The 137,721-nt window shown below is 45.2% G+C and overlaps 22 protein-coding genes across 33 annotated transcripts; 9 read left to right on the top strand and 13 right to left on the bottom strand.

Annotated features, from left to right (window-relative positions):
* Positions 1 to 307: 307 nt before the first annotated feature.
* Positions 308 to 10,852, bottom strand: LOC1269490 (protein sex-lethal). 9 transcript variants are annotated; one of them, XM_061649809.1, is made up of 6 exons: positions 10,715 to 10,852; positions 9,549 to 9,594; positions 8,346 to 8,672; positions 7,058 to 7,347; positions 6,793 to 6,956; positions 308 to 2,475 (listed from the first exon to the last, which is right to left on the bottom strand). In XM_061649809.1, exons 1-6 carry the CDS (start codon positions 10,759 to 10,761, stop codon positions 2,390 to 2,392), a joined length of 960 nt encoding a protein of 319 aa, XP_061505793.1. In that variant the 5' UTR covers positions 10,762 to 10,852; the 3' UTR covers positions 308 to 2,389. The 9 variants fall into 9 exon arrangements, with proteins under 9 accessions (XP_061505793.1, XP_061505792.1, XP_061505791.1 ...); XM_061649808.1 differs by having other exon boundaries at positions 7,058 to 7,350; XM_061649807.1 differs by having other exon boundaries at positions 8,346 to 8,687.
* Positions 10,853 to 12,745: 1,893 nt separating this feature from the next.
* On the top strand, positions 12,746 to 13,530 carry LOC1268745 (NADH dehydrogenase [ubiquinone] 1 alpha subcomplex subunit 7). Its single transcript, XM_307312.5, has 4 exons — positions 12,746 to 12,911; positions 13,016 to 13,104; positions 13,184 to 13,276; positions 13,361 to 13,530. Exons 1-4 carry the CDS (start codon positions 12,846 to 12,848, stop codon positions 13,413 to 13,415), a joined length of 303 nt encoding a protein of 100 aa, XP_307312.2. The 5' UTR covers positions 12,746 to 12,845; the 3' UTR covers positions 13,416 to 13,530.
* Positions 13,531 to 14,288: 758 nt separating this feature from the next.
* LOC1269492 (GAS2-like protein pickled eggs) lies at positions 14,289 to 50,077 on the bottom strand. Of its 2 annotated transcripts, none has more exons than XM_308133.6 (11): positions 49,918 to 50,077; positions 46,976 to 47,603; positions 35,487 to 35,880; positions 25,286 to 25,482; positions 24,831 to 24,949; positions 24,237 to 24,505; positions 20,271 to 20,378; positions 18,177 to 18,361; positions 17,917 to 18,076; positions 17,466 to 17,853; positions 14,289 to 17,388 (listed from the first exon to the last, which is right to left on the bottom strand). In XM_308133.6, the coding sequence occupies exons 3-11, from the start codon at positions 35,658 to 35,660 to the stop codon at positions 16,217 to 16,219; spliced, it is 2,772 nt and encodes a 923-aa protein (XP_308133.6). In that variant the 5' UTR covers positions 35,661 to 35,880; positions 46,976 to 47,603; positions 49,918 to 50,077; the 3' UTR covers positions 14,289 to 16,216. The 2 variants fall into 2 exon arrangements, with proteins under 2 accessions (XP_308133.6, XP_061505784.1); XM_061649800.1 differs by having other exon boundaries at positions 46,976 to 47,649; positions 49,918 to 50,046.
* Positions 50,078 to 62,766: 12,689 nt separating this feature from the next.
* On the bottom strand, positions 62,767 to 65,083 carry LOC1269494 (anaphase-promoting complex subunit 7). The gene is made up of 4 exons (XM_308135.5): positions 64,813 to 65,083; positions 63,573 to 64,739; positions 63,211 to 63,485; positions 62,767 to 63,136 (listed from the first exon to the last, which is right to left on the bottom strand). The coding sequence occupies exons 1-4, from the start codon at positions 64,879 to 64,881 to the stop codon at positions 62,890 to 62,892; spliced, it is 1,758 nt and encodes a 585-aa protein (XP_308135.5). The 5' UTR covers positions 64,882 to 65,083; the 3' UTR covers positions 62,767 to 62,889.
* Positions 65,084 to 65,183: 100 nt separating this feature from the next.
* LOC133392009 (large ribosomal subunit protein mL63) lies at positions 65,184 to 71,343 on the bottom strand. The gene is made up of 2 exons (XM_061649815.1): positions 71,111 to 71,343; positions 65,184 to 71,043 (listed from the first exon to the last, which is right to left on the bottom strand). The coding sequence occupies exons 1-2, from the start codon at positions 71,279 to 71,281 to the stop codon at positions 70,900 to 70,902; spliced, it is 315 nt and encodes a 104-aa protein (XP_061505799.1). The 5' UTR covers positions 71,282 to 71,343; the 3' UTR covers positions 65,184 to 70,899.
* Positions 65,325 to 70,862, top strand: LOC1269496 (apoptosis-inducing factor 3). Of its 3 annotated transcripts, none has more exons than XM_061649814.1 (2): positions 65,325 to 65,544; positions 69,032 to 70,862. In XM_061649814.1, the coding sequence occupies exons 1-2, from the start codon at positions 65,325 to 65,327 to the stop codon at positions 70,675 to 70,677; spliced, it is 1,866 nt and encodes a 621-aa protein (XP_061505798.1). In that variant the 3' UTR covers positions 70,678 to 70,862. The 3 variants fall into 3 exon arrangements, with proteins under 3 accessions (XP_061505798.1, XP_003436656.2, XP_308137.5); XM_003436608.2 differs by lacking the exon at positions 65,325 to 65,544 and adding an exon at positions 67,668 to 67,799; XM_308137.5 differs by lacking the exon at positions 65,325 to 65,544 and adding an exon at positions 68,701 to 68,836.
* Positions 71,344 to 71,404: 61 nt separating the features above from the next.
* Positions 71,405 to 73,048, bottom strand: LOC4577068 (ADP-ribosylation factor-like protein 13B). Its single transcript, XM_001230618.4, has 5 exons — positions 72,790 to 73,048; positions 72,600 to 72,730; positions 72,448 to 72,524; positions 71,705 to 72,383; positions 71,405 to 71,644 (listed from the first exon to the last, which is right to left on the bottom strand). The coding sequence occupies exons 1-5, from the start codon at positions 72,837 to 72,839 to the stop codon at positions 71,538 to 71,540; spliced, it is 1,044 nt and encodes a 347-aa protein (XP_001230619.4). The 5' UTR covers positions 72,840 to 73,048; the 3' UTR covers positions 71,405 to 71,537.
* A 168-nt stretch (positions 73,049 to 73,216) lies between these two features.
* On the top strand, positions 73,217 to 77,698 carry LOC1269498 (WASH complex subunit 4). The gene is made up of 8 exons (XM_308140.5): positions 73,217 to 73,369; positions 73,432 to 73,991; positions 74,061 to 74,549; positions 74,612 to 75,169; positions 75,248 to 76,192; positions 76,267 to 76,540; positions 76,614 to 77,072; positions 77,148 to 77,698. Exons 1-8 carry the CDS (start codon positions 73,348 to 73,350, stop codon positions 77,426 to 77,428), a joined length of 3,588 nt encoding a protein of 1,195 aa, XP_308140.5. The 5' UTR covers positions 73,217 to 73,347; the 3' UTR covers positions 77,429 to 77,698.
* On the bottom strand, positions 77,571 to 78,715 carry LOC1269499 (protein SREK1IP1). The gene is made up of 2 exons (XM_308141.3): positions 78,460 to 78,715; positions 77,571 to 78,394 (listed from the first exon to the last, which is right to left on the bottom strand). Exons 1-2 carry the CDS (start codon positions 78,562 to 78,564, stop codon positions 77,966 to 77,968), a joined length of 534 nt encoding a protein of 177 aa, XP_308141.3. The 5' UTR covers positions 78,565 to 78,715; the 3' UTR covers positions 77,571 to 77,965.
* A 17,199-nt stretch (positions 78,716 to 95,914) lies between these two features.
* Positions 95,915 to 96,564, bottom strand: LOC133392033 (histone H2A). Its single transcript, XM_061649858.1, has one exon. It carries the CDS (start codon positions 96,490 to 96,492, stop codon positions 96,118 to 96,120), a length of 375 nt encoding a protein of 124 aa, XP_061505842.1. The 5' UTR covers positions 96,493 to 96,564; the 3' UTR covers positions 95,915 to 96,117.
* Positions 96,564 to 97,912, top strand: LOC133392019 (histone H2B). Its single transcript, XM_061649842.1, has one exon. It carries the CDS (start codon positions 96,775 to 96,777, stop codon positions 97,147 to 97,149), a length of 375 nt encoding a protein of 124 aa, XP_061505826.1. The 5' UTR covers positions 96,564 to 96,774; the 3' UTR covers positions 97,150 to 97,912.
* A 205-nt stretch (positions 97,913 to 98,117) lies between these two features.
* Positions 98,118 to 98,683, bottom strand: LOC133392013 (histone H3). Its single transcript, XM_061649837.1, has one exon. The coding sequence runs from the start codon at positions 98,598 to 98,600 to the stop codon at positions 98,190 to 98,192; it is 411 nt and encodes a 136-aa protein (XP_061505821.1). The 5' UTR covers positions 98,601 to 98,683; the 3' UTR covers positions 98,118 to 98,189.
* Positions 98,684 to 98,767: 84 nt separating this feature from the next.
* LOC133392051 (histone H4) lies at positions 98,768 to 99,904 on the top strand. Its single transcript, XM_061649878.1, has one exon. The coding sequence runs from the start codon at positions 98,856 to 98,858 to the stop codon at positions 99,165 to 99,167; it is 312 nt and encodes a 103-aa protein (XP_061505862.1). The 5' UTR covers positions 98,768 to 98,855; the 3' UTR covers positions 99,168 to 99,904.
* Positions 99,905 to 109,269: 9,365 nt separating this feature from the next.
* On the bottom strand, positions 109,270 to 109,908 carry LOC133392041 (histone H2A). Its single transcript, XM_061649868.1, has one exon. It carries the CDS (start codon positions 109,844 to 109,846, stop codon positions 109,472 to 109,474), a length of 375 nt encoding a protein of 124 aa, XP_061505852.1. The 5' UTR covers positions 109,847 to 109,908; the 3' UTR covers positions 109,270 to 109,471.
* A 5,620-nt stretch (positions 109,909 to 115,528) lies between these two features.
* Positions 115,529 to 116,515, top strand: LOC133392045 (histone H2A-like). Its single transcript, XM_061649872.1, has one exon. The coding sequence runs from the start codon at positions 115,941 to 115,943 to the stop codon at positions 116,310 to 116,312; it is 372 nt and encodes a 123-aa protein (XP_061505856.1). The 5' UTR covers positions 115,529 to 115,940; the 3' UTR covers positions 116,313 to 116,515.
* A 5,911-nt stretch (positions 116,516 to 122,426) lies between these two features.
* LOC133392050 (histone H4) lies at positions 122,427 to 122,875 on the bottom strand. The gene has a single exon (XM_061649877.1). It carries the CDS (start codon positions 122,805 to 122,807, stop codon positions 122,496 to 122,498), a length of 312 nt encoding a protein of 103 aa, XP_061505861.1. The 5' UTR covers positions 122,808 to 122,875; the 3' UTR covers positions 122,427 to 122,495.
* A 158-nt stretch (positions 122,876 to 123,033) lies between these two features.
* Positions 123,034 to 132,960, top strand: LOC1278746 (uncharacterized). Its single transcript, XM_061650121.1, has 6 exons — positions 123,034 to 123,470; positions 125,279 to 125,467; positions 131,218 to 131,289; positions 131,335 to 131,416; positions 131,505 to 131,523; positions 131,724 to 132,960. The coding sequence occupies exons 1-6, from the start codon at positions 123,063 to 123,065 to the stop codon at positions 132,172 to 132,174; spliced, it is 1,221 nt and encodes a 406-aa protein (XP_061506105.1). The 5' UTR covers positions 123,034 to 123,062; the 3' UTR covers positions 132,175 to 132,960.
* On the bottom strand, positions 124,456 to 125,028 carry LOC133392021 (histone H2B). The gene has a single exon (XM_061649844.1). The coding sequence runs from the start codon at positions 124,886 to 124,888 to the stop codon at positions 124,514 to 124,516; it is 375 nt and encodes a 124-aa protein (XP_061505828.1). The 5' UTR covers positions 124,889 to 125,028; the 3' UTR covers positions 124,456 to 124,513.
* On the top strand, positions 125,099 to 125,748 carry LOC133392032 (histone H2A). The gene has a single exon (XM_061649857.1). It carries the CDS (start codon positions 125,171 to 125,173, stop codon positions 125,543 to 125,545), a length of 375 nt encoding a protein of 124 aa, XP_061505841.1. The 5' UTR covers positions 125,099 to 125,170; the 3' UTR covers positions 125,546 to 125,748.
* LOC1267440 (histone H4) lies at positions 131,128 to 131,575 on the bottom strand. The gene has a single exon (XM_305995.4). The coding sequence runs from the start codon at positions 131,506 to 131,508 to the stop codon at positions 131,197 to 131,199; it is 312 nt and encodes a 103-aa protein (XP_305995.3). The 5' UTR covers positions 131,509 to 131,575; the 3' UTR covers positions 131,128 to 131,196.
* A 198-nt stretch (positions 132,961 to 133,158) lies between the features above and the next one.
* On the bottom strand, positions 133,159 to 133,731 carry LOC133392020 (histone H2B). The gene has a single exon (XM_061649843.1). The coding sequence runs from the start codon at positions 133,589 to 133,591 to the stop codon at positions 133,217 to 133,219; it is 375 nt and encodes a 124-aa protein (XP_061505827.1). The 5' UTR covers positions 133,592 to 133,731; the 3' UTR covers positions 133,159 to 133,216.
* Positions 133,732 to 133,801: 70 nt separating this feature from the next.
* On the top strand, positions 133,802 to 134,451 carry LOC133392029 (histone H2A). The gene has a single exon (XM_061649854.1). The coding sequence runs from the start codon at positions 133,874 to 133,876 to the stop codon at positions 134,246 to 134,248; it is 375 nt and encodes a 124-aa protein (XP_061505838.1). The 5' UTR covers positions 133,802 to 133,873; the 3' UTR covers positions 134,249 to 134,451.
* Positions 134,452 to 137,721: the final 3,270 nt, after the last annotated feature.

Consider the following 137,721-nt stretch of genomic DNA (forward strand, 5'->3'; position numbering starts at 1 on the left):
CCTGACAGCTGACTCGCCCGGTACACGCTAATGGTTTCGAAACTTAACGCGACGAAAAGCGCAATAATTAATCACTATGGAAGATCAAATTGCTAATCTTTCTAAGCCGTAAAATCCGGATGTGTCTGTACTACTATATCAATGTATATAATCGTATGGCGTTGGATTTGAAATCTGATTCTATCTGGTTTTGTGTAATTGAGGAAGAGTTTGATTTATATTAAATTTAGCGTAAGTATCGGAACTGGCGTAAAAACTGGCGAGTTTGGATTTACTACGCTGAATTTGTCGTAGCGAGTTTGTCTCGTTTCTTTCTTTTTTTTTTGTTCTTTTGTTCTTGTTTAACTTCTTAATGAGGTATGGATAGAGAAGGATTATCAACTGGAGTGCAACTGGCACCAGGAGCGCAAGGGTTTTGCTTGGAGAAAATACAAAGGACGAATGTCGCCGAATATAGATCTACTTACTGACTCTTCCTCTGGTAGAGCTACACCACTTTCACTGTACACCCATTGTGTGCGTAAACGCCGCAAACACTCTGTTGTTCTAATAATTCTTCCGTTTTTTTGTTTAATGATCATTGTATCACTTTTTAACTTTTATCTCTATAATAATTCGATCGCTTCTTTTTTTGGTATTATGATTTTCTTATTCTTTTTTCATTTGCAGGGGAAATTGAACAAACATAATTGCATAGCAAAGAGTTACTCTGTGAAGGAAGATGATAAGACTCAATGAAAATTGAAAAGCATCGATTTACTGCTATCGACTTTTACGTGAAATCTTTCTTCTGTTTCGTACTCTCTACCCTTCTTTTACGCGAGCATGGGGATGCTTCCTTTACATGGGTACATAATGTATGTAAATGCAAGTTGTTGCTTTTTTTTTGCTTTCATGCGCCATAACGATTCAATTCCCGGAGCATGTATTCCTTTATGATCTACTCTCATTGCTTCGTTTGTTTTATTGTTGTGTAGCTTCAGGAAATAGTTTGCTCTATAAGTCTAATGCAAATTTACTTTTTTAAAGTTTTCTCGTGTTTCCGGTTTTTTATATATAGTTAGACTCTCAACCCTTTACACTTTTATATGCAGCAGGTGTGTTCACTCTTTTTTTTTTTACAGATCATCTACTAGTATAGTTTGATTTGGTTTTGTAACTATATAGCTTAGAAATGGCAGATTATGCTCCAACGCTGTACAGCATCATTGTTGCGGGAGAATTGCATTTAATGCCAAAGTAAAGCAGCAGTACTTAACATTGATACTGTTGATAGCTAAAAGCTACTATCACCAACCTAAAACGCACACACACACCGAGGAATGCATTCAACTAAATATGGCGAAGGGTTTCAGTCCAGTTATACAACCACGGAAACTTAATATGTACAATTGCAGTTTGTTACTAAAAAGCGAAATTGATAATGATCTTTAATAATGGAGCTTTTGTACGTTTATGCACAAAAAATGTATGTTAAACAAATTTCCAATGATTGATGACACTAACACGCACTCCTAGTTCATTGCAATCATCACATGTGTTTAAAGAGAAATAGTAAGAACCCTGTTTTGTTTGTTAGTATGTCTAGTAATAGTGTGTTTTGAATTACATTGAGATATTCCTCTATGAGAAAGTCTTTCCAACCGCTTTTTTTTGCTTGTGCTAGCTTGTAATTGGCATGGATTGTTCTTCTCAAATGGCCGCCAAGTACAAGAACCTGCAGTAATACTTTGTGTGATCGCATTTCCAAAAAGATTGTTGGTTCAAGATATTCGATAACATAATCATCGCAAGCACATGGTCACCCAAACAGGCAGAACATAATCTAACAATTTTGGTTTTGTATTGGTAGAAGCCAAAAAGAAAATCACCTATCTGGATCGACCATCGATCGCAGCCGATTGAACACTGGATTGTTTATAAAATCTGTTTGGCTCGATTTGTCTCGATCAGGTGTCGCCCTCTTTATAACAACCTTTCTTTCGTCTTCATTTTTGTGTTCGCCACAATCACAACACGATCATTTCCAGCCACTCCTTGGCACCTCTCGCGACCGTATACCTGATCATCGGCAAAAACCGTCCATCCGTTTATGTTGCCATAGGTTTTGCACTTTTCATTTTAATTAAATGTACGTTTTACAACCATTTCTATCGCAATTGCGCTCCGATAGGGAGCTAAATGTTTGCAACGCTCCCGACCGACGCTCCTAAAATTACACTTAAAGGAAGTATGAAATTGTTCCCACGCCTCCGATCGGTATTCTATCGACGTTGAAAGAAGCGTAGAGCAACGAAGCACAGCACTACCGCACCATTCGAGCAACAATTCCTTGCGCTTAGCTGTGCCCGAACTAAATCGTACGTGCCGTTCCGACGAGAATGGACAGTTAGTAAAATATTAACGAATGATGCGATCGTAACAGCCCACTCGAACGATCGTTATATTTCATTGTGTTCTGACGAGGGAGTAGCGCTGGAATGTGATAGAAAAGTTTGGACAAGGAGCACGAATTGGCGGTGCCAATTCGAGCAGGTGATTGCAGGGAGCAAGTAAAAGAGAGATAATGATGCTGATTAGTAAGTGAAAGACAGTTACAGGATGCATGTTGAGTGAATGATGTTTGAAAAAGAGAGTGAGTAAAGATTTTTCTCATAAAAAGATTGGATTTCCACATATAGAAACGTTGTTAAAAGGACGTAAAGTGTTAAAGTAAGCTTTAAAGCATAATGGATGAAATTAACTTATCATTAAATTAAACAACATTTTTGAAAACAAAACCTTTCCAGTTCGTACACTAACTGATTAAATTGAAGAAAGTAAGTATTCTCTTTGTTGTGGCAGTCTAAAATACTAATAATCTAATTGAATTACAAATACAAAGACTTTGAACATGAACTAAAATGCTACGAAGTACTCGCTACTCGCTAACTAAGTACAAAACAAGACATCTGAAGGTGATCTCAAGATGATGTTTAGAATAGTCTATCCGTAGTCTATCAGTAGGTTTTACACCGACCAACACAATTGTTTCTACCACAGTAGCTTAGTAGATGATCGAAACCTTGGAAAGTTTTATAAGCCACAATATGTGTAATTCCTTGCAATGTAACCGTTTCGAGTTTGTGATCGGCCTGTTTTCTTCTAATGAATTTAACCTTTGCAAGCCTATCAGGGCTATGATTGTGTTTCGGAATGTATTACTATCTTTGGAAAATAATATTCTTAAAACATTTTGTTCTTTCAGGTTGATCATTGCTAGCTTAGAGGTGCTTCAATTACAATTTCCTCAGCTTTCATCCTATCCATCAGACCATTCCGTGAGGTTGCAACTAGTACGTAATTAGAGAAGAACAAACCCTACGGGTTGCTCTTGCACATCTCGTCTATGGGAGAGGAATGATATTTGTAAACTACCTTTGATATAAATGCTTCTTCTATGTTATAGTCCACGTTGCAGAATATAGCTTAGTGTACACAATCGCTTTGTATTTTGGCAAAGTCTACGTTTTTCATACTCTCGTTTTCCTATGTACAACGCACAGTCTATGTATTTTTGTTCAGTTTTTGACTAATGGTTTACTTTTGGTTGAAGTTGTATAAAAAGTCTTACATCTAAATCTCACATTGTTTGCACCCGCACAAGCTCTACAGCGCGCTCAGCTTTATGCTAATGCAATCGTTTCGATTGGCAAAACCGTTCAATCTGCAATTGTAGAACACAAATCCGTGCCTCGTGCTCGATTATGTGGTCTTCATAATCGTATGATCGCAGTCTCTCGTTGCCGTTGCCGTTGCTGCTGCCGGTGCAGGACTTTCGCTAACTATCACCCACCAAACGCTACCCCATACAGTAGGAGCGGCTAAATCGGAACTACGCAAATTACTATCTAGTAGTACCTTAAATATCAGTAAGGATACGACTCAATGTTGTTCCTGTTGCTAAAGTCCAATCCATCGGCTGGTTGGGGCATCAGGCCGAAGCACACAAAAACACATCAGAGGTTTGATTTTCCCACGCAAGATCGGTAGATTGCGTCCGTTGGAAATGCATGTCAAAGCCACGGAGATAAATAACCGGAAAACCGGAACCAGCCACGAGAGCGATAACGCAGAAGTACACGAACCCGAACCCGTTTTGAGAGAAAGAAAAATGCAATAAAACGTTATCGAATCTCTTTGAGGTATGGGGCAACAGTTTCGCCGCAGAAGGGTAATGGTGACATGACTCCATATGATCAGTGTATTATGGGAAGCGGTCTAACCGGTGGAAACACTCTACCGACATCAAATGGAATAATTGCAGTGCAATGCTAGAAAAAACAAGTCACATCAATTACGTCTACTTGTGAGCATTTCAAATAAGCATATCGTTTTGCCTACGGAAAGGGAATGGATGCGGTGCCTAACGTACACACATCCCATCACAGATTGTACATAAACGAATGTGTCTGTATAGCATGTCGAAACATTATACGATAGTGACAGAAAAGGATAATGAATGGGCGCTCTTTGATATTCTCTACATTTCACTTTATGATTAGAAATGACAGTTTTGAGGGTAGTACGAGACTACTACAAATTATAACGCAAAGCCAAGAGAGATAGAGTGAGAGATAGACAGAAAGAGAGGGAGTGAGAGAGAGCGGCGAAGGTAAGTCTAAGAATTGTTCACAGGGAAGACTATTAGTCTATTGCACTATTACCACGAAGCACGATGAAGGGATTTGCCGGAATTCTACATGACAAACTATAAATTCCGATGATTAGAGCGTCGTATGAATAATGATTCGATTCGATACACAGTAAGATTACATATGATAACACACAACAAGCCTGTAGCACTGTGGTTGTGGCACAATACTAAACAAAAAAAAAACATACATATACTGTTCATAAACTCTATTCATTTATCGCCAATGTTTGCGCATGGCGGCATTGGAAGCATTAAAAAAATAAAAACAAAACAAACGAATAAACACACCGTCATCTTGAAAATTCAACTTACGTTAGGCATCTCTTCATATATTTCACCTATAAAAAAAAACTCTGGTGTCTGAATGAATAAGGCTATTTTTTTATTATTTTGCAATGTAATTGATTCCCCGTTTGCTTTCTTTAATGATATGTTAGGAGCATTCTTACGACTAAGAATTAATCTTTCTGGCAAACTATTTTTCAATCGCTTTGGTCTCTTAACATTTTCCATTTGCTCAAAGCTTGAACCGAAATAAGAGGATTAGAACAGTTGCTAGCGAGATTCGCTAAGATCCAGCCTTTCTTGCTTTTTGTGTGGCCCTAATAACCTGTTAGTAAAATCTTCTTGCTTCAAGGTTTTGCTTTATAAAATTGTTCCCATCAGATGTTAAAAGAATCACTATCTTTGCAGCTTTCAAAATATTACATGATACGGTATGGAAAAGTACGCATTCTATCTAACAAGCAGAACAATTCATTTATATAATACCTAATTCGCACAAAAATTGAAAACTCGAACAAATATAAACGAAACTAACCTTCTAACCTTATTATGCTGGGCATAGGGACAATTACAAAGGCGAAACATTGTGTAACGTGTTTTTTCATATGAAATGGGTAAAAAAACTACATGCTTGAACAAAGGATTTTAACATAAATCCATTTTTATCGTACAGAATAGATATTCAACCAATATGAATGCTGGATAATGACTGGACTAACATAAAAAATATATACTACGTTGGTTGCAATTTACAACTATTTGTTTTTCTTTTATCAATTAAAATTACTTGCGTAGTAATGTTTTTTTGAATTTACTAACCGGCTTTACTTGACCTGCAGTGGCCATATATAACCGATAGTTTAACGCATTATTTTACGTTCATGATACACAAAATAGAAACAAAACCCTGTCCGCTTTGCATCGCGTTAGTACGCAGGTACAGGTATTTAGATTACGGCAACAAAAACTATATTCCTTAAGTATCTAAAACTGGACTGAACATATGTTATTAAGCTCTGTGCTAAGGCTCCTTCATATATGTTATGCTATTTTTTCGCTTAACGTATGCACAAAGATGCTTTTTCCGAGAACCATCAATTGTAAGCAGATGTTTTTTACGACGCGAACGAGAGGCTCGTCATGCACCTTTCACTACAAAGTAAAATCTAGTCCTAATGGAAATCAAATATCAGTTGAAACAAAGCAAAGTTTCGGCCTTGTTTAGCATAGGTAAACCAGGCAACAATTAAAACGACAACAAAAAGAAAATCGCACTTCTAACACAACACAGAGAATCGCGCTAAATGGCCGAATAAACGCAATCATACTATAATCGTAATAAGGGTAACCACTAATCAAAGGGAAGACATGAATAAATTATTAAAAACTGCATAAGCAACGAATCGGGAAAAGGACTGCCGAATGAAAAAAAAAAAACTGATCGGCAGCCTAAAGCTTCCTTACATGCCATAACAAACTTAATCAATTGTTTTGCTTTGTTTTATTTAGTTACGAGCAATGACAACGGAAACCCAGGATAAAGATGAACAGAACATATTTAAAATGATCAATTAGACTTATCGGTACGTCTAATTACCATCATTTTCTCCTGCATAAACCGTTGCCAATGCTTCGTTAAAAAATAGCTCATCTAGGTAAATGAGTATAAGAATCGGGGAAAGAAATCCTCCAAGAGGATGTACACTAGGATATTATTAGGATGAAGATGTTGGTGTAGCTGTGTAAGTGTGCATGTAAGTAAATATGTCGGGTGATTATTCAGTACGGGGTATTGCGCATTCGTACTCTACCTCTGTTATTGTGCACTATAGAGTTGTACGAGGGTACGTAGAGTGCCGCCTTAGCTCTGCCATGGTCTTCTGCAACACGCACTATCAGTGGTTGATTGCCACCCTGCGGGATCACATTATTGAGGGCCGATATTGCTTCCTGCGCTTCCTCGCGCTTGTTGAACCTAAAATAACAGCATAGTTCATGTAACAAACCGTTAAAAGTTAAGACATCATTTGCCTGCAGCGCTAGGCAAACGTTGGAGATAGTCGTTTTGATTCTTACCGTACGAAGGCTACTCCACGCGGCTGACCCGTTAGCTTATCTCGAAGGATATTCTTTTGCACGATGGTACCGTACTTGCCGAATATGATATCCAGCTGCTCCTCGGTGATCGTGCGGGGCAAATTCGTGATGTACAGATTCGTTTCCTTGATATCGTCGCTCTGTGGCCGTGCGTACGAAACCTTTAGACGCTTGTTACGCAGCGGATAGCCATTCAGACATTTGATCGCTCGTTGTGCCGCTTCCTCGTTCAGGTAGTTTACGAAACCAAAGCCGTAGCTGTACCCAGTCTGCTTTGGTCCCAAGCACGATTAAGAATTGTTGTATGGAGAATGTGTCGAAAAAGAGAGAGAGAGACGAAAACGAAAACAATAAACTAGCAAAATCACGGCACGTTCCTCATTCCGTGAAACAGTTCCAGCATTTTTCAAAACCATACTGTAACCGGTTGATGAAAGCGGCAAACAACAAAACATAAAGATTAAATGTACTATTATAATGTGGTCTCTACGGCTGACATCTGATTCCTAACAGCAAGCACCTAACTATTATAGTAAGCTCATGCGAGCACAGTACCATGAAGACGAAATGGAAACAGCAAAAGATATGTGCTGTATTATGCAAAAGGAAGACAGTATTATGCACTACAACTATCTAAAAAGCATCACTTGAAGCTAAAGATAGAAAACAAAATTAAACATTGAAACTGATATCGCTTTGTAAAAATGAAAATCGCAACGTACATTGAAGTGTCCTTTTTCATTCGAGCAACACACAAAAGAAAGAACATCATTTGCACGAAACCCGAAAACTAAAGCCTTCCCGAGGACGCTTACATGTGTCCCAAGGCCAAACCATCCATATTCCCAACACCCTGGGTGCCCTCCACATTGCATGTAAGCCCCAATTATGTTATTTCTAATTCTAAATTACTGCAGTCACTGTCAGTGAGAAGAATCTGTTAACGATACCGCCTTTAGCGATTGGCAAGCATGACAATGATGATGATGGCAATGGTGATGATAATACTTGGTGCGAAATGTAGCTTAATGTGTGCAGCGGGCTTCACAGCCCAGCAACTTATTTCCGCTCGGCCTCATTCAAAATGCGGTATATGGCGATGTGGAGAGCTTAGCGCTGTGTTTTCATTTAATATTGCTTCGCTTGCTTTGCCTAACGCCGAACGCACTAAAGCTAATGATGCCAAGAAGGTTCTACCAGTCAGACTGAAAGATGGGCAATAAGCGTCTACAAACTACCCGGCTAAGCGTCATTCCGTTGAGCATACCTTTAGATCTCTCATCAGTCGGCAACTCTCGATGGGTCCCATCGCGGAGAACATCGAGTACATTTCGCGCTCCGTCATATCCTGCGGTAGATAGTTGACGATCAGGTTCGTACCGGCGGTGCCGGACGACCCCGGACCAAAGTTCATGCCGGTCAGCGAGCTGGTGCTGGACGAGGACGTGTGATGATGGGACGCTGGCTGGCTGAGGTGATTGTGATGGTGGTGGTGGTGATGGTGCGGTGTCGACGGATTGCCACCACCGAACGTGCTGCTCGACGGCATATCGCCGTACAGTCGGGGCCGCGAATAGGATGAAAAGTCAGTATCCTGCAGGTAGTTTGACTGGAACATTGCAGAACAATTTGAACTTTTTTATGCGCGCCATACGCGCCAAACACGCGCACACGGCAGCTCGGTTGGTAGTGGTACAGACTGGTCGATGCTGGCTAAAACGAGACAGGATCGGTCACCAGCAAACCGAACGGGACCACCTCGTCGTCGTTTGCGTCCCTTCTTGCAGGACGTTAGAAAGCGTTGAAATAGAAAGGCAGAAGAATCGCTTCCGCCATTTACCAACGCTTTCGGCTGTGATTTATCAGTGTGATCAGCAATTTTAAACTAATCTTTTATCGAAATATTTCTCCATAAGCGATACTCATTGACCAGAAGGGAATGGGTATGACAAAATATACATACCGCACGATTATCGGTACCAACACACAAACGTAAACAAACGCAAAGGAAGGACAACACGATGTAGTGGTGGTCGGTTGCCAAAAAGTGAAAAAGAACGTTCTACAGCCATGGCTTTACTTTAGCCTGAAGCCGTCTAGAACACCCAACCACGAGAACAATCCGACGTCACCGTCGTAATGCAGCAATCCTCGTGGACAGGTTGTCGCCAGCTGACGTGAACTTGAACGTTCGTTGTCGTGGGAACTTTTTTTTACTGCCCCTCTCTGTCATTGGATTCTAAACGACCAGGCACATTCGAAAAGATTTCGTCCGAACGTCCTATTGGGACGCGCCGGAGTGCACCTTAGCTTTCTTTTTCTTTTGCCAAGGACCGGAAACGACCGCCATGAGGTGGGGTAATCGGGAACAGAGTCGTTTTAGCATCAGTATCCCCAGTGCACTCCAACCGGGCACACCGTAGGCGCAAATTGCGCGAGCTGAGATTGAAATTATACAGGCAAAACGTACCATTCCGGAGGGTAACGAGTGGGACATTCCCCACAGTCGGCCGCTACTACATTTTCCGAGCACATTTCGTATCACAAGCGGTAGTTTTACGTGGCCGTATGATGTGCACGTTGTGGGAGCGTGTTCGAAAGCGATGAGATGCAACCGAAAAGGAGAACCGAAAATGAAAACAGGAAAAAGAAACGATATAAGAACATATTGTCAGAATTAGAGGATCAAAATTCATGTAAATACAGTCGAATAAAATTACACAAAATGCAAATGTAGCCCCCCCCCCCCCCCCCCCCCTTTCGCTCCGTGTCAGGCCTAACCTAATCGATGGGTTTGCAGCCGTAAATACTTCTCCCTAACAAGCCTTTTGGTTTAGCTTTAGTGTTTAGGAAAGTTAACTGAGAGAAAATAAGTTCATAAAGCGAATTGATATGTCTCGCATGTTGCAAGAACGATTGATATTCTTGCCGCCGGCCCGCCCGGGGATGATGTTAGGATGACAAGGCACACGCATGGGGCGCGATAAACGACGCACAGCAGTATAAACCACCCCTCTCGTGCTGCTCTTCCCTCTCCCCACCATGATGCACGGACGATCCCCAGGAGACGATGGCGAAAGGATTCACCGAGAGTCGGCTGACCGAGAGTGTGTGTGTGTGTGTTTTCAGTGAGCCCTGCACTATCACTGTGGCCGACTTGATTATTATTTCAAAGTGGATCATTTTTATCGATTTCCTCGCGCTCCCTTCGGACGTTTCCCCATCTCCCCGCACATTCTTTGTTTTCGCCTCAATTCGCAAATATACAACCCATTCGTGCGCTCTTCATTGTATGCACATTTTAGTGATGTGTTTTTTTTGTTTTCTATCTGCTTCCCTTTGAATCATCATAATGATTTCGCTTCTTTTCACTCACACACTCTCAATCATTGGCCTTCGGACTGGGTCATCCTGATTGCTCTCGTACATTGGAGTGTAAGGGGGTAGTAGACTTCATTCCCCATTCAGAACCGCATGGTGCCTCGCCTTCTCCCGCCAGTGGACCATTAAATGATAGGCACCGATTTGAATTCCGCCCCTCTTTCCCCTCTTCGAACCCTTCTCGCTCTCTTTTATGATATTGTTATGCTGAGACATGATTGGTTCGGATTCGCTCAGCGACCCCCAAAACCGTACCTTGATCGAAAGGATGACGAAGGATATCCATTCATTTTACTGTACATTTTCCTCGCTGTAGCCGCAGCTGCCACACGTCGTCCTCGTTCCGTCTCGCTCGAAGTGATTCCTTTTTTATGTATTCTTTGTACAGATGTTTTTTTTTCTTTTTACTTCTTTTCGTTTCACTTCACAGATTCCACGCTATTCCACGCACCACGTTTGCGTTCGCTTTCTCGACAAAAACTCGCCAACTTTCGCGGGGAATGACCAGGGCACAGGACGAACACGAGAGATGACGATGTTGCTGCTGATTGCTGCCGAATTGCTACTGCCTGCTGGTGCTCCTGCCACAACACACAACCAGGACGAGGGCAAATCGCTCTCACAAATTAAATAGGCCTGCTAGGACGTGCTGCTGCCACTGCTTGTGTATGTTTTCAAACTACCACTGATAACAAACGGGACACAGAGCGCACTAGCATCAATGATGGGGCACGACGGAGCAAAGGGAGCCACAGCGCAAGAGTAAAGTAAAAAAAGAGCACATACACACACACACACACACACTCTGAGAAAATCGAAACACGAGGAGCACTATCGCGTACGAGAAGATGCTTTTCACGTTCTTTCAACACACTCTATGCTATGTGCACTAATCGTCAACGTTTGAGCAGAGCTTTTTTGCCTGCTTTTACACCATGGCCTGCTACGTTGATGTGCCCCTGGCGTTGGTATCCAGCGAGCCACAGGGGTTTCCTTCCGCGCCTGCTAAGGAACGATGCACACACTCGCTCACACTATCGACGTATATCCACAGCACCGCGCGCGTTTGTACGACAAAGCGAACTTTTCCGAGGCCTGCTAATGATGCTTCTGCTGCCGCTGCTGGTACCTTCCTCAGTGGGTTTTGAGTTTTCTTTCTAGCAAATTGTTTTCGATTGCTAGTTAGACCAGCCGATGGTACGATGACGATAGAAGGATGTGGGACGGGCTCTGAAGATGAAGAAAAATTTAATCTCTCCACATAATAGATTCCCCACCCACTGATGTGACTGCCGTAGGACAGCAAGCAAGTGCCCAAGAGAGTGTACAGGGCAACGGGCAATCCGCGGCTGGGATAAAATCAATGCAGCTCCCGTGTGTCACTTGCAAGAGATGCACATTAGAGTGTCGAAAATGATGTATTCCCCCTCCTGGATGCTCTTCAGCTGTCACCTGTGCGTGTGGGGCCAACCCCTCCTTTGCTATTCTCCCGTAAAACGATCCGGAGGGTGATTTCACAGTAGGGAGTAGAGCTTACGCTTCACTGAATGCGAGTTTTACGTTTGGCAGGCTTTCCAGTTGGTTCTTCCTTGTCCGCGATGCAGAGCAGCAATGTTACAATACTTTTGCACAAATTAACCTCATTGTGGCATCCAGAACGCTTCTTCCTGCCTTCTTCCACCACCGAACACACAAATCCACCTTTTTTTTTCTTCTCCTAAATTGTGTTCGTAACACGCTGCACAAACACACTCCAATTTTCGCTGCCGTCCACACGGTTCGCACCACAAATCAATCCCACCAGATGAGGCTACTGCAAACGTGCACGCTATCGCAACGCAACGAAAGAAAATGCACCGCTGGGAGGAGAATTGTCGATGTTCTGAAAATTCCTTCGCTTTTGCTGCTTCTTTTCACCCGACCTTCCGACTCTTTGCTGCTGCTGCTGCCTCGTTCGCCTGCACGACTACCATCGCCCGAAAACGCACACTAAACAACACCGTGGGTCTCACTTGACAGCAGCCGTGTACATACACAGCGACCAACTGATGGCTGTTCGGTAAAACTAATCCAAATTAGCTCAATTTTATCGATCTTTCACTTAGAAAAGAGCAGCAATGCATTGGTTTTAAATAATAGGATTATTAATTATGTGAGATATTCTGCACCACATAAAAACAGACCCAAAAACTATAGACAAAATCTCAAGCGTTCGACTAGATGACTTCAACGGCTGGAACCCGGATAATCGAGCGCCCGCAGCTTCTGTCATCCGGTGGAGCGGAATCAAAACATTGCCTTTCCATTGCACAGAAATCAAACAGCTGGGGACGTACCAGGGAAACTCTATCCGCTCGAAATCAAGCGCGTTTTCACGGCAGGAAACATGTCCGGAGTAGTGCGTCGTGATATTTCGCCGATGCTGCAGAAGCTGCGCAACTTTCTGCTCGGTGTAAGTACCCTGTCGAGCGCCTATCGTTCGAGCAAAATTGCAATGTCCCAGAAGATTTACCATTATGTAATCTAATCTGTTTTCCCGGACGGACGGTTTTCCAGCGTCAACATACGAACGCTCTTCGCTTTGAGGATGGAATTGCAGCCAGAACTCAACCGCCACCGAATCTACCCGATGGACCAGCACACAAGTATGTAGATGCCAGCCGGCACCATCGCGCATCGCGTATCAGTAGTCAGTGTTTCTCAAACATACGAACCCCGTTTCAGACTGTCTGCCAACCACTACGTGATCCGTGATGCTCGTCGCGAAGTTGCTCCCCCGATTGATTTGACCACGCAGAAGCTACTGGCGGAAAAGGGGTAACTAGTGTATTTTTTTTAGCAATCCTTCCTAGGTGGGGGGATGTGACATGTCTTACTAACTTTTCACTTTTATTCACACAGATCAGCTGCGAAACTTCCGACACCCGGCAAGTCGTTTGGCTGGGATAAGCATTAAATCTTTCGGACTCGTTATAGGTGAACTATGAAGTGAAAAACAACAAGTGCTGTATCCTGTGTTTATCTAGTGAACGTGCGGTCCCGAATAAAGAAGCGAGGACGTGTACCAACAATTGCCGTCTACTTCATTAGTCCGCTCCCGGTTGATCAACCGTCGCGCCGACATGATCGATTACGAATAGGTCTTCAGGTAGCTCAGTCCATAATCGAACAACTACAGCCTGGTGTCTCCAGTCTCCGTTAGACTCTGTTCCACCAAAACCCCTAGTCGCTCGCGAACATACCTTTCATCCCAGCAGAGTTCAGCATTCTCATGTCATGCATTCACCATTGTCGAGATATCAATTGTTGTCGAAAAGTACGACCTTTGCAAGATAGCATACACTCATCCATCCCCTCGAGGACGCACCGTATTACTCTGCTTTAGAAGTGAAATTTTTAACGACCAGCAGGCACTTCGTCTCCATCCTGTCGATTGTGAAGGCTGTAATACCGTATAAGTGTGGTATACAGGGTTTTACAGGAGTTCTCACAGCTGTGGGACTTTATCGGCTCCTTCTTGCGTGAATTGAACTTAATGTAATGAGAATTTGACTCTCACCTTGTTGGACAAATCCAATAGGAATTTTCAAGGAGCCTTTCCAAAAAGAGTGCCATATAGTCCAATTTCCAACAAATGAAGTTCACTTCCCTTAAGAAAGAGTCAAGGAAGTGTCCCACAACTATGAGAACCCCTGGAAAACCCTATACTTTTCACGGTTGACTGATGCTAGATATACTGTTGATCAGTTACCCAAAATGTAACAGAGCTCGATCGACTAATTTCGGATTCATTTCTATGCATACTATTGTTACTCTACTCACAGGCCAATCACTGCAATGATGTAGGTTTCACGTTTATTTACGTTTATTATTGCCACAAATAAGATAGTGGAGTTTATTACATATGCTGTCCTACCTTTTTTTTTTAATTCTTGATACACTGTTAAAAGCAAACAGCAAAAAGAAAACTTTAAACAATGTGTACGTAACTAGGTTTTATAGTGTGATTTTTTAAACGTGATTTTTGATTTTCTTGCAAGAACTGCGCGTTTTGTTAGTAACTTTTTTTTTCTTTATGTTTCATCAATTGTAAATTGTCATCCTGACTGCGCTCTACGCCAAGTTTAGCAAACTTAACACTATTGCGCACTCATATTGCACAGCACTCTTTGATTATGCCTAATGCTTCTCAATCCCACTTTTCTTGCTTTTCCTCGCCTTCGTCACATTCCTTATCACCAGGTGATAAAGGTGTGTGTAGAATTGCTTTTCCGTTTTTTTCGAATCCAACATGCAAACCGTCCTTTCTAGCCACTATTCTATTGACCGCGTGTTTCATAGTCTATGCTACATTTTACTCAATTTTTGCCTGTTTGCCTGTAAATGTCAATCAATTTTAATATGAATTGTTATCATCTTGCTCAATACGGCTATAGCAGTACTTCAACCGGCTCGCTACTCACGCTGGACGCTACGAATTTCGTACTTTTTGTTTCCTAATTTGTAGTTTGGTGGCGATCATGGAAATTGCACTGCTTTACACGCACAGCGCTTCTCATTTTGCTCCCATAAAGGCAGAAAGGGCATAAAGATGGGAAATGTGCAATGTTTAAAAAATGCGGCATTTGTTACGCTACATAAAAATGGGAAAGACTTGACGCATCGTATCAGGGCGGTTCGTATTAAAACATGCCTTTTCCTGCAAGCACTTTGTCTAATTCGGTTAATTTTCACCGATATCAAATACGGTCTAGTAAAAAAACTCCTTCCACTAAGCAGTCCATACATTCTAGTGTGAAAAAGGGTTTCTACATTTCGTATCTTATTTTCTTCCTTTCCTAAACTATCTCGGTAAAAAGCAAACAGTCAGTCATTCGTCAGCACTCTCAGGGATCAAAAGCATCTTTAGTTAGTGTTTTTTCCTACCCCCTCAACGTGTGTCTAGTTTTAGTTTTATTCCAGATAAACGATAGTGAATGCACCTAGCAGTTCGGATGGGTAGCGCCTAACGTGGCTTTTTTTTTTTAATTTCCATTCGCCATCTATCGGGTAAACACGTGCTAGGAACGTAAAACACCAGTAATTATTATTGAGAAAAAGAGCTTGTTCGCGCAAGGCTGCGATATGGAAGCGCATAATGATAGGGTACGGCATTACAAGTTGTATGTATAGCACGGCTTTTTTTTTCTTTAAATCATCTTTTAACTACAAAACAATCCTAAGCACAATAACAACGGGAAGCAAAACATGGACCGCAAAAAATGGCAAACATGAGGATGTTGCGTGTCATACTCTGGGAATGATAACGCCAACTTTTAACCATGTCAATTGTACTCCCTCTCAAGGAGTAACTCTCTCTCTCTCTCTCTCTCTCTCTCTCTCTCTCTCTCTCTGTTCAGTCATCAAAAACGACATCCATCCCTCTAGTTTAAATCTGATATGGTATCAAACAAAGAATAAGCCAGATACAATGTGGGAAACCCTCGGAAGGTTTGTCGGTTAGTTATGAAACGGTCGAGCCGTTTTGAGTAAATCAAAATCCAAATAATCGTTTCAGCTACAAAAAGGGCCTGGCTGGCAAATTCATTCTTCTCTCGTCGTTCATAACAATGCGATAGCAAACTTAATCGGAAGTGCAGCAGCGCTGCTGGTATGGAAATATACCGTATTTAGCTTGAACGTCCGCTCACATGCTGGTTCTGGATATGGTTAGGGTAGCACGCCGTTCGGACGTACAGGGTGGTACGCCACACATCGTCAATACAGGCCCGTGTTGGAGCGAACGGGAGCCGGTATCTTCGACAGGCCCTTGTCGAGACGCCTAGGCGAAACGACGGACGCTAAATCGCGACAGTTGGACTGCGTACTGTCCGAAGCGTTCGAGAGCGTGCTTGCCCGCTTGGACAGTGTGGAGTGTGGCTTGGACGGGGACGCGCCTGTGCCGACGCCTGCCACCATCACCTTCGACCGATCGAGATTGCCATTGGAGTGTACCCAGGCGGTGGTGAAATCGTCCACCAGCTCGTCCGGTACGCTCGTTTGCGATACCAGCCGCCTTACGCGCTCGACGATCTGCGTATCGTTCGTACCCGAGTCCAGCGTGTCTTTGATTTGCTGCAGCAGCAACGCCACCGCGTCCGTTGAGCTCTTGCTCGGGGACGTGTTGGTGGAGGTGCAGGCCGATCCGGTCGCTTTCGGCGTCCTGTTTCTGCCGGTCATTGTGCGTTCCGCTGCCAGCGAGGCACGGACGGGTGAATTGCGCGTGAACGGTCCGGGTGCTGGCGGGCCGCCAGCAGCCTTGCCCGCCGCACTGAACGTCTGGGACGTGAGCGATGGTCGCTTTTTGTTCGATCGTCCGCTCCAGGTGTTGGTTTCCTTCGCCGACGATTCGCCCGTCGCAGCGGTGGAACCGGCGAGTGCGGTCGGTTTGCGCGTGACCGATTTGGCGATGGATGGCTTGCGGAGCCCGGGTGCCACCGTCAACTCGTCGGTAACCGTGCCGCTGGCGGTGCTTTCGGCACTTTCCTTGCGTCGTGGCCCGACCGGGGAACGCGGAATGCGTGAACCGACACCGCCAGCACCACCAGTAGTGGCAGCAGAGGCAGCCACGCTGGTACGGTCCAGGATACGGTCGGAAAAGCCCGTCTTGCGCAAACCGGTCGCATTCGCAATGTCCACCGTGATCTCGTCATCGTTCACGTACACGCCGTAGCTTTCGAACGAGCCGGATGCAGGACCGGTCGAGATCACGCCGTCCGGGCAATCGATGAGCGAATCGTGCTCGGTGACGAAGTGGGGCACGACCGGCGATCCGTTCGCCACTGCCAGCTCGTCCGAGATCGGCGTCAGATCTTCGTCGTTCGTTTTCGTAGAGCTTTCATCCTCGGTTGGGCTTGCCTGCGAGTCCGAAGTGGTCGTCTCGAGATGCGCTGGGATCAAACGCGGAAAGTAAGTAAACATGAATTGTTAAACGGTTCTATTCATCTATGTGCGATTCCATCCATACCATTGGTATCTGCATCTTCGCTCGACTGTTGACTGTTTCCGAACCCTTTACGCAGCCCGCCAGCACCGTTCACTGTTTGGCCTGCAGTTTGGCCTCCCTGCACCAATCCCAGACTGCGGTAGCCCTCATCACTAATCTCGCTACCGTTATCGCTGACGCTCTCGTAACGATTCTTGTCATCTTCCGACGGTAAGACCGTCGTCGCTCCGACTACCGGTGCTACCAGCTCCTTATCACATTCAAAGTGCACTACACCGCCGGCAGCACTGCTCTGTATTCCGCTCGGTTTGCGTTTGTTGGCCACACTGTTCTCCTGCATACGGCGAGGACTCGGTGAAACCGAGCGTCGGGACGTTTTCAACGGTGATCCAGGTGGTTGGAGTTTATCCTGTGAACAAGAAGATAGTGTATTAGTTTAACTTATCATAGTTCATTGTATTTTACCACTTACCCCATTTTCAGTCGGTAAGCGCCGTTGCGCACTGGGGCTGCGGCTGCGACTTCGCGCACGTGCTGGAGGTGACAAAGTATTGCTGTTGTTGCTGGTACCGCTATTGATTGGCGATCCGTTCTGGCTGGGAGTAGCATTGGCTTTCCACGGCGAACCAGAACTAAAGAAAGAGTAAGTTCAAGAAAATCGTTAGAATAGATGCTAACGCACAAGAATAGGTACAACTACAGGTTGGCATGTGATGACCTCCGGGTACCTACCGATCATAATGAACCTGAGCTTTGTGCAGCTCGATTCCATTGGCGTTGGTAGTTTTGGTGATCAGACGGGCAGAGGCGGACGACCGATGCTGCGATCGACAGCGGCACGGATCGTGTTTGTCCAGGTAGTGTGCAAGCGTGTCCCAGCCGCCACCGACACGTACCATCACGTGTGAACGAAGAATCTACACAACCGGCACAGGATACCGAGGTCGCGCAAGGGAAAACGCAAACACAGTTTCATTAATGATTAATGTTTCGATGCTGCGGTGAGTTTGGGTGTCCACGATTTCGTTAAAAAAAAAGTTACATTGTCAAACGGTGGATGGTTTGGGCCCTATATCAGCCCATGGGGTTTTGATTTATGTAATCTATAGGGTTCATTGCAGCGGAACCAAAACTCTTTGGTCCACACACAGCGATTCCTTTCCGGCAGTGTGATGCGCAGTCACGTTCACGCAATATTGACCCACATTCCATGCGTCTTCAACTCTTGCGCTTTGTTTGATGAAGAAATAAAACCACTGTGATGTGCCCTCAAATTCATTTGTACCTTTGAGCGACGACCTTTGGTTTAGTCGCATCACATTTACACCGTTCCGGTAGCCTGAATCAACCATTTCCATCGGTCCAGTAATTTTTTTATTTTATAAGTAAACAATGAGCTGATAACTCAAGATAATATAATGTGGTAAATCTAATACCTTTGCAATGATCAACTTTTTTATCACATTCAGCGGTTTAGAAGATAACTGTGATAAGATAGGTTGGTAATTTGGAGCAATATTACGCTATATTGCCCTTTTGGTCCGATAATTCCATTAGCCGATTTAATCTTTAGAATCTTTTAATAAATAGGTAAATGTTTTCAATTTTTCTTTGATTTTTTAGCATAAATTCATAGTTACATCGTTCCATTGAATCGATCGATCGTAACGTACATCAAAACAACCAACGAGGGACGGCAAACATATCTAAGGGAAAACTAATAAGTTAGCAATGAACCAACCCTTATCTGGCAAAGATAACAAAGGCGACCAACTCTACACAACAAAATCGATGACGGCACACGAAGAAACCGTCATCAAGTTGTGTCGCAAAAGCGGAAGCGACTTGATAATGACATAGGAAGAAATGGCTACATGAATGCTAAGGCAGCACACCAAAAGGTGTCAAGGATAATTGAAATGGGTTGAGATTCTTCAGTCTGCACGTCTCACGAGTTGAGAGTTTAAAAGATTCATGATCGACGCCGCCTGCATATTGGATTTTGTTCAGGTTAATTTACATTGTTTGAAGCCGGTCTCGTAGTACAGTCGTCAACTCGTACGACTTAACAACATGCCCGTCATGGGTTCAATCCCCAAATAGACCGCGCCGCCATACGTAGGACTGACTATCCTGCTATGGGGGGGGGGGGGGGGGAATCAATTAGTCACTGAAAGCCAAAGCCCACAAGTGGGTACAGGCAGGCCTTGACCGACATCGGTTGTTGAGCCAAAGAAGAAGAAGACTACTTTGGTGTCTTCTTAATGGAAGTGCAGTAGAAAGAAACAGACGCCGAATGTTCTCACGGGTTCCTCCACAAATTCTCGGAAGTCAAAATATGTATGCAGTTAAGCTTTAGAATACCGTACACATATTATCTACTGCTTTGACCTTTTCTACAGAAAGATAGTAGAAAAGCCGAAGCAAATTGGTTACAAAATGATAATCTCAGCTGACCCACACGCTGAAGACATCACTGCTCCGGAATGCCGAAAAAGAGCAAACATGGTTTTAAAAACAAAACGCGTCCTAATACTGCCCCAGGAAAGCATAAGAGTTCCCAGCTTGCAGCAACACGTTTCAAGATTACAGAATGTCTTTCCTTCGGTCACTCTGTCCCACCGCTCAGCTTGGGCAACATACCACCTTCTGCCCACTGGTGTGTGCTGTGTGAATGCCTGCCGCTTTGGCTGAAACCGCTCAACATTCAACCCACGGAGGGCAAACCCTGAATCATTATTCCCTCTTCCGGAGTGTACTGGATGCAGTTGTGGTGCGCTCGCCGGGGACGTGTTTAAGGGAAGGCGGTATGCAGCGTTTACTTACCCGCACGAAAATGAGCACTTTGGTATCGCCGATTCTGTACTTGCCCTCCGAGACGCGCACCATCGGGAACTGTGACGGGCAGGTGCACTTTTCCACCAGATCACGAACCTGTGGGAAGAGAGATAGATGGGGTGGAGAGAGAAAGAGAGAATAGAAAAGCACAGTGTACACACCATGCATAAATTAATGAGCATTTGTTTGGGCGTCAATTGATTACGCGTGCCGTGGGCGGGTGTGGTAGCATAATGGTGAAGGTGAACACAAGCGATACTGTCATGGTACATGATAAAAGAGAATCCGAGGATTTAAGCCTGCCAATCGTCTCGGCGATGTCTACAGCATGATCTATAACATCTATAACTAAAGTGTACGGATTATTGAGGAGGCTCGTTGGTTAGGACCTTATTATGACACAAGAGGCATGGCCAACTCGAGGGGAATTGTTTTTGCTCAACTTGGTCGTCAAAACTAGCCGCTGCGCAGCAATTGTGCAAACTTCCAACCACATTGAAGTCCACGTCGTTCTTAACCATCATCCCTCGTCAAGCTGTACCGATCGCTCTGGTACGGCTAGGCTAGGTGGCAACCGGACCATAGGACCAGTTCAAATAATAGCCATACAGTAACCAAAGATCACTGGTCCAAGTTCGCCCACACGATCGAACCCGGGTTTGGTATCGGTCCCCGCCGCCGGACACTAGTCCGTTGCGCCATTCTGCCCTCTCTCTTGCTCTGTTGCGATCGATCGATGCCGCGCGCTGTCTAAAACACCGCCCCGAGAAGTACGCCAAAGATCACAGTTTACGATCGCGGTATAGTGTGTGTGTGCACAGCACACGGTGGCGTGTGTGGTGGGTACCGCTTTCCGCTCCGGCTGGACATCAGAACAAGATTGTCGTCAAGGCGCGGGAGGACGAAGAAAGTGGCTTGGATGTGGGTCGGCTGTGTGTCCACGTTTGTACGTGATCGAGGCGGCCGCGGACGAAAGGTTTGTAATAATAATAATAATAATAGTAATAATAATAATGCTAATGCCAATAATAATGGTCATCATCATCATCATAAGGGCAGTAGAGCCGCCGTACTGCGTGGCCTAAGCCGTAAAGCTGTTTGAAGAGAGTGTGGACAGACAACATATACACACACATACGCACACACAGAACCCTCGCAACAAGAATGTCGTAAGCGCGTGTGGCTCTTACGGCAAATCCTCCGCGCTCGCCAAACCGTACGAACCTGTTCCGATAGAGAAATATGACCTAACCCCACATCCAACTACGCTCCTTGCGGCCCATTCCGCACGAAACTTGGCGAAGAAGTAGCCACCGTCCTCTGCCACTGTCTTGCTGTCTTGCTAGGTTGTCACACACACACACACACACCCCATGCCCTATCTCCCGGACGAGGGGGGCTCGCGCATGTTCTGTTGTTCTGGCTCCAGCCTATAAAGAACCCATTTGCATACTCATACGCAATGGACCGACTGCTAGGGGGGAACCAGAAGGGAGGGACGAGTAGCCAGGATAATGGTGGCGGTGGTGGTGGTAGTGGTGGCGATGGTGGTGCTGGTGGTGGTTGGCGGGTGGATTATTAGCGAAAAACTATCTAGCGAACCACTTCCTACTCGTTTGCGGGTTTCACGCGTTTGCTTTTACCGTTTGGCACGAGCGACGGCGAGCCTTCCGAGCCGGCCGGACCGATGGGCCGGATGATGTTGGGCGTCGGTGGTGCTGGGTGGAATGCCGCGGCCCGGTGACAATTTGCTGAACCCCGGGAGGGGCGACGCGTTAGTGGTTGGCGGTAGCAGAGTAAATGGGACGTATAAAAAGGGCGGCATATAAGACTTGGTTTTTTGTTGTTGTTGTTGCTGTTGTTGGTGTTAAACAACAATCCGATCCGAAACTCTTAGCATAGGAATGTGTGTGCGTGTGTGTGTATGTAAGTGAGCTAGATGAGATAAATGAGCGCGCCTGCCAAAAGCAGCAAACCGGATGGTCTCGGCTGCCGGACGTCATTGGCATAAGCATAAAAATGATAAATCGAACCATATTTTGGCAGACAGTTTAGGACAACGACCGGCAGTTCTCACAGCGTCGCCAAATTATTTATTATCTTCCCCATCGAGAGTTGGAGTAAGGCTAGTGAGATAATTTGTAGGTAAAGATTATATGTTTAAAAAAACGCACGTTTGTAGTGTGTAGTAAACAAACGCTAAACAAACCAGGTCCACAATCTTCATGCACGAGTGAGCCGTGCTGTTTGTTTCACTGGAAGTGAAGATGTTGCGTGATATTTCGTAGTGTTTATTTTGACATGCGCTCGAAAATTTAAAAAGTACTCAGCGAGAAAACATAAATATTGCTGCTTGCCGAGCCCGGATCACACGAAACATTAAATTTCAACAACAACAAAAAATCCGTTTTGTTTGGCGGCAAAACATTACACCTCGATCGTGCCTCGAGAGTGAGGGATCGATACGGGTGGCCTCCCCACACGGTTAAAGCAAGATTTGCTCAAACTGATTCAAACGTCTTAGTACACCTTTTGCTTGTCTGCGAGTGGTCGTGCGCGCTAAAACTCTCAGCTTCAGGTACCTCGAAGGTACTCCAAAGCAGGAAGACACAACGCACCTTTCCTGGGTGAGTAGGGGGCAGAAGAGGACCACCACAAGTAGCCCGGACACACTTTTCGGCTGTTGCTGTCAATTGTCAAGCAGCGTGTCAAATAACAAAAAAAAAAAAACCGGGCATCGTCATCTACGCGTTGTTGTTTCTTTACTTTGTGCTTAAGGGGAGTGATTTCACCACCCAGCTCACGCCAGCTACACACCACCAATCGGCAAGGTCGCTGCAAACGGCGGGACCCAACGAACGATGCGCGTTGCATCATCGGTTTGATGGAGCCGAACAAACCAGTCCTGCGGCCGAATCGGTCCCTATCCCTTACCGGTGGCACTGCCGATCGGCGAAACATAATGGTGGATCGGTGTTTGTCAACAATCAGTGACCTCCTGGCCGCCCCCTGCGGGTGAATGCTAATTGTCGAATTAATTGTGTCCACAGCACGGTGGCATTTTGCAGACAGTTTGTCACCCGGCACCTGCATTGTTGCGCAGGAAGGTTACTAAACAACAGCCCATAGGTCTTTTACGGCAGGTCGATGGTAGTGATGTCACTTGCTACATCTCACCATTGCCTAAAAGTGATCCTTACAAACGAGTGAAGCGTCGAGGACTTGCGCGTGTTTGCTTATTACACTTATTGATCTCATCGTAAATACGTCCCTGTGATGTCATCGTAAACATCTTGGCCGCGTTCAAGATGCCTCTCCTTTGATAGGAGAAAGGCCACGCAAGCCAAAAGAGCGGCCCATTCATAATCCACACCGAAAGTCACACGCGTGCATCGAGGGCAGGTTGGATACGGTTGCAGTTAAGGGTGCGTAACGTCGTGCCTTCTGTCAACCGTAACCGACCCGAACTGCTCCCCCGGAATGTCGAAGGACAATGTGACACACACACGTTTTTCTTCGCCTTCGGCCGAAAGGTGAGATAAATTGGATTGACCCTGGGGCAGGGTTTGGTGGCCGCTAGGGTTTGGAGCTAAATGCCTGGCAAAGCGGATAAAGACGTTTCACTTCTTTAAGCTCCCCCCCCAACACGGTCGCACGACGTAGCCCTAATCTGGTGGACGTGGCAGCGGTACTAGCTCCCCCGGAGCCGGGTGTAGGGCAGCTTATCCTCATTAACAACGATGTCGGTCACTTGCTTCAATTTGTTTACCTCACAAAAAGGCAGTTCGGGAGTTCTTTTGCGCTTACGTTTCGCTTCTAACTTACATTGCCGATCTAGATATGGCTAGGAATAGGGGGGGGAGGGTGGAAAAATTTACAACCTTTTCATTTGCCACAGATGCACGCCAACCCCGATTCCCATGGTCTTACTTGCTGCTGCTTTGCCTTACTTACCATTTCGTCCAGGCTCTTCAGATCGTTCGTGACGATCTGGGGCTGTGGGCCGTACATCAGCATCGGCGACTCCGACTCGTGGTCCTCCTCCTCGCTGTCACTGTCGTACAGCTCCGTTTCCGTCCCGGTAGAGACGCCATTACCGGTACCATCGCCGTCGCCGCCCTCGGTCTGCGTGCCGCAACCGACGCCCGCGTTGGCCCGATTGTCGGCCGCTATTTCCCGATCGATCTGCCGTTCCATCTGAACCAGCATGGGCGCAAGCATACCTGATAAACAAAGGGGGGAGGGAAAACCCGTTTTTCATTTCAGTCCAACCATTTCATTTGCCTAGAACATATGATTTTCCACACCCTGACCTACGGTAATACCGATGACATCATCGGGCATTATTAGACAGAGCTTTCTTTTTCTAATGTCCAAAATATTGATTTTAAACGTCCTCGGTGGCGGTTTGCCAGACTGTGCGGGGCAAGTCTGAGTCATCGCTGCGGCCGGCATTATTGACCCAGACGATGTGGCGCATACCGAGCCACAGCATACCAAGGAATGATGGAAAACCGCACAATGAAGCAGTCGGGAAAAAGCACTTACCGAACTTGGCACCGCGACGCGCAACTTCCAGCAGGCACAGGATGACGTGTTTTTCGTTCTTGCGCATTATCAAATCGTCCGTTTCGAACAGCAGACACTCGAGAATCTGGAGGCTTTTTCTGTGTGGGTTGGAGTGGGGTGAAAAAAAAAATGGAAATAGAAAATCGAAATATACATGCACTCTCTGGTGCGGTGGAAAACAAAACACAAAAAAACGCCCAACTGCCGCAATGCTTTTCGCACGCAATAGACTCCACACTGCAGACAGGAAGGCAACGTAGGAAGCAATACACTCCGCACACACATCAAACGCGTCCGTTTGCTATTTTTAGAGCCTGCAGTGCCGCCGGGTTTTCTGGGTCAGCGACAGGATAGTGTCCGCAGAGTTGCATACTCTGTACCCTCGTCCTGCTGTTTGGCGCCCTGGTTCCCCAGGGACACCCCGAAGAGCTTACCTGCACCAGGTGATGAAGTTGGAGACGTTGTCCCGGGCGAAAAAGGTGCCACTCTTGGCCGCGGCCAGAAAGTGCACGTTGCCCATGCTCAGGATTGGTCCGGCCAGCCCGGATGTGATCGATTTCGTCATGGATTTGTTCCGTGCCATGCGCCGGGCGACGTACTGTTCGGCGGCCACTCGCACGTTGTTGGCATGCTGTTGTGCGGGAGGATTGCGAGAGAAGAATGGGAAAGAATATTAATCACCTGCGGGCACATTGGGGTGCTTTGGGATGGGGGTTGATCACGGCTGAGCTGGTCAGTGAGTTGGGTACCGGGCATGGTATCTGGACATCTTTTTTTTTTATTTCTACAGATCAATTAAAACCCACAGCCACACTCGCAACCGGGACCGGGTTGAATTCCGTGCTGGCTGCTTTTATTTGGCAAATCACAGCCAACAAAGAAGCTATGGGTGTAAAGGGGGAGAAGGGTTGCTGGTGGGAGTTTGTAATCGGTTCGATCGACAAACTCGAACTCGCATGGAATTCTTAACGACCTCGTGGAGAAATGTGACGTCCGTTGACGCAACGTGCTTTTTCGATTACGTTCCCCTCTCCCTTTCGACTGTGCGCGCTGGTAGGCAACGTGGTGAGTAATGGATGTTGTAAAATTTGAGGATGGGTGGTTTTGCAAAATTTAAAAACCATCCCCGCAGCACATTGTGCATAAGTGTACGCGACAGTTTTAGACGCTACACCATCCGCGAGCATCACCAGCCAAGATATCGTGTTTTTAAAACCAAACGTAAAAGTAAATATTTGCATACTTTTTCGCACAAACTTTCCGATGAGTAATCTGGGCTTAACGTTTTGCCATACTGCTTATGCGCTATGAGCAAGATAAAAATAAGCATCGCCACTCATCGAACAACCGACATGAGCATGGTGATGATCAACTGGGATTTTTTTTTTCGTTTCAAATTCCATGAAATGCGTGAAAATCTCTCACACACGAGAGTAGAACCTTCCCATAGTGGCGACGCCACTAATAAAGCAATCACATCGAAGCCACCCCTCCCCCCCCCTGCTCCGAAGGAGCGAAGGAGGTGACAAACTTCATAAATATGGACACGAGAACAAACCCTTGGTTGCGGATCGATCGAAAAAGGACCGATCTGCGATCGACACTCGAACGCTTTTGACATGGCGTGCCCAAAGTGTCCGCCATCGTCGCGGAGAACCCATTAAAGGCGGTCGCGTTCCACGTGTGATCCGTTCCAAAAACAAGCGCCCGCTGCTCGATTCGTTCGATTTCTCACACGGTGGCGGAAAGTAGATCAATATATTTTCGGTTTAATTTATGCGGATCGCTTATATTTAGGAACCTGTTCTCTCTCTTTCTCTAATCGGATCGGAAAGCAAACGCCATCCATATTTGAGTCGTTCTAAGGGGGACACATTAGTAAACTGCAACCAAGGGCTGCACTATACGGCAAGTATGTGTGTGTGTGCCGATAAGATATCACCCAGACCCTTTTTTTACGCCCACCACAAAAAGTGGTCGAGTGCACAGTGTGTTTGTGAATGCGAATTTTCCATTTTCGTCTACGCTTACCACGACCCACCGTGCACTAGAAGGAGGAGTGGGGCGAGGTGGATGTGCCCTTTATGGCGATGGGCAAACCCTGTCCCCACAGGGAGGCCGCGACAGGCGGGAAACAACAGAAATTAGATGTGCGACGGGTGGCTTAGGTTTTGGGGTTTATTACAGCTGCATTTTTCAACGCCCCGTGCGGTGTGAGGCGAAAAAGCAGCCAGGCTACAATGGTGTGGCGGATGCAGTTGCCAGAAAAGGTGAAACGGTGTTGGCGTTGGAAAAGAGGGAAAGATGGAACCGGAATGGTTGCCGCATTTTCTGTAACTACCTTACCCCCCGCGGGGCTGTAGTTGCTAGAGCGGTTCTTAGCCACTAAAAGCGTACGCGAAAGGCGACTTCATTATCGCAATTATATGCTCGCTGCAACCCGACGACACTAAGCAGGCCCCTGGTACTGCCACGGTTCACGACAGCGGATGGATGGATGGATGGATGGATGGTTGGTTGGTTTGTGCCTTCCCAAACAAGGAAGCGAACGAGTGTGTTCCACCACGTACTCCGCCGCACGGCGCATAGGATTGCGCTGTACCATCAGAATTACGACCATGGTGACCTTGGCTTCGTTGCCTCCCGCACCGTGTGTGCACCATGTGGCGCCTGCACTCTCAGCCAGGCATGTCAAACAATCGATGAGTGCATCGTAGCATCGGGAACACGCTGCAGCAAGCTGTACCAGGGATGGTAATGCCAAACATCCTCTCTTGGGTTGCATTTAATTAGACATTAAATAATTAATGTTGATAGTTGTAACAAAACGCTTCTCCTTGAAAATAAACGTTTTTACAGTCTATGTCCCAATTATTAAACATACAGTGGAGCGCCGTTCATCCGGTACCTTTTATCCGGCTGTCCGTTTATCCGTACAGTTGATAAATGACAGTTTAATAAAAATTATACATGGCGTCCTAAGGAGAATATTTAAAAAACAAACGGTTATCAGAGCACATTGTCACAACAAAAAACACTACAGACGGTCCCCGAGATGCACAGTTACTGGGGACCGCATATTTCGAATTTCCGCGTGATTTCTCTCGAATCTTCGTCGAATCTCATGATTTCTAGCCAAAATATCACTAATTTTCATACAATTTAACATTTAATTCGTATATAATAACAGTTTTTAATCTTTTGAAATGTTTTTCAACATTCGATCAAAACGGAAATTATTTGGCATTTGATAATTGATGTGTCAAATCAGTACAATTTGCTCAAAGAACTGTCAAATTTAGAAAACCGTGTATCTCCGAATCCGCGTATAAGAGGTACGTACCGTGTATCTTCCTGTATAATTCATGCAAATTTCAAATATTTCTATTGAAAAAACATTAATCTAATAAAAAATGGGTAATTTTTATCAAAACATAAGAAAAAATAAGAAAAACAGGAATTTGTGATTAAATATATCCTTTAACTCATTATCTCCCGAGTCCCGATGAGTCCGGATAAACGACGCTAAACTGTATTAAACTAAAGGTTATTTATTTATACAACATTATTCTAAGAGTCTGTCCAATTCGCAACACAAAATATTCGATCCACTCTTTGCTTCCATCGCTTTGACACCCCTTGCGCTGTGGTCAGAATCGCGCATCAGAATCGTGACGCATCATGACAACCCCATCAGCCGCGCGCAACCCTAGCAAACCCACCCCGCAAACCCCCCCCCCCCCCCCTTAAAAACTGGTGAGGAAATTGATTTTTTGCTTTCTATTTCACGTGAAGCGTGCAGCGGCAGCGGGCCGACCTGCCACCACTTAGAGGCTTCATTTGCGAACCAAATTGATAGGAAACTAACAAGCGAAGGCGCATAAAAATAGCCAACGCAAATGGCCGCAAAAAAACGCGGGCACTAGAAAAGAACGAGCTTAAACCAACCTATTACGCCATCACGACGACGACGACGATGGGGTAGTACGTGAGCTTTTCGATCGTGTGGCGATCATTGCGTCTTCAACCAGTGGGGACAAGGGGGGGGGGGGGGTTTAGAATCCACTAAGTACAGCGACACGTTTGTCCACCGGTTTGTATGGCTACGTATGTTTGTCTGTGTGTGTGTGTGCTTCACCTCATATAACGAAGAACAAAACGTCAATTGTCGTTCCAGCGCTTGGACACCTACGCGTGTGCGCCCAACAGACTCGGCCGGCACCTCATTCCCGGCCGCACAGTTCCCACGCTTCCACTGAAACCTGTCAAAGAGCTCGCGATGCTCGTGTGACGCTGTGGCGGCGGGCAGGTCCATCGACATGGATTGGACTTTTGACAATGGTTGGACACGCGGCACACGGAGAGACAAACCGTTGCGGTTGCACCATTGCGCGTGTCGCTGGACCAGAGCCGGCACTCGGTGGAAGGGGAGTAAAACGAGAGGTCAAACACTAGCGTCGCGTCCAACCCGCTCCTAACGCCTACTTTGCCGCTCCGGCGACCCGGTTTATGGAGATGAGATGAGATGAGACACAAAGGCGGCCATAATCATACGGTGCCGGTGCCGATGTCAAGATCACTGGCGACCTCCTCTGTGCGGTCGCTATTAGCACAGCTAGCGAAGTGAGCTTGGTCAAAGGTTTGGCCATTTCGGGCGGTCTCTGATCGTAGTACGGCGTTGTTTAGATGCGCGATGGGTGTGGAGTTTGATGCGGATCCTTCAATAATATGGAGAAGCTATTGTTTTTGCTGCTCTGTCTCTTATGTTTAATCTTCTTAAGCAGTGTCAACATACACACACATACAGATTGGACACATGGGTAAAGATGGTGAAGGTGGCGAGAAGGAAAGACGTTAGAATGCAAAGCTTACAACAGAACCGTTTTAGCGCAAAACTACTTTGCAAGATCGAAGATCAAAGAGTGGCGAAAACACGGTCACAAAAATACAGGTTTTAATGAGAAGCGAACGCCAAAACGGCGACATTGGATTCGTTTAAAAGGAATAAAAGCGGACGTTAAACAAATCATATCGTCGAATTGGAACGTTATGGAAATGCTTGGAGTTTATCAACGATTTAAAGCTTTAAATAAAATCGTAAACCCAACTGCTGCCGACCCAGACGATCGTTTCATCCGGTCTCTTAAGCTTGTTTCTGAAATGCTCGTAAAATTTTCCTCGCAGAACGGCCTCTTAAAGAGAGGTGCTAAGTGATCAAGAAGAAGATCAATACTTATTTACCTCATACCTCTAATCGGATCTTGTCTGTGGCTGGGTATGGGATATAGTTGACATAAATTTTTAACGATCTTCCAAACATTAACGACGATCGTGCGTAAACGATCGTGTCATCTTCGAAATGTTCTGCGACTGGATTCAAAGCTAAGTCAGCGCGTAGTCGTAAAATTTACCCCCTCGGGGTCAATAACTTTTAAAAACCTCCTAAGCAGTATGGAAGTTTCAATAAACACTTTCAAACATTAGACATAACCCAACTCAATGTCACTCCAACGCGTCGTTGACAAAGCAAGACAAAGATTGTCACTGTCCGATAGCGTAAATGGATCAATGTTAACTCACTGCTCGCTTACAAAGTTGACTATGTGCAAGGTTGAACACTTGCTCTACCTATATTACCTGTCAAACTGCACGACATCTTAAAAGCACACACTCAATCTCGAAAGATCATCTTCGGCCAGTCTAGCAGAAACATTGTCCCATTGTTAGTTGTGCCGTTGTCCTTGAGTGGAGCAAAAGCTTTTAAAAACATTCCAGCTGGAACAAACACGGCCAAAAAATGCCAAAACCGCACATTAGGTACACACAAGCGTGTGTACTCGTGGATTTCGTGGCAGCAGAGATATATCTAATGAATGAAATCGTTCCAAATCGGGGGCATTAAAATTCCTTCAATTTAATTGTACTGACACTAAACGACCAATCCACCCAGAGCAGCCCCATGCCCCAACAATCCGACTGGCATGCCCGCGTGTGCGTTGTTTTGTCGTGCCCAAAAGTTCAAGGAACCCGCGTGTGCATGTTCGAAGCAATCACCAATAACCTCGCGAGTGGGTGAGCAGCAGCAACACAATCTGGGGGTAACGTCGCTGCCGAACCTGCGCGCGGCCTCGGTGACCAAAAATGGCGCGCGCGGGCTTGTGATTGATAAATGGACCACACCGAAGGGGCGCTGACAAGGAAGCGCAGACTCGACGTGGTTGGAAAAGAAATAAACTTAAAAACTTTTTAAAATTAAGAAATGATAACAAATGCTATTAAGAGTTACTCACAGAGCAGCGGAAATTCAATCTGCAGTTCGAAAGCACGCAATATTCGTAAAATTTTAGGGCGTCGGCCAAACCAATGTTAAATTTTGTTAGAACACCATTTTTCATTCATATTAAACATAAACACAATTCCGATCCAAAAAGAGTTGAGGCAAACTCTAACGACGCACGGCGGGAACAGAACGTACAGTTAAAAATAAATCACACTTCCCCCTAAATTCTGTTCCACCAAATAGATTGCATGCCTCACGCTAATCCTTCCGAATCTTACAGCCCGCACAGACGCGGGATGGGGCCGGGGACAGGTATGGCCCGCTTCACTGCAGCGAAACGTCAGTAGACTGTGCCCCAGCAACAGTGCCGCCACCGTAGCTGCATTCCATCCTTGCCGCTTGCCGCCCCGGTTGATAAGCGATTATTCAAGCCATTTCCCGCGCCGGCCCATCTCACCCACTCGAGAGGCGCATTCACGAGCTCATAAAGCGTTCAATTGCAGCCAATTCAAAAACCCCCCTTCTAAAAAGGCAACCATCGACCGACAACCCAATTTATTCCGCCCTTTCGCAGGAACTAGTTCTGTGCGTGTGTGTGTGTGTGTGTGTCCCGTTTAGTTTTGACGTTGAGCCGCTGAGAAAGACGGCCGACGGTGTATAGTGGCACCCGCATAGCATAACTGGCAAGGTAGCGGAGGCGAAGGGGGCGAGTTTGAAGTGTGAAGGAACTTTCAGTGTATGTGTGTCTGTGTGGTCTATGGTGCATATGAAAAGTGAAACCTCCCAAGCGCTAGAACCCTTGTGTGCAGCATACGCCCAGCATCCGTTTTTTGTGTTGAGCTGGTTGTTGGATTTCTTTTTTTCTTTTTTCTCTGTGATGGAGCAAGTTGGCCTTTCAGCTGCACCCTCCTGGCCCGATAATGCTGGTGGCATGAGTTTGTGTGTGTGTGTGTCGTATGCTATGTTGTGCCAGTTGTTCTAAATAAATTCTCATTCCCCATTTGTAGTCATCGTTGTCGTCGTCGTCGTTCTTTCACGCCGGAGGTAATCCTTCCGTCCATGGGCACGCGGGCATCGAGAAGGGAGGAGGAGCACGTGGGTCCCGGACGTAGGTTTAAAAACAAAATGAAACAACTTGCCATTAAATCCGGCGGCACCGTGCGAGAGCATCAGAATGCAATGCTGCGCTACTGCCCGTATCAAACACGCCCGTGGTAAGAACATTACGGCGGCAAGGGAGACGACGTGTCAGATGATTGTGAGGACGGCCCGCGCTGGTGCCACAAATTCGAGGGACTATTTTTAGGGGAGTTCCCGTCATTACTCCCTACCGGTCGGTGAAATGCGTTCCCTAGCATCACCACCATCAACGCCCCATTCTTTCATGCTGGCCGCATTTGATCGTTGCAACTAGCCTCTGCTGCTGATGCTGCTGCTGCTGCTGTGGCGATCACATCAAACCAGGGACGTGAGCGGTACACACTTCCGCATCCTCTCAACTCGGTGGAGCAGCTCGCGGGTGACGATTAGGGGGATGCACCACGCACCGGTGTGTGTGAGAGTTTCTTTTTTTTTTTGGTGTGCAATAATGGGTTTCTATTTTGCGCCACGATCGTTCAACCGCGAGCAGCGAACACTTTCGCAGCGCTTGTCCTGCCCTTTGCACTTTGAAGGCGTAGGCACGCCACACTCACGGCACTACCCGGTGGTTCTAGTTCTGGCCCGCCAGCGTGACGACGTATTTAGAGCAATGCACGCATCACGTCCCTCCTATCACATGTCGTTTCTACACGTTCCTTCTCTGCTAGACGACCACCCCGTGCGCTACACAACTTCCTATTTTCATGTTGTGTGTTTGATGTTCGTTTTCTGTTTTTGTTGTTGTTAGTTTAACAAGAGTCATTCATTTTTTTCCTCCTCGTTTTGGCTCGAGGAAGCAGTGGCACGAATCTCTACCCGCGAACACGTATCACGTAGGATCTCGCAAACAACCGCAACAAAAACAGAACCGAGATTCCCGCCAAATAAGGAGCACACCGCGTGCGTGAGGAACGTCGGCCCAATCAACGGCGACCGGCGATAGAGCCCCACCGGTGTGATTCAACAGGTCGTCGTTGTCGTCGCCTATCGGCAGCGCGCGGTGGTTGTTTCGTCGCCGAGGCGCAGTTGCCGTGTGTAGCAGCAGGTCGTCATCATTTGCAGATCATGGTCGCGGATGGGTCCCGGCTGTGTGTTTGCTGCACAGCGCAAGCGGCAGGTTCGAGTGGCAATTTCCTTATCCAGCATCGGGCAGGTATGCTTGCGGTGTGGCGGCATGGCTCTCCTCCGGGTGACCTTCTGTGTGTACACCAACAAGGCGACAAGGTCTCGAGGAGTGATATGCGGCGCCAGATCGCATACACCGGCGGCGCTGGGAGAAGACTCTTCCGCACCCGGACGGCGCAAAGATCAACGTACCGGCGCGCCTCAGGGCAACACAAAAGGGGGAAGAAAACCTTGACAGGCGATTCTAATAAGGCCGCAGGGAAAAGAAAGGCAACCCAGCGGTCGCTGGCACGAAGGATGTCCGGAAGTATTGTTTGGCCGTTGCCGAAGAAACTGTCCATTGATAGGACGACGATACGTTGCACCAACAATATCCGATAAGTTTACGCGTGGGACTTGTTAGACTTTGTGGAACCACCGGTACCATTGTCCAAAATGTTGAGTTTGTGTTCAAAAGAATACATTAAATTGCAACCCCTTGGCGAGATCAAGCTATCGGCAACTATCGAAAATGATATCCCACAATCTGTTCCCTAATAGAAACGGTCCCTAAACGGAAAGTTGAAACCAAATGTCAATTTGTAGTATTTAAAGTCAACCCCAACCAGCAGAATATGGTAAAAACCAGTTTCTACCCAGAATTTAGCAGACAAAATGCGAGGGCATACACGTACATTCCCGCGCCCCCAGTAAGCCAGCCGCCTCCCGGATCTCATGGTGTCTCGCCCCTCGAGGCCCGGAGGACAGAAAATTGGAACAATACTTACTACAAATCGCTCGGTGGCGCGTGTGGGCGCTGATTTACGGAATGCGACGGAATGCCAACGTTTGTGCGTCTTCTGGGCCTTGGACGGAGACCAGACAGACCCAGCTCGGGACGATATTTGTGTTTGTTTTCGTTTTTTCGAGCTTCCCTCGAGTCATCTTCACGAGTTAATTGGTGTTAATGAGTACGGCGCAGCAACAGCAGCAAATGCAGCGTTTTAATTAAAACAATCAGAACTCCAAACCATTCAACGCCGTTCCGGAAGATTCCGCATGCCAACCGGTTACTAATGGAGACGACAATTTTCGGAACGGATTGTACGGGTGATAAATTCCAAACGGTTATCCCCTCGCCTGAGGCCGAGTGAGCTGGAGAGTGTACAAATGCATTGGATGGGGCCGAGATGCATTCCATAAATGAAACGACTCAAACACTCCATCCTCTCACCCCACTACCAGAGTCAAGGAGTCGTCAAGGCAAATGGTTTCCAACGAGCCGTGAAAGTATGCATATGAGGGTTAGGATTTCTTCTTGGTGGGGTGTGGACAATTAATTGATGCAAGGTTACTGATCACGTTAACACGCGTAGGGTGGTGATCAATTGTTTTATTCTGAAAGCTTCAAACAAGGGTTAGGTTTTGGAAAGTTTCCAATGGCGACACGCTTGTAAGGCAATTTTATTTGCTGTACATATCAATTCTACACAGTTTAAGATATACATTTGTAGATTACATCAATTACGTTTGGCGATGTAGAAACAATTATATTCTTAAAACGTGTTAAAAAAGAAAAACAAAAAACATATGCAATATATTCGAACCACTTGACATAAAGTGGCACAATAAATTCTACTACAACAAGATTCCAGCCAATAATAAAATATTAACATAATTCTACAACAAATATTCTCAAGGGTAAAAATCAACTTAAATAGGTCACCGAAGCAACTTTACGCAAGGACAATGCATCAATCTGGTTTAACCTTAAATAGTGATGACTGCATTGATTATATACATAAATTACAAATTTTATAGCACTGCTCTTTAGCCGGCTTTGCAATTTTATAACTTTTACTGGATTAGCAAAAAAGGACCGCACGGGTAGTGAATAACAATAACAAACCACAGCCGGACAGTAGTAGCCGTAAATGCTTACACAATGGAAACTTCAATCTGTGCCACAAGCCCAAATCTGTGAGAAATATTACACGCGCACGCTAGCTGGCGTGTAAGAGATGCGTCGACCGTATTCCGCTACAAGCTGTTGCTACCATCGGTATTGGCAACATTTATGAATGAATCAACTCCGCGTAACCTAAACTTACCTTGCACAGTGCAACGCCCGTATCCAGTCGGTCCATAAAGTTTTCCACGTTGATGCGCAGGTCCGGATACATCGTGTTGAGCCATTCGGCTAAATCTTCGCGCATCGCGTACAGATACTCCTCGCTCGATTTGAACGGCCGGTACGGCCGGGATTCTAGCAGTACGGTGTTCATTTTTGCTGTTTGGGTGCTTCGGCTTCTTTCGCAAACTGTCGTTTAACGTCCTTTTCAGGGAACGTTTTCAACTTTCGTTGCAAGTTTAGTTGACTAGTTTATTGTCTATGGTTTGATATAATGGTCCACCAAAATGCTTGGTTGGAAACCTGGTACTCTCCTTAGGCGCTGACAGGCCTTTTCCGTTCGTTTATCGATTGGATTTTCATCGAGAGAAAATCTGGAATGAGAACAGTGAAATCGAAAGTTAATTAAACACGTTTAGAAACCATACGTTAATTGGATGAGGAGGCGCGCGTTTCAGAAGATGCTGTTTTGTCCGCTCATAGCTAATCAGATTGTTAATCACGCTCGAATTCTCAACGGAGAGGGAGAGCAAGGGTGACAAATTGGAAAATTCTCAAATTAACTCTGTTACCGATTGAACTTGATAATTAACAAAACAGGCACGTTTCACAGTAACTCCCTCTCATTTAGCGGCTCCCGCCTAAGGCTTCAAAATCAAGTCCCAAATAAGAGCAATGAAAAATGAAAAGGAAAAGTGAAACGAATGTTAAGGCCACACTACTAAAATGAGCATAACAAAGCAACAGGAAAAGCCTAGAGCAAAAGTGAAAAGATAGTCAAGAACAAGTCCCGAACTGCGGGGCCGGCGAAGGCGAAAGCGACACAAAAGAAAGGAAGCCACCAAACCAAATCCAGACTAGGGAGGAACTCGGCCCAAACAGAAGACAGAAATAAAACGATGAATGACGGTAATGCGATAGCGCCGCCGGTAGGTTAATTGGAAGTACGATGTTTAACGTGACCGCATCGGGGACCGCTTTCTTCACCCCATCAGGCCTTTCTCTCTGTCTCTCTTTCGCCTTCTGCCGCCCTCTAGTCGTGCGTTCGTGTGCATGCACGGTCTGATCCTCCCCTTACGTTACACAGCTGGGCGAAGGTGCCAAAGGATCTTTTCGATGTTTTGCCGGCGTGTCGAATTTCGTGCCGGGTTTCATGTTACGTGTGGTGCTCTGCCAGGTGAGATGAGAATGTAATGCACTGGCCGACTGGTTGGCAGACGGATGAAACGTACACGTCCAACAGATGCACTTGCGAGGGGCGTCACGATGCGGGAGCGAGGTAACCGTGAGGGCAACAAATGATCCGCTAATAGAGGTATCGCGCCCACCTCATATTCCTTCTTCCCTTGCTTCCCTTGCTAACACAAAACCAGCCCGTGATTACCCTCTTAAGAGATGTTAAATCGACTGAGATAATAAGCGATTCCCTTTGGGGCACACGAAGGAAAATAAAGATACCAAAACAGAAACAAAAGCCAGAATACGCGGGAAGGCTGAGCGTGACGAGTGGAGTGACATAAAACAACACAAAGTATCGGAGTTGTAATTTGTTGGGGGAAACTTTAAACCAATTTGTTTCGGCCTGCGGTAAACCCGGAATTCAAGTTCACACCGTTTACGCCGTAATCTTGCCCAAGGAGTGCTTTGCCGGGGTGGTGTCTTGCCGAACAGGTTCGTAAATATAATTATAAGCTCAGGGTAAAATCATTCAATTAGCTTAAACAAATTGCTGGATAAGCAAACGGAATGGCGTATTGACATTGATTTAGATATTTTAGGTTCAATTTTAATATTTGCCCACCTAGGGCCTTAAGTTTGATTGATTAATTCAAACAAATTATGAACATTAAGTTAAGAAAAATATGTAAAAATCGCATATTTTATCTGATACAAACCTAATCGTTTGACAAATTGCTTAACCTCTTGAGTACTACTTGCATAGCTAATGCGTCTTTTCAGGAATGGGGTTCTGCCTCCCAACCTCTCGTGTCGTGTCATCTTCCTTTCAAAATAGTCATTTAACCTGTGGACATCTCTCCCAAACACTTTTGAAGTCTCCCAAATATCGATGATTTATTGTATTATTGTTGTTGTACCTCATCCGAATGTGTTCGCGGGTGAAAACGTTGCATAATTCCGACTCGCCAAATTGATTCATTCGCTATGTTCGCGCATCTTGTCGCCTTTGTGTCGCTGGGCGATGTTTAACAAATCTGCCACCAAAAAATCACTCTATTCAAATGAATTCCGGGTGTAATCGGGCGTAGTAAAGCTGCTCTTTAAAATTCGGCAATTTCTCACCCACCGTCACCTCGCTTGACACAGTTCCCACATGGGGAATGAATATCTATTTGACGGTTTTCGTCCCGTGCCTTTACACAGTTTTACAACTTCACACTACTTTGAACACAGAGAGGCAATAAAAGAAAATAAAAATAACGCACAGCCCGCCAACAAAGCTTTCGCGCGACCGGCCCCTGCTTGTGGCGTGTTACGAAGTGAGAAAAAAGTTGCGGAGCCGAAGTTTTGGCAAAACGTTTGGAAACATGCGGAATGTTAAAGACTGGAAGGAGGTTTTTTTTTGGCAAGCGTACAAGATAAAGCATGCACATTACCATGCAATCCCATGATTGATGTCAAAGACCTTTGCTCCGCTCGGGAAGGAAGAGGAAAAAAATGGACACCAAACAACAATGGTTCCACTTGAGATGCCAATAGTGGGCCCATTTTCGAGCCCTACTGTCTAACGACTACCGAGCCAGTCGTTCGTCTCACTGTTCCCGCAAACCACTGCCACACCACACGCTCACTCATTTCCCACGTTCGTCCCCTTTCGGTACCCACTGATTATTCTTATTGCAATCGAGAAATTTAAATGACGAAATAAGTAATAGCTTACGGCTTACGGTCCCGACCGCCAGAGCACACGCGCACGCTCGCCCGCCTCCCAATCCTGGCGGCTTCAAAATCGCCAACCGAAGCCAAAAATGCCACACCGGTGACGTGTCCGGGGTTGCGTTTGAAAGGGGGAGTTTGCAAATTAAAAAAAAAAAAACCCGCAGCATACAGTATCGGACAGAAAGATAGGGCATTGGTTTTTTAACGCACCGTGCACCCGTTGGGCCAAGTTTATGTGTGGTTTGTATGTGCTTGTGTTTGTGTGTGTGTGTATGTGTGTGTATGTGTGTTTGTGTGTGTGTGTGTGTGTGTGTATGTGTGTGTGGATGTATGTTTGAATGTGTATTGATGTGTGTGTTTGTTTCACAAGTAGGTCGTTTCGGATAGATTTGTAAGTAGTTTTTTTGTGTTTTGGGTTAGGTTTTTGGTGTGATAAGCAGGACCACCGCCCTCGCGATCAGTGTGTTTTCGATATATTAACAATGTTACGGTCTTCTTTCGCCGTGGTCTTCTGAGGACGTCCGGTTGACTTGCGCGTTTCGGTTGTCCAAGCGCGTTTCAGTTGTCTAAGCACGTTTCGGTTGTCCGAAGCGCGTTTGCCACAAAAGTGAACGATCGCGCACTTTACGAACTCGATCCTTTTGCGCTTAATGCCAGCAGCAGCCATTCGCTTTTACATATGGCGCTGATGATCGGTACAACGTTTACCTCGACCCATTGTTACTAACATTGCTTGCTTGGACCGTCAAGAACGCGCTGGTTAAAAACTTGGACACGGCTGATCCCGTGCTCTGCCTGCGTTCTACTTCTATACGCGATGAATTACATCGTTTTGGAGCAGCGAAAACATCGCATGGATAAAACTATCAACGAGTACGCGAGTAAGCGTCTTCCCTTCAAAATCGAGAAAAGAATACTGCCGCGCTCATGAAACAAAACGCCCATTGAAAAGAATAACTGCGCGCCAGCTCAATGCACGCACAAAGTTTACCATTCGCACACAACGTGCAACGCAGAGATGCACGAAGGCCTTTCAATGGCGTGCACTGGAGAAACACCTGTGAGGGAATGCCGAGTTCATTGCTATTGTGCGCGTGTCCATTTCGCACCGGTGTCGCATTCACATTCATGAAACAGCACACCTGCGTTTTCGTCCGAGGAACAAGCGCTGCTGTTGATGCAAACTTTAGTTTTTATCCAAGTGTAAACGCACAATGTTTCACATGATAACACACATAATAAGAATAATTTCAGCGCAATATGACATCATGGCAAGCTATGTTTTTTAGACACAAACCCGCGCACTTGCTAATACACATTAAAAAGCACACTCTCTTTCTACTACTACACACACACACACATGCACACACACACACACACACACACACTCACACATACATACACACACACAAACACAAGTAACGTGGCAAAACAAGTGCACGGTGCATTGAAAAAAAAGGGTCCTATCTTAATGTCCGATACTGTACCCACACAGCGGCACAACACGGCGGCCACCCCGCTTTGCTCAAACATTACACCGAAAAGTGACCGCATTTCGGCACGGTGCGCGATCTGGCCGGGCCAGCAGCCAGTAGCATTCCGTGCGGCAGGACGGTAAGACCGACTCCATCAGGTTGGCGAAACCCGGCGTGCTTAATGAGAGTGAGACAGACGCTGTATAGAAATGAGGTCACTCAACCTTCCACCTTCGTGGCGGGATTCCGTGTGCGTACCGGCGCGCGCGTTATGTTTTGACGCCGCGCGTTTTTAGTTGATAATTTGTTAAATAGAAACATTTGGCTGAGTAGTTGCTACATTGAAAGGCTAATATGAAGGAAACGGAGGAATCCAGCGGGCAATGGGGCTATTGAAATGATTTAGAAGATTCGGACAAGAAGCGTAAATGCTATAAAAATAATAAAAATAAATAACAAATGAATGCATCCGGGAAATGGTCTGTGTTGCCAAGCATAGCAGTAGGACTTCTCAGTTGCATTCGAATGATAAGAGAGCAAAAGTAGAGGTCATGTAGAAAAGATGTCCCATTGAAGCAATCGTACGTACCAGCGAGCAAATCGCATGGATGACTGCTTTACCGAGAACCGGTCACAGATCGCATCGTTTGATCGATCGGGCTGAGTGTCTAGTGACATGAATGTTACATAAAATCATGACGCATATTGCGCATAGTGCGCATAGCACATCTCGTGCTAGCAAGAAGACAAAAAAACACTCTGCACGCGATAAGGGGCGTTGAAGAAAGGCCATGAAAACCGAAAGCATTCGAAACAAAGCAGCCATAAAAATGCAGATTAGCGTGCAGAGCGCCTATAGCCGAGTGGCTCTTAAACTACTGTTCTAAAAAGACAAAAGCATCATAAACCCATCTTCAATGCTGGGAGCAAACTCCCACCTCTTCTGTGAAGTAGGTTATTGTATGGAGCGTTACTTTTGACTTTCCATAAACTCTGCCCACTCGGGCCAAAAAAAAAGGGCGTACAGTTTTGCAAACCGCTCAAAACGAAAGCCCAATGAGGCAATTGTAGCCTGTACATTTGCCGCAATTTGTCGCTTCTTCACGCGAAACAACCCTCGGTGGGCTTACCACAAACTTCGGTAATTAAACACGGTTCGAAAGGGAACCGAAAGGCCCCCGATAGTGGCTGACCGCCGCCCAAGAGAGTATGGCACGAGACGCGCAACACCCCATTACCATCACACGACAGTGCATTCGGATGGGGAGCAAAGCGGCCAACCCAAGTAGCAAGTGGCAAGTTATTCAACCGCGTCCGAGATAGTGCGTTGCTGCAGCTGTGCCGTGGCCGTGCCGTGACTGCAGCCGCGTGAAGCAATGTGGGAAGATGGATGGGAAAACATGATGATGATTAGATTACGATCATTCGGTTGCGCCTGCTGGCTGGGACGCGTGAGGGTTGATGCTGTTTTCATTATGCTTCTAATTGCTAGATCGAAAGCCATTGCCTAACAAGAGGCTAATTTGCCGAAGCGACAAATGAAGCTGTATCTTTCAAGATGATGCCGGTGATAAAAAATGGTAACAAAGTAGGGCCTGTTCGTTGGTGATGGTGGTTTTGTTTATTTTATTTTTTTAAACGTGCCCCATAAGCTGTGGGAGGGTGTTTTTTTTTGGGAGCAAGGGTGCCGAAATTGCATCCACTAGTGGCATGAACTTTGTTATTTTTTATGTCTTGTGTTATGATCAATGTGAAGCACTTTTTAATAATCGTTTGCATTTGTCTTAAATTGTTGAGAGACTTAAAAACACAAGATCCTTACTGAAACAAGTTACATTATTTCCTTTAATTATCATTAAATTATTAAACATAATTCATAATTATTCATTAAGCAACATTAATGACAACAATCAATTATGCTACGGTTAGTTGGAAAACGTTCTTTCTTTTGCTGAACTGTTAACTTATATTAATATAAACTGAATGTTAATATAATGAGTAAAAAATCGCTTTAAAATAATGATCTTTAATGATAATGATCTTTAATAAATCTTTAATAATGATCTTAAATAATGATCTTTAAAAACTTTAATTCCTCACCATTTTTGTACCAACTTGTTTTCAATTCAAATACAAGCAAGAGGTTATTACAATTAAAAAAAAAAGTCCTTCGCCTTTAAAAGCATCACATCTTTTTTCCAAGTTCGCTATTTTAAAAGAATATTGCGCATTGATTGCGCAACCGGAAAATAAACAATCCACAGAAACGAAGGAAAAACATGTCAACCATAATAAATTGCACGGCGAACCAGTGAACCATGGTACATATTTATGTGTGTGTGTGACAAAGGTGGCAAACGGCACAGATTAAGAGCCGCAAAGGAAATGGATGAAATTAATTCGCATTTGCCATCGTTTGTTTTTAAGCAATTCTTTCACGGTCAGTGCCTGCGCGTTTCTTGGTCTGCGTGACTGCGCCCAATCGCTCGGCTATAGCGATTGCTTGGCTGGACTTTTGCAACACGGCAACACGGCGGATGCAACTTTATGCAATAGATAACTCGAAAAGTGCATGGGTACTGCGTAAGGCGCCATGGGACAATGTGCACACGTTTTCAAAGTTTGTAACCTTCAAAGCGGTTCAAGCCGATATTGTGGTGCGAGATTTTGGACTAGCGGTTAAGTGTTTATATCGTAACTGTGCTAAAAATTAAAAACAAACAAACGATTGTGGAACGGGGAGTTTTCAATTTGAAAGGATTACCACCGTACTCCATTGATAAAGTGGCATTGGAAAAAGGCCGTTTCAGTTATCAGAAAAAAAACGAATTCACGGTCTGTGCCAGTGTAATAGCAAAAACAAAAAAAAAACAATCTTCCAAACACAAAAAGGCTAAAATCAACACCAAAATCAACGAACCGGTATTTTATTGCCGGCAGGTCCTCGGGTTCGGAGCAATCAATGGTGGCAGCCAATGGTACCAGCCGCCAACGGTAGGCATCCCGCGACGCCCCATACGCGGAAGCTTGATTAAAAAATTCCATCATCAAGGTCAGAGCGCTGGCTCGCGCACAGCACAAAGCCACGGGCAAAGTAAACGTTGAATGAGTCAACGTGAAAATCGGCCGGCAGCGGCGGCGGCGGCGGCTCACACATGAAAGCACTCCGTTCAGCGAATGAAAGAGAGAGTGAGTGTGCAGGTTGGGCGTGAAGTGGAGGAAAAAGGGAATCAAAAGCCGATAGTAGTACTGCAATCAAATCATCTTGGCGGCGGCATTGCTTTGATCGAATGGCATTGTTGTTTATTTGTTATGCTTAGCGTTTTTTCTGTCTCTCTTTCTCTCTCTCGCTTCCCTCTCTGCATTCGGCGATGCAGCATCATCACTCGGTGCATCAATCAGAACGATGCAATAGACGATTAGCTCTCTCAACGAACCCTGTGTGTGTGTGTATGTGGATCTTTTGCAGTTGAGCAAACATTTCCAGTTTTGTTACTATTTCTCGCATCTTATTGCGTTCTCGGCTTTTTATGAACCGCACGGAACCGCACGATCATAAAAAAATATTTTCGACCGGGCGGGAACCGGAAGTTTCAACCGCATTTTGACGTAGCTTGCAGTACAGTGGGAAGAAACCCAGGATCAATGATGCTCGCATTTAAAAATGATGCAGTTTTTTTACATTTACAATCAGCAATACAGTCTTCTCTGATGTAAATGAAAATATTTCATAAACAAAGATTTGGCTTCATGTTGCTAACCGAAATTGAAGTGGAACCAAACCGACAGCACAGCCTTTGAGGTTCAGTGAACTTGATAAGTGGTTCAAGTGTCTTATTTTAAAACACGGAAATGTCTTGCACCTTAACGACGATTCACGATAAGATTAAGTGGAGAGTAATCGGGTTTAAGAGCCATATAGTCTGGAACGTTCACCGCACGTGTAACAGAAATCTGCACTCAATTTTTCAGTTCAGATAAATACTGGTGCATATAAAAAACGTTTAGTTCCTTCAGTTAAATTGTTACGCCTTTCTCGCTATGCATAAAACCTCTCAATGGTATGTGATTGTCCACATAATAATTTACTGCGTTAACCGGCAGTATCCCACTGCCAAGAACTGATCCCACTCAATGTGATGCTTAACAAGTTGTTTATATACACTTTAATGCCACACTACCAGGTTCGGCTGGCCATGTCACACTGGACGTTTCGTATCCGTTGCTTTTGAATTTCAATTCACACGTCACTCGTCGACCGTAATACAGCATTCCCCAGCATTCGAGTACAATCTCTGCCGCTCGCAATGCACCAGAATTGATGATAATTCCATATGCCTACCACGTCCCCTCACGCATTTGCTTTCTTCTGAGCGAACAAACGGCAACGCAGCGAACCGGCCGAAGCATATGCTAATGGAGTCCGTTAGCTTATGTGATTTACCGTCGCGCCGGATCGATTCGTGCTTACGGAATTCTGACACGTCCACGACCGACCTAAAGTGGCCTAGTTTATCTTCTGTATGGCCGTACTATCTGGCCACTATTCGACACAGTTCCAGGCCGCTGGTTCCGTACCGCATAAACGGCAGCGTCCAGTCCAGTGGCTCGCTAGCGCCCAGTTGCACTTTTGCTAATCAATGAACGCACACAGGCAAAGCGCTGTGTGCACAGACGGAGCTTAGAGTGGACAACAAAGCTTAAAAAAATTATCATAAATCGCACATTACTCATGGGCCTCTCTTTCCTTTCGCTTCACGACAGCAGGCGCATTATGGTAGCCGTCCCCAGCCACACACACACACGCATACAAACACCCTTTACCCCCGGGGGCTGGCCAACCCCATCGAGGGTGACACAATCAACACTCACTCACATTGAACGGGCTTGTAAATTACGCGCCGCCCGCGGAACTGGCACAGCACAACATCTCCACTATCAGTCCGAGTATCGAGACGCGGCCGCGACAAACTGAGGAATAGGGCGAAGGGTGGCGAAATGGGGGTTTGTTGGGCAGGAGTGTTTGATTTGTTTCGACATCTCTTCGGTTGGCCGTATGAGTCGTCGGTTGGCGAGTGAGTGAGTGAGTGAGTGAGTGGGGCGCGTATGATAACAGCACCGCCGCTGATTGCATCGCCGGCCATTTAAGTGGACGAAAACGGTGCTCGTTGCAGCGTTGTGACGTGACACAAAACTCTGGGAGGGATGGGAGTGGAGGGGGGGGGGGGGGGGGGGAGCGCTCACGAAGGGTTTCCACTACGGCGCCGCGAACACCCGCGAATTGTTCCAATCGCTTTGCGAGGGCTTTTCCACCATATCACCAGGGTACACCTTTCAAAGCACTTTGACCAAAGTTCACTATACTGGTTGGAAGGGTAGGTGGGTGTATGCGCGGGATTTTCAATCCTCCCAGAGCCCCCAGAGTATTGATTTTATTTCTTCTTCCTCTAGACTTCTTCTTCTAGACGGGGAAGAATGGCTTTTTGCTTCGTTCCGTTCGGTTCGGTGACCATTTAACTTTCCGAAAGGAAATGTGGACTCTCTCTCTCTCTCTCTCTCGTTTTTGCCAAACGGACGCTACTATTCGATGATCGATGAGCGTCGTTTCGAACGGTTACTACAACACCCTCGAACACTTGCGGTCGCGTTTGCGTGTTGTTTTAGTATCTCGTGCCTTATCTTTCCCATTTGGTAGACCATTAGTGATGGTTAGCAATTTAGCGTTGACGAAATAATTGCAAAAAGCTATTTCGAATTAAAATTTTGCGTTCTGCAGCACAACGTAAGGTGCAGCAGCTCTTGGGACTATGGTTGGGCAAAGTAGAAGGACACAATGGGCCCAGACACGCGTCAGAATGAAATAAATTGGTGAAATGTGGCAGGGTAAAGAATATAAAACAGAGAAAGACGAGCGAATAGTTTAGTCACGTTTGAGCCATGAACACAAAATAACAGAATGAAATTAACAAAGCTTTATAGGCGTCCCATGCTAAGCTATAAAGAAATGTTAGAAGTTATGCAAGCGAAACAGCTTCGCTAAAATCGCAAAACAATTTTTAATGAATTCAAAAAGCGTCTGCAGCATAAATTAAATGACGTTAGTTTGGTTTTCGAAGCATAAAATATTTTAAAATCACACTTTTAAAGGTCTATTACAAATTTACTGGGTGCAAACATTTTTCTATTCCATGGCAGACGTTTAATTTCATTAAATAACATTTTTCTAATAACCTGTCCATTGCAGCCAACTTCACAACAGTAAGAAGGGGGAAAATTAAATAAAGGCCAAACTAATAAACCATCACCCTCACCACTGTAAGGCAATATTGATTCCGAATCTGTACCCTACGGTGGCTTATCAAAATCTATCGCCTGTGTTGCCTCGTCCAACAGGCAAAGCGTGCAGGGAGAGCAACACAACGTACGTTCAGCTGGGTAGTCTACACAACTGTGTAAAACTGGCCACTGTTATCAGGCCGTTCTGCAACTATATAGTCCCTTCCCATTTGCACCAGGGCAATCCATATCGGTTCTAAGCGTTGTGAGTACGCGTGTGGTGGGTGTTGTCGCATCGAGCTTGCGATAGTTGCGTATCAGAGCACGCGTCCGCTGTGCGTAACGAGCAACAAGTCAAACAAAACAGTGTAATTTTTTTTCTTTCTTCTTTCCAACAACACAACGCAATCAATGTGGCTTGGCCAACGATGATAAGCCGCCGTTGGCCGACGGAACTCCGGCCCGGGATCCTTCTCAGATCGGGAGGTTCTCCTTGGGCGAGAACAAAGAGAGCACCGCGAAAGGGAAAACATACGCCTGTGTAAGCCTCGACAGTGTTCACCTTTCCCGCTGGTGAACGTTCGAACCGGAAACGGATGGAATGGTGTACCGGATTGAAAAACACCACCACAAAGTGTGGACTCCGACGGAATGGAGGATAAGGCAAGCAACAACAAAAAAGATGGGTTAGTTTAAAGAAATAACACAAGTAACAAACCAAGAAATGACAAAACGAACAGAAGAAAGAACATGGGTTCAATATGCAGATTATGACATAAGCTGATGTGTGTGTGTGTGTGTGGATTGGTTGAATACATACCGACTGATTTCCGTTCTCTCGCTTGCGTGGAGCTGGTGGAACGTTGCCCTTTCTTGTTCTGCTGCTTCTTCGCTAGTTGATGGGTTTTGCTCTTCCTACGCTCGTCTCGCTGCAGACAGACAGAACTCTTTCCCTTTTTTTCTTCCCTCGGATTGCGTTTGGTAGATTGTTTTATTACTTTCTCTGCCGCTCACTACAGTGCGACTGCTGCTGCTGCTGCTTCCGGTTTCACTGCGACCGCTGTTGGCACGTTCTTCACACGTCCGTCTGTCGTCGTTCTAACGCCTTCCAGTGCTGGTTTGATCGTAAAGGATATCATGCTGGAAACTGCTGCACAGTTTCGCAGAGCGTTTTTTTATTTCGTCGTGCTCGTGCTGCCCTGCTGTTGGCAACGCGCTCTCAGTAGGCTTTACGTAGTCGGTATTTGCACTAGAGTTTGCACTTGGGTTTATTTTGTTTTGTTTTTTTTTCGTTTTGTTGTTTCACTATTTCACCACCGGAGGGTATAAAACTGTCACTGAATGTAGTTGCATCGTCGGAAGATGTGGAAGATGAAATGAGCTGTTGACTCGCTGTTTTGTCAGTAGCTACATTGGCAGGAGGAATTCTATTGTTTTATCTCATCACGCTGCAGGGATAAGGTGGAACAACAAAGCATTGAAGGAAAACTGTCACTGCAAAAGACGCATCGGATATGAAAGGGTAATGCTCACTGATATGACTAGAAATACGAATTTTGTAATCAGAAGCATTTTCCTGACAGACATTGGGGAATTGATTTTTTTGAAATAGTCAGACACATTTGCAACACATGGTTCTCTTGGTGGGGTTCTGATGAGGACAGCCACAAAAAGAAAAGTAAAACGAAATTTTGAAGCAGGAAACGTGCTGCTGACAGAAGACAGCCGAAACCTAACAGCTCAAAAACGCATCAATAGCTTTAACAGAAAGATAGACACATTTAAAGGCGTTGTTTTATCTAATATTTAAGATCTTCACAAAACTCATAGTTCACATGCAAAATATAAAGAGCTGCCGCAGTTTTAAAAGCCATCGAATAAAACTCGTTGAAGTGCGCTCGCTCTCTCTCGCCCTGTCTGTCTGTGTCTGTGGCATGCCCACGGAGTTTGCGGTGTTGTTCGTTCGCTCTGGGTGGCAAATGAGATCGTCTCTAACATGGCGTTATGTTTTTCCTCTACTCCCCAGTGTCCTTCAACCCATTCCCCACCAAAAAGGGCGGCGGGGCGCGGAGAGAAACAGAGATAGAGAGAGAGAGAGACAGAGAAATACGGCACGGGAAGAAGAGGCCAAAAACTAGACAAAGCGATACCGAACGAGCAAAACAAATGGCAGAACAACGAAAAGCCACAAAATGACACTATCTTGTGACACCCGCGTTCGTGCCCGGTCTCCACCGTGTCTCACCCTCATCCATATGTACTGCCATACTCTCACTTTCCGCCACATCTCCCAATCCTATCGTATCCATTCGTCGGCACCGTCGTCGTGTGTGGTGGAGTCTGCAATGCTCCACCAGCGTCGTGACCATACCACTCGAGCTCGATAGGAAGAAACGAAAAAAAACAACAACAACAACAACACTTTGCCGAAACGCTGCCCTTCTACGCCCGGCCTGGACGGAAAACCACGGCAGCAGAGGTGAGAAAAGTGTGGGAAAAAAGAAAATCGTGAGTGAAAACCAATCTTTTGGAGCCCTGCCGAAGGTGCAGGGTGGTCCAGTTCAGGAAGATTTTTGCAGTCCCATTCCAGTTCTATTCCACATACCAGGCTTTTTCCAAGCAAAAAAGGGGTGTTTTCCTTCAAATAGGATGTGTCTACCATAGAACATCATTCACACAAACACATTAACACATACACACATATATATGTACGTAGATATGCGAATCCACACGCACTACTACAGGATCTAATAAGTCTGTCAGTGTTCTTGGCACAAACGGCTATTGCAGACCTAACCAAAAGAAATTTCAAAGAAACACACATTTTCGCCCCACGGCACTGTGCTTGGGAGGCAAATTGCCTGGAGCGTTGTGTTTGTCCAATTTAACGTTTATTGTAGGAAGGGGAAAACAATGATTTCGATCAACCACAGCGAACCAAACAAACAGCTTCCAAGGCCTACTAGCCTCGGGGCATAATATCCAAAGCTCTACCCAAACAAACAATCGAACTGACCGAAAGTGTCCTAAAGACTAGCAGAGTGGGCCTAATGGGAGCAGAAACTCGATGTAGTAAGAAGACCTAGCCTAATCTGTTTAAATGAGTCTGCTGCTGTGGATAACTTTAATGTTCCAACGAAAAATACTGATTGGCAAGGTATTTGGGCCGAAAAGGATGTTACAATTTTCCGACACCCGGCCATTTCTACTGCTGATAGACCAGCACGGGAAAACTATCACCACCCCCTCCCCGTGACCCGCATAAACAAATGGAGAACCAGCAAAACATAATACACCCCAAAAGCGCAACGAGAGCAAACTGTCACAACTGTCACTGGAAGAACGGGGGAGCATACACGCACACATGGGAACCTCTTCGGCAGGTGGAAAAAGGGGACCGGGAAACAGTTGCTGTGCGATGGGGAAAAACGATCCTCTAAACATCGGCTTAGTAGCGGCTCCTCCTACACCGAACCAAACAAATCACTGCACACACAAACACGCCAACACGCCGTTCTAGCACTTTTGGTTCTACCGTCGACGCACATATACACACATGGGGACTGGGAACGACCGCATGAAAAATATTGGACACACCAGTCTGGAAGAGGAAAACACACAAACACATGCACACATACACACAGAAACATAGATATACACGCTGGTAGGAAGTCGCGCAATCGCAGCTGTCACACGGTCACGCACGGTGATGCACGGATAAGGGCTACACGCGTTCCGTGAGCCTGAAGTTTTGCTCCTTACCCGTTGTGGTGTGTGGTACCCGTGCGAGCACAAAACGCGCGTCCGAATCGTCGCGGGTGTACGAGTGAATTAAGCGCGGACGAATCGAAAAGTGTACATTATGTACGTGCTCGGTGTTTGCCGTTCGCCCGCAAGTTCGCTCTTTTTCTTTCTCTCTCTCGCTCTGTCTTTCTCTCTTTTGTGCGCTCTCACACCGCCGCAGATGCTGCTGCTGCTCGTTCTTTTACGCACTTTTTTGTGTGGATTGCATGCATGCGTATGAGAAGGAACTGGGAGAGAGAGAGCAGTTTTGAGAGAAGAGTGTTTTTGTTACAGGGTTTCTTGTTCACTGTTTGATGTATTGCTTTAGGTTTCATTTTCAGCTATAGCTATTTGTATTTTATTTATCGTTTATGTGAAGTTTTGCTGCTGGCACTGTTGACAATTCCAAAAAACCATCAAATTCTGTTAAAAAACGTACAAATACGTTTCGCTTTTTTCATCTAACCCTGTAAAAACTCTTTCTCTCTCATTCTCTCTATCCCCGTCGAGCTGAAATTGTCTCTCGCGTTTCCAAGAAACGCATCAGCTGGAAACACTTTCCATCTCTTTCGCTCTCCTTTCACTCTCTTCGTGTCTCACTCACCCATGCTTGTCGAGCCTGGTTCACTGTTTTCCACCCTTGGGCAATGCTGTTATCGTGTAGCTGAATGTGCATGCATCGACTACCGCGGTGGCTACACAGCGCGTACACCACCTCTATGCGCAGGAGAAGGACGAACACGAGCGCAATCTCCGCGCAACGGAGCTCTCGCTCACAATCGACGGAATCCTGGGCGCATACCGTTTTCGGGGAAGGATGCAGGAACCCTTCACCTCACCCACCGAAACTCATTCGCTTCCTCCCCCGTCCTCCCCCTACTGGATTGCATTGCAGCGCATGCCGGCTTGCAACTTCCTATGCGTGTGTGTGTGTGTGTGGAGTCACCGATGACATTGAAAACTGTGGCGTGCGATGACTCAGGCCGGTCATGCGGCAACAGGATTGAGCAAACAAATAAAATTACGAAAAAAGATTAAAAACACACTACGAGGAAAACACTCGCGACAATATAAATGGCCCCGGCGTGTGCTTCTTTCCTGTTCGCATGGATGCACTTTTATCTTTCTTTATTGTTATTGCATCTTATCGACAGTCGCCGATTTCCTGACTTGGGGGTTATGGGATTAAGAGACGTTTTAAAATTATGAAGCTGTAAAAATGGCACCAAAAAGGGGGAATGCAAATGAGTTTTCTGCAATCATAAACAGATTCGACAGGGGACAGACAGAACTTAACGGTAATGGTCGGCTGTTTGGGCTGTGCATGAAGCGTTAAAGCTCACGAAATGATTTAAAAACCATGCAAAATGCTTGTAATGTGCACAACAAATCAACCCACTAGGAAGGTTTAGAGAACTGAATGTTTATGTTTACATTTAAAATAAGGCTCGTATCTATATATAACCTTACAGTTTTAAAGATCTTTTTATTTTATTTTACACACAAATGAACACTCCACTTTTTAAGACCTTCTCGTGCACTGCACATTAAAACGAACATAATTGTGTACAAAGCAAACATAATGAATTTCTAAATAAAGCCAACGATCCCTTCAGGAGCCAAACATGCACGTACATTGCACTCCGCGTCTTCCGCGTTGTGTCTTCACTTTTGCTGCACTTATTGTGCAATATGTAAACGAAGACGGGCTTTAGCACGATCGTACCCGTGTGTGCATGGGTAGTGCGTAGAAAGAGTAGAACTTGCGAATGAAGAGGTTGGTGTTGAGGATTCGTCTTTGATGTGAGAAGCGATGTTCTAACAAATATTTATAAAAAATGAGAACGTTTTGTTATCTCGGTTAAAATTTAGTTTGTTAATTAATTTCAAACTATTTTATTAAGGCTGTCGACCTAAAATCTACAAGCAAGAAGTGAGTGTTTGTGTTCGTTTTCGTTTAAATTAAAAGAAAAATAAAAACATCATCGCTGAGTGCATTCAACCATGAGCATTCGAACACTCTTCTGCCGGCTGGCACGTATTCTGGCCGGTCGACACATGGCCGTTCTTGGCATGTTTGCACACGACGATGACACGATAGTGCTGGTGCGCAGTGCAATACACTACTCAACGCACTATTGTATGATTCACGGTCAATAATCTCGCCGCCAAGCCATTATCACGCTGAGACACTAATAAACAAGACGTTTCCCTTGTCGATCCTTGGCTCCTCCAATCTTCGACACCTGCACGTGCAGCGCACGCTCGAACACCTTCCTCGACAAACCTCGAATAGTGCACCCTTGAAGTAATGATGATGAATTCATAGTTATGCTTTTGTTCTGCTTCCGCCACACGGAAACGACACACGGATTCTCTTCACACTTCACAGCTCATTCTCGCCATTTTCCAGTTCCGACACTTTCTTATCAGTGCTGCACGGCACGGCGTGGCATGCCTGTGTGTCAACTTCCGTGGGCCGTTCGGTGTGAATCTCGCACCCCGACGAGGTGTGTAATTTATGACTGACGCTGTTGTGGATCGCCGGCAAAACAGTGTGTGTGTGTGTGTTATTTATATCCTCGTCTTACGTTTTCTGGTGGTTTTCTTTCGAGCGTGAGTGAGTGAATTCCGTTGTCACGGTAGAGTACGATCGACCAATAATAATCGCCCTCCCACATCCACGGATAGCGATGACTTCCTGAATTATGAGATCTACTGCCCCGAAGATTTACGAGACGTTAGCACATCCATATTTATTTTCAATTAATATCCATTTTGTCTATACGATATGTTATTAATATCCTGGTAGAAGCGAGTAAATTCTTCAACTGTTTGATTTCGTACCCAACTATCATGTTTAAAATTATTTACTAAAAAAAACAAAACAAAATCCCAAATAGGTAATTCCTATGCTATTCGCTATTTCGAACCATGTTCACGGCTATCCCACTTGAGAACAAACATGGAAAGGTCTCACACTTGAACGGATTACACGAAGCCTCACTTTAAATGCAAATGTGAACAAACGACTTCACAAGGGATAAAAAAGCAACCCATTCATAGCTCAGCGTCCAACCAAACTACCACATTGAAGAGTTTGTCTTTCCACCAAACTCTTCCGTGTACGGTAAAATTATTATTGCTCATTCCGCCGTCCAAACCTCCAGACCTTACCCTGGCACAGCGAGGTATCTCCCGTGTTCCATTGAAAAGGCAACCACCTCAACAGACTGCCTCTCTCTCTCTCTCACACACACACACACAAGCCCAAGCTCTAATAATAACAAGCCGTAAAAATGTGGATATTAAAACAAACAAAGATTAGCCCGGCCGGATGCCCGCCCGGGAACACGATCTCGCCCGGGATGCTGTCGAGCGGCTGGGAAAACGCGGCCCCTGAGTCATGCAGACCCTGTGGACCGGTACCGTACACCCGCACGTACACACCGTACCGAAAAGTTATCATGTAAAAATATGTAAAAACATTAGATCATGAACAAAGGGAACGCGCGCTGCTGGAGATGGAGCGCACTGCGATCGCGGCTGCTGCACAGGCTGGGTGCGATTGATCGTTTCGCGGATGGGAATGGAATGGACAGGGGGAACAAAAAGGAAAACCAAAACAGTCAACGCTGAGAAGCTCGACGAGTGACGGGGGAATGAAATAGAAAGGATGCAGGCTTGTTTGGGTGATCGTACAAAGGGGGGACTTACTACGTTGGATCTGGATGCAAATGGTATTTAAACAAAAGTGAATTTTATGCTGCTCGATGATTAGTAGCGGTTTCAAAATGATGAGTTCAAACTGTTTGCAAAGAAATGAGAATGTTAAAATACATAATGATTGATATTTCTAAGGTTGTGCTAGGCGTAACAATCACAGCCATTTTAAGGCCATAGGCTTATGGATTTATGTTATCTTCGAAATCCTCCCAAGAAAAAAAACTCCACAGCTCCTACGCTACAGTAAATATTGATACACAAATAGCGCATTCATAAATATCTTGTGATAAAGACTAACCATAAATTCAATACTAATTTCTGACGGAGTATTTTGATTAAAACATATAAAATATATCTGAGCTAGGGTAAAGCCGTTTCAAATGTCCTAAAACTCACATATAATTCCAATCAGCATCTAATCGTACTAACTCGTGTTTCGTGTAGCAAGCATTCAAGTGATCATTCTTTTTTCTCCTGAGATGTTTATCAAATATGGCACAATTTTCCAATACCGTTGACGTTGCAGCGGTAAACTGCATTTGCCTAAAGTATTTATGCGAAAAACATGCTCAAAATCATAGAGATCAACATGATCTCATAACAAATACTAGCTTAGCAGCGAATGACGTTTCTATCGCAAAATAATAACACTTGATTGTTGTTAATACATAATTTCGAGCAGGTTCAAATCGCTTCTTCCGTTGAACTAGATGATGTTGCAGCGTTGCCAAGTATATTCAATCTACCAAGAAGTGAAAATAATGCCTTAAATCAGACATGTCAAACATACGGCACGTGGGCCACATGCGGCCCGCGAAGGCTCTCAATCCGAACCGCGAAGAACTTTGGCAGTTATTTGAATGAAGCTGAAATAGATGGCAAATTATAAGATAAGAGAAAACGGGTGTATTAATGTTTATCCATTGAGGAAGAAGGTTTCAACATTCAATTTTAATAGTTCGATTATCGAATTATTCGAAGTAATAAGTTACACATAGTTACTTTTCACTTTTCACATAGTTTTCTTCACTTCATTGATGATGGTACTCTTTAAAATGATCTCTCTAAATATCAGGGCGGTATATTAAAACCATGGAAAACCAAGAACTTAAAAAAGGTATGAATTGTATGAGGTAGACTGTATGTTGTTAGTCTTTTCCTCAACAAAATGGCCACAAAATGGCCACAGAGCAATTGAATACGAATTATTAAATTTCCGAGTAGGGACGACCGCCACTAAAGTAAAGTATGAGTAAATTAATGAATTTCATGAACTGTTCATTGGATGCTACAAAAATGTAAATAAGATTCTAGGTCGAAGAATAACTCCTTAACGATTTTTGCCGATTGAACGCACCCCCTCCCCACCGCTGGCCAACTGCGGCCCGCGAGAATATTTTGAACCGCAATCTAGCCCGCGTGCCAAAACGAGTTTGACATCACTGTCTTAAATATTGGCCATCATCCATCGTGCAGTGAAACAACTGCTGGTCGATTTCTCCACCCAAAACCTCCGTTCAACTACAATGCGATCTATTCGATTCGTGTGTGATGCGATCGATTGTCCCCGAGCCATGTCTACGCATGTTTACACACCCCTCCTGGTACGCTTGTCCGGCGTGCGGTGGTCAACGCCAGGGCGGGAGGGAGTGAGAGGTGCGGGAACCGGGGCTTCGGACGGAGACGGCTGACACGGAAGAGCCCGGAGGCAGAGAGTGCAATGCGCACGCAAACCGTGATCATACCATTCGGCACGACCCCTCAAACCGTATCGTTTGACAGCTGGTTACCATGGCGCGATTGCAGCCGGCCAGAAAACGAGAAACGCCGCGTGTGTGTGTGTGTGTGTGTGTTAGAGAGCGATTGCAAGCAAAAGACACTCCGTATACCCGGTCGTTATGGTAACCGCGGTATATCCCGCGCACGGTACACCCGCCGTAACGAAAACAACCGAATGCTAATGTTTATATTATGTTGCGCAGCTTCGGCCCGCGAACTTCCCATCCTGGCCGTCGGCCGGGTCTTGACCCTCCGCACAGCGGCCCCCACAGCTTTGGCCCGTTAAGGAGTTGAAGATCATTTTCAAAGCGCGCGTGCACATAGCCACACACACACACACACCATGACTGATCTAGCCTTGCGGCCGACTAAAGCTTGAATCATGCTTGCGAGAAGCAGGGAGAGACACAAAAAAAAAACATTTGCTCCGAGGCCCATTACTGGAGTGACCGTGCGAGAATCCGCTGGTTTCCGAGGGTGACGACGGAGCTTTATGGTCGTTAGTGGGTCCGACTTTTGGACCTCCTAGACGCTGAGCAACAGATAAATCATTCATGTGCAGCTCGCTCCACGCTACACCGCGGTGCGGAAGGCTGCATAAGCGATATCGATGGGCTTTGGCATAGGCGCGCACACACACACACACACACACAAGTTTAGTTACGTCCGGTCGCCAGGCGCTGGTGGCTGGTAAACTGTCGCAGGCTTGGAGGGTCATAGTGGCGGCCGCGACGACGACGACGACGATGGTGACAACGATGACGACGCGCTTTGGCGCTTTGCAGCGGCGCTTTGATGGCGTCTGTTTTCATGCCTAGCGGCGGTCTCCCCAAGATGCCTTTCTTCTCAACATGTCCTCTGCCCGGGACATGTGCACGCTCACAGTTCTTGCTGGATTGTAGGCATCACCTGGGAGTCTAGGATTTTGGATGCGAAAATCCAAAAAAAGTTTGGTGCACCAAAGTTACACCAAAGCTATTTAGAAATTTGTCACAGTCCTAATTCTATAACCATTTCAGGATAGTAATTTGGTACATCAGGAAACTTAATTTCTCCAGCTCCAGAGCAAATCGTGGCAGTAAACGATCGCCCATCACTGTTTTGCTCTTGGGTGATCTTTGCAACGAGGGATCTCCTCCATGGACACCATGCAACCAACAGCAACAAGCCGCATGTGGCGCATGGGCTTCACCTAATGGTGCACACTACCGGCCCGGATGCGCTCGTATGTGACAACCGGAGAACGCGAGAGAGGGCATCCCCAGCACTCCGAGCCACAACGGCAATGGTAGCAGAGGCGCCTACCACACAGCGACAACGAGATCACACGAAAGCCACACGCTTCCTATTGCTTATAACCCAGCGTCCCCTGCCCGATCTGACCCACAGTTCCTTGCACGTGAGAGCCTAAACATCGTGCCGAGGCTTCTGCCACCTTGGAGCACGGTTCACAGTCACACATAGTCCACGCTTTGCGCTTTGCGATCGCACCAACCATCTGGGCCAACCCTCCCTTTCTAGCATCGGCAGCTTAAGCCTCCGCTGGCTTCCTTCCTCGATGCCGTGCCCCCCTCTGCCCCAGCATGTTCGCTGCTCAGCAGCTTCGTTGCACACACCATAATTGCACACCGCCTTGAAGATCAGCTCTTGCCGGCCTAATCGAACCGCAACCGGACCGACCGTACGACAAGGTGACAATGGTGGGGGGCACTGAGAGGATCGTGATCGACAAAATAGCTCCACGAACGGTAGGGTCCACCGATCCCCATCGCCACCCCATTCGGTCGGTTCGACCCGCACGTACCGACCAGGGCAGGGTAATGGCGCCCCGGGTTGGATATAAATAATCGTGAAATCTTGAAATGCCCATATACGGTCCTGGACCTGAAGTGAGGCTGAGGACGAGAGACAGAGAGAGAGAGAGAGAGAGAGAGAGAGAGAGAGAAAGAGCGAAGAAAAAAGAACGCAAACAACAAGAGCCTTTCGTCATTGACATTGAGCCACGGGGCTGCTGCTGCTGCTGCTGCTGCTTGATTCGCTGGTTCATGCTTCCGAATTAATACGGCACGGGTGAAGGCGGGGCGGTTTGGGGACGAGTTTTCGCCCGCGGATCTCCCGGTCGATGGCTGTGTGTTTGCCCGCTGTCGTCGCCATCGTGGAGCCACCGCCGGGCAGTAGTAGTAGTAGTAGTAGAAGTAGCAGTCCCCAAAACAAAAACAAACGAAACGTCAAAAGTCAATGGCCACCGGGCGGCGTCCCATTGCCATTCGGTTGCCCCGCCGTCGTCGATACGAGTCGATCATGAGTCGTCGCGTATTCTGTTTTAGCCATATCCTTCCCCGATCGGCAGCTAGAGCAGTGCGGCAATGGCGACGACGGACTGCTGCAACGGCGGTCCTTCTTTTCCGGGTATCCTTTTCGCGGCGCGGCCCATCGGTATGCAAATGACACGCGCGCGCTCGCGCAGCTGGGCTTGGTTTTGGTCGATCGGACGTGACCGTGATGATGACTCATGGAAGCACAGTGGGTAACCTATGACTGTCGGGCTCTACTGTCGGCGTATGGTGCTGCTGCGAATAGTTTGTACCGCGTACCGCGTGAACTGACCTGCCCGAAGGTCTGTGGCGTCGATGCGTAATAGCGGCAATGGACAAACGGCAGGCAAAAGGCGGGCAGGCTGCGATCGATATTACCGCTAATTATGGGCATGGGTAATCGCTTTCAAACGAAGTGCCCTTACCTATTAATTATCCTGCGCAAGGCACGTGTACTTTTGTGTGTGTGCGTATATTTAAGCTCTCATAGTTATATGCTGTGAGCCGGTCTCGTAGTACAGTCGTCAACTCGTACGACTTAACAACATGCCCGTCATGGGTTCAATCCCCAAATAGACCGCGCCACCATACGTAGGACTGACTATCCTGCTATGGGGGGAATCAATTAGTCACTGAAAGCCAAGCCCACAAGTGGGTACAGGCAGGCCTTGACCGACATCGGTTGTTGAGCCAAAGAAGAAGAAGAAGAAGTTATATGCTCAGCCCTGGATGATATATTTTGACCGAAATTGTCACCCGATCAGCGCGGCGGAAGCATTGTGCTTCAAATTGTTTAAAAAAGGACGACATTTTATTTTGAAAATTCCAATGGTCCCCATCCCGTGCTTTGCCTTTTGTGGAAACAAATAGTAAAATAAATCATCTCATAACGAACGCACGTACGACAGCAGTGACTAATTAAAAGACTTGGGAAGGGACAGTGAAAAAACAACAATTTCTTCCCGGTTGCTGGTCCCATCTCCGCATCACACTTCCCTATTGCTACAATGTAGTACGTAATTTGTATTTTAACTGCCCAAACATGCACAAGAAGCAAATAAATGCTTAAGTTGCCGCACTGCCCATTGACACGCTTTTCATGCGGCGCTCCATTCCATCGCGCCTCGCACCAAAAGCGGGAGAGCGTCGCGAGGTCCACAGCATAAATCGTTGACCACCACGGCCAAATAAAAGCAAAACCATAACGTAAGCGAACAATGGTGGTAAAGTAAGTGAGTGTTCTTCTTACCTCTCTCTTCTATCTCTCTCATATCTTCGATGTCTTTCTTGTCCAAGAATACAAGATTGCTCGTGCCCCGAAAACGAGCAAACAAAACCAAACTTGCTTCCCACAGGCAGAGGACACTGTTCGAGGTCTGTCGTTGTCGGATGTAACTGTGTCTCCTCACAGCCCTTCGATACGGGTACTCCACCTCAACCCCACGGTGAGAACACCCTGGCACACGGGTTTAACCTCCTCACACAGTAAAACATGACACAGCGAGGGGTCAATTGACCGAACATCGACCGATCGATATGGCATTCCGAAGGTTGCAGCCGAGATTAATAATACCTCTTCCCATGTCTTTCCTTCGACGACTTGACCGGAGAGCGTGTATTACACCACCGCGTCCATAAACCGTGTAAGCATGATCGCACGAGTGCAGGCATGATCACCAGTAATATATATACATACATACATGCACAATCCATATATGCATGCTAGGTATCGTCTTCTTCGGATGGTGACCCGAATGGCACGTAAAGGAATGACCGAAACCATGACTGACTCAAGAAGTTCAGTACTCACCCGGAAGTGTGATTGTAGGGGAGAGGGAGGGGGTGTAAAATTGTGTGTGCTGTTTTAAAGATAAGAATTGATTCCTTGGTACAGCATCTTCTCACCTTCCGGTGTGATGATTTGCACGCTTAATGACACATGACAAATGGCAGCAGCGACCCTTGACACCACACGACACTAACAGCCACATACATTCGCACGCGAAGTATTATATCGAATGGACGGAAATTCATAACCGATAAATATTGTGATAAATCCCCACATACACCTCCTCAAAAGGCTTCTCTTCACTGGCGGAAGTGGGCATCGGATTGGGCATGGGAGTCGGAATGTGGAGGAAGTTATAAGGAAGCAATGTGGTGTCCTCGGGAAAGTTTTAGGAAATCGTATGTATATGAGCTTTGCCTTAACTTCCTATTGGAATGTGAACCTTCGTTCTCTACAACGATCATAAATCAGTGCCACATTGTGCGTTAATGAAGCCATAAAGATACACTGAGCATTCCTACAGATAATGAAAATCAAAAGAACATTTACAAACGCGGTAGTTATCACACCAAGGATCGTAGGTGACCCAAGTTCTGGGCAGGCGAAACTGCATAATAAATAGCAATATTTAAAGATCTCTCTTACCTATCCATCGGAACACGAGTGTTGCATTATATTTATGGCACATCGGTTCGTGCTGAACATTATCCCAACACTCGTGGAGGTCTTCGTAGTACATTAATTCTTACAGCACCCCCCCAATAAACGGCACCGGGCAAACGATAACGGAAGAATTCTCCTCTCTGACCATCTATAAAAATAGACAAAATCAAAACGGAACCTCGTTTAATGAGTCAACTTTTGAATGGTTCCGTTCGGGTGTTTGTATTTTCCAAACTACACGGCCACGGTAAGGTTCACCCCTACCCGGACAGCTGTTCGTTCGGCAAGGCTCGAAAAGCGCCACCTTCCCCAATGCTAGATTCACCCATCCCCAAGCCCATGCTATCCAACATTGCACTTAACCCACTCAACGGGCGGCAGCCGGTTCCTGTCGCTGTTTACCGATACCGTTGTCATGATAAAGTTCGGAAGCTGGACAGCAGCAACACGACAGCACGAGTGGTCTTTTAGCATCTAGGCTACATCGGATGGGGCCTAGGATGTGGTAGAACCTCGCGGGCTCAACGCGGCCTGCAGATATCGGGGCTAGTTTGTTTTGTACCTTCGTAGCAGCAGCAGCAGCGGCAAACCACCTTCCATATATGGGCAAGAGCTACACAAACGCGAACGAGGAACGCGTATCGAATTTCTGCAAAGGACGTCCGCATTTTGCTGCGGCGCGTACGCGCGATCACGGTACGCGGATCGCGGGCTTTAAGCTTTAAGTGTTTCTGTGTGTGTGTGTGTGGTTTTTACTGTTGTATTGTTGCTCTAGCAGTTTGCTTCTGCTTCTGTTGCTATTGTACTTTTTTGGGCTCGATGTTTAACGGAACGCAAGGACTCACGCGGTGGACACCACGGGCAAGGGGGAAAGGATAACACGATGCTTTCCTTCCGCAACGGGCCGCGCAATTACTTCCGGTCCATCGGGTTGAGGGACATTCGGGCAACGACTTTTGGGGCGCCCAATGAACCCCAATCGTTGCTGGGGTGTTGAAAAGATAACGTCATCCATTAACACCGGACAGCCCAGTAGCGCAACGTCTAAACGATGTGCCAGAGAGAACTTGATTACTTCTTTGGCCAGACGTATGACATTCATCGAAATTGTGGATTTTGTTTTTTTCGTCGTAATCAACACGTGGTTCAACTACTCTGCGTTTTAGTTCCGTTTTGACCTAAAATAAATTGTATGACCTTCGATCCAAAATTTTCCATATGAAATGTCCTAATACAAAACACCCAAATTTCAAATCGACACACTCGCATTATCAAAACCGATCGGCCACATATTACTGCCGAACATTCCCGCCTATGGGGCGCTATGAAAGTCACACGGACGGAAACGGACGGATAGTGTTTGATAAATTATCCTACCCCGGCGCGGAACCGTAAAAGGGTAAAGGGCCCGAGCATTCGCATTCGACACGCTCGCTAGATCCCCAACCAGATCCATTTTGCGTACGATATCGTTCCGTTTTGGAGCGTTTAATTAAGCGCATAAACCGCTTACCCATTTGCCGACCTTTGTGCCGGCGCTTTGAGGTGCCTATTACGGATGGAAATGTTTGTTGTGGAGCGCGGGCGCGCGTGTGCGCGTTGTACAATTGTTGCCCACCGTAGCGCGCTGTTTAGCGCCCGTACAAGGAAATGACACGCCGTCGACTAAGCTCATAACTTTGAATTGATAGGCGCAGCAGCGTCGTACCGCGTGTCGCGAGAGCACATTGGACGGCCGTTCCCAGATCGACCAGGCGTTCGGGGCGCGCTTGCGCCAGTGAGAAACATGCACACCAGGGATTAAGATTCGTTCTGAACGTTGAGATGCGTGTAGAATCCAAGGATAACAATGCGGCAGGGATGTTGATTAATAATGTGAAAATTTACGCATACTTTACGCGCACGTTGAATGGGTACGGCGGATGGGAAGTACGGTTTAATTTCCGACGGCTGATTGGGACATCTTTATACCTTTACCATATCTGGTCATTGTTTGTGCGTTCGGTGTTACTGGGAGGGTTTTTAGTTGTTTATCCCTTCAAGGAATTAAGCGTATCACAACGATTTATGATGCTGTGAGTCATTTGTCACCTTTTTGTTATTCCAATAAAAGACTTAACATATCCTTATATAGTCAAAAGAATGTCCAGAAGGGTTTACTGGCTCAAAACAAATAACAACAGTAGTGTTTTTGTTGATTTAAAATATAAACACAAACTCACTGTTTTAGAGGATAACAGATGTACAATACAAGTGTAAAAAAATTAAGTTGCACATTTTTCTTAATCATTGCTATAGTCCTCGTTAGTCATATACGATTTACATAGCTTTGGCTGTACCTACTGACTAAATATTAGGTATAAAAATCCATGCCAGTGTACGCTCAAGTATATCATTATATCCATTTTCTATAGGCTTTTAGCTATCATAGCATAATTCGCACTTTGATCAGCTCGATAGTTACCTCGTCCAATGCCGGAAAATGCAATTGGTAATACTTTAGTGATATTTCAAATGGATCGAAATATGTTTGCATTCACTCGCGAAAACCAAATGTTGATGATTCGACAGATCCGGAGATTATATTCTTTTAAAGTGGAGCTATAAGGTAGGTTTTATTACAGCTAGTACTAAATTAATCGATCACCCACTGGAAGAATTCTCACCGCGCGTACCAACCTACTGATTGATTTCGATTTCCAAATCCGACCACATAGCATCACTTTCCGACTCCATCTCGTTCGCTCCAGTCGTTCGTATTTCGATCATTTCCAGCGGATTGTCCGGTACGTCGCTACCGTCTTCGGCCATCGACTCCAGATATGAGCTGGACGCACCCGCATTCGAGGCGCTGCTGCTCGTGCCGCCCTTGTTTTGTCCCACCATAAGCAGTCCCGACATTGCCACGCGATTCGAAGGATCGAGGCTGCATTTGAAGGACGGAAAGTAATTATTATTTCTGCGCAAGCCAGAAAGGTAGCGAATGTGTGCGACACTTACTTGAGAGCAATGGAATAGTGTTCTAACGCGCCGGAATGATCCTTTTCGTTGTTAAGTGTTTCCGCCAGCATCACATGGAGCTTGCTGTTCTTCGATAGCATTACGTGCTTTTTGAGCAGCTTCATTCTGGTGCTGATATCGTTCTCCCGCAGGTAAATTTCCGAGAGCAGATAAACTGCAGGCAAGAAGTTTTCGCTCATCTCCAGCGCCTTTAGGCAGAGCGCTTTTGCCTTCGGTCTTGCGGCTTCATCTTTCATGTATGTACGCGCCAATAACTGCAAGCAATTGTGCCAGTTGCATTAAACAAGCTACTTTTATGATACTGAAGAGAGCGGACTGTTTGCTCGTATTAAAACACTTACCACCAACATTCGCGCTGACTCGCCCAACATCTTGACCGCCTTCAGTGCTTGCAACTGCGCCTCCCGGTTGCGTCCCATATTAAGGTAATTGTCCACGAGCGCCTTGTGAATTTCGTACCGATAGGGGGCAAACTGCTGCCCGTACCGAAGGTGTGCGATGCCCTGCTGATACTTTTTCACCTGAAACAGCACTTCCGCCTTCAGCACCAGCGCCTCGACGTTGCGCGAGTTCTGGAAACATGCCTTCTGCACAAAGTACACAGCCTTCTCGTACTTGCCGGTGGCAAACAGGTACTGCCCCATCACGTACCACATCTCGGACGTGTACTCGTTCAGCAGCGAGGGCGACGGAGTGATCAGTTTCTCCAGCTCGGCAATTTTTTTATTCTTTGCCATCAGTAGAGCGAGAATCTGCAGACCGTTCTTCGATTGTGGCTGCATGGCGTGGGCACGCTTCAGCGTGATGTACGCCTGCTCGTAATCACCATTGTGGTAGTAGCATTCGCCGATCAGCACCAACAGCTGGTGATAGTTGCGCAGACAGGTGTTTGCCTCGATGCTACGCAGCGTTTGGATTGCTTCGGTGTACTTGCGTGCCTGGATGTTGGCGTGCGCCTTGATCCAGCTGCTCATCCACTCGCTGCACTGCGGTGCCATGGTAGCGTCCACGATCATTGAATTCACTTCGATACCCTTGACGCCAAGCGTGAGCAGACCTTCTATCGCCTCAAACGCCAGCGGACACTCCTTCAGCACCTCCTTGTACGTCCCGATGGCACTTCGTTCGTGGCCGTGGTTGTGACACAGTTTGCTCAGCAGCATGTTTACCTTCGGTGTGCGCTGTTTCAGTGCGAGCGATTGCAGCAGGACAATGGCATCGCGATAACACTTCATCTCTATCAGGCACCGGGCCGTCTTGTACTTCAGCTCCACCTCCGATTGCAGATCGACCGGACCGGGGACGGAGCCTGCCGTGGTTTTGCAGTTGGGTGATTTGTTTTTCGTCAGCAGCCGCTTCAGCTGCAGCGCCTGCCGGTAGATGGTTTCCGCTTCGCGAAACCGCCGCTCGTGAAAGAGCGACTCCGCATAATACACGAGCGTACCGAAGTGTTCCTGAGGGCTGAGCGTGGCACGATTGGTGTCATATATGGAGATGATTAAATTGGCCTGCAAGAAGTGGCGATTTGAGAGGTTTTGATCATTTGTGGCAGAAGAATGGGAAGTACTACCGGATGCTTACCAGCGTGGCCGCATTTGAGTAGAGCTCATAGTCAAATAGAGTTTTCAGTTGTTCGAACAATGTTTTCATGATGGAATGCAGATTGTTTGGTTAAATTAACTAACTTATTTCCTGTATGAAGCTGTTGTTTCTTCCGAACGAAGACCAGCTTTCTTTTGAGTGGCTTTTGTTTACGCCAGCTTTCAAACTAAACAGCTGTCAGCGTGACAGATATCGTTTGAGCTGAAGCACCGACTACACGTACCGGTTGTAAAACTGGTGAAACAACAGCCAAACATGTTTCAAAATTTATTTCTACAATAAACTTAATTGAATAATTTGTACTGCAAAATCACTGAGCTTTCGTTAATGTTAAAAATAATTAAAACATATTGCACAACTGAAATGTATTTCTTTTGACGTCGCTTCGCACATCAGCCCAACTGACAGCTGCACAATCGATTCAAAAGAAAACAATCCTCCTGTGTTGAATAATTTCGCGACATGACGGTCGATAGTAATTCGCAATAAACATGACGAGTTTTATCAGCATAAGTTTGTTCAACAGTTGCCGTCGGGTTTCTTCAACGCTTGTGCTAAGTGGATGGAGAAATGCTTCCAGCAACGCCACCACCATCGGTGGAAATGTTCCATTGACGAAAGCTGCACACTCCCGCACGATGCCGGCAAGTTCCGGTCCCCTAACCATAGCATCGCAGCAGCTGGGTCACAGTCCGTACTTCGTCAGTCGAGGTAGGCCTTCGTCACAGGTGCAACAATGTAACAAAATTTCATCATCCTCCATCATCAGTCTGCACGAAAGCATGCAGCTGAAGAAACGGCCGCGCAGAAAACGGGAGGACGAGAACGAAAAGATTTCCCGCGGCTACAAGACGGTCACGGCGTTTGCTACCGCGGAAGAGTACGATCTCGATCGGCTGCTGAGAGCACTGCGCGAACAAAATCTGTACGAACCGAAGCAGTTCCTGTCCAGCGATAATATCGACACGGAACCGGACGTACTGCACGTGACGGCAAAGTACAAGGTGGGCGACGAGTGTCGAGATTTGTACTTTTTTCGCGAGGGCACGGTGGTGCTGTGGAACTGTACCGATCTGGAGAGCAGCAACATTCTGCGGTTCTTGCGCCCGTTCGAGCAGGACTCGTACGACGAGGGTACCGTGCTGGAGGAGAGCGAATCCATGCTTTACAATCAGGATGGTATTGCGCGGCTAAAGCACAACAGCTTCTACGTTTCGAAGTCGGAAGATGCCGATCTGGAAAAGTACACCTTTGCAAATGCAATGTCCCTGTCGGTGAAGCTGGGCATCTGGGAGGCATCGCTCGAGCGCTACATCGACTCGATGGCGTACGTCACGGAGGATCTGAAGAAGGGAAACAAGATCAAAATCACGCGACCGGAAATGCTGCGCCGCACCGGGGAGCTGTTCGCGCTGCGGCACGTCATCAACCTTAGCTCGGATCTGCTTGACACGCCCGACTTTTACTGGGACCGGGAGCAGCTGGAATCGCTGTACAATCAGACCTGCGCATACTTCAGCATCTCCCGGCGGACGCGCGTGATGAACGAGAAGCTAAACCACTGTGTTGAGCTGGCCGATCTGATCAGCTCGAACCTGAATGATGACCATCACGTACGGTTGGAGTGGATGATTATCATCCTTATCATGGTGGAGGTGGGCTTCGAGATATTGCACTACGTGGACAGGTTTTCTTAAAGACAAACACACAACAAGCACGATAGGTGGTGATGGTGGATGGAGTTTCGCTTGCCGAGGCTACGTTCTGATAGGCTGTTTGTTATATCATTGACAGCATTCGAGTGATTCATTGATTGCACGTTATCAGGAGTAAATACTAGTTTATAGGCGTAGGTTTCCGGTTTCGTTAGACTTTGTCTATTTTTTTGTTTGTATTACCCCTTCATACATATGTGTTATCAGTTGAGTGTTAAGCAGAAGACTTTAAAGTCATTTTTTGCAATTTTGATGATAAGCAGCACAACAATACCATAACTTGACATACCTATATATCTTTCAAACCGAGCACCCTTATTCACCAATTCCTATCTGCTTGGATTAAAAATCCAACCTGAACGACTGTGCTAATGACGATGACCTTCAGCATTTACATAGTGCTTAAATAATAACGGTATGAAAAACACGAATGCGTGCGTTGCTGAAAACTCCAAGGCCGTTAAGCCAACGATTGAAAAACTGAAATAAAAAAAACTGGTTCAACATCTAATACCTCTAACACTGTAATGGGTAGATATGCTACTGCACATACACTAGGCTGCTTGTTCTACATACATTAGCAATTGCATTTTTATGTCGTTAACATCCACCGAGCGAGTGCGCGAAAAGCGAAGCATTCAACAGTGCCAGCACTCCTCCTCCTTCTCGCGCAATCGCATCGGCGAAACGTCACGATCGCGATGTCGAATGCCGATTAAACGTATGGTAGCGAACGCGACCAAACGAACGAATTGAACCGCCGTTGCCTACGAGCACGTTTTCTGCGCGATGTAGCGCACAGAACCGGCGGGTGGCACGCGGTTACGGTGCGCAAACCCCCCCCACCGTGCAACCGGTTGAAACGGTCCGAGAGTACGGGCGCTGGTCTTAGTTAACGATCGACCGCGGCACACGGAACACTATTCCGGTACACGGTCTCGTGCGCCTACCTTTTCAATGGACAGGATCGTTTGCGGCAGTGGTGTAGTACCTTTAGTCAGACCCGCTGCAATACCTTGTCGAGACCTTCGCATTAGTCACTCGGTGGTTGTTCGCGTCTTCGTGTCGCCATCGTACCACATTGTCTGTGGCCTACACTGTTGATCGGTACGCCAGGGTCATTGGGCTTCGGCAGACGGCAGCGTGGTTCAGGCATTCGGGGCACCAACACCTGTCACCACGGGCTTCATTCCAAGATGGGCTGCAGTTCGTCAAAGGCGGTTCGCAATTCGAACGAATCCCTTGACAAAGGTAAGACTACAACCGTGTGCGTGGTGTTTGTTTCGTTTTCGGAGGTCACCGGTCGCCATAGCAACGGGCCAAGTTCAAATGTGTAATTTCATGTCAGTGACCGGTTTGTTTGGCTATATCCTGCTGCCCTGCTAAGATAAGCCCTTCACACTCGCTAGTGCTGTGTAATTACGGCGGAAATGTGTGGTTTTTTTTGTTGGTATCTGTGGTTAGCGAGCGGCTGAGGTCTCGCTCTACAAAATCGGAAGAAGTGAAAGTTATGACTGCCGCTTGCGTCTACATATTGTGGTGGAAGGGAGTCGTTAGAGCGTTTACTATGGACGAAACATAAAGCATAAAGTGGTTGGTGTTATAAAAGAAAAAAAAAATGGGAACACAATGTGTAACCTTGAATGATTTTCGCTTTCGAGTGCCGTTCGCTTTCTGTCTCTAAATCGAATTCGTGACTTGGATTCGGTTCTCGAGATGAAACGAGCAGCGTTTGGTTTAGATTTTAATGGTAAAAATCGGCATACGTTGATGACCTTCCTCAAAACCAACGACAGAGAGAGGGAGATTTTGCAAAAAAACACTCCATCAAGTACGGCGAAGGTCTTGTACCAAATTCAACCCTTTCTTGAAAGACACCGCACAAAAACCGGATCGGACAAAGACCGGTCAGAAAACGGCAGCCAGCTAGCCGCAACCAACCACAACAAATTTTGGGCAACACGAAGCGGGTTTTTTTTATCGCCCAACTAAATAGCCTAAGCCAAAAAACCGCGCGAATTGCTGCTGTTCGTTCGTGGGTGTGCCAGTCGCGGTACGCTAAACGTGTTTGTGTGTGTGTGCGCGCGCGGTGACAGTGTGCGGTTGCCTTGGTAACGCATTAGTGTGCACTGTGCGCGGCACAGCAACAATCGGATCGTTGGGGACAGGAAAAAACCCATCCATCAGAAATTCCGGCTCCTTCGATCGGTGCGAACGTGTTGGTTGGTGGGTTTTGCAGGTTGACTATTCTTTCCAGTGTGTGCGTCACAAGATGATGTCGTATCTCGGTACGTGTTTTTTTTTCGGTGAACATTCCTATGCGGGTGACGATGATTCATCATTGAGTGAGGCTGCCGGGAATTTCGTAGCCCTAATTACCGAACAGTGAATTTTCACGCGCAACGGACGAGTGTTTTTCCGTGCGTAATCGATCGATTTTTCTTTGCGTTCTAATGTGTCCACGTATCTCTTTGGCTCCACAGCATCCAAGGTTACGGCGGCTACGTCCATGAGCAATGGAGGGGCAGCAGGCACGCACGATGACGATTTCATCGAAGCCGTCGTGTGCCAGGAGTCGGAGATTGGCGAGAACCAGATGAAGCAGGTCGAGTTGGGCGAGGGCAAGGTGCTGCTGGTACGGCAGAACGGGAAGCTTTCGGCCATCGGCAACAAATGCTCCCACTACGGTGCCATGCTCGTGACCGGTGCGCTGGGCGAAGGACGCGTCCGGTGCCCTTGGCATGGAGCGTGCTTCAACGTGGAGACGGGCGATATCGAAGACTTCCCGGGGATGGATTCGCTGCCCTGCTACCGCGTCACCGTTGGCGAGGCGGGTGAGGTGAAAGTGCGCGCCAAGCGCACCGAACTGGCCACCAACAAGCGGACGCGCGTAATGGCCAGACGGGCGGCGCAGGACGACCGCACGTACGTCGTCATCGGTGGCGGCCCGTCGGGAGCGACGTGTGCGGAAACGCTGCGACAGGAAGGATTCACCGGGCGGATAGTGATGATCAACAAGGAACCATGCCTACCGTACGACCGGGTGAAGGTGAGCAAAACGATGGACCTGAATCTGGAAAAGGTCCTGCTGCGGACGCAGCAGTTCTACGACGAGAACGACATCGAGGTCATGCTGGGCACTGCCGTAACGAAGCTGGACGGTGCCACGCACGAACTCACGCTCGACAATGGGTACAAGATCCGGTACGATAAGGCGTACATTGCGACTGGTTCGAATCCTCGCCGGCCTCCGATCGAGGGCGCCAGCCTGGGCAACGTGTGCGTGCTGCGTACGGCGGCCGATGCCAAGCAGGTTAACGAGCAACTCGCGCCGGAAAAGCGGGTGGTCATACTGGGCACGAGCTTCATCGGACTCGAGGCGGCCGCCTACTGCGTGAACAAGGTAGCCAAGGTGACGGTCATCGGTCGCGGTGCCGTTCCGCTGAAGGAATCGTTTGGCGATGCGATCGGCCAGCGGGTCATGGAGCTGTTCGAGGAGAAGGGCGTGCAGTTCGTGATGAATTCCGGCATCCGGCGGTGCATCGGAGCGGAGGGTACGGTGCAGCAGGTAGAGCTGACCGACGGTACCCTGCTCGATGCGGATATTTGCATTTTTGGCATCGGTTCGACGCTGTACACGGAGTTCCTGCAGGGTTCGGGCATCAGCCTGAATCGTAACGGATCGATCAACACCGACCAGTATTTAGAGTCGAATCTGGAAGGTGTGTATGTCGGGGGCGACATTGCGAACGCACCGGTCCACTCAAACGATGGGCAGCAGGCTACCATCGGCCACTATCCGCTTGCACAGTATCACGGCCGGGTGGCGGCACTGAACATGATCGGCAAGGCGACACCGCTCAAAGCGGTCCCATTCTTCTGGACGGTACTGTTCGGCAAGTCGTTCCGATATTGCGGATACGGGCAGCCCGACGAGGTGATCATTGACGGAGATCTGGCCGCACTAAAGTTCGTGGCGTTTTACATCGGTAAGGGGGGACGGGTGATAGGGATGTCATCATGCCAGCGAGATCCGGTGGTGGCCCAGTTTGCAGAGTATTCCTCGCAGGGTAAAGTGTTGCACAAGGAAGACCTGACGCCCAACCCGCTGGGCTGGGTACCGGCTTAACGGACCACGCCGACGGACAATCAGCAACCACTCGAGAACAACACACAGTAATATATTTTGATTGTAACATTATTCACTATTGATTCTACTGTTACCATATACACGAGAAGAGTGAACACTCTCTCAAACGCATTGTTGATGTAAAATGCTTGTTGTACAATAAAAGGAACTCCTTTTACTCCGAACCTTCAGCGGTGTTATACTGTTTCAGCTTCCGTTACGCTAATCCCACACATTTTTAACCTGCAGATGTGCCAATCGTTCCGCTATCGTGACGTGCGGTTTCATCTTGAGCTGTTCCGCGCGCCATTTGGCCACCAGCTGTTCCTTCTTACCCAGCTCCTTCGCATGTCCGCTGGATTGTTCCTACAAATTGCGAACGTGTGAGCAATACTGATCGGCACAATTTGCAGCCGCGACTAGACGGACTTACCTTGGACAGGTACGGATGGAGCAGCAGTTTCATGTTAGCCTCCGTTTGTTCGTACTCTCGAATGAGTGTCTGGGTCGAGCGAGGCGTTACCCGTTTCACCAATCGATATTTACCGCGAAAAATGTGTCCATTTACACTTTTCTTGAAGAAATTTACCACCGAAAGCCTCATTTTGTTACGAAGTGCGTGCGGAAAATGAGAAATGCGATTGTTTTCATAACTTTCATCATCTGTCATCATGACACCCGACCAAGGTGAGTAGCAGCATGGGTGTTACAAATGAAACAAGATTGATGTAGTGCTGGTGGGATGAGAATGTTATTTAAAAATTGAAATAGTTTTCCAAAAAAATAAAACACCCGACAGAACAGGAAGTGCATCATAATGCCTTGCCGATGTATAGCGCTTTTGGCACAGAACGCTAATCTCAAATAAGTTCCACCGCTTTTCCATTCGTCTCATTGACGGAGAAAGAAAGGGATAAATCTTCTAAAGTCATATCATCTTTGCTTACATGTATGACTGTGGCATGTTCTGGAAAAGTAAAGCATCAATTGTACATCGGTCCTGTTTCCCATTGTCATACAAACGCACCCGTGCTGCTGCTGGTCTGGCTGACTTCCACAGCTTCATCTACGACCGAAAGTCCGCTGCCGGAGGTAGTAGTTGCCTTGGTGCTCGAGTTGTTCGTCCGTTCCGTGGTAGTGCTGGTGGGTATACTCTTCACGGAGATAATGCTGTTTCGTTTAATCAGATAATTGTTGTCGTTTTCTTTCAGCCAGGCCTGCTGGCTTGAAGGTGCCGTTTTCGGACGACTGTCTTTGCGTTTGCGTCTTCTGCTGCCCGCGGATTTGATGCCCGTGCGCGGCCTTTTAATAGTTCTCGATGCATCCGCACCATCGCGTCCCAGCATCAGTTTGTGGAAGTTGATTCGGTTCATAATGAACTGCCGATGGGCAAGGACCGTTCCTACCAGCCACTGGATGCCGTAGGTTAATCCATCGTATTCGTTCGGTTCGTAGGCGGTGGTGCCCCAATTGCCGCATGCCTCTACGAGACACGGACAACGGTACCGGTTCGCTAGATACTCGACGTCCAGATACTCGCAGATTTCGATACAATCGACCGATTCCGGCAGGTCCTGCTTGTTGGCGAGTATAAGGAATGGTTTGCCCGCCAGGAACTCGTGCGCCATGAGGTTTTGGAATATTTTATAAGACTCACAGATGTTGTGTATGTTGGAAGCATCGATTACGAAAATAACAGCCAGAGCCTGCGATTGCGGAATGGAACGATTGGTCAAATTCTTCACACAAATAGAGAACAGCTTAAATTACATCTAAGAAATAGTACTTCCAGATGTCTCGAAGGTCGGATCCACCGCCGATTTCGATAAGTTTTATCTCAGTATCCGCTGCAACATAAAAACAAGGATACGTTTTGATTAAGAAGGACACAGCTCACAGTCAGCAAAAATATAAACGCCTACCGATCACAGTTTCGAACAATCGGCATCCTTTGGTCGAAGCATAATCGCCCCGCTTTTGATGACAAATTTTGAACGATATCTCAGTCTTGCCCGAATTCTCGATTCCCAGCACGAGAATGTTTAGTGCATCACTGGCAACAAAGTGGCGAAGGTTAGTTTAGCACAAGGCATCAGAATTGCCACTACTTACTTGTTATTTTCATGCTCTTTTCTACAGCATTTGGCGAAAACTGTTCCCATTATACGGCCCAAAGTTGCATGGTTTAGATATTTAATCTTGTTTGTGTACGAGTGAGTTTTCTACTCTACGTGAGCAATACATTTGTTTGTTTAGGATATTTACCAGGTCCTTGCCAACGGTTGCTAGGTGTCTGGCATATATCTGAAGGGTGTCAAATGATTGGTTGAAAGAGGTAGAATATAGAAGGTGGAATCAAACGCAGAGGTAAGTATTGTTAAAGTTAAAAACATAGTTTAAATATTCTTCTTTTTACAAATTTTAAAATAAAACCGACAGAAACATATAACGGACAATTAAAAACTCAACCACCACAAACATAACGACACTTTAAAATCCGACGAGAACAGAGGAGTTCGATTGACAGTTTTCATGACAGTTAAAAGAAGAAGAAAAAGTCATAACATCAACAAACCGACATGAATCATCAATTGCTATCGCTAGTCGGGTGAATATTATTAATAAAATTTCTCTTCATTTTCTTCCCATAATATGAATTAATCAGTCGTGATGGAGACAGTTGTTTCGTCAAGTAAGTGTTTGCGTATCCATACGTTGTTACATCACGAACTAACATGTTCACTTCATTTCCAGGCCATCTGTACGCAACACAGATCAAGGAGTACGGTCATTTCCTGAAAGATTATGACCAAAAGCTAGCCCAGCTCCACTTACCAGCCCTTTCGAACGGACCCGTACCCAGCATCGTGCGATTGGACTATGCGTGCAATAACGAGCGGCTACCACCCGCTCGCATGATAGAGACCAACAGCATCAACAGTGGCAAATCGAACAGCGCCACACCCGGCACTAGCACCCTACCGCTGAACAAGCTGCTGTCCACCTTTGCGCAACTGTGCCGTGAGATCGATTGTCTGGAGCAGGAGATACGGGCGCTGGTACGCACTATTTACGATCGCACCGAACCATTCCGTGATGTGGAGGATACCGATCGTCCGCCCCTGCTATGGATTGCTCAGAATATTGACCTGATGGCAACGGTGCAGTGCCACTACGAACGTCTTCGAGATGTCGGCGTTCTGCTGCTGCGTCAAATCGGTGCCTTTTTTGACGAGGAAGCATCGTACGGTCGAGCGAAGCGCACGAAAAAGAATGGTCTGGATGGGAAGTCACCACCGTCGTTGGATGTGGACGTGAGTAATCCACAAACGAAACAGTGAGAAGTATGTAGATATTTGTGTACATTCGTTCCTAAATTCCAGTACCTTTTCGACTATATTGGGAAACTGTTACGAGTCGCACTGGAACTCGATCATATAATAGGCAAGACTCACCTTAAAGCGCACTGGCGATCGTTCGCTCATAAGCTTCGCCAGCCGACTAAAAGCGCTCCGTCGAACAAGGCCGGCTTTCGCGATCTTCTGTTCGTGTGCCAAGCGATTGGCTTTTGGATTGGGGATGAGTCCATGCCGGAAGTGACGGGCGAAAGGCGCCTTCTCGAGGCACTGTACAAGGTGAAAACGCGCTTCGATCCGGTTTGCTCCGGGGAAGCCTTTAGCGATCGGTTCATGAAGTTTTTGAAGCGTAAGCTTACCAACCTTACGGCGAGTGCAAAGACGACACCAAACGGAGTAGATTTTACACAATCGAAGGATGTTATTGGCGTGAACGTGCTGCTCAATTTCGCCCTCTATCTCTTTCTGCCCATCGAGCAGCGCATGTTGAAGAATCTTTTCGAGCTAAACCTGAAGGTGGGTGAAGGATACCTTCGTTGTTGGAAAATGGTACCATCATGGAAGCGTTTTTCTTTCAGTTCCCCCTGATTCCGCTGGAAGACAATTTCCCCTGGCAGCCGGACGAGTTCATACAGGTGCATGGACATAAGCTGCTGCGGGATTACGATGCGAGTGCGGCTCCAATTTCCGTCAGTACGCCGCTGTCTACGTCGTTCGATTATCAGAAGGCACGGGACGCGCAGCTGCAGGCGCTGGAAAAATCGGCTACAGCTGCCGTTCTCTGTCTGCATGCGGCCAGCTGGCTGGTGGAGGCTCATGTGCAGCTGCGCAACCGGCCACCCGTGCCCGGGGCTTCTCAGGATGATGGTAATTTTACGCTGGAAAAATTGCGCATCAAATGTGGCCTGCTGCTGGAGGGTGTTCGGCTCGTGCGCGAGATGGAATACGTGCTGGGAACTCTGTACGCTCTGTATGGTCGACGAGCTACGGAAAGGACGGACCGATTGATACAGTACCGGCGCATGGTGGTAGAGTTTTTGCTGTCCTCCACGCGCCGTTCCGTCACTGTGCCCTGCCTGCAGTTTATCGTTCAGCATCAGCAGCATAAAATCTACACCATTGTTAATAATGCCAAGGTAAGGGGAAGGTACCACTAGACCGGTCCGGTGGCAGTGTTTCATTCTAACTTGGTTCCGCCTCTTTTTTTTGGGTAGAAAAAATTGCTCCGCGAAGCAAAGGAATCCAAATCCTCCGCCAATGGGTCGCTCTGGCTGGAGAAGATTTCCACTATCGATGTGTTGGAAAAGTGCCTTCACGGTCCGGCCACACCAGAACGGGTGGGGTTGGCACAGCTGACCATTGCGCTGTGCCACGGAAGTGCGTCCAACGGCGGACCTCCTCTGCTAGCGCTGACGGACGACGCGTACCGCAAGGTGGAGTCGCTGCTGAACCGCCTGGCCACCTTCATCGACTGGGAGCGGGAGTGCAATCGTCTCGACGTTGCCGGCAAATATACGCCCCTGCTGGGCCCGAGCGCCCGGCTGGATGCACTCTCCGTGAGTGTCGTTCCCATGAGCAACCGGATCGAAGCATTCATACGATGGGACTTTCACGGCAAGTGGCATCAGATCGAACCGTTCGATCCGTTCCGCGACGGATGCGACGCGGCAATGGGTGAACAAAACCACACGCAGAAGCTGGTGTTTGCGTTTCTGCGCACGAAGCTCACGCAGGAGCCGGATGGACGATGGCTGTCCGCGCGGCATTCGGTTGCGCATCATTTGAGCGATGTGTTCTACACGCTTTCGACCATCTCACCGTCCGAGTGGCGCATCTATCGCGAAATGCGCTCCATCGTGGACCGGAAGTACGGTATTCGGTTGGTGGAGGACCAGCTGCCACGGACGACGGCCGAGGATAGGCGGGGCCCGCGTGGTCACGGACAGGACGACGATGTGCTGGCGCTGATGGAAGATTTCGAAACGTTCATCGGCTCGTACGGGTACGATTTGCACGGCCAGCTGTTTATTGAGCGTCAGCAAGCAGCGACAGCGGCAAGCGGCGGCAGCACCAGTGGTGGCGGTGTGCTCAATGTGGTCAAAATTGAACACATTGCCAATTCCATCAAGCGCCACGGGCCGGGAATTATTAGCACAGTGGTAAGATGCGGTAGAAATAACTGTAAGGGCTTACAGAAGATTACATTTGTCCCTTACCTAATCTCTTCCACCAGGTAAACTATGCATTCCAGTTCCTGCGCCAGAAGCTGTTCACATTTTCCCACTTCCTGTACGACGAGCAAATACACTCCCGGCTGGCCGCGGATGCGAAAAAGCTCGCCACTGACAGTAACGACTCAGCGGGAACTGGTGCATCGTCCGGTGTGAATGCTGCCAATTATACGTACGACCGGGCGCTCGCGTTCAACCGACGCATCCGCAACCTTGGCCTGTCGGACGATGGTGAAACGTACGTCGATCTGTTCCGCAAACTGATCTGTCAAATTGGTAAGCTGTCAAAGACGACCAAGGAGTCCACGCTGCTATGACGATATCGCTTCGCGTTTCTTCTCTTTCACAGGCAATGCGATGGCATTCATACGGATGCTGCATGCCGGTGCGCTGCACGAGTGCACCGGTGCTGCCGAATTCGTCTCGAATCCTCCAACGGCAGCGGAAGCGTCAGAGCACCATCAGGCACCATCAAGCGAACCGACCCTTCAGTCGAACCCGGACAATCAGTCGGCCGTTAACATATGGCGTCAAGATATGGCCACCGTTCGGACAAGCTGGCGGCTGGAGAATGAGTTTTTCCGCCTGTTGCTGAATGCGTTCGACGGGTTGCGGCGCCGGCGGCCGACCCATGCGGATGGCGAAAGCTCTGCACCAGCGGACAGCTTTGCGCATTTAGAGCTGTTCTATCTGATCATACCGCCGCTCACGATCAGCTACGTCGAGGCGATGCTGAAGGCAAAGGAAACGATCGCCAAAAAAGATCGGCACGGAACGTTTCTGCCAACGGACGATGGTTTCGTGATGGGTAAGAGCAGCGTCGTTCTATTTAATGCAAGTGTATCTTAATAAAAATCCTTTTTTTGCTTTTCCCTCGCTAAAGGGCTTTCCTATTTGCTGACGCTGCTCAACCAAACGGCAGCGTTCAATTCGCTGCACTGGTTCAAGGAGGTACACACCAAATATGCCCGTGAAATGGGCAAACTAAATCAGCAGACGGCCGGTGGGACCTCCAATCCGCTGCAGCAAACCTCCACGATGGAACCGTCGGACGAAAAGATGCTGCCAACGGTATCGCTCACACGCAAACGGCTGAACGCGATGCAGCATGAGTTTGAGCTGTTGCAATACAATTTATCCAGCTCGAAGATATTTTTCAAATAGATCTTGTTCGACCTTGAAGGATCCTTACACAAAAATGTATATGTTACACATTCCTTACGATGTTTTTTGTTATATGCTGGGCAAGATTTGTACCTCTCTCAAGCGAATTTTATGAATGTTGTTGTGCGAAAAGAATAGTATATCAAATCAGTAGAAGCGTCAAATATATTTAAGAAGAAAAAAAAACGCTTATCTATCGCACTATTGTAGAATCTATTAATCGTATAATGTGTGTTGAATCATTTTATCAATAAAAAGGAAAAAAGGAAATATTTAGCATTTAATTTAATACAAACCACAAGGACAAATTAAAAGGGAAAAGCTTAGTTAGAAAAGCTTTCCTAAAATTGTTTCTTATTTTTCTGACTTTCCTACAACGCCACTTAAGATCGATTGCAAAGAAAGCGATATTCAAATGTGCATTAAGCAAAAAAGCTTATGCTGTCACAGATGATCAATCTATTCTGTTTTTCAAGTGTATGTATGTATACAGCTTTTGTCCTTAAACACAATAGAGTGACTGATTCCGGATGCTCTCTAGCTGTCCGAGCTACTGTCGGAATCCTTTCGCTTGCGCCTGTGCCTAACCTTTTTGGACTTTTTCACTTCCCTTTTGCTTTGCTTCACTTCCCTTTTCCTATATCGCTTTTTGGTTTTCTTTTTGTGCTTACTATCGCTACTACTACTACTACTGCTGCTAGTGCTCCTATCCGAACTATCGCTATCGTCCGAACTGCTCGAGCGGGATCTTTTCCGATGCTTGCGCTTCTTTTTCTCCTTGCGTGCCTCCTTTGCGCGGCGTGCCCGTTCTTTGCGTTCTTTGCGGGCCGCTTTCTCTGCTTTGCGCTTTTCTTCTTCCTCTTCCTGCTTCCGGAGCTCTTGCAGCGGTGTGAGGTAGTTCTGTTCGGGCGATTCACTACCCGGACGCTTTTGGACCGGTACTACGGCTTGGCTTTGCGGATCGACCTGTGGCATGAGAGTCATCAGCATGTTGCATGATGCTACACACCTTTTACGGTTGCTTTACTTACCGTCAGGTAGTTCCGGCACTGATACGTCAGGTGTCCTGGAAAGCCACACTTTTTGCAGGCTGCGCGAACATTCTCCTTTTGCGACAGACCTGTTAGGTACTCCATATTGTGTGTGTGTGTGTGTGTGTTTGGTGTCACTAATCACGGCATAAACACGTATTTTTTTACCAGTTAAAAAGTATCGCTAAAACTTCGTCTCGGGTGCTTCGAGCGCTGTTCGACTGTTTACAAATAGTTCGAAAATGTAAACAAACACGATTTGACAGCCCGCTGAACATTGCGAGGTTTCGAGTACCCGCTATGCAAAATGACGAAAAAAAAAATTTGCTTCTCGCTCATTTTGTCAGGCCTTCTCTTTCCGCCTTACAGTTATCGTACCGCAACCTCCTAGCGATGAATACTTCAATGCGAAACCATATAACAGTTGTTGTTGTTGTTGTTTTATTTTTTACGAGGCTTTTTAGCATTCGCCTCTCGTAATTTAAAATTCAGAAATCACAAATACTATTTGAGATAAAAAAAAAGAATTAAAAATTCAAGAAAAAGAAGAAAAAAATACAATACCCAAGTGCCACAAATCCACTAAACGACCACTAAACGGCTTCTAAACGACTCAAGCACTCTACCTAAACGGAATATAGAAAGACTTCGTTTAGCAGACGGCAAACGACTCATGCGTTCTAAAAATAGCAAAAAAGCTGGTGGCGCTATCTGTTGGTGGGATACCCCAACCAGTTGAGCTTCATCCCTTGGAGGAGAGCTTTCTCATTTCCTCTGTACTGTTGTATGGTTTCGCATTGAAATTATGCATCGCTAGAACTAGAACGGCGATACGATTGTTTAAATACTATACTCCAACCGAAACCACCAGTACTGAAGCAAGTGAGATTTGAGTAATGGTCGTTGATGTTGATACCCACGTATCTGACCACACGACCATTCATATATATTTTTGCTCAGAAAGTTATAAGGCGCCACAGATTAAGCTTAAACGACTGGAAAATTGAATATCCATAGAACAAAATGAAAGCTCCACAGCTTCATTGGTTTGATCAATAGATGGCGTATTAAAACTGATTATTATATTGCTATCCTTTTCTTGCAATGTGTTTCGACAAGTTTCATCTTAGCATGACCTATATAGCCTTCTAACTTTCTGAGCAAAAATCTATATGAATGGTCGTGTGGTCAGATACGTGGGTATCAACACCAACGACCATTACTCAAATCTCACTTGCTTCAGTACTGGTGGTTTCGGTTGGAGTATAGTATTTAAACAATCGTATCGCCGTTCTAGTTCTAGCGATGCATAATTTCAATGCGAAACCATACAACAGTACAGAGGAAATGAGAAAGCTCTCCTCCAAGGGATGAAGCTCAACTGGTTGGGGTATCCCACCAACAGATAGCGCCACCAGCTTTTTTGCTATTTTTAGAATGCATGAGTCGTTTGCCATCTGCTAAACGAAGTCTTTCTATATGTCCGTTTAGGTAGAGTGCTTGAGTCGTTTAGAAGCCGTTTAGTGGACGTTTAGTGTATTTGTGGCACTTGGGATATAGGTCATGATAAGATGAATCTTGTCGAAACACATTGAAAGAAAAGGATAGCAATATAATGATGAGTTGTAATACGCCATCTATTGATCAAACCAATGAAGCTGTGAAGCTTTCATTTTTTTATGGATATTCAATTTTCCAGTCGTTTAGGGCGGTGGCAACGCTCATCGGATGCGATTTTATCGGACGAGATTTATATGAGATTTGACAGATAACGTCGGACGTGCGATTTCGTCATCCGACGTTATCTGTCAAATCCCATACAAAAATTTGACAGGCCGTCCGATAAAATCGCATGCGAAAAAGCGTTGCCATCGCCCTTAAGCTTAATCTGTGGCGCTTGGGTAGTTCTTATGGTAATGGTGAAAGGTGAAAATGTTTGTTAATTCTAATGCTGTTCTCATATCAGTTAAGTTTTTATAAATATTTTTTCCATATTTGCTACACTTGTTTGTAGAGGTTGTTGGAAGGGAGAAATAGCAGGACACTTGCGCAGTCGTATTTAAGTGTGTGTTTATTGTACGAAACACATTGGCGGAATGAATCGCTTACATGTATTTACAGTGTTGGTGAAATGTTTCCCTGCCCAAGTGACAATTCGCATATGCGTTATATTTGAGAGGTAGGAAATTGCATACTTTCAACACTCCTCCTCAATTAATAGCCCTCAAATTACCTCTCATCAATCCCAAACGAATCGCGAACATATTGTGCTTTACCGTTCCTAATGGCTTAGTTAGTATATCCGCATTCATGTTCTCAGTAGGGCAGTACCTCAACTTAATCAGGCATATTATTTTACTCGAATGACTTTCGATTCCGTCGGAAGCACTCGAGTCGAACGGGAGAAAAATTGGTATCGTTTTCGCCATTCGAATCGATGAAGGTTTCGTCGACATTTTTGTTCTAGCATCTGTGTGTTTGACAGTTGGTCGAAGCAACCGGCGGTCGGAGTGAGTGTAAACAAACGGATTCAGCACTTCTTTAAAATCATTTTTTTCCGTAATTTTGTTGGAAATGGGGTAAATATGAGTGATGAGAATGTTCAAAAACTTATGTTAAACTTAATTACACACATAGACAGTGGCTTAAATGTTTTGTGAGGTTAAATTTGCGCGTTTCCGACAGCTTGAGCTGTCGGCAGAAAATCTCTCGAATGCACCTTCCTGTTCGAGCAATACGGTACCGATTTTTACTTCGTCGACTCGAATCTGCCAATGAGTTACTCGAAGCGGAACGTCGCTAGCAAAACGATACGAAAATGAACATAATGAACGTGCGAGTGAATCTTCTCGAATGCCGAACGCAATATAATAGGCCTGAATATCGCCTCGCTGGCATAGATCCCGTATGAAATGACGTTTTGTTTCTATATGTTTGGAGCGCTTGCTGGATTTCTCCGATTGAGCAAATGAAAGACAAGCCTGATTGTCTCCATTCGCTATTGTTGCGCTATGCTGAACTTCCCCCAAATCACTAAGGAGTTTACGCAACCACAGTACCTCCTGGCAGGTCTCGGCCAACGCGACGTACTCAGCTTCCATCGTAGATAACGTAACGTTGCTCTGCTTACGGCTAGCCCAGGACACTGCTCCTCCTGAGAAGCACACCACGTAACCGGTTGTTGATTTCCGTGATGAAGAGTCGCCTGCCCAATCCGCATCGGAAAACGCGATTAAGTCACCACAGTCGGTTACCCCATGCTCTCCATCCATCTTCAGCTTCCAATCTTTGGTATCCTTAAGATACCTTACCGCACGCTTGGCTGCCGACCAGTCCTTTTCCGTTGGGGCACTAACCTTTCTACCTAGTACAGTGGCCGTTGCCATTATGTCGGGTCGCGCACAAACAGCTATGTAGAGTATTGCTCCAACAACGGATCGATACTTGGTGTTGTCTTCCAACAGCTTGGTGTCAGCTGTGTCCTTCAGGAAACCCTGGTCCATTGGTGTCTTTGATGTCTTCGCCTCAACAAGCCCCACGGTGTTAACTAGCTTGTTAATGTAGTTGTTTAGCCCGATGCTGAATACACCATCTTCTTTTCGAATTTCCAATCCTAAAAAGAATTTTACATGACCAAGATTAGCTATCTCGAAATGCCTTCGTAAATGTTCATAAACGCCAGCTATGATTTTCTCGCTCTTACAACCCACGAGAATGTCATCGACGTAGACGATGAGATACACCGTCTCACCACTCCTGTTCGCCGTATACAAGCATGGATCGGCCGAACTCGCTATGAACCCCAGCTTTCCAAGCACTTTCGACAGCTTCTCGTTCCAACACCGAGCCGATTGTTTCAGTCCGTAAATGCTCTTCCGCAGACGACACACCAACTCCTCCTTTCCTCGAACCTCGTACCCTTGCGGCTGACGCATGTAGATCTCCTCATCGATATCACCGTAGAGATAGGCAGTACGTACGTCGAAATGTTGAAGAAACAAATTCTTCTTTCCCGCCAGGGCCAACAGTGTTCGAAGAGTACTGTATTTTGTGACCGGAGCATAAACCTCGTCGTAGTCTTCACCGTATCGTTGATTATAGCCTTGAGCTACGATCCGTGCTTTATATCTAACGATCTCGTCTGACTCGTTCCGCTTTTGTTTGAAGACCCACTTGCTACCAAATGCACGTTTTCCCTTGGGAAGTTGAGCCAATTCCCAACTCTGGTTTTGCATGTGAGACTGGATCTCATTCTCCATCGCTTGCTTCCAAGACGTTTGATCTACGCTCGAAATCGCTTCCTTGTAGCTAGAAGGCTCTCCTGTCCTTTCGGTCACAACCCCCACTACGTAGTCGCCCAATCTACTAGGAGGTTTACCACGATTCACTCTAACAGCCCGTATAACTGTATCTGTATCTTCCTGCATCTGATCATCTCTGTCTTCATGTGAAAATGCGAGCGGATCCTCGTTATTATCGACATCGAAAAACTCGACATTTTCGCTTTCGTCATCAGCAAATACAAGTGGACTATCTTCCGTAGTATTACGCTTTGATGGACTCGATAAGAAATATTCTATATCGCTTTTATTGGAATCATCATTCCATTCCTGTTCTTGCGACGGTTCTGTTATTTTACTCTGCTTCTTTACGGGACTATTACAATGGGTAGACATCATACCATCTTCCAAAAATGTTACGTCCCGGCTAATCGTGATCTTGTTGGTCTCAGTGTTAACGAAACGGTAACCTTTATGATCTGGCGAGTACCCTATGAAAATTAGTTTTCGAGCCTTACTGTCAAACTTTCCTCTATTGACGTTAGGAATGTGTACGTATGTGGACAACCATACACTTTAAGGTGACCTATTTCCGGCTTCCGACCAAACCACAGCTCATAGGGAGTAGTACTTACAGATCGTGATGGTAATCTGTTTTGCAGGTATACAGCCGTTAGAGCTGCCTCGCCCCAGTATCGCTTATCCAATCCGGCATCCAGGAGCATCGTTGTTTGTTGTGGTGAGTAGGCTGTCGTGTATTGTGCCTTAATGCCTTCTTCTACAAAGAAAATACGTAGGTTTTCATTAACGTACTCACCACCACCATCAGATCTTATTGTTCGAGGCTTGCGTTCAAAGAGATTCTCCACGTAACGAACATACTCCTTTATCTTTTCAGCTGCTTCGGATTTCCTCTCTAACAAATACACGATGGTATACCGGCTGAAGTCGTCTATCATCGTCATCAGGTATCTCTTTCCCCCGGGTGTAGCCGTACGCATTGGACCGCATAAATCAGTGTGAACCAGGTCCAAAATCTTCGTCGATCTCTTCTCAGTTGCTGTAGGAAAAGGGTTACGTACTGACTTACCCTCCATACACGTTTCGCAGGATTGGTGAATACCGCAGTCGACGAACTTCATTCCTGTGCCCAAATCCTCGTTTACCATCCTTAGGATCATATTTGGGTCTCGATGTCCAAGTCGCCGATGCCACGAATGCAAGCAATTGCTGTTATGTTCCTTTTCCTTAGCCATTCTCGATGCTTCAGCTAATTGTAGCTGGTATAAACAACCGGAACGCGTCCCCACAGTCATCAACTTTCCATCCGCATTGCGAACCTCGCAACTATCTGCTTTAAACACCGCTGAAAATCCGTTGGCGGTAATCTTGTCCACTGAAATGAGTCCCGTTTTTAACGACGGAACGTATAACACATTTTGCAGTGTTATTTCCACCACGCCGCCATTTCCATTTGCACAGCGCAGTAATCCATGACCGTAACCGCTTGCTTCCGCGACATTACCATCCGCCAAAATTACGCTCGGTCCTTTTGTGTTGTACAGCTCTTTGAAGAAACGCATGTTGTTCGTCATGTGGCAACTAGCACCGCTGTCGATGAGCCACACATCACGGTGTGCTTCTCCCACCATAAAACACATACTGCTACACTCGGCTTGGTAGCCATTATGTTTCGATTCCCTCGGCCTTCTCACTCTGTCGCTTTGTTGTGCATCAGAACGGGAACGACAGTTTCTTTTAAGATGGCCCGGCTTACCACAGCTGAAGCAAACTCTTTTGTTTGAGGGCGGTTGTCTGGTGGAACTTTTCATGGCCTTTTCTTCACTCACCGTACCACATGATCGCTCTTTTCTTCGCTCGTACTCGTCTAGTAGCTTCGACTTTACCAAATGCATGGTTAAATCACTATTTGGGCGACTCTCTAACGCCGTAACCAAGCCACCGTATGATTCTGGCAAGCTACGCAGAATCATGGCGATTTTAAGCGATTCTTCCATTGCTTGTCCCGCAATTGTGAGTCGATCGAAGAGTTCATCAACCTGCATAAGATGGCGGTCCATATCACCGTTTTCGCAGAGGTTCAGGTTACACAACTTTTTCAATAGGGACACCCTTGAGGTAACGGTTGTCTTTTCATGGTACTCACGCAGCTTTTCCCAGAATTCCTTTGCCGAATCTGCCTTTTTCACTATGCTGAATTGGTTTTCCTCAACACATAGTCCAATAGTTGCTCGAGCCCTTTTATCATCCTTGATCCATTGTGGCGTCACTGGTTCAACCTTTGGTTCGTCGATCACGTACCAGAGCTCTTCGCGAATCATAAGCATTTCCATGCGAAACTTCCAGCCCTGATAGTTTTGGTTATTCAACCTGGCAAACGAAAACTTTCCGGCATCTGCCATACTGGACCTTTATCGATTCACGCCAGAAAACAGAAGATTAACTTCTACACACACGACTTAAACTTTCCGAGAAACCTTTCTTGGAACTTTCCCTGGGCCCATAACCTGTTGGAAGGGAGAAATAGCAGGACACTTGCGCAGTCGTATTTAAGTGTGTGTTTATTGTACGAAACACATTGGCGGAATGAATCGCTTACATGTATTTACAGTGTTGGTGAAATGTTTCCCTGCCCAAGTGACAATTCGCATATGCGTTATATTTGAGGGGTAGGAAATTGCATACTTTCAACAGAGGTTAGATTCCTTTATAAAATTCAAAAGTTTTTCAATTTCCTTGTAATTGTTGGAAAGTACAATGTCCAAACGATCTCCAAGCCTGCGTTTCTTCCTTTCTGCTGAATATCCAAAACAATCAATTAAAATGTGTTCCACCGTTGTATCACATCCACAAAATGGGCAGATTAACGGTGATTCCTTTTTAAGGACGTATGTGTAAGTCTGGTGTGTCCGATTCTCAATCTTGTTACCACTCTTTGATCGCTGTGATCTAGTGGATCGTTCCAAGGTGCCGTGGTTTGTTTTATTTTTTAAGGTTGGTAATGGATGATTTGTTCCAAATGTTTTGCCAGCTCTGATTTATTAACCCTTTCCACCACAAGGATGCATCACTCCTAGAGATAGTTCCATCTACATTGTTGTGGGCAGCCGTGCGTGCCGACCCCTGGACTTCCCGTGGCAGTTGCGCTGCCACCGGTCAACGTCCAGGGGGAAGACAGTGTGTACACGCTAGTGATGGGCGTTTCGGAGCGCACCAACGGCTCCGGAGCCGGCTCCGACTTTTTCCCGGAGCCGGCTCCGACTTTTTCCCGGAGCCGGCTCCGCTCCTACGGCTCCGGAGCCGGCTCCGCTCCTACGGCTCCGGAGCCGGCTCCGCTCCGACGGCTCCGGAGCCGGCTCCGTTCCGACGGCTCCGGAGCCGGCTCCGCACCAACGGCTCCGGAGCCGGCTCTGCACCAACGGCTCCGGAGCCGGCTCCGCGCCAACGGCTCCGTAGTCGGTACCGGACTAACGGTACTCACGGCACCGTTCCAATGGCTGCGGTGCCGGCTTCAGGCCCACCGTTTCGGGGCCGGCGACGAATCAACGGCTCCAGACCAACGGCTCCGAACTAACGGTTCAATAGAGACATCATTGTATGATAGCGTAATAAAAAAACTAATATATCTTCTCGCACGTGTGGAAACCAATACACGATGTGATTGCAGTATTGACATGCATGACGTTGTGTAGCATTCGTTGGTCTCGCCTTTCTTAACAATATTCAAAAGTCATCGATGTTTTTTTTTTATAAATTATTTTATACATGACTTACTCCGCTATTACCGGATTTTCTCGATTGAAACTTCATTGAAAAAGTTATTTTGGTCCTTTGTGTTAAAACCGGCTCCGGAGCCGTTGGAGCGGAGCCGGCTCCGGAGCCGTCGGAACGGAGCCGGCTCCGGAGCCGTCGGAGCGGAGCCGGCTCCGGAGCCGTCGGAGCGGAGCCGGCTCCGGAGCCGTAGGAGCGGAGCCGGCTCCGGAGCCGTAGGAGCGGAGCCGGCTCCGGAGCCGTAGGAGCGGAGCCGGCTCCGGAGCCGTGGGTGCGGAGCCGGCTCCGGAGCCGGCTCCGAAATTGTTTGGAGCCGGTCGGAGCCGGCTCCGGCTTCGGAGCCGTTTTGCCCATCACTAGTACACGCACACTGTCGCACACACTAAGCGCGCAAGGCAGAGTGTGCACGAAGGCCGATCGAGCAGGAGCTCTCGGCAGGGGCGCTCGGTGCGGCTGGTGCGCGGCCACTGCACTTGTGGTTTTAAAGTGCTCATTGTGATTGTTAATTGTGTTGTATTATTTATTTTGTATGTAATAAAATAGTTAAGTGCATAAGTTAAAACACAACATACATTATCTTTTATCATCCTACCTTCATTCGTAAGACGGTCAGCTACTTCGTTTCCTGCGATTCCTTTATGTCCTGGTATCCAACAGAATTCGATTGACCTGTCTTTTGATAGTGATTCGATAGTTTGTATGTAGGGGTTTCGTAAGGATCCTTTCTCTAATGCTTTCAGAACACTAGCGCTATCTGTGAAAATAACGTTAGGTCTGTCATTTACGGTCGCTTCTTCAGTTGCTATCATAATAACAATAGCCTATGCTGAGAATATTGATGTGTTCTCCGGAATCTTAATACTACAGCGAGCATTTGGCGATTGTTATGGTGAATATTTTGCCTTGGTGAGCCAACCTGAATGCATCACGGCTCTCACTGATGAGTGCACGCATCTCGTGAGATGCCGTTAGGTTCGGGCTTATGACGTGATCCCCGAAGGATCACTCTCTCTCCGGCGCGCCTCCACATAGGATAGTGAATGTTATGTTATCCGGCGCTACAACCGCTTTGCGGTCTTGGCTTGCCTCAGGAGTGTCCGAAACCGCTCACGGTCTCGCACCTTCGTCTGCCAGTCCGTTATCCCGGCCTTAATGGCGGACGCCTCCACGCCATCTTGCCACCTCAATTTGGGCCTACCACACCTCCTCTGTCCTTGTGGACGGCCTAAAAAGACTTTACGGGCTGGGTCGTCCGTTTCCATGTGTATAACATCTTTACCTATGAGACATTATGTGCCTCATATCTCTTTGAATTCATCCAGTTCCTTCTTTTTGGATGTGTTAAATTTGAATGAACTCTATCAGCTGAACGGGGTGCATAACCATTCAAATCATTATCTGGACCTGGTGCTCTCTAACTCTGCTGCTGCTGCTTGTTCTTCTGTGTATCCTGCTTCGTCACTGCTCCTGCCCCAGGATGCCCATCATCCTGCTCTGGAAATTGCGTTACCGTCTTCTTTATTTAGGGCTAGTAGGGTTAGGAATGAATTGCCTTCTGCTCCTAATTCATCAAGTGTTCGTTATAATTTTCGTCTTACAGACTATCGTAAACTTAATTCTATTCTATCTCGTGCCGACTGGTCTTTTTTTTATCAATGTACATCGGTCGACGAGGCTGTCCAATCGTTTAATGCTTTGTTAACCTCTGCACTCCTTTCATGTACACCTATTTTTCGTTCCCCTCCTAATCCTCCCTGGTCCAATCGTACTCTTCGCAACCTGAAAAAGGATAGAATGAAATATCTTAGGAGGTATCGTCTGAACCGATCTGCTTTCAACTTTCGTTTATTTAAGTACGCTGCCTCTGCGCATCGACTATACAACAGGGCTCGTTTTGAGGCCTATTCGAGTAGACTGCAATCGCGTTTCCATTCTGATCCAGCATCCTTCTGGCAATTTGTTAGGATTCGAAGAGGGTGCAATACGTTACCTAATGAAATGGTACTTGATTCTCGAACTGCCTCTACGCCTGTTGAGATCTGTGAGCTATTCTCTGCACATTTTTCCCAAATGTTTGAGCCACCGGTTAGTGACCCTAACCTTATTGAGGGTGGGCTACTCTACACGCCAGAGAACTTAATTAATCTCTCCGATATTTCGGTTAGCTCTTATTTGTTTGTGTTATTTGGGTTGAAACGTTCTTTTACTCCTGGTCCAGATGGCATTCCTGCCTCAGTTTTAATAAACTGTAAGGACGTGCTTGCTCCACATCTTGCTAAAATTTTCAACCTTTCACTTTCTCTCGGGGTCTTTCCTGCTCTTTGGAAATCCTGTTGGATTTTTCCGGTACTCAAAAAGGGATGCCGTAGCATTGTCTCTAATTATCGTGGGATAACTCAAACATGTGCCACAGCCAAAACTTTTGAGCTATGTATCTTTCCAACCATACTTCATAGTTGTAGTTCCGCTATTAGCCCTAAACAGCATGGGTTTATGCCTGGTAGGTCTACTTCTACTAATCTCATGTCTTTTGTTACCAATATTTTCAGATCTTTTGAGGCAGGTACAGTATCGGACAGAAAGATAGGGCATTGGTTTTTTAACGCACCGTGCACCCGTTGGGCCAAGTTTATGTGTGGTTTGTATGTGTTTGTGTGTGTGTATGTGTGTGTGTGTGTGTGTGTGTGTGTATGTGTGTGTGCATGTGTGTGTGTGTGTGGATGTATGTTTGAATGTGTATTGATGTGTGTGTTTGTTTCACAAGTAGGTCGTTTCGGATAGATTTGTAAGTAGTTTTTTTGTGTTTTGGGTTAGGTTTTTGGTGTGATAAGCAGGACCACCGCCCTCGCGATCAGTGTGTTTTCGATATATTAACAATGTCACGGTCTTCTTTCGCCGTGGTCTTCTGAGGACGTCCGGTTGACTTGCGCGTTTCGGTTGTCCAAGCGCGTTTCAGTTGTCTAAGCACGTTTCGGTTGTCCGAAGCGCGTTTGCCACAAAAGTGCGCGATCGTTCCATTACGAACTCGATCCTTTTGCGCTTAATGCCAGCAGCAGCCATTCGCTTTTACATATGGCGCTGATAATCGGTACAACGTTTACCTCGACCTATTGTTACTAATATTGCTTGCTTGGACCGTCAAGAACGCGCTGGTTAAAAACTTGGACACGGCTGATCCCGTGCTCTGCCTGCGTTATACTTCTATACGCGATGAATTACATCGTTTTGGAGCAGCGAAAACATCGCATGGATAAAACTATCAACGAGTACGCGAATAAGCGTCTTCCCTTCAAAATCGAGAAAAGAATACTGCCGCGCTCATGAAACAAAACGCCCATTGAAAAGAATAACTGCGCGCCAGCTCAATGCACGCACAAAGTTTACCATTCGCACACAACGTGCAACGCAGAGATGCACGAAGGCCTTTCAATGGCGTGCACTGGAGAAACACCTGTGAGGGAATGCCGAGTTCATTGCTATTGTGCGCGTGTCCATTTCGCACCGGTGTCGCATTCACATTCATGAAACAGCACACCTGCGTTTTCGTCCGAGGAACAAGCGCTGCAGTCGATGCAAACTTTAGTTTTTATCCAAGTGTAAACGCACAATGTTTCACATGATAACACACATAATAAGAATAATTTCAACGCAATATGACATCATGGCAAGCTATGTTTTTCAGACACAAACCCGCGCACTTGCAAATACACATTAAAAAGCACACTCTCTTTCTACTACTACACACACACACACACTCACACACACACACATACACACACACACACACATACACACATACACACACACAAACACAAGTAACGTGGTAAAACAAGTGCACGGTGCATTGAAAAAAAGGGTCCTAACTTAATGTCCGATACTGTACCCAACTTGATGCAATATACACTGACTTTCATGCTGCATTTGATAGTTTGCCCCACTCTTTACTATTAGATAAACTATCTAAACTTGGTTTTGGTGATGGCATTATTAGCTGGCTGTCCTCATACTTAAGTAATCGATCTTGCAGGGTTAAAACCGGGTCGTACTTATCTGAGGAGTTTTTTTGTACGTCAGGTGTCCCTCAGGGTTGTGTGCTAAGTCCACTTCTGTTTTCTTTGTTCATCAATGATGTCTGTAATGTTTTACCTCCTGATTGTCATCTCCTTTATGTGGATGATATCAAAATCTTTTTACCTGTGTCCTCTTCTTCTGATTGTATGAGTCTTCAGCATTACCTTAATGCATTTGTTCATTGGTGTTCATCCAACTTACTTCGCTTGTGCCCTGATAAATGTTCTGTTATTTCTTTCTCTCACTCTCTTTCTCCTATTTCATTTAACTATACTCTCTCTAACTCGTCTCTCTCTCGTGTTTTGTCCATCCGTGACCTTGGTATTATACTCGACAGTCGTCTTAACTTTAAACTGCAGCTTGATGAGGTTCTACTAAAAGCTAATCGAACTCTTGGGTTTATTTTACCTTTTACCTCTATTTTTAGAGATCAAAGCTTCTTAAGAAACCTTTATTGTGCTCTGGTAAGGCCTCTTCTTGAATATGCTAGCATCATCTGGAATCCTCCTACTATTGATGGCTGTTCGAGAATTGAAAGCATTCAGCGCCTTTTTACCAGGGTTGCTTTTCGTCGTTTGTTCGGTGCTGCCTCACTACCTCCCTATGAAACGCGATTGCAGTTATTCAATCTTCACTCTTTAAGCTTCCGCCGCCAAGTGTCTCAGGCATGTTTTATTGGTGGCTTATTACTTTCTGATACTGATGCTCCTGATTTACTCTCGTCCATCTCGTTGTATGTTCCCTCTCGTTCCCTTCGTCCTCGTGATCCTCTGTCAATTGAAACACGTCATACTCTTTATACTTTCAATGATCCTATTCTATCCTGTTTCAGGTTGTTTAACCACTTTTACTATCTCTTTGATTTCGACTCCTCTCTCAACTCTTTCCGTAACCGTATTTTTTCTTCTAATTCTCTTTAATTATTCTCCTAAGTTTCATTAAGTTTTGATAGTCTCTACGCTCTACCTATGTTTTTTTTCTTTAATTTTTTTGCTAGGTCTAGACTAGTTTAGTTAGGCTCAGTTTTTCATGAATTATTTTGTTTATTTGTTAGGGTTTATTTAGTTTTAAGTCTGCCTTATTTAGCCTTGATGGCGGATATTGAAATGAAATGAAATGAAACACGGCCAGCCCACCGGAGCCTGGCGAGTTTTATACGCTGTACGACAGTGAGGTCGCCGTACATCTCGTATAGCTCGTCATTATAGCGGCTCCTCCATTGTCCTTCCACATATACGAGGCCAATTATCCTTCTGAGCATCTTCCTCTCGAACGCGGCTAAGAGGGTTTCGTCAGATTTGGATAGTGTCCATGTCTCAGAGGCGTATGTGAGTACTGGTACTATGTAGGTACTATATAGTCCCAGCTTCGTCCGTCGCGGCAGGTTCTTTGAGGTGAACTGCTTTTTCAGGTTGTAGAACGACCGGTTGGCAGCCAGCATTCTTGCGCGCAACTCAGCTTCCATGCTATTTTCGTTGCTGACCTTTGACTCCAGATAGGTGAATTCTGGGACGACTTCAAACGTGCGTTCACCTATCTGTACATCACGCCTACGTAAATTCTGATTATTTATTGGTGGGCCCGCTAATGTTGCCACCATCAGTTTGGTCTTTGCCTCGTTTATCTGCAATCCGAGGCTCTCTGCCGCCTGCTCGATTCCTTGGTAGGCTTCTGCTACATAGGAGAGCCGCAGACCAATGATGTCTATATCATCAGCGTATGCCAGGATCTGGGTTGACTTATAGAAGATGGTTCCCGTAGTCTCCACCCTCGTGTCGCGGATGGCCCTCTCTAGCGCCAAGTTGAATAGGAGGCAGGCAAGCCCGTCCCCCTGGCGCAGACCTTTGGTGGCAGCAAAAGGTCCTGAGTGTTTTCCATCCACCTTCACCTGGCAAGTGACGTTGGTCATAGGCATTCTAACTAGCCTTATCAGTTTGGCCGGGATTCCAAAAGAGCTCATAGCGTCATACAGTTTTACCCTGCTATCATATGCGGCTTTGAAGTCAATGAAGAGCTGGTATGTGTCGTTTCTGTATTCAGTCATCTTCTCCAAGATCTGCTGCATGGTGAAGATCTGATCAGTGGTTGATTTTCCGTTTCGGAATCCTCTTTGATAGTTTCCGACTATCTCTTCGACGTGCGGGACAAGGCGATCCTGAAGGATCAGGGATAATATTTTATAGGCGGTATTCAACACCGTAATACCCCTGTAGTTGTTGCAGTCCAACCTATCTCCCTTCTTGTATATGGGGTAGATGATGCCGAGATTCCAGTCACAAGGCATCGATTCGCTATCCCACACCTCAGTAACAATTTGATGAATCGCGTTTTCTAGTCGCGCCCCTCCAATTTTGACCAGTTCGGCTGCAATTCCGTCGGTTCCGGGTGCCTTGTTATTTTTCAGCCGACGGATAGCCTTTCGTGTTTCTTCTATGCTAGGTGGCAGTAGCATGACACTATCTGCTAGTGGCGCTTCTAGCTGTTCGTTAAACTGGTCGTTGAGTAATTCATCAAAGTACTGAGCCCACCGCGAGAGGACCTCTGGCTGGTTACTGACCAGATCTCCATCCTTGTTGCGACAGCAGGTAACCTTAGGTACAACGTTGTTTCGGTGACCCGCTATCGCTTGGTAAAACTTTCGTGTCGGTCCGTACGCCTCTCTGGTTTGTTCGAGTTCCCGCATGTTTTGCTCTTGCAAACTCGCAGCGGTGAACTCGTTTCTCTTCGCGTCTGAGCCGTGAATATTCCTCTACGCATGCCCGCGTTCTATGCCGTTGCTGCATTGCTCGGTATGCAGTATTCTTACGTTCGGTCACTTGTCTGCATTCATCGTCGAACCAGCCAGATTTGGTGTTGCCACGACGTGTTGGGAGTATATTTTTTGCACAGTTTATTATTTTTGTTTTTAGAGCGTTCCACCTCTCGCTCGTAGTTTCATATCTGTTTTCTGGTAGTAGAGACTCGTCTAAAGCGGCTTCGAATTCCTGTTGGACAGTAATGTCCCTTAGAGAGTCCGTGTTGAGCCGAGGCTGCGTGTTTTCTCCGCCCCCATTGGCGCGGGAGCGGGCGATTCTACAACGTATCACTAAGCCAACCAAGTAGTGATCGAAATTGATATTGGCTCCTCGATATGTTCTGACATTTAACAGACTCGACTGTCGGCGGCGGCTTATTAACACGTGGTCGATCTGGTTGAAGGATTCTCCCTCAGGGTGCGCCCATGTGACCTTGTGGATTTTCTTGCGCGCAAATTTTGGTACTTCTTACAACCAGATTGTTCGCTGCAGCGAACTGGACCAATCTACTACCATTATCGTTACTGTGCTCATGCAGACTGTGACAGTCAGTGTATTGGCGGTACATTGGCTCCCTGCCGACTTTTGCGTTGAAGTCCCCCAGGATGATTATGAGGTCATGCCTGGGGCACGCATCTACGATTCTAGCGAGGCGGCAGTAAAAAAGGTCCTTCTCCTCTGTCCTACACTAGGAAAATATTAAAAAATATTAGAAAGCTTGAAAATATTAGAAAAAAAACACAAAGAATATTAATGTTAATGCAGCATTGTATAGAATTTTCCCCTTCACTACATAATTAAAATCCGCAACGGGGGCGCTAACAAGTGTGAAGCAAGAGCTACCCACCAAATACTTTCTGCAAAATTTGCTATCAGGGTGCTATGAACATGAAGAAATTAACTCCACCTTTAAAATCTATGCTGTTAACTGAATGCTATATATTTTCTTGGGATACTGACTTCATTTGGTATACTGACTTAGCGATGCTCCGCTAGCGATGCTTACATTTTGGTTTGTACATTTGGTAATTGTTCCCCAGCTTCCGTTATCATTAAAATGTTTCCCAGATATTATCCAGGACAAACACCCTGGGACCTCATAGATCGCATAATGAATTATTTGGGAAAAGTAACGCTCAGCCCTCTACGTTACGCTAGCGTTACAAGTAACGTCTGTCTAGCGCAAACTCAAGCACCTTTTTTGAACGCCTGGTTTAATCGTCGTGGATAAGCAAATTGAGGTAAAATAAGGCTCAGCCCTCTACGTTACGCTAGCGATACGCGTAACGCCTGTTTACCACAAACCCAAGCAGCATTTTTGAACGCCTGTTTTAACCGCCGTGGATGAGCAAATTAATAGATGATCATGTCTTAATATCGTTTTTTTACATGATAATTAGAAAAGCAACAATTTTTGAACAAACATTAAAAAGAACAGCAATTGCAAAGATAACACTCATTGATAATTCATGAGTATAAATAAATTATATTATTACTATTAGGCTATCATTTTTAACAGCAATCAGAGTTGTAACAACTTCACGTATTATAATTATAAAAATCTTACACATAAAAAATGGTTACTTTTAAAAATGATTATTTATTTATTTTCCCATTGATAAAGCAGGATAATGAAATACATACAAATATTTACTACCTTCATTAACCTCAATTTAAAAAAGAGCCCTCGCACCTAAAGTAAAGTTTATTCACAAAAGGCGGAAACATAGATTGAATAGGTAATAATTATATTTCATATAGTTTATTAATTTATTAATATTTTTAATATTTTATACTTTCTAATCATAGGAAATGTTACTAAAATTGAAAGCTTTTGGGGTGTTTATGAACTTTTCAAAAATACTGTTTGGGAATTTTAAAAGGCATGTAACGCTTCTCATATGTAACGTAGATCACTGAGCCTTACTTTTACCAATTATTTAGATGGCGTTACTACTGGTTGCAGGGACTTTGATCACCACTAGACGGCGTTATTGAATGTGGAGTTGCATATGCGTTAGGGCATTTCAATACTTTGTATTTTATAGGCACTCCTACATTGCAAATCATTTTATTGTTTCAAACAACGAAACACTTTAAAATGCTTCACAAATTTGGGTAACTGGTGATTAAGATGAAGGGTGAAGGGAAACATTAATAAGTATGGTTGTTTATTTGAACCTTCCTAATTTTGGGTCCAACTTTTTTAAATCCATTATCAACGTTTCCCGATATATTGAAAGTCAAACTTTTGTGAGAACCTAAGGCTACCTAAACGCACAACATTTTTCGACAATCGACCCTTTCAACATTTTCCCGTGGTTAACGATAAATCAGGTAAAAGTGTCCTTTACTGTTTTCAGAAAAAGGTCAACACGCAGGTATCACTGGTTGCATTTATATGGTAAAACCAACCCTCTTGAACAAGCTACCTGGAAAATCTTATGCATCGCTTATGATATGCTGCATTTTGTAGAATTCGTAGTGAGAGGTTACAGAATTGAAAATATTAAGGGATGCTTTTTGTGCCAAAGGACGGCACATTTTTTCATTTACATTTTGTACACAGTTTCAAGCACGGTTCTTGATATATCTGGATTTTTTTTCCTTCTGGTTCTCCCATAACAGCATAAATCGAATAAAATGTCTTTGGCAAAGTTATTTGTCGCCCTGAAAAGGACGGTTTTGGGTTTGAGATGAAGGAAGCTTTGTCACACCGTTTAAGCCTTCTTTTCGGTCTTCTTGGGCAGCAGCACGGCCTGAATGTTGGGCAGCACACCACCCTGAGCGATGGTTACTCCGGACAGCAGCTTGTTCAACTCCTCGTCGTTGCGGATGGCCAGCTGCAGATGACGCGGGATGATGCGCGTCTTCTTGTTGTCACGGGCAGCGTTTCCGGCCAACTCAAGCACTTCAGCGGCCAAGTATTCCATGACGGCTGCCAGATACACGGGTGCTCCGGCACCGACGCGCTCGGCATAGTTACCCTTGCGCAGGAGACGATGAATACGGCCAACGGGGAACTGAAGACCGGCACGGTTGGAACGGGACTTTGCCTTTCCCTTTACCTTTCCTCCCTTTCCACGGCCAGACATGGTTAGATTTGATTGGGGTACGTTTGTAAGGGATCACAAACAACACGATGTTCTCTTTGAGAAGGGTCTTTTTATAATAGAACAATTTTGACCCGACCGATGCTTATATAGCAGCTTATTCGTGCTGCCCGATACTCGTTTGGAATTTTTCGAGCTGCACGATACGTATTCTCTCTCACAGCCCGTTATAAGCGATCGGAGAGCTCGGAATTTTTCTAGAACGCAATCACCCGTTGAATCATACACATCGTGTCCCAGTGTTGAGTGAATTTTTCCGTCGAAATGGCACCCAAAACCAGTGGAAAAGCTGCGAAGAAGTCTGGCAAGGCCCAGAAAAATATTTCCAAGTCCGACAAGAAAAAGAAGCGCAAGACCCGCAAGGAAAGCTACGCTATTTACATCTACAAAGTGTTGAAGCAAGTCCACCCGGATACTGGCATCTCTTCGAAGGCCATGAGCATCATGAACAGTTTCGTCAACGATATCTTCGAACGCATTGCTGCTGAGGCATCCCGCTTGGCGCACTACAACAAGCGTTCGACGATCACGTCCCGCGAAATCCAAACCGCTGTTCGTCTGCTGCTGCCTGGTGAGCTTGCCAAGCACGCCGTCTCCGAAGGAACGAAGGCTGTCACAAAGTACACCAGCTCGAAGTAAGCCACTGAAATGATTGGCTTCTTTTCATGAACCTCTCTTAAATCGGTCCTTTTCAGGACCACAAACCGCATTCAAACAAAGAATTATCCTTCGTTTCATCTGCACCAGCGAATTAGCGCTTTAATTTCAGGGTGTCCGTCTTCGTCAACGTTATTGTTCAGTTTGTTGCGTTTGCCTGTACTAAATGGCATTAGTGCAGGTAAACGCAGCCATATCCTAAGTTTGTTTGCGAACTTTGTATTGGAAACAATGATGCTGTGATTGACATTAAAGTTCTGCGTTGTTCATTGTAAATATTAATGTTAAATAGAACCTTAGCACGTTTAAAAAAAAAAACATAAAAAAGTCCGCACTGATTGGAAGCGTTTTGCGAGGTGAAATTGAAAATGGAGTTTCGTGTATCATGAATTATGAATAGAAGTCGTTTCGCTCGTTGTATGACAATCATTTTTTTAAATTAAATTTTCCTCGCGCATACGAGGATAATTTATCGACAAAGCAACCAATAGCAGCTTATGTGTCGTGAGTCAAATGTTGTAATAGATTTGTTCGATTTTAAACTTGCTTATAAGTATTGAAGGATCGTCTTCTTGAGCATTTTAATTCACGTTTGTATAAGCATCAGTTAAGCTGTTTGAGTTGAACATTTGTTGTAAAATATATAGTCATACTATTCGTTCGTAGTTTGTTGTAAGCAGCGATGTTGGTATAATAGTCATAGGTAATATAGATGGTAATAAAGTATTGATCAATATAGTCAAAATCCTCAGATGCCCTATTAAAAAGCGAAACTTTGACAAAAAAAAGTTAAAATACCTCCCATAACATTGATTATTTAAAACAAATTTTCCCCCTTTTCACACTTTAATCGTTATAACAAAACGACATACGTGAAGGCTTGCATTCGTATGTACAATTTCATAATAGCAATCGAAAGAAAATTCTTGGAATGTTCAACAGTATTGGTGGTCCTGAAAAGGACCGTTTTGAGAAGGAAATGCCCCGTTTAGACAGGGACCGCTTCCGGATGCATGGACGATTTAGGCACGCTCTCCGCGGATGCGACGGGCCAGCTGGATGTCCTTGGGCATGATGGTGACGCGCTTGGCGTGGATGGCGCACAGATTCGTGTCTTCGAACAGACCAACCAGATACGCCTCGCTGGCTTCCTGCAGCGCCATGACGGCTGAGCTCTGGAAGCGGAGATCAGTCTTGAAGTCCTGGGCGATCTCACGCACCAAGCGCTGGAAGGGCAGCTTGCGGATGAGCAGCTCGGTCGACTTCTGGTAGCGACGGATTTCTCGGAGGGCCACCGTTCCCGGACGGTAACGATGCGGCTTCTTCACTCCTCCGGTGGCCGGGGCACTTTTACGAGCAGCCTTGGTGGCCAGCTGCTTGCGAGGAGCCTTACCTCCAGTCGATTTACGAGCGGTTTGCTTGGTACGAGCCATTTCACTTCGGGAGCGTAGGTTTCGTTGAGCACGGAGCGAACTTGTTTATTTGACAAAAGTTGAACGTTAAATGAGGAAACTGCTCGAACAAGAGCTCTTTTTATGCGCTTGCCAACCCTTGTTTTCTCTCATCTTAAGAGCAAGAGGGAATGCGTGGATGAAAAAGTAGAAATAGGGACGTTGAGCTCGAAAACGCTCATTCGTGATCGTCAATTTGAAGTGTGAACATCGTGAACGTACAATCCTGTGCTCATCATGACTGGAAGAGGAAAGGGAGGAAAAGGTCTGGGTAAAGGAGGAGCCAAGCGTCACCGAAAAGTGCTGCGGGATAACATCCAGGGCATTACCAAGCCCGCCATCCGCCGTTTGGCTCGGCGCGGAGGAGTGAAACGTATCTCCGGCCTCATCTACGAGGAAACCCGTGGCGTCCTGAAAGTATTTCTGGAGAATGTGATTCGTGATGCGGTCACTTACACTGAACACGCCAAGCGTAAGACCGTCACCGCTATGGATGTGGTGTATGCTCTGAAGCGTCAGGGCCGCACTCTGTACGGTTTTGGAGGTTAAATTCAACGTGCTCTAACAAACCTCCAAATGGAGTCTCAAAACGGTCCTTTTCAGGACCACAATACATTACTCAAGAGCTGTGTCTTTCGCAACATTAAAATGTTTTATTTGAGAGAAAAAATGTCTATGATGGCTTCGAATGGTGTGCGTATAACATTTTACTCGCATAACAAGCACTCACACTGCTGTATATTCAGTGCATTTACATGAGATGGCGTTTTATGAGTGTGATTTTTTAACTTATACGTATGCGTTTGAAGCGTTCGCAAAAGCAACGATTGAAGCATTAGTTAAAATGAATCATTTTTCTCTCTTGCATTTTTTTATCTAAATTTTCTTATAAAAATATTTTTTTTAGAGAAACCTCTCATCCTTTTGAAGCAATAATCGCCGCGTGGATCATACCGTTTTTTGCATCAGCTCTAATCTGACTTATACATGCGCATCGTTCATGTATACTTGGGATAACTCATCAAAAGAAGGAAATCGGGTGAAAAAAACTACACCGTTTACATAAAGTTTATGAATTTATTATAACAGCCAACAGCGTCAATGTTGCCTTTGAATCCGTAAATCACTCAATGCTTATTTCAAAACTATCAAGCTATGGAGTAAATGGGGCGCTAGTTCATTGGCTCTCCTGTTATTGAAGTGATAGGCATATTACAGTGAATATTTCCTTCTCTCTATCTGCACCATTCACCAACACGTCCGGGGATCCACGTTTCTCGGCCCTATTCTATTTAAAAATTTATAAATGATATTATTTACGTTATACCAGATTGCGAAAAATTGTTTTATGCAAATGATATGAAAATGTTCCTACCGGTATCAGATCAAACCGATTGTTTAACTCTTCAAAACTGTTTAATTCGATTTAACTCATACCCACCAAATACTTTCTGCAAGATTTGCTATCAGGGTGCTATGAACATGAAGAAATTAACTCCACCTCCAAAATCTATGCTGTTAACTGAATGCTATATATTTTCTTGGGATACTGACTTCATTTGGTATACTGACTTAGCGATGCTCCGCTAGCGATGCTTACATTTTGGTTTGTACATTTGGTAATTGTTCCCCAGCTTCCGTTATCATTTAAATGTTTTCCAGTTATTATCCAGGACAAACACCCTGGGACCTCATAGATCGCATAATGAATTATTTGGGAAAAGTAACGCTCAGCCCTCTACGTTACGCTAGCGTTACAAGTAACGTCTGTCTAGCGCAAACCCAAGCAGCATTTTTGAACGCCTGGTTTAATCGTCGTGGATAAGCAAATTAATAGATATTAAATCATATCTCAATATTGATTATTTTTATGCAATAATCAGAAAATAGCAATTTTAAACACAAATAAAAAGAGGGTCAGGAATCTTTTTAAAGAATAGTTACTGTCGAAGCAAAAGAATACGATGCTAGGAACTAGGGGCGCCATATGGTGTGAGCGAAGCGAAAACAATACCAAGAACTCTGTATTTGCTTTGTAAAACAATGACACAATATGAACAGTGTGAAGCCTGCTCGCAAGTGGGATGAAAAGTTAAACAAAAGACAATTGTCTGCGCTAAGGCACGTGCGCGCTTTTGGTGGCCGATCGGCCTTTCTTAGAATTTCCTAGGTTAAGCGACAAACCAGAGAAGTTTGCTATCACGAGCGTATGAAATCGAAAATCAGTCCATCTTTAGCACTCGACGCGATCGGTCAAAATAAATGAATTGTCACAGCAGTCCAAGTCTAAGTTTTAATGTTTAAATTCAAAACATTTTTTGGTCCTTCCAACCGTATTCGAACATTTGGTTACTCGAAACGAATTCCAACAGCAGTTTTGCTTAGTTCGATTCGAAACCTAATGCTAGCTACAATCACTATCCGCGAACGTGATTGTGCACAGTGAAAGTGTTGATGAACAATAAGAATAATGTCAGTGGAACGCACGCCGGTAAAAGTTACCGATCTAGTGGGCGACCAAGAAAAAAGTGACACACCAGGTGAACAATTGCCGTCGACGTCTAAGATGGATCTCTCTGACCCGTTCAAAGGTTTCGGAACGGGAAAAAGTGACATGTTGGAACATGAAAAGGCTTCCAGAGTGCGCGATCATCTCGATCGAAAGATGAACCGACTGGATACCATTCTAAGCGATGCGGATCTGGAAATTTCCCAGCTTAACGAATGTGCGGACCGACTTGCGGCGGTGCAGTCGGAATACGAGAAAGTGCATGTGAGCATTTTAGAAGTGTCGGACACAATCGAAGAAGAGGAAGAAATTTATGCACGCTTCGAGACGAAGTTGTATAAATTAATGCGAAACGCAAAGCAGCGAATCGCAGCTGCTACATTGAAAGAAGTGTTACCTTCTAACGTTTCGAAGCAAACATCGCGAGTGAAGCTACCGGAAATCAAATTACCGAAATTTGACGGTTCTTTGCAAAATTGGACGACGTTTCGTGATACTTTCAAAACGCTGATAGATGCAGCGCCGGAGCTAAGTGAAGTGGACAAATTTACGTATTTGATTTCATGTCTAACGGAAGATGCAAAGCGCGTGATTGAAGTGATAGAAGTTACCACAGCGAATTACAGCGTTGTTTGGGATTTACTATGCACCAGATATGAGAACAAATATCTAATAGTGAAATCTCATGTGGACTCTATTTTTGCCATCTCTCCGATTAAAAAGGAATGTCCGGAATCTATCATGCGTCTGGTGGATGAATTTGAGCGAAATTTGAAAATGTTAGAAAAGCTTGGTGAACGGCCTGAAGGGTGGAGTACGTTGTTAGTGTTTCGCTTGTCATCGTGTTTGGATCCGGCTACTTTGCGACAGTGGGAAACACATAAGCGTTCGACTGAAGTTCCTACCTACGACGAGTTAGTGAAGTTTCTCCGAGATCATTGTAGAGTGTTACAATCTGTGGAATCAGTGAAATTAGATCCGTCGGAGAAAACCTCATCACAGTTTCGACGCAAACCGGTCCAGAAGAACACAGCAGCGTATTCGACAGTGTCCTTCCCGACAGACAAAGAGAGCGAAATTTACAGGCGAGGGGCATGTAGAAACAGGGGGAAGGGGTTCGGTCGATTTTGTATTGGCCGCTATAGTCGAGCGGAAGCGATTTTTTTCCGAATTGAGAGTGAGCGCGCGCAGCGCTCTCTCGCATGCCTTCAAATTACACGGGGCGCTCTCGCGATACAAAACAGCTGATCAGCTGATACCCCTCCCTCCCGTTTTTTCCTCACGCGCTGCGCTGGATGCGCGGATCAGCTGTTCTTGCTCTCTCGCATTTCTTTCGGTTTGCGCTGCGCTGTTGCCGCACTTGCGCACTGCGCTGAACACCCCCTCCCCCTCGTTTCTTTCGTTGCGCGTTGTGCGCTTTCGTTCACTTTGATTTGCTGCGTAATAAAATCGCATGCATCGAAATAAATTAAATTACATCAAACTCGTTTGATATTTTTACACTTTATTGAAACTTAAGGCACAGTTTCACACATCGCTAACCACAATCTTGCCACAAAACCACACATATTTTTTATTATAAATATTAAAAAAAATCGTCACTTCAAGCACCCGCCTTACTGCCTGTATGTTGTGTATGTTGAATACTGTAAAAAAAGCATTGAAATAAAGCAGCATAATTTACATATTCATGTTGAATTATGAAAGATTAACGCTGCTTTATTTCAATGTGCACAATACTTCAACACTTGAAAATACGACCGAGGCCGTAATAATGTGAATTGAAATAAATAACACTTCAACACTTCACTTCAAATTACATCGAGCGCCCGGGCCTCACACTGCGAAGGCTTGAACTGTACTGACGATTTTGTGTGGTAGCAAGAAAGGGAACGCACGAGGAACACTCGCTGCACTAGTGCGAGCGAGACACCGACACCAGCAAGCCGCTGCGAGAAAACCAAACTGAGCGCGCTGGCTGAAAGTGAACGCACACATTCACACATGTGTGATTGTGTGAGTGCGAAAACTGTGTAGAAAGCAAAACACGCTCTCGCCGCCGCGTAATTCCGCGTATTTCCTACATGCCCCTCGCCTGAAAGACGCACACTTTTACATTCTCATTGCTAGTAGGGTTAGGTGCAGCGGAAAAGTGTGTTTTTTGTCGGGACGTGAAACATTCTCCTTACAAGTGCGTTATGTTCCGAAACATGGCAGTGAATGATCGAAAGGATTTAGTGAAGAACAAGAAACTGTGTTTCAATTGTTTATCATTGGGTCATACGGTTAAGGACTGTCCATCAGGTACATGCCGTATTTGCCACAAGAAACACTACACCATGTTACACGAACAATCGAATGCCATGCCAGTTCAGGAAGTATTGCAACCAGTGTTGTTAACTGTTGACATTTTTCATGACAGTCACCGTAAACAGCCGGTCAAAATAATTTTTGGCTGATGACATTCAATGCTTCCACGACACGACTGTCATTAAACGAAATTCATTCGTGTCGCTACCGTCAGGGCTGATGCAATGACATTAAATGTAAACAATGTAGTCTGAATGTCATTTAACATTTTTTGAACAACACAAATCGATACGATCGGAGGATTATGAAGTGTATCGTCGCTGAATATGGGGATTCTAGTGAAATAGCAAAAACTAGTGAAACGAAAGCCTTTGCACCGCACGCTCTGTTGTAGTTTGACATGAATACGGCCGTTTGCAATACGACACAGTTCACGATTCATACAGGTTGGCGAATGTCAAATGAATGTATCTTGAAAATGTCTTCATGTCAAATGACATTTTTTGACGGGAATGTCAAATGACAGAGAGAGATGGGAATGGGAAGCTTCAAATCGAATGAATGTTTATAATTTTATGTCGATGAACGTCACCGTTCGCAACACTGATTGCAACAGCAAACGATACCCGAATGCCAACCCGGTCCTTCCACTCCTGCTTCGTCTAATCCAGAAACTCCAGCTTCGTTAAATCATTGTTTTGTGAATGTGCCACCGGCTTCTAATCAGGTATCTTCAACGGTCTTGCTTCAAACGGCCGTGGTCAAGGTATGTGACTGCAACGGAACGCAGTATTGGGCGCGAGCTTTACTCGACTCAGCATCACAATTGAATATTGTGACAGAAAGACTAGTACAACGTCTTCGACTCCCCCGCATCAAGGAAGTACACTCGATCGGCGGTATTGGTGAGTAGAAAATCATGTCTTACTCATCGGTCATGGTGAGCATCAAGTCAAATTGCAGTGCTTTTAGAACGACATCCAAATTTCATGTGCTCAGCCAAGTCACAAGAAATCTACCGGTAAGTGCAGTCGATCTAACAAAGCTAACCTTACCTCTAAACATCGAACTAGCAGACCCTAATTTCCATGAACCCGGACCAATCGACATGATAATCGGCATGGACCTGTATTATCTAATCTTGGAAGAGGGCCTTTTGAAAATGCAGTCAGGTGCATTGGCAGTACAAAAAACTGTGGGTCATAGCTGGAAGAGCCACCGTTTGCCAACCAAGTGAGCAAACATCAGTAGTGGCTCATGTGAGCAGCAACCTCGACGCACAGCTTAGACAATTTTGGGAACTTGAAGCATGCCAGACTAACAGCAAACTATCGGTGGAAGAAAGCAAATGTGAACAATATTTTGATGCAACAACAAAACGTAACACCGCAGGTCGGTTTGTGGTTTCTCTACCAACACGCTACGACAAAATTGCCCAGATGGGCGAATCCAAATCTATTGCTTTGCGCAGATTCCTAGCATTAGAAAGACGTTTAGAAACCAGACCACAACTTAAAGCAGAATATTCACAGTTTGTTTCAGAATATATAAACCTTAACCACATGGTACAAATAACAGAAAACACCACAGGACAAGTTAGCCCAAGCTATTACATGCCGCACCATTGTGTGCTTCGTCCCGATAAAACTACCACCAAGCTTCGGGTGGTGTTTGATGCGTCGTGCTCTTCCAGCAGTGGAGTCTCATTAAACGATTGTTTGATGGTAGGCCCAATCCTTCAAGACGATCTTATGTCTATCTTGCTAAGATTTCGTATGCCAAAATTTGTACTCGTGGCGGACATTGAGAAAATGTATAGACAAATTTTGGTAGCTGACGAAGACCGTCCCTTGCAACGAATTCTATGGCGCAATAAACCAACCGAACCAATTTGTACATTTGAATTGAGCACAGTCACTTATGGTACTTCTTGCGCACCATACCTCGCAACTAAAACTCTACAACATCTAGCAAAACTAGAAGCAAATACTTACCCAGAGGCAACAAAGGTTTTAACTAACGACTTTTACATGGACGACATGCTAACAGGAGTCAATAGTGTAGAGGAAGGGCAGAAACTCAGTGACCAATTATTGAATTTACTTCAATCTGCTGGTCTTTGTCTTCGTAAATGGACATCTAACTGCTCCGAACTACTAGAAAAAATTCCCGTTGATCTTCGGGAAGATCGAACTGTTTATGATCTTGATTCGCCAACATCATGCATCAAAACATTGGGCCTGAAATGGCAACCAACAACCGACAATTTTCTCTTCGAAACACCTGAGTACAGCAACCATGACAATCCAGTTACGAAACGCATTGCTGTATCAGACTCGGCAAAACTTTTCGATCCTTTAGGATTGGTCGGTCCTGTGATAGTGGCAGCTAAAATGTATCTTCAAGAGCTTTGGCGCAATGAAACGTCTTGGGATGAACCTCTCAACCCATCACTACAGAAACAGTGGAGATATTTTCGAAAAAATCTTGCAGAACTTAATAAAATAAGTATCCAACGTTGGGTTCTTTCTCACACGCCTGTAAAACAAATACAGCTACACGGATTTTGCGATGCGTCTGAAAAGGCGTACGGCGCTTGTATTTACATCAGATCTGTATCCAGCGATGATACAGTTACAGTGAATTTACTAACGGCTAAATCTAAAGTAGCTCCTCTGGCAACTTCGCGTAAACAAAAACGAGTTTGTTTACCTCGTTTAGAGCTATCAGCCGCATTACTCTTGGCACATCTGTATGAAAAGGTTTCCGGTGCCTTGAAAATTGAAATAGAACCATATTTTTGGTCGGATTCAAGTATTGTCCTACACTGGTTGGCAGCAAACCCATCGCGCTGGAAAACTTTCGTTGCGAATCGTGTATCGGAAATACAACATCTCACTGCAAATGGAAAATGGAATCACGTACCCGGTATAGAAAATCCAGCAGATATAATTTCTCGCGGAATGGATCCAGCACAGCTACAGCATGCCACCTTATGGTGGAACGGCCCGAATTGGCTAAATGAAGAACCTCTGATTTTCCCTACAAAGGTTGCAAGTAAGGTTGAACTACCTAAGGAAGATCTCGAAGAAAGAGTTACGTTGGCAGCTCATTCTATTGAACCGAGTTTCATTTTTAAACTGCGTTCGTCATTCGGCGATTTGAAAAGACTTGTAGCATGGATACTCAGATTTGCTCACAACGCAAAACTCAAAAATCGTGATCAACGACGATTTACGCATCTGACCACTGAAGAACTAAACGATTCGGTAAAAGTAAGGCTCAGCCCTCTACGTTACGCTAGCGTTACGCGTAACGCCTGTTTACCACAAACCCAAGCAGCATTTTTGAACGCCGGTTTTAACCGCCGTGGATGAGCAAATTAATAGATTATCTTGTCTTAATATCGTTTTTTTTACATGATAATTAGAAAAGCAACAATTTTTGAACAAACATAAAAAAGAACAGCAATTGCAAAGATAACACTCATTGATAATTCATGAGTATAAATAAATTATATTATTACTATTAGGCTATCATTTTTAACAGCAATCAGAGTTGTAACAACTTCACGTATTATAATTATAAAAATCTTACACATATAAAATGGTTACTTTTAAAAATGATTATTTATTTATTTTCCCATTGATAAAGCAGGATAATGAAATACATACAAATATTTACTACCTTCATTAACCTCAATTTAAAAAAGAGCCCTCGCACCTAAAGTAAAGTTTATTCACAATAGGCGGAAACATAGATTGAATAGGTAATAATTATATTTCATATAGTTTATTAATTTATTAATATTTTGAATATTTTATACTTTCTAATCATAGGAAATGTTACTAAAATTGAAAGCTTTTGTGATGTTTATGAACTTCCTTCTTGCAGACTATTTTTCATAAATCATAGTGCAGCAATGAAAAATATTAAACCTTTTATTTACTTGTTATTTAAAAATGAAATCTCGTAGAAATCGATTCATCCTGTTGCTACGGGTGTAGCTTTATGTTTATTTTAGTTGCTGCTACAGAATTTTTGTAACTGTCGCTCGCGTATTTAGGGTTCCGCCGATCAGTTCAAAAATTGGTCTGTCTTTCTTCCTAAATAATTTGCAACTAAGCGCCGTCTTCAATGGCGCTTTGTTTCAGACCAGCTGATCTACTTGACCCTAAGTAACCTCGCTTAGCGACCTGTGTCGAACTTTTCCCTTATTGGCCCTATTTAACAGCTCAGCCAGTTGTCTCATTTTGGGGATATCTGTTCGTCCTTATCTAACTCACAACGCCATCTGGAGTTTCTTTTACGAATTATTCGAACTGTCCTTGACAGCTCGTTGTTTTGTAAATATTGCGGCAGCTAATCTGCACGAGGTGCACAAGCAATTAACTTGTTTTTCATCGCAGTTTAAAATATTTTTTATTCAAATAATGCACACTGGTTGGTCGCGTGGACAAAATCTCTATAAAAATGCTGCTTGGGAATTATAAAGGGTATGTAACGCTTCTCCTATGTAACGTAGAGGGCTGAGCCTTACTTTTACCAAAAAACTATATTAAGACATGATAATCTATTAATTTGCTCATCCACGGCGGTTAAAACAGGCGTTCAAAAATGGTGCCTGGGTTTGTGGTAAACAGGCGTTACGCGTAACGCTAGCGTAACGTAGAGGACTGAGCCTTACGTTTACCAAAAATACTGCTTGGGAATTTTAAAAAGCATGTAACGCTTCTCATATGTAACGTAGATCACTGAGCCTTACTTTTACCAATTATTTAGATGGCGTTGCTACTGGTTGCAGGGACTTTGATCACCACTAGATGGCGTTATTGAATGTGGAGTTGCATATGCGTTAGGGAATTTCAATACTTTGTATTTTATAGGCATTCCTACATTGCAAATCATTTTATTGTTTCAAACAACGAAACACTTTACAGGGTTTACCAGCATAATAAACAACTGTCCACTTGTTTATAACAATAGTCGTTTTGAATAGACACCGCTGTCTACCACTTGCTCACACGTCAGATGGTGTAAGCTACTCTGTCCATTTCAATAACACAATTTTCGCCTTCGATAAGCAACTGTCAGATTCGACACAGTTTATTTTGTTTTGACAAATTTGGCAAAACAAAACATTTTCAAACACGTTTATTTTATTCAAGAAATATGCAGTATGAACCATACATTTCAATAAATCAAAACAATAATTTTGTTAGTTATACAACAACCACAAGAAACCGTGCCGAATCCGACCGTTGTGCAATCGAAGGCGAAAATTGTGTTATTGAATTGGACAGAGTAGCTTACACCATCTGACGTGTGAGCAAGTGGTAGACAGCGGTGTCTATCCAAAACGACTATTGTTATACACAAGTGGACAGTTGTTTATTGGACTGGTAAACCCTGTAAAATGCTTCACAAATTTGGGTAACTGGTGATTAAGATGAAGGGTGAAGGGAAACATTAATAAGTATGGTTGTTTATTTGGACCTTCCTAATTTTTGGTCCAACTTTTTTAAAGCCATTGTCAACGTTTCCCGATATATTGAAAGCCAAACTTTTGTGAGAACCTAAGGCTATCTAAACGCACAACATTTTTCGACAATCGACCCTTTCAACATTTTCCCGTGGTTAACGATAAATCAGGTAAAAGTGTCCTTTACTGTTTTCAGAAAAAGGTCATCACGCAGGTATCACTGGTTGTATGTATATGGTAAAACCAACCCTCTTGAACAAGCTACCTGGAAAATCTTATGCATCGCTTATGATATGCTGCATTTTGTAGAATTCGTAGTGAGAGGTTATAGAATTCAAAATATTAAGGGATGCGTTTTGTGCCAAAGGACGGCACATTTTTTCATTTACATTTTGTACACAGTTTCAAGCACGGTTCTTGATATATCTGGATTTTTTTCCTTCTGGTTCTCCCATAACAGCATAAATCGAATAAAATGTCTTTGGCAAAGTAATTTGTCGCCCTGAAAAGGACGGTTTTGGGTTTGAGATGAAGGAAGCTTTGTCACACCGTTTAAGCCTTCTTTTCGGTCTTCTTGGGCAGCAGCACGGCCTGAATGTTGGGCAGCACACCACCCTGAGCGATGGTTACTCCGGACAGCAGCTTGTTCAACTCCTCGTCGTTGCGGATGGCCAGCTGCAGATGACGCGGGATGATGCGCGTCTTCTTGTTGTCACGGGCAGCGTTTCCGGCCAACTCAAGCACTTCAGCGGCCAAGTATTCCATGACGGCTGCCAGATACACGGGTGCTCCGGCACCGACGCGCTCGGCATAGTTACCCTTGCGCAGGAGACGATGAATACGGCCAACGGGGAACTGAAGACCGGCACGGTTGGATCGGGACTTTGCCTTTCCCTTTACCTTTCCTCCCTTTCCACGGCCAGACATGGTTAGATTTGATTGGGGTACGTTTGTAAGGGATCACCAACAACACGATGTTCTCCTTGAGAAGGGTCTTTACGGAATAAAATGAATTTTGACCCGACCGATGCTTATATAGCAGCTTATTCGTGCTGCCCGATACTCGTTTGGAATTTTTCGAGCTGCACAATACGTATTCTCTCTCACAGCCCGTTATAAGCGATAGGAGAGCTCGGAATTTTTCTAGAACGCAATCATCTCAATCACCCGTTGAATCCTAGAACGCAATCACATTATTATAAAATGACCCCTATTATAAAAAGACCTCTTTTTTTCTTGTGCGAGCGGTTCACCCGGACGGACGTGTTTTTGTTCAACTCCAGTGTCTACGCCAACGATCTCGGGAGAGAACGTTGGTAAGAAGTGAATATAACGTTACTTTTTGTGTGTGATCTCGGGAGATATAAACCACAGTGCCAGCTGCGCGCGTTGATATTGTTTCAGTGAGAGTGACACATACACACGCACACACGACACAGTTTGGAACGTGTGACAAGCACAGCGCTTTGGCGCCAAAAACGTCGCTCGCAGCGTAAGCAGTGAAGCCGGTGTTTTCGTGCCATTTTACCCCGCTACTCGGGAGAGTAACGAGAAAAATTATCTTATTTGTCTTGAAATTAAAACTCTTTTATTTTACTATTCCGAAATTGTAAATATTAGTCTTAAGATTAATTGAACTTTTGCTTTTAAGGAACATTTATGTACTTTATTTCATATATTTCTTTATAACCTTATATACACTATATACATTGCATTGAACTAAATAAAACTAACCAACCCGGCAAAATGCCGGGACCCTCGCATCCTGTACGGGATGCACTTCCGCCCGAGCCTCCCCAGAGAGCTCGATCACTACCACCATGGATGGATCGTAATAACGAGTTTGGGGACCTGAAGTTCCTCGTTCTCGAGCCGTTGATAGGCTTTAAGCTCCCGCAAAACCCATGGATAATTTCAAAGAGCATTACCAACGTGGTTGGAGAGCTTACCGAAAGCAGCCACTCGATGGAATTCGGGCAGAAATATCTGATCAAAACCCGAAACGTTGCGCAGTACACAAAAATGCAAAGCATCACGCAACTCATCGATGGTACAAAAGTATCGATCACCCCTCACGCTACGCTGAACACAGTCCAGTGCGTAATATTCGCCCCGGAGCTGAAAGGACTAAAAGACGAAGAAATTTTGCTCAACATGGAAAGTCAAAACGTCAAGCAAGTCCGACGATTCACCCGAAAGGTGAATGACGAAATACAACCAACGAACTCTTTCCTGACACGCGTAGAAGCTGGAAAAATACCGGAATCCCTTCGCATAGGGCTGTTGCAGGTGCGAACGAAACCATACTACCCAAAACCAATGCTGTGCTACAAATGCGCCAGCTATGGGCACACAAAAGTACGCTGCTCAAAGGGACAGGTGTGTGGAAACTGCGGAACCGCAGCACACGGTGAATGTTCGACCCATCCCGCTTGCGTGAACTGCAAAGGCGAACACAGTGCGTTTTCTCGCGAATGCCCTGCGTTCCAATTTGAAGAACAAGTCATCAAAATAAAAGTCGACCACAACTGCACCTACAAGGAAGCTCGACAAATGGCCCTCCAACAACATCAGCGAACAAGTGCTGTACAGCAGCGAATCACATTTGCGCAACAAACTACCACGGTGGATGATAAAGACATGAAAATCAAGCGGCTCGAAGAAGAACAAAATGAACTGAAGAAAACGATCGTAGATCAGATGAAAAAGATGGATACCCAGAGCAAGCTCATCGAAGCTCTTCTGAAGAAACTGAAAGAACCAAATGGAAATTTGCAGAAAAATAAGAATAACCCAACGAACGAAGCCACTACACAAATCGAAGAAAACCAAAGCTCGACCCAATCCAACGAGAGCAACAACAATGCTGAAGCAACGGAAAACCTCGAAACCGACAACGAAACAAATGACCAGGAATCAATGTCTACATCCGACACAGAATAAGAAAATTCGGCCACATCAGTCATCTCAGCACAATCCCGCAAACGAAACCACAACCTGGAAAACGTCTCATCGGAAGAAGAAGAATTAAGAAATGCTGTGAAAAACATGGCATCCAACGAAATCGCAGTCATCTCGCCCATCGCTTCTCCCACTCTTCCCTCCGAACAACGATCGCCAACTGCCAAATCATCGAAGAAAAAACATCGCCACTGAATTTATTCTCCTTTCCTCTTACCACAATAGTCTACTAACCTAAATCATTATCATGCTCTCCACAACCAATAATACTAATGACATAAACAAACCATTTCTATTAAACTGGAACATAAGAGGAATGAACACTAACCTCTACGAACTTCAACTTCTAATTAACGAATACAAACCTGCCATCATAACACTTCAAGAAGTTTGCGATCCACCTAATACCAACCACTCTCCACTTAATCACTACAATTGGTCCTACAAGCTCTCTCCAACTAACCTACATCACAGTGTTGCAATAGGTGTACATAAATCTATTCCCTTCAAATTAATAAAAACTAACACCAATCTTTCCGCAATAGCAGTAAATATTAAGTCTCCCATAGACATGACCAACGTTTCACTCTACCTACCCCCTAGACCTACCTTCAACGAATCCGAGCTTAACTCATTTGTTAATCTTTTTTCACATCCCTTGCTAATAGCAGGAGATCTTAATGCAGAAGATAAGAATCTTAGAATCTCCCAAACTAACAGAAAATTTAATAAACTAAATAACATTTTTACTAACCATAATCTTTCTTTCATTTCCAACCCCAACCCTACCCGACTATGTATCTCTTCAGGTACAGAATCCTTCCTTGACTACATCATCTCATCCTCCTCCCTCCTCAACGAACTTAAACTTTACGTGTTGGCGGACACACATGGCAGTGATCACTATCCGATCATTGTCAAAAGCAAATCATCTCTTCCGAAAAATAAACAACGACCAAAATGGAAATACGAGAATGCCGATTGGACATCATACCAAATAAACATAATAAAACATCTACATTCAGACCCTCAGGCAAGAGAAGAAAACATCATCAAGATCATAAACGATGCAGCAGCGAAATCGATCCCAAAATCAAAGGGCAAACCAGGCAAACGAAGTGTTCACTGGTGGAACGACACTGTCGCAAAAGCCATAAAAAGGAGACGCAAGGCGCTCCGAAAACTACAAAATGCCAAGAAAAACCAAGACCACACCCATATCCCTACCCTCTCCGAGGAATTTCAAATTTCTCATCGCATTGCACGAGAAGAAATAAAGAAGGCAAAACAAGAATCATGGAACCGATTCAAAGACAACATAAGTCCCGAAATGTCTGGAAAAGACATGTGGAAAAATGTGAAATGCCTAACAGAACGCAAGCAAGATACCGCTCATCATCAAAACCGATGACGACACAATAGTGCCAGTTGAATCAACACCAGAGGTACTTGCCACTCATTTTGCCACCATATCCGCCACAAATAGTTATTCGCCAGAATTTAAGACCATCAAAGCAAAAACTGAATCCATACAATTACAATTCAATAGCAGACCCAACATACATTACAATAGATCCTTTTCTATAGCCGAACTGAGTTAAGCTCTTGCCAAATGCAAAGGCAACTCAGCAGGACCAGACGACATTGGCTATCCACTGTTGAAAAACCTTCCTTCTGAAGGAAAAAACCTGCTCTTAAAGCTTTACAACCACATATGGCAGAGTGGCAAAATTCCTCCTCACTGGAAGAAAAGTCTAACAATACCCATCTTAAAGCCCGATAAACCTAAACACAGCCCAAATAGCTACAGACCAATAAGCTTACTAAACTGCATCGGAAAAGTGTTGGAAAGAATGGTTAACCGGCGTCTTACCCAAGAACTGGAAGGCAGGAAACTCCTCAGCATTAATCAACATGCATTTAGAAGCGGCTTAGGCACGGAAACTTACTTTGTGTAACTCGAAGAACTGCTGGCCAAAGTAAAATCCGATAAACACCATGCCGACTGTGCTATCATCGACTTGGCTAAAGCTTTCGATCGGACATGGAAATACGCAATCATGCGCCAGCTAGCCAGATGGAATTTCGGAGGTAACATGATCACATTCCTCGATGATTTCCTCTCAGACCGTACCTTCGAGGTTCTGATTGGAACGAACAAATCCAGCACTAAAACACTCGAAAACGGAGTTCCTCAAGGAGCCATCCTTTCTCCAACATTATTTCTGATTAGCATCGAAAGTCTTCTCCGCTCACTACCACCATCCATCACTCCACTGGTGTACGCTGATGATATCGTTCTGATCTCGAGCAATGCAGATAATGGAGTAGCGCGATACAATCTGCAACAGGGACTGAACATCTTATGGGAATGGTCAAAACGTATTGGTTATGACATCGCTGCTGAAAAAAGCAATATACTACACATCTGCACCAAACCGCACCCAACCGTACCGCTTTGCCTTAATCAATCACAAATTCCAGACTGCAAAAAAGTAAGGATACTCGGGATCACAATAGACCAAAAACTCACATTCCAAGCCCACATTAAACAGTTAAAAACTACAGCTACCACGAAAATCAACCTTTTCAAAATGCTCAGTACAGGAACCCACAAAGCATCAAAAGACACACTTATCTTCATTATTAATCACTGGTTACTTCCAAAACTACTGTACGGTATAGAAATAGTATCAATTAAAAAAGAACAGTTTGAAAAAGCAATAAGCCCCATCTACCATGCCGTTCTAAGATATGCCATAGGCGCCTTCCGAACCAGCCCCATCGTCTCTATGCTAAGTGAGAGCGGACTTCTTCCACTTAGCCATGTAATAACAACTAAATTAGCCGCAACAGCAACAAGAATTAAAGAAAAGAATATCCAAGCACCATCATTCCTCAATAGAGCCAACTCCGAAGTTTTCGCTATAACAAACTGCAATATCCCGGATATCACAACACTGTTACATCTTGGCACTCGGCCGTGGTACCATGAACCCCCTAACATAGACTGGCATTTTAAAAACATCCTTAAAGCAGGCTGCAATAGTACAATAGCACAAAAACATTTCATAGAACACATCAACAACAAATACATTAAGCACAATCACATTTACACCGATGGATCCGTCGATGAAGCAGCAGCAGGATTCGGGATTTACTCACCCATTGATAAAGTAGCGTCCAAACTGCCGGATCATTCTTCCATTTTTACGGCAGAAACGTTGGCATTAATCCAGGCAGTTGAAGATACCCTGCGCTCTGACCTGGAAAACGTCATCTTTACCGACAGTGCGAGTGTCCTCTCGGCACTAGAGCATGGAACATGTAAGGACCCAAACATCCAAAAGCTCTACCAGGTCACTAGCCCACACATAAACCAGGATCAACAACTCACCATCTGTTGGATACCTGGTCACACTGGTATCAAAGGCAACGAGATCGCCGAACGCCTCGCCAACAAAGGCCGAAGAAAAACATCAACCTACAACACCTCGTTGCCTAAAAGAGACGCAATTATCTATATAAATGGAAAAATAAGAGAGGCGTGGGAAAAGAAATGGTTTAAAACCAAAAACAACTTCCTTCGGCTAGTGAAATCAACATCTACACCATGGCCATCAGTAATCAAACATCGAGACCAAAAGATCCTTATAGGCCACACTAGACTGACCCACAGCCATCTCATCGAACGATCCAGTCCTCCTCTCTGCCAATTCTGCGGTACCACTATAACAATATTCCACCTCTTAACAGAATGCCACGGATACACACAACTTCGTAATACTTGCCATCTTGACGCCAACATAGACTCAATACTTTCACCTCATCCACAGAAACAGGAAAATCTACTAAAATTTCTAAAACTATCACATTTATTCCATCAACTATAACAATCTAATAGTCTAATTTTTCCACAAAAAGAGGCGAAAGAACTCCGCAGGAGCCAAAGCCTCTCTAAACCATACTAACAACAACAACAATTATAAAAAGACCCTTCTCAAGGAGAACATCGTGTTGTTCGTGATCCCTTACAAACGTACCCCTATCAAGTCTAACCATGTCTGGCCGTGGAAAGGGAGGAAAGGTAAAGGGAAAGGCAAAGTCCCGTTCCAACCGTGCCGGTCTTCAGTTCCCCGTTGGCCGTATTCATCGTCTCCTGCGCAAGGGTAACTATGCCGAGCGCGTCGGTGCCGGAGCACCCGTGTATCTGGCAGCCGTCATGGAATACTTGGCTGAAGTGCTTGAGTTGGCCGGAAACGCTGCCCGTGACAACAAGAAGACGCGCATCATCCCGCGTCATCTGCAGCTGGCCATCCGCAACGACGAGGAGTTGAACAAGCTGCTGTCCGGAGTAACCATCGCTCAGGGTGGTGTGCTGCCTAACATTCAGGCCGTGCTGCTGCCCAAGAAGACCGAAAAGAAGGCTTAAACGGTGTGACAAAGCTTCCTTCATCTCAAACCCAAAACCGTCCTTTTCAGGGCGACAAATTACTTTGCCAAAGACATTTTATTCGATTTATGCTGTTATGGGAGAACCAGAAGGAAAAAAAATCCAGATATATCAAGAACCGTGCTTGAAACTGTGTACAAAATGTAAATGAAAAAATGTGCCGTCCTTTGGCACAAAAAGCATCCCTTAATATTTTCAATTCTGTAACCTCTCACTACGAATTCTACAAAATGCAGCATATCATAAGCGATGCATAAGATTTTCCAGGTAGCTTGTTCAAGAGGGTTGGTTTTACCATATAAATGCAACCAGTGATACCTGCGTGTTGACCTTTTTCTGAAAACAGTAAAGGACACTTTTACCTGATTTATCGTTAACCACGGGAAAATGTTGAAAGGGTCGATTGTCGAAAAATGTTGTGCGTTTAGGTAGCCTTAGGTTCTCACAAAAGTCTGGCTTTCAATGTATCGGGAAACGTTGACAATGGCTTTAAAAAAGTTGGACCAAAAATTAGGAAGGTTCAAATAAACAACCATACTTATTAATGTTTCCCTTCACCCTTCATCTTAATCACCAGTTACCCAAATTTGTGAAGCATTTTAAAGTGTTTCGTTGTTTGAAACAATAAAATGATTTGCAATGTAGGAATGCCTATAAAATACAAAGTATTGAAATGCCCTAACGCATATGCAACTCCACATTCAATAACGCCGTCTAGTGGTGATCAAAGTCCCTGCAACCAGTAGTAACGCCATCTAAATAATTGGTAAAAGTAAGGCTCAGTGATCTACGTTACATATGAGAAGCGTTACATGCCTTTTAAAATTCCCAAGCAGTATTTTTGAAAAGCTCATAAACACCCCAAAAGCTTTCAATTTTAGCAACATTTCCTATGATTAGAAAGTATAAAATATTAAAAATATTAATAAATTAATAAACTATATGAAATATAATTATTACCTATTCAATCTATGTTTCCGCCTATTGTGAATAAACTTTACTTTAGGTGCGAGGGCTCTTTTTTAAATTGAGGTTAATGAAGGTAGTAAATATTTGTATGTATTTCATTATCTTGCTTTATCAATAGTTGGGAAAATAATTAAATAATCATTTTTAAAAGTAACCATTTTTTATGTGTAAGATTGTTATAATTATAATACGTCAAGTTGTTACAACTCTGATTGCTGTTAAAAATGATAGCCTAATAGTAATAATATAATTTATTTATACTCATGAATTATCAATGAGTGTTATCTTTGCAATTGCTGTTCTTTTTTATGTTTGTTCAAAAATTGTTGCTTTTATAATTATCATGTAAAAAAAACGATATTAAGACATAATAATCTATTAATTTGCTCATCCACGGCGGTTAAAACAGGCGTTCAAAATTGCTGCTTGGGTTTGTGGTAAACAGGCGTTACGCGTAACGCTAGCGTAATGTAGAGGGCTGAGCCTTACTTTTATCAAAAATACTGCTTGGGAATTTTAAAAGGCATGTAACGCTTCTCATATGTAACGTAGATCACTGAGCCTTACTTTTACCAATTATATACCCGCTGCGCAAATTCGAGCAGTTTCCAGCGCAGAAAATGCACCAAAATCTGCGCTGGCCAGCGCAGATTTCGCCTGGTCTCCCGCGCTGGACTTCAGCGATTCCCGCGCTGGGTCGAGCAAGTTTAGCGCCATCTGTGGGCGAAATGGACGAACTATTTATGGCGGTGGAGCAAAAAAAACGGTCAAATTTTTTTTTTTAAAATGGCGCCCATTTTTTCGTCCGCTTCTTCTCCCTCCCTCACCCTGACCTGCCTTACTAGCGCTTCTGCCCGTGCCTTCCGTCGCCAGCTGATTGGTTGTTGTGGTGTATGCGTTGGTTCATATATGTGCATTGCGGTTGTGTATTGTTATTGGTGGGTGTTAGCATTTATTAATTTGTGTGTGACCTTGAGACGCTGTGGGAGAAGCTGGATTGGGATTTGAAGTGTTATCGCTGTATTGATGGTTTATTTTATTTCGTGCCGCTGCTGATGAGACCATTCGATGCCCGTGCCAGTTGAGGGTGAAGAAGCCTATTTAAAACAAGCGTAGGAGAACGTCTAACACTAATCTAATATTTTTTTAATTTGAACATGTTTGATGCTTCAACGACCTTCTAAGCATCATGAAGCACAGTGTATAGTGACTAAAAATATATTTTTTTTAATGTGCCGAAATCTTTCTCGAGTTTTTGTGTCTCGACACACACACACACGCACACAGCGCGGGGAAAGTGACCATTCACTCTATCATGTTCCGCTCCCCCACCCCGCCTGGCGTTTTGGATGAGGATGCGCTGCAAGATAGCTGAACCAGCCTATCTTCCGATAAGGTAGCCGTAATGGATCATGCGGTAAGGGGGTGGTGAGTGGGGGGGGGGGGGGGGTTGTGAATGCGTATTCGCGTTCGCGCTTTCGTGGATGCATGCTCGCGTGCGCGCTTTCGTGGGTGCGTGCTCGCATGCGTGCTTTCGGGGGTGCGTGCTGGCGTGCGCGCTTTTATGCTCGCGGGCGCGCGTACGTGCGTGTGTGCGTGCGTGCGTGCGCGCGTTCATGCATGTGTGCGCGCGCGCGTGCGTGTGTGTGTGTGTGTGTGTGTGTGTGTGTGTGCGAGTTTGCGCGTGCGTGTTTGTGTGTGAGTTTGCGCGCGCGTGTTTGTGGAAACCCCAAAACTATTTGATTCTGATGCGTACATTTTCATCCGCTGCGGCTACAAAGTCCATGCATTTTCGATCTCGCTACCTGAGAGACAACACAACCATTGGCATTGGCATCTTTGCGATAGGCTCTGCTATTGGGGGTATTAAAAAGACACACGATCAAAGCAAACGTGCGTGTTATATGTAGCACATTTACAGTGAACCCTCTCTTATTTGACACCTCTCCAATTTGAAAAACCTCTCTTATTTTAACATTTTGCACAGTCCCTTGATTTCCAGTACATTTTTGTTCCTTTAATTTGGAAAACCTCTGAAATCTGTATCCCTCTTATTTGTGTATGGTGTTGCCATGGTTATTGAAAGATGTGTGCTCAAATTGGCGATTCTGTTCGCAGTTACCTATAGCAACAGTTAAGGCTGCATACTAAATGTTCTGTCTCTTTCTTGTTTGGATTGACCTTTCATTCACTTTTCACCTCTGTAATTTGAAAACCCCTCTTATTCGACAGTCCCATCGCCTCTCAAATAAGAGAGGGTTCACTGTATTTCTAATTCAGCTAGTGGACCCAAGTGGAAACAACATTTTGAATTGAATTTATACATTCTGGATTTGTTTATTACGGTGCGCGTATGGTGCTGCACCTGTCCGTCCGGAATCTGGCGGCTTGTTGGCTTGGAGTCGGTATCATGACGCCGATTGACCGGCAATGCCTTGGAATGGGTTCGGATCGGTAGGTTCATGTTTTGGTCGAGTGCATTCCGTCCATTTGTCTCGTCACAGCGGTAGCCCGGCAGCAACAAAGTCAAGACAAACTCTTACCCGGGTGTGGACTGCTACGCTAAGTTCTTTTTATTATTATTATTATTATTATTATTATTATTGGCGTACTAGCCAAAGCGATCATGCCGGCCTTTTCAGGACTTGAGTACCACGTAGCCGGATAGTCACCTCTTGATACGGCGGACGGTTCGTACGCGGTTAGATCCCACGACGGGGGTACTGCCACACTGTCTCCTGCTCGATGTATACGCTGCAGGCAGGGGGAAGGATGCACTCTACAGTAAAAAAAAAACACCGTCATGAACCAGCGGCGGACCTAACGGTAGGTGGACTAGGCGGTCGCCGATGATCTCTACAAATGGACAGAGTATTAACGACAAGGGCCCCCGGAAAGATGGTCTTTAGGGCTCCGTGGCTGGAGAACCATTTGCACCTCCCCTCCCCCCATGGCGACTACAATTTTAGGGCCTGTGACCGATGATCGTAGGGGTTCCATGGCCACCCCCCTCTCCATCCGTCGGCAATTTAAGTATACTGTTCAATCTCCCAACAGCTGTGTGCCACTACCCCTGCTCCCTGTCATCAGTTACCATTGACAGGGACCTCAATTCGTCTTTCCGCCTTTCATTAACGCCTTCCTTTCTTTGACCGATGGATCATAACATTCCGGAAAAAAACACATTTGGCGACAGTTGTGCACACACACGCACGCTCATACCTTTGCGCAGACGGCACAGCATATCTGTGTAATCTACAACATACGAAAGCAAAAGCTTAGTGTAATAAAGTTATCTTTAATGCTTAACACGTTCAGATCGATGACAGGCCCCACTGCCTGCCAGTGAACTTTCCAGCCTGCGTTCTAGGTGCTGGTGGAAAGGAAAGTTGATGAAAATCAGCGCCGAGATGAACGTGTTAATGCGAATTAGGATTCAGCGCGTTTCACATCAAACCCTCCAGCGTTAGCTAGCGATTCCTTAGTCATTTTTACATTGCAGCAATAGAACTTATTGCGCTTTTTTGGTTTGATTTGTAAAATTGCAACTTCATCGCCGCAATGTGTATAAACGGTTTTTTAAGCGCCACAGCAACTCATGAGCATTGTCCACACGCGAGAATGAGATAGCGCTAGGGAGGGAAAGAGCACGGACGATGGCTGACAGCGATTGGCCGTCTGACACACCAACACATTCAAACCTTCGACAGCGCGCTCAGCCGAGGGGAATGAGGCGGAGCCAGGGACGGGCAGCTCGACGAGCTGCTCGACAAATTTGCCGTTGGAGGAAAAAGAGAACATGATAAAATTCTCAGAACTCCATGATTTCTTGCGTCGCTTTGCGCAGCGGGTAGATGGCGGTTAAAACGGGCGTTCAAAAATGTTGCTTGGGTTTGTGGTAAACAGGCGTTACGCGTAACGCTAGCGTAACGTAGAGGGCTGAGCCTTACTTTTACCTCAATTTGCTTATCCACGACGATTAAACCAGGCGTTCAAAAATGCTGCTTGGGTTTGCGCTAGACAGACGTTACTTGTAACGCTAGCGTAACGTAGAGGGCTGAGCGTTACTTTTCCCAAATAATTCATTATGCGATCTATGAGGTCCCAGGGTGTTTGTCCTGGATAAAAACTGGGAAACATTTTAATGATAACGGAAGCTGAGGAACAATTACCAAATGTACAAACCAAAATGTAAGCATCGCTAGCGGAGCATCGCTAAGTCAGTATACCAAATGAAGTCAGTATCCCAAGAAAATATATAGCATTCAGTTAACAGCATAGATTTTGGAGGTGGAGTTAATTTCTTCATGTTCATAGCACCCTGATAGCAAATCTTGCAGAAAGTATTTGGTGGGTATGAGTTAAATCGAATTAAACAGTTTTGAAGAGTTAAACAATCGGTTTGATCTGATACCGGTAGGAACATTTTCATATCATTTGCATAAAACAATTTTTCGCAATCTGGTTTAACGTAAATAACATCATTTATGAAAATGATAAAAAGAATAGGGCCTAGAATACTGCCTTGTGGAACCCCGGATGAAATATTCACTTTAATTTGTCTTACACTTAAATTACAGGAGAGCCAATGAACAAGCGTTCTATTTATTCCGTAGCTTGATAGTTTTGAAATTAGCGTTGAGTGATTTACGGAGTCAAAGGCAGCATTGGCACCGTTAGCTGTTATAATAAACTCACAAACCTCATGGAAACGGTGTAGCTTTTTTTCACCCAATCCTTCTTTTGAATAATTATCACAAGTATCAATGAACGAAGCGCATGTGTAGCGGCGATTATTGCTTCAAGAGGATGAGAGGCTTGCCCTGAAAAATAAAAATTTTTTAGTTCGACACTATAAAATAAATTCATAAATTAATAAGTAAATAAAAATTAAATATTTAAACAAACACTTCAATCGTCGCTTTTATGTACGCTTCAAACGCATGCACATACGTTTAAAAGGCACATTTAAAAAACGCCATTTCATGTAAATGCACTGAATATACAGCAGTGTGAGTGCTTGTTATGCGAGTAAAATGTTATACGCACACCATTCGAAGCCATCATAGACATTTTTTCTCTCAAATAAAACATTTTAATGTTGCGAAAGACACAGCTCTTGAGTAATGTATTGTGGTCCTGAAAAGGACCGTTTGATTTGAGACTCCACATGGAAGTTTTATAGAGATAAATTTAACCTCCAAAACCGTACAGAGTGCGGCCCTGACGCTTCAGAGCATACACCACATCCATAGCGGTGACGGTCTTACGCTTGGCGTGTTCAGTGTAAGTGACCGCATCACGAATCACATTCTCCAGAAATACTTTCAGGACGCCACGGGTTTCCTCGTAGATGAGGCCGGAGATACGTTTCACTCCTCCGCGCCGAGCCAAACGGCGGATGGCGGGCTTGGTAATGCCCTGGATGTTATCCCGCAGCACTTTTCGGTGACGCTTGGCTCCTCCTTTACCCAGACCTTTTCCTCCCTTTCCTCTTCCAGTCATGATGAGCACAGGATTGTACGTTCACGATGTTCACACTTCAAATTGACGATCACGAATGAGCGTTTTCGAGCTCAACGTCCCTATTTCTACTTTTTCATCCACGCATTCCCTCTTGCTCTTAAGATGAGAGAAAACAAGGGTTGGCAAGCGCATAAAAAGAGCTCTTGTTCGAGCAGTTTCCTCATTTAACGTTCAACTTTTGTCAAATAAACAAGTTTGCTCCGTGCTCAACGAAACCTACGCTCCCGAAGTGAAATGGCTCGTACCAAGCAAACCGCTCGTAAATCGACTGGAGGTAAGGCTCCTCGCAAGCAGCTGGCCACCAAGGCTGCTCGTAAAAGTGCCCCGGCCACCGGAGGAGTGAAGAAGCCGCATCGTTACCGTCCGGGAACGGTGGCCCTCCGAGAAATCCGTCGCTACCAGAAGTCGACCGAGCTGCTCATCCGCAAGCTGCCCTTCCAGCGCTTGGTGCGTGAGATCGCCCAGGACTTCAAGACTGATCTCCGCTTCCAGAGCTCAGCCGTCATGGCGCTGCAGGAAGCCAGCGAGGCGTATCTGGTTGGTCTGTTCGAAGACACGAATCTGTGCGCCATCCACGCCAAGCGCGTCACCATCATGCCCAAGGACATCCAGCTGGCCCGTCGCATCCGCGGAGAGCGTGCCTAAATCGTCCATGCATCCGGAAGCGGTCCCTGTCTAAACGGGGCATTTCCTTCTCAAAACGGTCCTTTTCAGGACCACCAATACTGTTGAACATTCCAAGAATTTTCTTTCGATTGCTATTATGAAATTGTACATACGAATGCAAGTCTTCACGTATGTCGTTTTGTTATAACGAGGAAAGTGTGAAAAGGGGGAAAATTTGTTTTAAATAATCAATGTTATGGGAGGTATTTTAACTTTTTCTTGTCAAAGTTTCGCTTTTTAATAGGGCATCTGAGGATTTTGACTATATTGATCAATACTTTATTACCATCTATATAACCTATGACTATTATACCAACATCGCTGCTTACAACAAACTACGAACGAATAGTATGACTATATATTTTACAACAAATGTTCAACTCAAACAGCTTAACTGATGCTTATACAAACGTGAATTAAAATGCTCAAGAAGACGACCCTTCAATACTTATAAGCAAGTTTAAAATCGAACAAATCTATTACAACATTTGACTCACGACACATAAGCTGCTATTGGTTGCTTTGTCGATAAATTATCCTCGTATGCGCGAGGAAAATTTAATTTAAAAAAATGATTGTCATACAACGAGCGAAACGACTTCTATTCATAATTCATGATACACGAAACTCCATTTTCAATCTCACCTCGCAAAACGCTTCCAATCAGTGCGGACTTTTTTCATGTTTTTTTTTTAAACGTGCTAAGGTTCTATTTAACATTAATATTTACAATGAACAACGCAGAACTTTAATGTCAATCACAGCATCATTGTTTCCAATACAAAGTTCGCAAACAAACTTAGGATATGGCTGCGTTTACCTGCACTAATGCCATTTAGTACAGGCAAACGCAACAAACTGAACAATAACGTTGACGTAGACGGACACCCTGAAATCAAAGCGCTAATTCGCTGGTGCAGATGAAACGAAGGATAATTCTTTGTTTGAATGCGGTTTGTGGTCCTGAAAAGGACCGATTTAAGAGAGGTTCATGAAAAGAAGCCAATCATTTCAGTGGCTTACTTCGAGCTGGTGTACTTTGTGACAGCCTTCGTTCCTTCGGAGACGGCGTGCTTGGCAAGCTCACCAGGCAGCAGCAGACGAACAGCGGTTTGGATTTCGCGGGACGTGATCGTCGAACGCTTGTTGTAGTGCGCCAAGCGGGATGCCTCAGCAGCAATGCGTTCGAAGATATCGTTGACGAAACTGTTCATGATGCTCATGGCCTTCGAAGAGATGCCAGTATCCGGGTGGACTTGCTTCAACACTTTGTAGATGTAAATAGCGTAGCTTTCCTTGCGGGTCTTGCGCTTCTTTTTCTTGTCGGACTTGGAAATATTTTTCTGGGCCTTGCCAGACTTCTTCGCAGCTTTTCCACTGGTTTTGGGTGCCATTTCGACGGAAAAATTCACTCAACACTGGGACACGATGTGTATGATTCAACGGGTGATTGCGTTCTAGAAAAATTCCGAGCTCTCCGATCGCTTATAACGGGCTGTGAGAGAGAATACGTATCGTGCAGCTCGAAAAATTCCAAACGAGTATCGGGCAGCACGAATAAGCTGCTATATAAGCATCGGTCGGGTCAAAATTGTTCTATTATAAAAAGACCCTTCTCAAGGAGAACATCGTGTTGTTGGTGATCCCTTACAAACGTACCCCAATCAAATCTAACCATGTCTGGCCGTGGAAAGGGAGGAAAGGTAAAGGGAAAGGCAAAGTCCCGTTCCAACCGTGCCGGTCTTCAGTTCCCCGTTGGCCGTATTCATCGTCTCCTGCGCAAGGGTAACTATGCCGAGCGCGTCGGTGCCGGAGCACCCGTGTATCTGGCAGCCGTCATGGAATACTTGGCCGCTGAAGTGCTTGAGTTGGCCGGAAACGCTGCCCGTGACAACAAGAAGACGCGCATCATCCCGCGTCATCTGCAGCTGGCCATCCGCAACGACGAGGAGTTGAACAAGCTGCTGTCCGGAGTAACCATCGCTCAGGGTGGTGTGCTGCCTAACATTCAGGCCGTGCTGCTGCCCAAGAAGACCGAAAAGAAGGCTTAAACGGTGTGACAAAGCTTCCTTCATCTCAAACCCAAAACCGTCCTTTTCAGGGCGACAAATTACTTTGCCAAAGACATTTTATTCGATTTATGCTGTTATGGGAGAACCAGAAGGAAAAAAAATCCAGATATATCAAGAACCGTGCTTGAAACTGTGTACAAAATGTAAATGAAAAAATGTGCCGTCCTTTGGCACAAAAAGCATCTCTTAATATTTTTAATTCTGTAACCTCTCACTACGAATTCTACAAATGCAGCATATCATAAGCGATGCATAAGATTTTACAGGTAGCTTGTTCAAGAGGGTTGGTTTTACCGTATACATACAACCAGTGATACCTGCGTGTTGACCTTTTTCTGAAAACAGTAAAGGACACTTTTACCTAATTTATCGTTAACCACGGGAAAATGTTGAAAGGGTCGATTGTCGAACAATGTTGTGCGTTTAGGTAGCCTTAGGTTCTCACAAAAGTCTGGCTTTCAATATATCGGGAAACGTTGACAATGGCTTTAAAAAAGTTGGACCAAAAATTAGGAAGGTTCAAATAAACAACCATACTTATTAATGTTTCCCTTCACCCTTCATCTTAATCACCAGTTACCCAAATTTGTGAAGCATTTTAAAGTGTTTCGTTGTTTGAAACAATAAAATGATTTGCAATGTAGGAATGCATATAAAATACAAAGTATTGAAATGCCCTAACGCATATGCAACTCCACATTCAATAACGCCGTCTAGTGGTGATCAAAGTCCCTGCAACCAGTAGTAACGCCATCTAAATAATTGGTAAAAGTAAGGCTCAGTGATCTACGTTACATATGAGAAGCGTTACATGCCTTTTAAAATTCCCAAGCAGTATTTTTGAAAAGCTCATAAACACCCCAAAAGCTTTCAATTTTAGTAACATTTCCTATGATTAGAAAGTATAAAATATTAAAAATATTAATAAATTAATAATGTACATGAAATATAATTATTACCTATTCCATCTATGTTTGTGAATCTATCCGCCTATTGTGAATAAACTTTATCTATCTATCTATCCGCCTTTTGTGAATAAACTTTACTTTAGGTGCGAGGGCTCTTTTTTAAATTGAGGTTATTGAATGTAGTAAATATTTGTATGTGTTTCATTATCCTGCTTTATCAATAGTTGGGAAAATAAATAAATAATCATTTTTAAAAGTAACCATTTTTTATGTGTAAGATTGTTATAATTATAATACGTCAAGTTGTTACAACTCTGATTGCTGTTAAAAATGATAGCCTAATAGTAATAATATAATTTATTTATACTCATGAATTATCAATGAGTGTTATCTTTGCAATTGCTGTTCTTTTTTATGTTTGTTCAAAAATTGTTGTTTTTATAATTATCATGTAAAAAAAACGATATTAAGACATAATAATCTATTAATTTGCTCATCCACGGCGGTTAAAACAGGCGTTCAAAAATGCTGCTTGGGTTTGTGGTAAACAGGCGTTACGCGTAACGCTAGCGTAACGTAGAGGGCTGAGCCTTACTTTTATCAAAAATACTGCTTGGGAATTTTAAAAGGCATGTAACGCTTCTCATATGTAACGTAGATCACTGAGCCTTACTTTTACCAATTATATACCCGCTGCGCAAATTCGAGCAGTTTCCAGCGCAGAAAATGCACCAAAATCTGCGCTGGCCAGCGCAGATTTCGCCTGGTCTCCCGCGCTGGACTTCAGCGATTCACGCGCTGGGTCGAGCAAGTTTAGCGCCATCTGTGGGCGAAATGGACGAACTATTTATGGCGGTGGAGCAAAAAAAACGGTCAAATTTTTTTTTTTTAAAATGGCGCCCATTTTTTCGTCCGCTTCTTCTCCCTCCCTCACCCTGACCTGCCTTACTTGCGCTTCTGCCCGTGCCTTCGCGTTCGCGCTTTCGTGGATGCATGCTCGCGTGCGCGCTTTCGTGGGTGCGTGCTCGCATGCGTGCTTTCGGGGGTGCGTGCTGGCGTGCGCGCTTTTATGCTCGCGGGCGCGCGTACGTGCGTGTGTGCGTGCGTGCGTGCGCGCGTTCATGCATGTGTGCGCGCGCGCGTGCGTGTGTGTGTGTGTGTGTGTGTGTGTGTGTGTGTGTGTGTGTGTGTGTGTGTGTGTGCGAGTTTGCGCGTGCGTGTTTGTGTGTGAGTTTGCGCGCGCGTGTTTGTGGAAACCCCAAAACTATTTGATTCTGATGCGTACATTTTCATCCGCTGCGGCTACAAAGTCCATGCATTTTCGATCTCGCTACCTGAGAGACAACACAACCATTGGCATTGGCATCTTTGCGATAGGCTCTGCTATTGGGGGTATTAAAAAGACACACGATCAAAGCAAACGTGCGTGTTATATGTAGCACATTTACAGTGAACCCTCTCTTATTTGACACCTCTCCAATTTGAAAAACCTCTCTTATTTTAACATTTTGCACAGTCCCTTGATTTCCAGTACATTTTTGTTCCTTTAATTTGGAAAACCTCTGAAATCTGTATCCCTCTTATTTGTGTATGGTGTTGCCATGGTTATTGAAAGATGTGTGCTCAAATTGGCGATTCTGTTCGCAGTTACCTATAGCAACAGTTAAGGCTGCATACTAAATGTTCTGTCTCTTTCTTGTTTGGATTGACCTTTCATTCACTTTTCACCTCTGTAATTTGAAAACCCCTCTTATTCGACAGTCCCATCGCCTCTCAAATAAGAGAGGGTTCACTGTATTTCTAATTCAGCTAGTGGACCCAAGTGGAAACAACATTTTGAATTGAATTTATACATTCTGGATTTGTTTATTACGGTGCGCGTATGGTGCTGCACCTGTCCGTCCGGAATCTGGCGGCTTGTTGGCTTGGAGTCGGTATCATGACGCCGATTGACCGGCAATGCCTTGGAATGGGTTCGGATCGGTAGGTTCATGTTTTGGTCGAGTGCATTCCGTCCATTTGTCTCGTCACAGCGGTAGCCCGGCAGCAACAAAGTCAAGACAAACTCTTACCCGGGTGTGGACTGCTACGCTAAGTTCTTTTTATTATTATTATTATTATTATTATTATTATTGGCGTACTAGCCAAAGCGATCATGCCGGCCTTTTCAGGACTTGAGTACCACGTAGCCGGATAGTCACCTCTTGATACGGCGGACGGTTCGTACGCGGTTAGAACCCACGACGGGGGTACTGCCACACTGTCTCCTGCTCGATGTATACGCTGCAGGCAGGGGGAAGGATGCACTCTACAGTAAAAAAAAAACACCGTCATGAACCAGCGGCGGACCTAACGGTAGGCGGACTAGGCGGTCGCCGATGATCTCTACAAATGGACAGAGTATTAACGACAAGGGCCCCCGGAAAGATGGTCTTTAGGGCTCCGTGGCTGGAGAACCATTTGCACCTCCCCTCCCCCCATGGCGACTACAATTTTAGGGCCTGTGACCGATGATCGTAGGGGTTCCATGGCCACCCCCCTCTCCATCCGTCGGCAATTTAAGTATACTGTTCAATCTCCCAACAGCTGTGTGCCACTACCCCTGCTCCCTGTCATCAGTTACCATTGACAGGGACCTCAATTCGTCTTTCCGCCTTTCATTAACGCCTTCCTTTCTTTGACCGATGGATCATAACATTCCGGAAAAAAACACATTTGGCGACAGTTGTGCACACACACGCACGCTCATACCTTTGCGCAGACGGCACAGCATATCTGTGTAATCTACAACATACGAAAGCAAAAGCTTAGTGTAATAAAGTTATCTTTAATGCTTAACACGTTCAGATCGATGACAGGCCCCACTGCCTGCCAGTGAACTTTCCAGCCTGCGTTCTAGGTGCTGGTGGAAAGGAAAGTTGATGAAAATCAGCGCCGAGATGAACGTGTTAATGCGAATTAGGATTCAGCGCGTTTCACATCAAACCCTCCAGCGTTAGCTAGCGATTCCTTAGTCATTTTTACATTGCAGCAATAGAACTTATTGCGCTTTTTTGGTTTGATTTGTAAAATTGCAACTTCATCGCCGCAATGTGTATAAACGGTTTTTTAAGCGCCACAGCAACTCATGAGCATTGTCCACACGCGAGAATGAGATAGCGCTAGGGAGGGAAAGAGCACGGACGATGGCTGACAGCGATTGGCCGTCTGACACACCAACACATTCAAACCTTCGACAGCGCGCTCAGCCGAGGGGAATGAGGCGGAGCCAGGGACGGGCAGCTCGACGAGCTGCTCGACAAATTTGCCGTTGGAGGAAAAAGAGAACATGATAAAATTCTCAGAACTCCATGATTTCTTGCGTCGCTTTGCGCAGCGGGTAGATGGCGGTTAAAACGGGCGTTCAAAAATGTTGCTTGGGTTTGTGGTAAACAGGCGTTACGCGTAACGCTAGCGTAACGTAGAGGGCTGAGCCTTACTTTTACCTCAATTTGCTTATCCACGACGATTAAACCAGGCGTTCAAAAATGCTGCTTGGGTTTGCGCTAGACAGACGTTACTTGTAACGCTAGCGTAACGTAGAGGGCTGAGCGTTACTTTTCCCAAATAATTCATTATGCGATCTATGAGGTCCCAGGGTGTTTGTCCTGGATAAAAACTGGGAAACATTTTAATGATAACGGAAGCTGAGGAACAATTACCAAATGTACAAACCAAAATGTAAGCATCGCTAGCGGAGCATCGCTAAGTCAGTATACCAAATGAAGTCAGTATCCCAAGAAAATATATAGCATTCAGTTAACAGCATAGATTTTGGAGGTGGAGTTAATTTCTTCATGTTCATAGCACCCTGATAGCAAATCTTGCAGAAAGTATTTGGTGGGTATGAGTTAAATCGAATTAAACAGTTTTGAAGAGTTAAACAATCGGTTTGATCTGATACCGGTAGGAACATTTTCATATCATTTGCATAAAACAATTTTTCGCAATCTGGTTTAACGTAAATAACATCATTTATGAAAATGATAAAAAGAATAGGGCCTAGAATACTGCCTTGTGGAACCCCGGATGAAATATTCACTTTAATTTGTCTTACACTTAAATTACAGGAGAGCCAATGAACAAGCGTTCTATTTATTCCGTAGCTTGATAGTTTTGAAATTAGCGTTGAGTGATTTACGGAGTCAAAGGCAGCATTGGCACCGTTAGCTGTTATAATAAACTCACAAACCTCATGGAAACGGTGTAGCTTTTTTTCACCCAATCCTTCTTTTGAATAATTATCACAAGTATCAATGAACGAAGCGCATGTGTAGCGGCGATTATTGCTTCAAGAGGATGAGAGGCTTGCCCTGAAAAATAAAAATTTTTTAGTTCGACACTATAAAATAAATTCATAAATTAATAAGTAAATAAAAATTAAATATTTAAACAAACACTTCAATCGTCGCTTTTATGTACGCTTCAAACGCATGCACATACGTTTAAAAGGCACATTTAAAAAACGCCATTTAATGTAAATGCACTGAATATACAGCAGTGTGAGTGCTTGTTATGCGAGTAAAATGTTATACGCACACCATTCGAAGCCATCATAGACATTTTTTCTCTCAAATAAAACATTTTAATGTTGCGAAAGACACAGCTCTTGAGTAATGTATTGTGGTCCTGAAAAGGACCGTTTGATTTGAGACTCCACATGGAAGTTTTATAGAGATAAATTTAACCTCCAAAACCGTACAGAGTGCGGCCCTGACGCTTCAGAGCATACACCACATCCATAGCGGTGACGGTCTTACGCTTGGCGTGTTCAGTGTAAGTGACCGCATCACGAATCACATTCTCCAGAAATACTTTCAGGACGCCACGGGTTTCCTCGTAGATGAGACCGGAGATACGTTTCACTCCTCCGCGCCGAGCCAAACGGCGGATGGCGGGCTTGGTAATGCCCTGGATGTTATCCCGCAGCACTTTTCGGTGACGCTTGGCTCCTCCTTTACCCAGACCTTTTCCTCCCTTTCCTCTTCCAGTCATGATGAGCACAGGATTGTACGTTCACGATGTTCACACTTCAAATTGACGATCACGAATGAGCGTTTTCGAGCTCAACGTCCCTATTTATACTTTTTCATCCACGCATTCCCTCTTGCTCTTAAGATGAGAGAAAACAAGGGTTGGCAAGCGCATAAAAAGAGCTCTTGTTCGAGCAGTTTCCTCATTTAACGTTCAACTTTTGTCAAATAAACAAGTTTGCTCCGTGCTCAACGAAACCTACGCTCCCGAAGTGAAATGGCTCGTACCAAGCAAACCGCTCGTAAATCGACTGGAGGTAAGGCTCCTCGCAAGCAGCTGGCCACCAAGGCTGCTCGTAAAAGTGCCCCGGCCACCGGAGGAGTGAAGAAGCCGCATCGTTACCGTCCGGGAACGGTGGCCCTCCGAGAAATCCGTCGCTACCAGAAGTCGACCGAGCTGCTCATCCGCAAGCTGCCCTTCCAGCGCTTGGTGCGTGAGATCGCCCAGGACTTCAAGACTGATCTCCGCTTCCAGAGCTCAGCCGTCATGGCGCTGCAGGAAGCCAGCGAGGCGTATCTGGTTGGTCTGTTTGAAGACACGAATCTGTGCGCCATCCACGCCAAGCGCGTCACCATCATGCCCAAGGACATCCAGCTGGCCCGTCGCATCCGCGGAGAGCGTGCCTAAATCGTCCATGCATCCGGAAGCGGTCCCTGTCTAAACGGGGCATTTCCTTCTCAAAACGGTCCTTTTCAGGACCACCAATACTGTTGAACATTCCAAGAATTTTCTTTCGATTGCTATTATGAAATTGTACATACGAATGCAAGTCTTCACGTATGTCGTTTTGTTATAACGAGGAAAGTGTGAAAAGGGGGAAAATTTGTTTTAAATAATCAATGTTATGGGAGGTATTTTAACTTTTTCTTGTCAAAGTTTCGCTTTTTAATAGGGCATCTGAGGATTTTGACTATATTGATCAATACTTTATTACCATCTATATAACCTATGACTATTATACCAACATCGCTGCTTACAACAAACTACGAACGAATAGTATGACTATATATTTTACAACAAATGTTCAACTCAAACAGCTTAACTGATGCTTATACAAACGTGAATTAAAATGCTCAAGAAGACGACCCTTCAATACTTATAAGCAAGTTTAAAATCGAACAAATCTATTACAACATTTGACTCACGACACATAAGCTGCTATTGGTTGCTTTGTCGATAAATTATCCTCGTATGCGCGAGGAAAATTTAATTTAAAAAAATGATTGTCATACAACGAGCGAAACGACTTCTATTCATAATTCATGATACACGAAACTCCATTTTCAATCTCACCTCGCAAAACGCTTCCAATCAGTGCGGACTTTTTTCATGTTTTTTTTTTTTAAACGTGCTAAGGTTCTATTTAACATTAATATTTACAATGAACAACGCAGAACTTTAATGTCAATCACAGCATCATTGTTTCCAATACAAAGTTCACAAACAAACTTAGGATATGGCTGCGTTTACCTGCACTAATGCCATTTAGTACAGGCAAACGCAACAAACTGAACAATAACGTTGACGTAGACGGACACCCTGAAATCAAAGCGCTAATTCGCTGGTGCAGATGAAACGAAGGATAATTCTTTGTTTGAATGCGGTTTGTGGTCCTGAAAAGGACCGATTTAAGAGAGGTTCATGAAAAGAAGCCAATCATTTCAGTGGCTTACTTCGAGCTGGTGTACTTTGTGACAGCCTTCGTTCCTTCGGAGACGGCGTGCTTGGCAAGCTCACCAGGCAGCAGCAGACGAACAGCGGTTTGGATTTCGCGGGACGTGATCGTCGAACGCTTGTTGTAGTGCGCCAAGCGGGATGCCTCAGCAGCAATGCGTTCGAAGATATCGTTGACGAAACTGTTCATGATGCTCATGGCCTTCGAAGAGATGCCAGTATCCGGGTGGACTTGCTTCAACACTTTGTAGATGTAAATAGCGTAGCTTTCCTTGCGGGTCTTGCGCTTCTTTTTCTTGTCGGACTTGGAAATATTTTTCTGGGCCTTGCCAGACTTCTTCGCAGCTTTTCCACTGGTTTTGGGTGCCATTTCGACGGAAAAATTCACTCAACACTGGGACACGATGTGTATGATTCAACGGGTGATTGCGTTCTAGAAAAATTCCGAGCTCTCCGATCGCTTATAACGGGCTGTGAGAGAGAATACGTATCGTGCAGCTCGAAAAATTCCAAACGAGTATCGGGCAGCACGAATAAGCTGCTATATAAGCATCGGTCGGGTCAAAATTGTTCTATTATAAAAAGACCCTTCTCAAGGAGAACATCGTGTTGTTCGTGATCCCTTACAAACGTACCCCAATCAAATCTAACCATGTCTGGCCGTGGAAAGGGAGGAAAGGTAAAGGGAAAGGCAAAGTCCCGTTCCAACCGTGCCGGTCTTCAGTTCCCCGTTGGCCGTATTCATCGTCTCCTGCGCAAGGGTAACTATGCCGAGCGCGTCGGTGCCGGAGCACCCGTGTATCTGGCAGCCGTCATGGAATACTTGGCCGCTGAAGTGCTTGAGTTGGCCGGAAACGCTGCCCGTGACAACAAGAAGACGCGCATCATCCCGCGTCATCTGCAGCTGGCCATCCGCAACGACGAGGAGTTGAACAAGCTGCTGTCCGGAGTAACCATCGCTCAGGGTGGTGTGCTGCCTAACATTCAGGCCGTGCTGCTGCCCAAGAAGACCGAAAAGAAGGCTTAAACGGTGTGACAAAGCTTCCTTCATCTCAAACCCAAAACCGTCCTTTTCAGGGCGACAAATTACTTTGCCAAAGACATTTTATTCGATTTATGCTGTTATGGGAGAACCAGAAGGAAAAAAAATCCAGATATATCAAGAACCGTGCTTGAAACTGTGTACAAAATGTAAATGAAAAAATGTGCCGTCCTTTGGCACAAAAAGCATCTCTTAATATTTTTAATTCTGTAACCTCTCACTACGAATTCTACAAATGCAGCATATCATAAGCGATGCATAAGATTTTACAGGTAGCTTGTTCAAGAGGGTTGGTTTTACCATATACATACAACCAGTGATACCTGCGTGTTGACCTTTTTCTGAAAACAGTAAAGGACACTTTTACCTAATTTATCGTTAACCACGGGAAAATGTTGAAAGGGTCGATTGTCGAACAATGTTGTGCGTTTAGGTAGCCTTAGGTTCTCACAAAAGTCTGGCTTTCAATATATCGGGAAACGTTGACAATGGCTTTAAAAAAGTTGGACCAAAAATTAGGAAGGTTCAAATAAACAACCATACTTATTAATGTTTCCCTTCACCCTTCATCTTAATCACCAGTTACCCAAATTTGTGAAGCATTTTAAAGTGTTTCGTTGTTTGAAACAATAAAATGATTTGCAATGTAGGAATGCATATAAAATACAAAGTATTGAAATGCCCTAACGCATATGCAACTCCACATTCAATAACGCCGTCTAGTGGTGATCAAAGTCCCTGCAACCAGTAGTAACGCCATCTAAATAATTGGTAAAAGTAAGGCTCAGTGATCTACGTTACATATGAGAAGCGTTACATGCCTTTTAAAATTCCCAAGCAGTATTTTTGAAAAGCTCATAAACACCCCAAAAGCTTTCAATTTTAGTAACATTTCCTATGATTAGAAAGTATAAAATATTAAAAATATTAATAAATTAATAATGTACATGAAATATAATTATTACCTATTCCATCTATGTTTGTGAATCTATCCGCCTATTGTGAATAAACTTTATCTATCTATCTATCCGCCTTTTGTGAATAAACTTTACTTTAGGTGCGAGGGCTCTTTTTTAAATTGAGGTTATTGAATGTAGTAAATATTTGTATGTGTTTCATTATCCTGCTTTATCAATAGTTGGGAAAATAAATAAATAATCATTTTTAAAAGTAACCATTTTTTATGTGTAAGATTGTTATAATTATAATACGTCAAGTTGTTACAACTCTGATTGCTGTTAAAAATGATAGCCTAATAGTAATAATATAATTTATTTATACTCATGAATTATCAATGAGTGTTATCTTTGCAATTGCTGTTCTTTTTTATGTTTGTTCAAAAATTGTTGTTTTTATAATTTTTTTTTTTTTTTTTTTCTTTTGGCTCAACAACCGATGTCGGTCAAGGCCTGCCTGTACCCACTTGTGGGCTTGGCTTTCAGTGACTAATTGATTCACCCCATAGCAGGATAGTCAGTCCTACGTATGGCGGCGCGGTCTATTTGGGGATTGAACCCATGACGGGCATGTTGTTAAGTCGTACGAGTTGACGACTGTACTACGAGACCGGCTTGTTTTTATAATTATCATGTAAAAAAAACGATATTAAGACATAATAATCTATTAATTTGCTCATCCACGGCGGTTAAAACAGGCGTTCAAAAATGCTGCTTGGGTTTGTGGTAAACAGGCGTTACGCGTAACGCTAGCGTAATGTAGAGGGCTGAGCCTTACTTTTATCAAAAATACTGCTTGGGAATTTTAAAAGGCATGTAACGCTTCTCATATGTAACGTAGATCACTGAGCCTTACTTTTACCAATTATATACCCGCTGCGCAAATTCGAGCAGTTTCCAGCGCAGAAAATGCACCAAAATCTGCGCTGGCCAGCGCAGATTTCGCCTGGTCTCCCGCGCTGGACTTCAGCGATTCCCGCGCTGGGTCGAGCAAGTTTAGCGCCATCTGTGGGCGAAATGGACGAACTATTTATGGCGGTGGAGCAAAAAAAACGGTCAAATTTTTTTTAAAAAAATGGCGCCCATTTTTTCGTCCGCTTCTTCTCCCTCCCTCACCCTGACCTGCCTTACTTGCGCTTCTGCCCGTGCCTTCCGTCGCCAGCTGATTGGTTGTTGTGGTGTATGCGTTGGTTCATATATGTGCATTGCGGTTGTGTATTGTTATTGGTGGGTGTTAGCATTTATTAATTTGTGTGTGACCTTGAGACGCTGTGGGAGAAGCTGGATTGGGATTTGAAGTGTTATCGCTGTATTGATGGTTTATTTTATTTCGTGCCGCTGCTGATGAGACCATTCGATGCCCGTGCCAGTTGAGGGTGAAGAAGCCTATTTAAAACAAGCGTAGGAGAACGTCTAACACTAATCTAATATTTTTTTAATTTGAACATGTTTGATGCTTCAACGACCTTCTAAGCATCATGAAGCACAGTGTATAGTGACTAAAAATATATTTTTTTAATGTGCCGAAATCTTTCTCGAGTTTTTGTGTCTCGACACACACACACACGCACACAGCGCGGGGAAAGTGACCATTCACTCTATCATGTTCCGCTCCCCCACCCCGCCTGGCGTTTTGGATGAGGATGCGCTGCAAGATAGCTGAACCAGCCTATCTTCCGATAAGGTAGCCGTAATGGATCATGCGGTAAGGGGGTGGGGAGTGGGGGGGGGGGGGGGTTGTGAATGCGTATTCGCGTTCGCGCTTTCGTGGATGCATGCTCGCGTGCGCGCTTTCGTGGGTGCGTGCTCGCATGCGTGCTTTCGGGGGTGCGTGCTGGCGTGCGCGCTTTTATGCTCGCGGGCGCGCGTACGTGCGTGTGTGCGTGCGTGCGTGCGCGCGTTCATGCATGTGTGCGCGCGCGCGTGCGTGTGTGTGTGTGTGTGTGTGTGTGTGTGTGTGTGTGTGTGTGTGTGTGTGTGCGAGTTTGCGCGTGCGTGTTTGTGTGTGAGTTTGCGCGCGCGTGTTTGTGGAAACCCCAAAACTATTTGATTCTGATGCGTACATTTTCATCCGCTGCGGCTACAAAGTCCATGCATTTTCGATCTCGCTACCTGAGAGACAACACAACCATTGGCATTGGCATCTTTGCGATAGGCTCTGCTATTGGGGGTATTAAAAAGACACACGATCAAAGCAAACGTGCGTGTTATATGTAGCACATTTACAGTGAACCCTCTCTTATTTGACACCTCTCCAATTTGAAAAACCTCTCTTATTTTAACATTTTGCACAGTCCCTTGATTTCCAGTACATTTTTGTTCCTTTAATTTGGAAAACCTCTGAAATCTGTATCCCTCTTATTTGTGTATGGTGTTGCCATGGTTATTGAAAGATGTGTGCTCAAATTGGCGATTCTGTTCGCAGTTACCTATAGCAACAGTTAAGGCTGCATACTAAATGTTCTGTCTCTTTCTTGTTTGGATTGACCTTTCATTCACTTT

This window comes from Anopheles gambiae, chromosome 2 (assembly GCF_943734735.2).
Source record: "Anopheles gambiae chromosome 2, idAnoGambNW_F1_1, whole genome shotgun sequence".
In the NCBI taxonomy this organism is placed as follows: domain Eukaryota; kingdom Metazoa; phylum Arthropoda; class Insecta; order Diptera; family Culicidae; genus Anopheles; species Anopheles gambiae.

Excerpts from the sequence above, each read along its gene's own strand:
- LOC1269490 (XM_061649806.1), bottom strand. The coding sequence starts at position 10,761 with ATGTACAGTAAAATGAATGGATATCCTTCGTCATCCTTTCGATCAAG. Across the intron at positions 8,688-9,548 it reads ACTCGTTACCCTCCGGAATG|TCAAACTACCTGCAGGATAC; the intron begins GTACGTTTTGCC and ends GCAATGTTCCAG. Across the intron at positions 6,957-7,057 it reads CGTGGAGTAGCCTTCGTACG|GTTCAACAAGCGCGAGGAAG; the intron begins GTAAGAATCAAA and ends CTGTTATTTTAG.
- LOC1268745 (XM_307312.5), top strand. The coding sequence starts at position 12,846 with ATGTCCGGAGTAGTGCGTCGTGATATTTCGCCGATGCTGCAGAAGCTG. Across the intron at positions 12,912-13,015 it reads TGCGCAACTTTCTGCTCGGT|CGTCAACATACGAACGCTCT; the intron begins GTAAGTACCCTG and ends ACGGTTTTCCAG. Across the intron at positions 13,105-13,183 it reads CCCGATGGACCAGCACACAA|ACTGTCTGCCAACCACTACG; the intron begins GTATGTAGATGC and ends ACCCCGTTTCAG.
- LOC1269492 (XM_308133.6), bottom strand. The coding sequence starts at position 35,660 with ATGAACACCGTACTGCTAGAATCCCGGCCGTACCGGCCGTTCAAATCG. Across the intron at positions 18,077-18,176 it reads GCTCAGGTTCATTATGATCG|TTCTGGTTCGCCGTGGAAAG; the intron begins GTAGGTACCCGG and ends CTCTTTCTTTAG. Across the intron at positions 17,389-17,465 it reads CGAAGATGCAGATACCAATG|CGCATCTCGAGACGACCACT; the intron begins GTATGGATGGAA and ends GTTTGATCCCAG.
- LOC1269494 (XM_308135.5), bottom strand. The coding sequence starts at position 64,881 with ATGAAAACATTGTTCGAACAACTGAAAACTCTATTTGACTATGAGCTC. Across the intron at positions 63,486-63,572 it reads AGTCAGCGCGAATGTTGGTG|TTATTGGCGCGTACATACAT; the intron begins GTAAGTGTTTTA and ends AATTGCTTGCAG. Across the intron at positions 63,137-63,210 it reads CACTATTCCATTGCTCTCAA|CCTCGATCCTTCGAATCGCG; the intron begins GTAAGTGTCGCA and ends CTTCAAATGCAG.
- LOC1269496 (XM_061649814.1), top strand. The coding sequence starts at position 65,325 with ATGACGAGTTTTATCAGCATAAGTTTGTTCAACAGTTGCCGTCGGGTT. Across the intron at positions 65,545-69,031 it reads TCCGTACTTCGTCAGTCGAG|CATCCAAGGTTACGGCGGCT; the intron begins GTAGGCCTTCGT and ends TTGGCTCCACAG.
- LOC133392009 (XM_061649815.1), bottom strand. The coding sequence starts at position 71,281 with ATGAGGCTTTCGGTGGTAAATTTCTTCAAGAAAAGTGTAAATGGACAC. Across the intron at positions 71,044-71,110 it reads TCCATCCGTACCTGTCCAAG|GAACAATCCAGCGGACATGC; the intron begins GTAAGTCCGTCT and ends CGCAATTTGTAG.
- LOC4577068 (XM_001230618.4), bottom strand. The coding sequence starts at position 72,839 with ATGGGAACAGTTTTCGCCAAATGCTGTAGAAAAGAGCATGAAAATAAC. Across the intron at positions 72,525-72,599 it reads ATTGTTCGAAACTGTGATCG|CGGATACTGAGATAAAACTT; the intron begins GTAGGCGTTTAT and ends TTTATGTTGCAG. Across the intron at positions 71,645-71,704 it reads CCAGACCAGCAGCAGCACGG|AACATGCCACAGTCATACAT; the intron begins GTGCGTTTGTAT and ends TTACTTTTCCAG.
- LOC1269498 (XM_308140.5), top strand. The coding sequence starts at position 73,348 with ATGGAGACAGTTGTTTCGTCAA. Across the intron at positions 73,992-74,060 it reads CACCGTCGTTGGATGTGGAC|TACCTTTTCGACTATATTGG; the intron begins GTGAGTAATCCA and ends CCTAAATTCCAG. Across the intron at positions 76,541-76,613 it reads CAAACTGATCTGTCAAATTG|GCAATGCGATGGCATTCATA; the intron begins GTAAGCTGTCAA and ends TCTCTTTCACAG.
- LOC1269499 (XM_308141.3), bottom strand. The coding sequence starts at position 78,564 with ATGGAGTACCTAACAGGTCTGTCGCAAAAGGAGAATGTTCGCGCAGCC. Across the intron at positions 78,395-78,459 it reads AGTGCCGGAACTACCTGACG|GTCGATCCGCAAAGCCAAGC; the intron begins GTAAGTAAAGCA and ends CTCATGCCACAG.
- LOC133392033 (XM_061649858.1), bottom strand. The coding sequence starts at position 96,492 with ATGTCTGGCCGTGGAAAGGGAGGAAAGGTAAAGGGAAAGGCAAAGTCC.
- LOC133392019 (XM_061649842.1), top strand. The coding sequence starts at position 96,775 with ATGGCACCCAAAACCAGTGGAAAAGCTGCGAAGAAGTCTGGCAAGGCC.
- LOC133392013 (XM_061649837.1), bottom strand. The coding sequence starts at position 98,600 with ATGGCTCGTACCAAGCAAACCGCTCGTAAATCGACTGGAGGTAAGGCT.
- LOC133392051 (XM_061649878.1), top strand. The coding sequence starts at position 98,856 with ATGACTGGAAGAGGAAAGGGAGGAAAAGGTCTGGGTAAAGGAGGAGCC.
- LOC133392041 (XM_061649868.1), bottom strand. The coding sequence starts at position 109,846 with ATGTCTGGCCGTGGAAAGGGAGGAAAGGTAAAGGGAAAGGCAAAGTCC.
- LOC133392045 (XM_061649872.1), top strand. The coding sequence starts at position 115,941 with ATGTCTGGCCGTGGAAAGGGAGGAAAGGTAAAGGGAAAGGCAAAGTCC.
- LOC133392050 (XM_061649877.1), bottom strand. The coding sequence starts at position 122,807 with ATGACTGGAAGAGGAAAGGGAGGAAAAGGTCTGGGTAAAGGAGGAGCC.
- LOC1278746 (XM_061650121.1), top strand. The coding sequence starts at position 123,063 with ATGGCTCGTACCAAGCAAACCGCTCGTAAATCGACTGGAGGTAAGGCT. Across the intron at positions 123,471-125,278 it reads GCATCCGCGGAGAGCGTGCC|GGTAACTATGCCGAGCGCGT; the intron begins TAAATCGTCCAT and ends CTCCTGCGCAAG. Across the intron at positions 131,290-131,334 it reads TTACGCTTGGCGTGTTCAGT|GACGCCACGGGTTTCCTCGT; the intron begins GTAAGTGACCGC and ends AAATACTTTCAG.
- LOC133392021 (XM_061649844.1), bottom strand. The coding sequence starts at position 124,888 with ATGGCACCCAAAACCAGTGGAAAAGCTGCGAAGAAGTCTGGCAAGGCC.
- LOC133392032 (XM_061649857.1), top strand. The coding sequence starts at position 125,171 with ATGTCTGGCCGTGGAAAGGGAGGAAAGGTAAAGGGAAAGGCAAAGTCC.
- LOC1267440 (XM_305995.4), bottom strand. The coding sequence starts at position 131,508 with ATGACTGGAAGAGGAAAGGGAGGAAAAGGTCTGGGTAAAGGAGGAGCC.
- LOC133392020 (XM_061649843.1), bottom strand. The coding sequence starts at position 133,591 with ATGGCACCCAAAACCAGTGGAAAAGCTGCGAAGAAGTCTGGCAAGGCC.
- LOC133392029 (XM_061649854.1), top strand. The coding sequence starts at position 133,874 with ATGTCTGGCCGTGGAAAGGGAGGAAAGGTAAAGGGAAAGGCAAAGTCC.